The following is a 144179-nucleotide window of genomic DNA, read 5'->3' on the forward strand; positions in this document are numbered from 1 at the left end:
TTTCAGTGAACATTTCAAATCTGTCTTCACATGTAATAACTCATGCACACCTAATTTTGCTGGATTTGATAGCCTGCCTGCCATTGATGACTTGGAAATAACTGAACTGGGCGTGTTTAACCTTTTATTGAATTTAGACGAGAGAAATCCCCTGGGCCAGATGAAATACCAAATTCATTTTCGAAGAGGTACGCTGAACGGTCGTCGAAATTTCTTACAGTTATCTTCAACGCATCACTCTCGTCAAGTATTTTGCCGGAAGACTGGAAACTGCCAAAAATAAAACCGTTACATAAAAGCAGAAACAAGCAACTCCTCTCAAATTATTGACCAATAGCCCTAACCTGTACCTGCTGTAAATTAGTGGAGCATATCATTCATAAACATAGTAGCATATTTTTTGATACTCATTCTATTCTTTCAACAGCTCAGCACGGTTTTAGGAGGGACCCAACTTTTTAAAGCAATTCATGATTTTGCATCTGCATAAACCATAAACGACTGAAGTCAAATAGACGCATTGTTTTTAGACTTAGCTAAAGCATTCGATCAGATCTCTCACTCGAAACTACTGATTAAACTTCGTAGCATATTAAAAAATTCTATACTCTGTAACTGGTTTCAAATGTACCTGACATCTAGACGCCAATATGTTGTTTATATAGAACTTCCTTCTAAATTTTTGCCAGTTGAATCCGGGGTTCCCAAGGATCAATATTGGGACCTTTACTTTTTCTGATTTTTATTAAGGACATTGTTGATGGTTGCGGCACAAAGCTTGTTATATGCTGACGACTTTGTGTTTTATTCTGTTATTAATCCACATGAAGATTATGTTAAGTTGAACACTGACCTCAGTCGGCTTCTGAAGTGTTGTGATACCTGGCAGATGGGTGTAAATTATGCCAAAAGTGTTGTTTTAACTGACAAATAAGGGGCGTCTACTGACTGACTATTCAGCTCACGGTAACCAACTTGTCCGATCTTCTGAATACAAGTACCTAGGTCTTCACTTAACTCACGATTTGCGTTGGGACCATCATATTGTCGCGTAAACAGCGACCCTTACAGTTGCATCCGAGGTCCAAGGCGTGGCAAAGGTTCTACGAACAGCGTCAGAGTTCAGGCTTGAGGTTAGCACACTTCTTCTTCCTCTCACGCTTCTGCGCTTCTTTGTCGTCAACGCATGCTACATTAGCCCCCCCGTGCGAAAAGCATCGTCCCGATGCTAGATTGAAAGAGGGACAGAGTAAAAGGGGCTGCTATCTGGCATGAAAAGGCTTCAAGCGGACCACGTGGACCACTTCAGAACGCTTGGGACGCCGGGGCTCTGGTTCCTCGTGCGGAACGACTTCATAGTCCAGTTCACTAACGCGTCGAAGAACGCGGTAGGGGCCGAAATAACGGCGCAAGAGTTTTTCGCTGAGTCCGCGTCGTCGAATGGGGTACCAAACCCAGACAAGGTCACCTGGCAGATAGTCTGCAGTCCGCCGCCGCAGGTTGTAGCGTTGTGCATCTCGGCCTTGCTGCTGCTGTATTCGCACCCGTGCAAGTTGACGGGCCTCTTCGGCACGCTGTAGAAAAGAGGCGACATCATCATTTGGACTCGTCTATGTGGGGCAGCTAGGCGTCGAGTGTGGTCGTCACTTGTCGGCCGTAAACTAGGCTGAATGGAGTCATGTTGGTAGTTTCCTGAACGGCGGTATTGTATGCAAATGTTACATACGGCAATACTTCGTCCCATGTCTTTTGATGGACGTCCACATACATTGACAACATATCGGCAATGGTCTTGTTCAAACGTTCTGTCAGGCCGTTTGTTTGCGGGTGGTATGCAGTCGTGCGACGATGATTGGTGCGACTAAGAACAAGGATATGCTGGATGAGCTCTGCAGAAAATGCAGCTCCTCTGTCAGTAATGAGTACTCCTGGAGCGCCATGTCTCAGGACAATTTGAAGAACGAAAAATTTCGCAACTTCAAAAGCAGTAGCACAAGGAAGAGCAGCGGTTTCTGCGTAGCGGGTCAGGTAGTCAGTAGCTACTATAATACACCTGTTCCCACAGGTGGAAGTAGGGAATGGTCCGAGCAAGTCCATCCCTATTAGCTGGAATGGTCTGGACGGTGGCGTAATGGGCTTTAAAAGACCGGCTGGCCTCAGAGGCGGAACCTTTCGATGTTGGCAGTCACGGCAAGTTCGAACATAATGCGTTACATCGCTTGACAAACGAGGCCAGTAATACTGTTAATTCTGGATATCGTCCGAGTGACTCCCAGGTGGCCGGATGTGGGTTCGTCGTGGCAGGCTTGAAAAATCTCATCCCTTAAGCTTGCTGGTACAACGAGGAGGTATTGGCGACTGTCGGCTGTAAAATTCTTGAAGAAAACGCCATCACGGAGACACAGAGAAGACAAAGTACGACGGAAAGGGCTAGGGACCATGCTGCCGGCACCTTAAAGAAAGTCGATTACCTGGCGAAGTTCGGGATCATTCCGTTGGTCATCGGCAAAATTGTTTGAACTAATTGCACTCAGAAATGCGTCGTCACCTGAGGTGTCCGAAGCTCGTTGTACAGGAGCACGAGACAGGCAGTCAGCGTCTAAATGCTTACGACCTGACTTGTAGGTTACAGTGATGTCGTATTCTTGAAGTCGTAGGCTCCGCCTGGCGAGACGCGCAGAAGGGTCTTTAAGGCTTGTCAGCCAACAAAGCGCGTGATAGTCGGTCACCACTTTGAAGGGTCTGCCGTACAGGTATGGTCGAAACTTCGAAATAGACCACACGATGGCCAGGCATTCCTTTTCAGTGGCAGAGTAGTCTGTCTCAGCCCTAGACAAAGCCCGACTAGCGTAGGCGATCACACGTTGTTCACTATTCCGTATCTGTACTAGGACAGCGCCCAAACCAACATTGCTTGCATCCGTGTGGTGTTCGGTGTCTGCGGTTTCATCGAAATGTGCTAGAACTGGAGGTGACTGCAGGCGACGTTGAAGCTCGTGAAATGCGTCCATTTGCTGGTCGCCCCATGTGAACGGCATATCAGCCTTAGTAAGAAGTGTAAGGGGGGCGGCTATTTTAGAACAGTTTTTCACGAAACGTCGATAATATGCACATAGCCCAAGAAAGCGTCGCACCTCTTTCTGGTCCCGCGGCGTCGAAAAATTGGCGATGGCAACTGTTTTTTCAGGATCCGGCAGAACTCCCGCTTGGTTCACGACATGGCCCAAAAACTTCAGCTCCTCATAAGCAAAATGGCATTTTTCGGCTTTCAGAGTGAGGCCCGACGTTTGGATGGCGTCTAGTACTGTGCCTAGGCGACGGAGGTGCTCCTCGAAATTCGGAGCAAATACAATTACGTCGTCCAAGTATACAAGACATGTCGTCCACTTCAGATCTCCAAGAACGCTGTCCATGAGTCTCTGAAAGGTTGCGGGCGCAGAGCAAAGGCCGAAGGGCATGACCTGGAATTCGTATAGCCCGTCAGGTGTAATGAAAGCAGTCTTTTCGCGGTCCCTCTCATCGACCTCTATCTGCCAGTATCCAAACTTGAGATCCATGGAGGAGAAGTATCTTGTGTTGCACAGACGATCTAAGGCATCATCTATTCTGGGCAAAGGGTAAACATCTGTTTTCGTAACGTTGTTCAGTCGGCGATAGTCTACGCAGAAATGAAGTGTGCCATCTTTTTTCTTCACAAGTACCACAGGTGCAGCCCAGGGGCTGCAGGAAGGGCGAATGACATCGTTATCGAGCATTTCCTTCACTTGGTCCCCAATGGCAGTACGTTCTTTAGGGGAAACTCGATAAGGCGACTGGCGAAGTGGTCGAACAGCTTCGTCTGTAATGACTCGGTGCTTTGCAAGGTGGGTTCGACCGACGCGTGATGATCTGGCAAATGCATTAGAGTAGCGACGGAGCAGGTGCCGTAGTTTCTCTTGATATTTTCGAGGTAAGGCCGGGTTTATATCGTACAGAGGTTCAGTGTTGTCGGAGGGCTCTGTTGCTGAAGCACTGGTGAAATTGCATTCATAACTAGTGTCAGTTATGGCGTCGAGATATGCGACAGTTGTCCCTCTGTTCAGATGTTGATGTTCATTGCTGAAGTTTGTGAGAAGAACATCAACTTTGCCATTTTCAACAAAAACAACTGCCCTGGCAACGGCGATGCCTCTTTCAATAAGCAGTTTCTGTTTTGTCTCGACGACACCTTCTGTATCTTGCATTGGGAGGGAACCCACGGAGACCATGATGCTTGAACGTGGGGGCACACTAACATGGTCATCAATAATGTGGAGCATGCTGTTGGATTCGATAGCATTCTCAACTGAAAATCTTACGGACTTATTCTGCAGATCGATAATGGCGCCATTTTCGGTTAAAAAGTCCATACCGAGGATGACGTCACGGGAACACTGAGCCAATACGATGAACGTCGCCAGAAAGGTTCGCCCTTGTACAGTGATCCTCGACGTGCACACTCCCGTGGGCATAATTAAATGTCCGCCAGCTGTGCGTATTTGCGGGCCACCCCATGATGTTGTGACCTTTCTGAGAGCTTTGGCGAAGTGTGCACTTAGAATTGAATAATCAGCGCCAGTGTCGACTAGAGCAGTGACGTCTACGCCATCAATGGAGATCTGCAGGTCGGCAGTTTGTTGTGTCGGGCGGCGACAGCTTCGTGGGGTTCGGTCTCGACTTCGATGCTCTGAAGGAGTGGTGGGGCGAATGTCGGCGTCGTGGTTACGTTGAGGATCAGCGGAATTTCGTAGCGGCGTCGATTCTGCTGGTGGCCGTATGTAACGAACTGTAGTTTGCAGTGAAGAACTGTGGTGGGTCTGTGGAGGATCTTGAAATTTTCGCACTGTAGCAGCCACACCTCCAGAGGCTGCTGCGTCTAGTTTCCCCTATGGGGACTTTGGAGTTGCTCCTGGCGTCCAGGAGAGCTGTAACGGCGAGGCGACGGCGATCGGAGGCGGCTTGGGCCTGTGTTGGAACGCGAGATGTATTCTGCGATTTCGCGTGGCTGCTGGCCAGGCAACGGACGACGGGCATCAAAAGAAAACCCATGGAGGCCGAGTTCCCTGTAGGGGCAGCGGCGACACAGGTGTCCAGCTTCGCCGCAATGGTAGCACAACGGTTGGTGATCGGGTGTTCGCCAGATATCGGTCCTTCGGCGGCGTACGCTCGGCCGTGAAGACACATGGGCGACCGGTGCGCGAGGCTCGTAGGATGCTGTCGAAGGCGGCAGGTAGCGGCTGGTGACCGCGGCGTAGCTCAGGGTCTGGGGCAGCGGTGTAGCTACGACGGGTTCAGGCGCGGCGACGGGTGCGGGCCCGGTGACGGGTGCGGGCACGGTGGCGGGTGCGGGAACACCCAGCGCCTGTTGTACTTCCTCGCGGATGATATCGGAAACTGTGGCAACCTGTGGCTATGGAGGAATCCGCAGGTATTTGGCCACCTCTTCCCGGACTATCGCCCGGATCGTATCACGCAACGATTCTGACGAAAACTGTATGGCTTCACCTGCACTCGCGGCGTTCATAGACACTGTAGTGCGCTGATATTGCCGGGCGCGCATGTCAAGTGCCTTCTTGATGGTAGACGCCTCATTTATGAATTCGGCGACAGTTGTTGGTGGACTTCGCACCAGGCCTGCAAATAACTGCTCTTTAACACCTTGCATCAAAAGGCGCACTTTTTTCTCTTCCGACATGGTTGGGTCCGCGCGTCGAAAGAGTCGCTTCATCTCTTCGGCGTAGGCCGTAACAGTTTCATTCGGATGTTGTATATGGCTATTTAAAAGCAGTTGCGCTTTTGCCTTGCGAAGCGTGTTGGTAAACATACGCAAGAATTCTGCCTTGAATGTGTCCCACGTTCGGAGTCCGGCTTCTTGATTTTCGAACCATGTCCTCGCAGAATCCTCCAGTGCGAAGTAGACATGGCGAAGTTTCGAGTCAGCGTTCCAGGCGTTGAAGGCAGCCACCCGGTCGAACTGCTCCAGCCAGTCTTCAGCGTCCTCATGGGGCAGGCCGTGGAAATGCGGTGGATCCCGCTGGTGGTGGAGCAGGACAGGAGTTGTCGATACCGGGGGATTCATCGCGCTGACAGAAACGCTCCTTGTTGGTCTGTGGTCAGGGAGAGGACCACACTTGGGAGGCAGACCTTGCAGTCGGCGGCTGCTCTGGTGTACTGGGGTCTCCACCTTAGGGGTGCGTCCTGGGCTTGTAGGGGGCGTCCGGCTCATGAAAATTGTACCCAGCACCTCCACCAGATGTCGCGTATACAGCGACCCTTACAGTTGCGTCCGAGGTCCAAGGCGTGGCAAAGGTTCTACGAACAGCGTCAGAGTTCAGGCTCGAGGTTAGCACACTTCTTCCTCTCACGCTTCTGCGCTTCTTTGTCGTCAACGCATGCTACAATATTACACACATCGTTAATAAATCCGTGACAAAATTACATTACTTGAAGCGATGTCTCCGTAACTCGTCAAAGGATGTTAAGCTGCTAGGGTCTAAATCTTGTGTTACCTCTTCTTGAATACAGCAATATAATTTGGGATCCGTTTACTTATGTAATATTAATAAAGTGGAAAGAGTACAAAAGAAAGTAGTCAGATTTATCTTCAATCAATATGGCAAAACGTCTGTTATGGAACTCTGGGATAGAGCAGGTTTGGTAGCATTATCAAACAGAAATAAGATAGCATGCTTGCATTTCCTGTTTAAAGTTGTAAAAGGCAAATTAAATAGCAACACATGAATTTGTCACACTTCTGGTTACGCCAGGCCGCGGAAAGTCAGGGGCACTTCCGTCCCGTCTAATCCGCCTTTTGCGCGAGGATGTGGCGCCATCATGCGGGAGCGGGCGGGAAACACATTGAGCGGCAGTGTAGCAGACGACGCGAAAGCGCACCATACGAAATGGCCACGCCAACGCTGGTAGAAAGTGAAAGCTTCCCCCCTTTTTTTGGCCTCGGAGCGGAAAGTAGTGACAGTGATTGCAGCATATCACGTTCACGCAGTATGGGGGAAGGTAGAGCGTTTTCACAATCCACTCATAACGCACGTACGCATATACTATCTTCGTATTGAAAGAGCGTGTAGCGCGGGCCGTGTTCGACGTGAGAGACGCTCTCAGCGTGCAGGTTTTCGGCAGACAGGAGAGCGTGGGGGCAGAGAGAGAGAGAGGGATCTCAAAGGGCAAAGCAGCCAGGGGTTTGCTGATGCTGCAGAGCTAGGTGGAATCGTCTCCTGTGACTTTGAGCGGCGCATATGCGCGGGGTGTCTTGAGTTACCGAGCACAATGCGGTCACCGCGGCGCCGGCATGGTGCAATGGGCGTCGCTTCCTCCTCGCGTCATCTACAACCGTGCTGCTATAGGATTTCATCCACGAAGGTCGGCAGAGAGTCACATATACACACCCCGTGAAAAGGGCATTGTCCTGGCCGGAATGCACACCTGCAGGGAACGCGCTGCATTTTTCTGGCAATGGATGATTCAGAGCTGTAGCCGGTTTCTGGCCTCAGGAGTCAGAACGGATGTGGTCGCAGTGGTGAAAAGGTTCTCGGTGCGCAGAGAATGGTCATTCTGTTGTGAAAGGATCTCCAACATTCATTTCTGCCTCCGCCGCGATTTCTGCGGAATCAACAACTTGGTGACACGTGAATCTCCTACATATCGGATGGGCATCTCGGTCAGGAACCAACCCTGTTCTACGTCCAGAGCGATCCACTCTGCAAGTGAACGAGCATGAACCCTCCAGGAGACTCATTTATTGTGCCGGGCGGTTTCCTTGCCGTTGCAAACGGTTGGACGAAGACGAAATATATTATCAAGCTCCCTAACGAAGTGCATCTGATTGCGTACATTAAAGGAACAAAGTCCGGATGCTTTGGCGTGCACGAAGGCGAGCCTTTAATTAAAAAAATACTGTGCGTCGTGCAAGTGTCAAGTGCGTCATATGGTCCGAGCGGCAAAAACACAGATACTACAGGTATGTATGCATCTAAGCGAAGTAGGCATGATGAAAAGTAGCTACTGGAGTTTTCACCCAGGCTGTAGCGCACCAGTGATAGCTGCAATGAGGATTTCTTCAGTGTGTGATTGCTTCAGTTGCACCGGGGCCTGAAGGCGATGTATTTTGTCCCTTATCTTTATGTGCGAAAGGGCTAGGTAGCTTAGATATCACAGGCGGCTGTGTGCGCTAGGCCGTAATATTTAGCATGTTTTATCGTGACTGCCACCTCACTAACAAGAAAAAAAAATACGGCGTTTTAATGCACTGCCGTTCGCGAGCCTCATAGCTCAACCACTCGGCTCGCTAACGGCGGTGCATCACAACACCCTTTTTTTCTTCTTTTTAGTCAGGCGGCAGTCGCGATAAAACATGCTAAATATTACTGTCTAGCGCACACAGCCACCTGTGATATCTGCGCTACCCGGCCCCTTCGCACATAAATAAAACAAACGACAAAATACATCGCCATCAGACGCCCCGAACAAATGCTCATTGCGGCTATCACTGGTGGGTTACAGGCTTGGTGCAAACTCCGGTAGATACTTTTCATCATGCACATTTCCTTTATATGCATACATACCTGTAACGAAGTGTTTTTCGCACAGTCGAGAGCACGCAGTCGGCTGCCAAGGTCGCCCATTCACGTCTTGACGCTTGGTTGCCCTAATCCAAGCTTCACGCCGTTGCAGGTCGCGGCTCTCCGAAGGAAACCTAACAAAACGCGTCTTGCATCCCGGCACGCCTCGAGAGTGGCAGCCGTAAGCGGCACAGGTGGTTGGCATCGTTTTACCGAGGCTGTGAACGTGACCGCGCCTCCAGCCCCCGTGCGTTGGCTATGAGTTGCGGCGACGAGAAGCGCCGTCGACGCCTCTCAATGTGTTTTCATCAGTCGCCGCTGGGGCTTCGCGCATGCGCAGAAAACTCGCGCAAAAGGCGGATTCTCCCAAGCGGGGGCGAAAGGAGGAAAGAAAAAGCTGAAAGGGGGACTTCTCCCTCGCGCCTAAATTTTCCCCTCGCACTGACGGCGCCGCCGACTGCGCTGCGTGGCTTGCTCCGTCGCGTGAACCGCTGCAACCGTTACGACTCCGCTCGTTTTGAATTAGAACCGTCGTCTGCGTAGCTTAGCACTGTGAATTCTCTGCGTGTTGGCTTATCGGCCAAAGTCGCGATTTTTCGTCGCGGTTCTTTTACTCTGTGCATCTCATTCCTGCTGGCTCTTCGCCCCTTCGTGAGACGAGAGACTTGTCTGCGTGCACCTCCAGTTCCGTGGACTCATCTCGTCTGCTGATTGTGCTGGCCATTACAGTCGGCGATATCCGCTGTGTTTCGTGTTGTTGAACTTGTTACCTTCATGTACTGTGGAGAGACGTGCGTTTCGAAGAAAACTGTTCTTCCAAGAAGGGTAGTGTAAATTTTTAATCATGCATTTTGGTTATGTATAGCACAGTGACATGTGATTACTTGCATCAAATACCAACCGCTAGGTAACTAGAACGCAGGTATTTGCTCATGTTTCTACATTGCTTTGATGGTATGGAATGCGTAGAATGAATATGTGCATCATTTATTTAATTTCATATCAACTGTACATATCTGTACATCAACTGTACAACTGTACATCAACTGGCAAACTGGGTTCTTTTGTAGTGATAAAGCAAGCATGCAAGATTACAATGTTAGCGCAGAACACATAACACTACTGTAAACTGTTAGCTATGTAAAGTGCGTGTGTGTGAGGGATACCTTGTCGCACCTTTTCATTTTCTGTTTCACGTGCAGTTAATAAAAAAGTGAAAGGATATCTGCTGTTCTCTGTGCTATTTCTTGCTGCGGTTGGGTACGCTTGCTCGCGAGCGCCTGTGCCCTCGAGAGCGCTATGCTTGTGGTTTTCCTTTCCATCACACTGTTCCTGCCGCGAGCCGGTCGCGCCGCAGCAGAACGATGATGCGGTACAAAATCCACGGGCAGAGCGTTTTTCCGGGCGCGGGCGCACGCGAGCGTGCGACCCGCGCTGCTTGAAGCAACCTACCGACACGCCCTTCAGCGCACCGTTTTTTTGGACCAGTCCGCTATACGGCCTCCCCCGTCAAGTCCATTTTTTACGCGCTCCCTCCCGCTATAATCCTATAATGGGGAGTTTGGTGCTAGCGTCTGTAATTCGTGGCCGCTGGGAGGTATAGGGAGTTTCACACCCCTGGTTACGCTACGAGATGCAGAAATCCTTTTACTTTGCTTCCTTTTCAAACAAAAAATAGTCTTCAAGTATTCATTCTTCCCTCGTACACTGGAGTGGAACGGCCTCGATGGTGTGTGGTTTGAGGTTGAAGACATCCAGCAATTTCAGGCGTTCATTGAACATCGTGTGTGGAATTTAGTCATCATTTGCAGTCACTTTTCTGTTTTGTAATTCCATTCATGTATCTACGGTTTCATGTATTTTATCCTTTTGGACATTATTTTATTATTGTTTGTGCTATTTTGATGTTCACTGTTGTTATTCCCACCCTGCCACGGTTCCTACCTTTGGGCTATCAGTATTGCAAATAAATAAATAAAATAAATAACATTACTTACTTGGCTTCATATTTGTTCTCATTTGCTGAATTTATTTCACTTTTACTGTCTTTGAGTAGTACTTTCCTCACAAGCTTTCACTAAAGCTCAAGGCAAGCATGGGAAGGAAACGTGACCTGGACTGGAGTTTGAGAGGCATTCAGAGCACTGGAAGAAGTCAACCTAGCCACCATCATATCAGCGGCAATAGTCACAATCATCTATGAAGAACAGTACTGTGGGCTAATGGCAACAGTAAAGGTCAGGATCTTTGTTGTCTTCAATTCTTCTGCACCTTTCCAATGTGCTCGTCGATTTGGCTGGCGACGTGTAGTTCACACACAAAATGAGACGAAGGACGACGCACTTGAAGTAACGAGATGAAACTTAACTTTATATAACAAAAACAAAGTACAGAAAACTTATTTGCAAAAGAGAGGCGACTGAATGAAAACTACGTGCTGCTCCATGAGCTGACTCGCTGACAGCAACATGAGCTCATTGCTCTTTTTACAACTTGCCTGTTACCGCCACCTTCGTTGACAACCAGAACCAGAACCATCGATGGCTGCGTGGTGCAGTCCTAAATAACCAGCACTGAAACTTCCAGGTGCGGAGGAGGAGTGAAAACAGCTTAGTGCTGCCAAAGTTATGCTTCCCTCCTCCGGCTGGCTAAAAAGACCTGGAATCTACGAGAAGCCATCGTCAGCACGCGTGGCCTTCCCAATGACGCGAAGCGAGAAGGAGGGCTAGGTTCGTTTGGAGGGATGCACGGGTGAGTCAGCGTGCCTTGTCGCCCATGTCGACGAGGGCGAAGAGGCGCTGCGCGGGGGCTGTGACTGCGCAATCGGCCACGCTTTGGTCGAGAAGCCGCTAGATTTTTTTCTATCTGTGTTGCTTCCCCCGGCGTGCGCACCGAAACAGGGACCACCACGGCCTTACACGCCCCACCGAGGATTGCTGGGCTTTTTTGCCCAGCCAAGCCGAATACATATCAAAGGCTGCAACTTTCCGTCCGCTTGAACACAATTCTACATGCACAATTTCTGCTCGCAGTAGCTTCGTGGCATACACGACATTCAAAACAGGTTACAGTTCTTGTTACGCAAAGTTCACAAACAACTTTGTCATGCCAGTCGCAGCACTGCATGCAAAACGTTCGCAACCAGTCTCAGTTCCCGATGATCCGCACGCAGGGCCCTTCACGATGGCCTTGTCCGGAAAGTGTCCTGGATGCACTTTGCTCATCAACACTCACTTCCATGTGCAGGTGAGCGAGGCCACTCACGCCCGCCGGCGCATCATGGCTCAGGCTTAGGTAGCGAAATTATTGTGTCACTGTAATTGCTAGCGCTAGGCTAGTGCGTTGTATAGGGCGGCTCGTGTAGGTTTGAGAGGATGCAGTATGCTAAAAACTCGTCCTTAGAATGAGGCGCTCATTGCCTCGCAGAGACACTCTGGTCCCTGTTCGCATATGGTACTTTACTGAGCACCACTCGCTGTTCTGTCCTCACTGTTGATCGCGACTGAACGATCTGTCTTGCGAATAGAATTTTTTGCAGTCAAAATTTTGTGTTTTGTCCGGGCGGTCTCAGCTTGCGCAGTTGCGGTCAATAAACCGCCAGTGATGGCACCTTGCTCGTCATTCGGGATTGCGCCAAGTGTCACTGTTCTGGCTGCGTTGGCTGCATTTGAAGCATCAGAACCAATTTTTCCACACGCCGCAGCTTTAGGCTCACGATCGCCTCGTCTACATTGAGTTCCAGTTTGGTCTCCTGCTGCCGCGTGCCTTCTGGTGCACCTGAGGGAACTCTAACGCACTCTGAAATTTGAGCGCATGCAGGCACTTCTATTGCTGATTCTTCTACAGTTATTCTGGCATTGTTTTCTTCGTTGGCCGGCAACGCGCCGCGTACGCCGACAGCATTGCTTGTTTTGGTGAAGGTCATCTCCGCTGGCTCAGTGCTCTGGTGCCGAGGCTGCTGTGTTACTTATTACATAGCTTGAAAGCACTGGTCGGTGCCGCTTTTTCGCGTTCTTAATTCTGGTTTAGCATCTGTTTCAGTTTGCCGTCCACAAGGCTTTTGTTGCATTTCTAATAATTTAATTTCTGCCTCAGGTAACGCTTTTTAAGTATTCAGTTCGTGCTTTCTTACTTCTACCTCGATCTTTTTAATTTCTATATCAGCTGTTATCTCCATCTTCATAATTTCTACTTTGATTTTTTTCCTTCGTTTCTGCATTTCTCGTCTCAGAGCCTCTCTTTTAGCCTCTCTCTCGAAACTTTACTATGTCCTTATTTTTCGTCTGCTACGTAATCCTTGCGTCTCAGTGCAACTATGGGAACCCTTACGGACACAAAGCCCATCCAGAAAACACTGATTTTCTGCTGGTCATGTTTACTAATCTAACTACACGTCGACACCACACACTTCCCGCTTTAAATGCTTGTCGGGTGCGCCAGTAAAATCTGTGGTTCTTTGTTGTCTTCAGTTCTTCTGCACCTCTTCAAGGTGCTCATTGATTTGGCAGGTGACATGTAGTTCACACACACTGAAAGGGGGTGTTTACTGTCTTTTAACAGGGATAATAGCCCTCTCCAAGTTGCACAGAGAACCACACAAGAGCGCAGCCAGTCTAGGCCTCCACAAGCGAGCTCGAGCAGCGCAGCGGCACTTCGTTGTTCTTCTCCTCGTCTTCATAATATCTTCGCAGAGTTCACTACAATTTCCCCCGGAGCGAAGAGGAGCCATCCTGGCGACTTATGGTGAGGGCAAGAGGAGTGGATCGTAGTAAGTTTTGAGGCGGCTCACGTGTACAGTTTCGCGGCCGCGATGACGCATGTCCGAAGAGGGAGTGAGTGGCTCCACGATGTAATTCACAGGGGAGGTTTGGCGGACAATGCGGTAGGGGCCGTGGTACTCTGTTCGAAATTTTGATGACAATCCCGGTGGGGTGCCAGGAACCCAGAGCCAAACAAAGGATCCTGTAGGGAAAATGTGTGGCGTCTGATTTTTATCGTGACGATACTTTTGGCGGCCTTGCGATTCCGATGTTAAACTGCGGGCTAACTGGCGGCATTCTTCCGCATGTTTGGCGACGTCTGAAAGGAGAGTCCACTCAGAGGAGTCAGGACGATATGGTAAAATAGTGTCCATCGTGGACGATGCCTCATGCCGATAAAGCAGGAAGGGCTAAATCCAGTGGTTGACTGCGTGGTGGTATTGTATGCGTACGTCACGAAAGGAAGAACAGCGTCCCAGTTGGTCTGATCAGCGGCAACATACATTGTGAGCATATCTCCAAGAGTACGATTGAAGCGCTCAGTCAGCCCGTTAGTTTGAGGGTGGTAGGCTGTTGTGGTCCGATGTATGATGCGACATTCGGCCAGTAGAGCTTCAACGACGTTGGAAAGGAAGACGCGTCCTCGGTCACTCAGCAGCTCTCGCGGCGCGCCGTGGCGAAGAACAAAATGATGTAGCAAGAACAGGGCAACTTCACGGGCAGTAGCGGCGGGTAAAGCGGCGATCTCGGCATACCAGGTGAGGTGGTCGATGCCGACGATAATCCACCGGTTCCCAGAGACCGTGCAGGGAAGTGGGCCGTAAAGGTCAACGCCAACGCGGTCAAAAGGGCGGGCTGGACATGGAAGTGGTTGTAAGCGGCCAGAAGCACTAGGTGTGGGTGACTTGCGGCGCTGACAGGCGATGCAGGAGCGGACGTATTTGCGAATATAGCCATACATGCCGCGCCAATAGTAGCGTTGAGAAATTCTCTGAAACGTCTTGACTACACCAGGATGGGTACACTGAGGGTCGGCATGGAAAGAGGCGCAAATTTCTTGTCGTAAATGGCGGGGAATGATGAGAAGCCACCGTCGACCATCAGGCATATAATTGCGGTGGTAGAGAAGACTGTCTTGTATCGTAGGGCAAAGTGGTGCTTGACGGCGTAAAGTCCGAGAAGGCACAGCGTTTGGAGAAGTGGACACGATGTCGATAAGAGATGCGAGCCACGGGTCTTTTCGCTGCTCCGCAGGCATATCAGCGATTGTTAGAGACGAGAGGACGGGATCAGCCGCCGAGAAGCAAACAGGTTCGATGGATAGGGGAGAATGAGACAGAGCGTCGATAGAGATCACTATAACGTTCGTGGGCAAACTTTGAGGCCTTGAGCTTTTCGCAGAGCACGCAGTTCTTGCCTCAGGAACCGCGGAGCTTAGTTTCCCTCGTCAGCAGGTGGTGGTCGCCGGCGCATTGGTGACAGTGACTGGCGCCGTGGAGAAGGAGAACGACGGGTTGTATACGAACGCTGTTCTGTGGCGTACGCAGGCGGAGAGTGGGCAGAATGAAGCAGCGGCGCTTCGTCGTTCTTCTCCTCGTCTTTGTGATATCCTCGCCTAGTTCATCCTCGTCTTCATAATATCTTCGCAGAGTTCACTACAATTCCAAAAACCACACAAGAGCACAGCCAGTCTAGGCCTCCACAAGCGAGCTCGAGCAGCGCAGCGGCACTTCGTCGTTCTTCTCCTCGTCTTTGTGATATCCTCGCCTAGTTCATCCTCGTCTTCATAATATCTTCGCAGAGTTCACTACAACACAAACACAATGAGATGTAGGACGACGAACTTGCAGTAACACGACGAAAAAATTTAATATGATACAAATACAAGATACAGAAAACTTATTTACAAAAGAGAGGTGATCAGTGCAGAGGGATTGCACGCATTAGTCAGCGTGCCTTGTTGCCCATGTCGACGAGGGCGAAGAAGCGCAGTGTGGTGGTCGGGATTGTGCAATCGGCCGCGCCTCAGTCGAGAAGCCGCTAGATCTTTCCATCTGTGTTGCTTCCTCCGGTGTGCGTGTCGAAACATTAAAAAAAACGGATCACCGCGGCCTTACAGCAACATTTATAGAGCACTGACCTTTGTCCTGCACTTGCAGAACACCAGGCACGTACAGGTGCCACTTCATCATGTGCATAACCCGATTTTCATTCCCGATGCCCATTTCCTGCTTCACAGGTGGGGTCTGCAATGGCAATACACACTAAGGAAGGGGACTGTGATGGGAAGAAGGCATTGCACTTGGCAATGATTGAAAATTCAACCTCTGTCTTTTGAACACTGGTGTTTGTGGAAGAAGAGGCCCTTGCTATCATCCTTGGTTCTCATGTGGTATGGTATTCTTTGAGGCACGTGGAAAAATGAATTGCCTGGGACATCCTTATTGCCCCAGGCCCAGATCCAGTGTGTGGTTCGGTTGGGATCTAGGTTTCGGAGGCCTTATTCAATAGCAGCAGAAAAACAGTATGCCACTGATCTGAGGTAGCTCTAATATCCATCAGGCCCTGCTGCTGTTTGGTCATTTTGTGATTCGCAATTTTCTGTTCTGAAAAGAGATGAAATGTTAGTGGCATCCCTTCAGTGTTGAGCTTCTCTGCACTCTTCTGCACGGCCGCCAGTGATGTAGGATCAGTGATGTCAGGTTCTTACTTAAGGGTGGGGCTTGTGTTGTGCGCGCATTTTGCTCATGAGTTTGAAAATGGGGCCACATATTGCCAATATAGGCTGGGGATGCCCACGGTCCCATTTCAGGCTTATGTGTTTGTCAGTAGTTGGCACTAAACTTTCGATCGGGCTCCACAATCAAAATATTCATATTTGTTTGTATTACATATTAATACAGTTGAATCCCGCCACAACGAATACCGCCACAACGAAATTTCCGCGACAACGAATAATTTTTTATTCCCCGCGAGTATCCTATAAGAATTAATGGCCTAAATTTCTCTGCACAACGAACCATTTTTGCAGAGCGTTTCCGCTTCAACGAAATTTTCGCGTTCAAAATCGAAACCGAAACTAGTTTTATTGGCGAGAAGTCCAAGTCAAATCCAAAGCCACATTAAGCATGAAATCACGTGATTGCAGTTCCGCCATTTTGGCTTTGTGTCGTGGTCGCGTTGTTCACTCGCTGCCTTTCTCTTCGACAACGACGAGTTTTCATCCGCAGGACACGATGGCAACGCAAGTGAAAAAACGCAAAACTCTTTCCCTTGAGCAAAAAGCTCAAATAATCGCCCAAGCAGAAAGCGGAAGGAAGAAAGCGGCAATTGCTGAAGACTTCGGAATTCCTGCAAGTTCGCTGTCAACGATTCTAGGCAATAAGGACAGCGCGAGAATGGCACTTGCTTCAGGCACATCCTCGAAGCACAAAAAGGTGACGCGGCCCCTCCATGAAGAGTTGGACAAAGCAGTGCATGCGTGGTTTGTGGAAGCACGAGCCAGCAACGTCCCCCTGTCCGGAAGCATCGTCCAGCAGAAAGCCTTGAACTATGCATGCCTACTTGGCATTGATGATTTTAAAGCCAGCATTGGCTGGCTAAACCGTTTCAAGGCCCGCCATAACATCGTTGGAAAAGTGTTGTGCGGCGAGTCAATGTCAGCAGACGTGGACGGAGCAGCTGCTTGGAAGGCGAGTAACATGGCCGGAATTTTAAGCAACTTCGCGCCTGCAGACATTTACAACGCCGACGAGACCGGGCTATTCTACGAGATGTTGCCGGCTAGGACGCTCGACTTCAAGGGGCAGCGCTGTCACGGCGGCAAACACAGCAAAAAACGCATCACAGTGCTGCTTTGCACAAACATGGATGGCTCGGACAAGCGTCCGCCGTTAGTCATAGGCAAAAGTGCCAAGCCGCGCTGTTTTAAGGGAACTCGTAGCCTACCTGTGCAGTACAAGGCGAACAACAAGTCATGGATGACCCGCGCTATTTTCACCGAGTGGATGATGGCATTCGACCGCGACATGAAGCGGCAGGGCCGTAAAGTTTGCTTGCTTTTGGACAATTGTTCAGCGCATCACTCCGACGAAGTCAAGCTCACTAACACGGAGCTGAGGTTTTTCCCTCCCAATTGCACGTCTGTCTTACAGCCTCTCGATCAGGGCGTGATTCTTAGCCTGAAGCGCGCTTACCGCGGGAGGTTAATTCAGCGGCTGCTTTTTAACACTGAAACCGGCCGAGACACGAAGGTGGACTTGTACGTGGCACTGCAGATTATGTCTGCTGCCTGGAGCACACTGGGGCGCTCAGTAATTGTGAACTGTTTCAGGCACGCCGGATTTGCCGAAGGTCGACCCGTACACTCTGCTGGCCTAACACCAGGCGTTACAGACGACGACGAAGAGGTGTCACCGGCTCCGGGGATCGCGGCCGCCTGGAAAACGCTGGGAGAAATAGGAACCGTGCCGCCTAATCTCGAGCTCGACGAATACATCGGCGCTGACGCTTGTGTTGTTGTTCACGAAGATGTGAGTGATGAGCAGATCATAAAAGCTGCCCGGAATGATAAGGACTCTTCCGATGAAGAAGACGACGACGTACAGGAAGCGCCGGCTGTGGCAACCGCCGTACAGGTGATGGACGCTTTTGATGTCATCAGGAATTTCGTTGCTATCCGAGACGACGATGTTGCAATGGGTTTGCTGACCGAGTGCGAAAATCCCGTGACGGCGTTGCTCGCCGTGAAGCGTAAGCAAACCAAGCTTACAGATTTTTGGCATTAAACGCCTTTGCTGCTGCTTGGGCAATTCTTTCTGCGTTTCACGTCAAATTTTTGCGATAACGAAGTTCCGCGAGAACGAATTTTTTTTCGTGCACCGTGAATTTCGTTATAGCGGGATTCAACTGTATTAATAAATAAGCTGCACTGCTATGGAAAGATGGAATGGAGGAACTTTGTTTGAATTAAACAGCCTCACTTTGGGATGTGGTTTTATGGCTCCTAATACCCCAGTCACACGGCACTTCTCCAAGATCTTTACTGCAAAGGAGGTTTATTGCATTAAAGGAGTAAAACTAAAAAGGAGAAGCGCCGTAGCTACATCACAAATGCAAAGGAGATAGATGACGATGATAATTCATTTTTTGTGAGCGCCATCTGTCGAGCGGCAATCACAACAGCTGTCAACCGCTGCGCTTGAAATGGCGCTAGTAACAGCTATTGAAATTGAAGTAGAAGATATATTTCAGCTTAAGTGATTAATGCACAAGACTACCCTTGTTTATGTTAGGAAAAGCAACCCACTCATTAATAAAGAAATATTCTAAGGGTTTGAAGTGGACGTTTAGTTGCTGCTGAGCAAATAACGTGGAATTTTGTCACAGTTACTCTGTTAGTCTGCACTTGTGCTTTTGTCATTCGTGTAGCCATGAGGCAGCGTTTGAGTGCAAGTATTGCCTGTGAATGCTTCCGCATGTATTAAATTTTGACGTCCTTTTCTCTGCCGACCACAGCTCAAGACAAGCCTGCTCACGTTGTATTAGATGTAACAATAAGGATTAACAAGTTTTTAGAATAAGTGTAAAGTGTCCTATTTATAACCTCATGGCTACTTACACTGTTGCAGTATTCTTTCGATGTTTCTGTTTTTTCAATAAATAAAGAAATATTGCAATGTAAACTCTAGCAAAATAGCCAGTATAAACACAGCAAGACGCTGTCACTACTCGCATGTGACTAGCACATCCACAGTAATGGGAAAAACATCTCCACTGTCCTGAAGCAAGGTGACCCTTTACAGCGTTGGGCTCCCTCTAAGCTGCTGCTGTTAAATTCAAACTAAATCTATCAACCTAGTAACTTGTGCATGCAGGTACAGCATCATCCTTCTGGTCCTTGTAGACCATAAATACCCGTTTTGGTATGTGTCAGCGGGCAGCCTAGGGCGATGTCACGACGCTCACGTCTACGCTTAATCCGAGCTGGCTAAAACTGTCAAGGGAGCACTGTTTAAGTCTTCAAAGATAGTCATAAATGGCACTGCCATGCCCCCAGTAATCCTTTGTGGCCAGGATTTTCCCCTGACGGGGAATCTCGTCAAGCCCTTCCCGCATAATGGACCTTTGCGGGAAGAAAGTAAACTCTTGAACTATGACCTGTCGAAGACTAGAAGGATTGTAGAAAATGCTTTCGGGAGGTTGAAAGCTCGATTTCGCCACACTATGAAAAGAATGGAGTGCAACATAAGGCATGTTCCCATGATCATCAGAGCCTGCTGCACACTAAACATCTGTGAGCATTTCGGTGCCCTACTACAACAACAATGGTTGGATGAAGGTACTTGACATGACACAGCTTTTGAGTAGCCTAATCACACAACAGAAATGGAAGTTGACAGTGGGGTTAAGGTTCGGGCAGCACTCGTGCATTATTTTCATCACCAGCAGTTGTAAGGAGACTAGACCTGACGAGTGTTGTCTGCTATATACCTTGCCGAGTGGCCAGCATTGCAGCAAAAAAAAACTGCCTTGAGTCCTTCATGCAGCATGTGGATCAACGGTAGCATGTACATAACAGTAACACAAACTGACTTTTCCACATTTTACTTCTTCAAATATTCCTTCATCACATTAACAAGCTTTTCTTCAGTCTTCACTTGGCACTCCCGAAGCACAAGCTCTTGCCTCCTGTACTCCTCCAAGCCTTGTAGCTGGAGACTCTGTTCTGCTATCATTGACAGCTGATTCTCTTCTCCTGTAGTCAGCGGCCGCTTTCGCTTCCGCTTTGGCTGTTGTTGTGTAGTGGCAACAACAGCAGGTGGCAATTGTTGGCTAATGCCAAGCACAGCTTGCGGAGTGCTGGTCTAAATATCTGCTGCATGCACTTCAGCAGCAGATGCACTACCTTCTTCATCGTCAAGATGAAAGGAACAGTCCTCTCCGCTGCCTGTCTTCATGGCAGTGATGATCTGCATGAAAACAGTTTGAAGCAAGATGAAATGTGAACAGCATTCAAAACTGTCGATGTAGTAGGGTAGCACTTTAAGTAATTAAAACATCCAGATAGAGATGGCTGGCAAAGAAATTGAACAGTTCAACCAACAAGCAGTCCTCTTTTTATTTTCAGTGACCTCAGTGTTCAACATGAAAACCATGCTTTCTTGTATAATAGCAAGACATCTTCATAGCCACCACAACAGTTTACATAATCATCTGTCTGCCTTACATTTCAGTATATAACAGCTGTGATCACCTGCTAATGTTTTAACTTGGCCGTAGCATGACTTTTAAACCTTGTGTCCTTACGTTTAATAAATGTTTGTCATATTACATCTGCAGAGTTGTCATCTGAAATAGGTATTCAAAACCTTTGCTGAGCCAGAAATGAAGTTATTTGTTGAGCAGCCTGGCTTCATATTTGAAGCATGGCCATTTCATCCCAACCATGTGATCTGAAACCTAGCTGTATTTCTGCCTTGAATGAAGGACTGAATTTTCCTATTAGCACTTTTCTACTTTGTGCATTTAGCCTGTCATTTATGTTTGTTGTGGCAAGGTTGAAATGCCGTCCATGCAGATGGAGATGCATATTATTCCATGGAAGTTACCTTTTCGACTGTGCTGAGAGGGTTGCAGTTGCTCTCCTTCACCAGGGAACGGTCGTTCACAGGCAAGCTGCCCAGGAACCTGTTTATTTTCCAATAAAAAATCCAAGGTATTGCACCTTGGCCGGTGTGCTTCCGTGACCACCTCCTGCAAGTAATCAAAGTTCAATGAGCACTAGGCTCCTAGCAACTGGACAAATCAAAATTTTCTTCATCCGTTGCCCATTTTAGCTACTGCGATTGAGTTACCAAGACTACCAAGCTGTTTTTTTCATGTGGGATGAAATGAAATCTAGTGTAGGGCGAAATGTCGAGAAACCTAATGCGTTAGCGTGATTGGTATATAAGAAAATGAGACTGCATATGCACGACACAGCCTGCAAGAACAACAAAAACACGTCACTGCGCAACTCGATGAAAAAAAAATTTGGATCTATTCGACTCCAGATCGTAGCTTGTGATCAATGGACGCGGCACTACGTAAGCACTGGCTTGTTTTAGCTAAATATTATCCACGCTTCAATACAGGCGCCAAGTAATATTTGGCAGCATGCCCATCTGTAAAAGATAGTGCTTGCATAAGTAGTTAAAATTTGCGAACTGAAATTTAACATGAGACTTCGTCATACCAGCCGATTCACATTCACTGCTACATGCCATAGCTTGTTTTGATATGAAAAAAATTCCGAGAGCGTGCAAAGTTCCCAAAATGCAGCCTTACAAAACACGTCACTGCACAATTCAGGCCTGTTGCTTCTGAGGTCGAAGAAGCGCGCGAAGTGGTGCTCGTCGAGCGCCTAGCCTCAGTTTGGTGTTATCGACGTCGTACGTATACAATCACTCATCCAAGAGAATAGCACTAGCTGCTAACCGATATTCCGTCGTGAGGTTCTCAATCTTTGAATGAACCTGCTCTTTTGTTTTGACAATGCCTTGTTCGGCCAGTGCGAGAGCTGAAGGGTGGTCCTCCCACAAGCAGATAAGGGCCCAGATTTTGCACTCTGGCCAATGCGCACATGACCCTCCGGCCGCATTTCTCAACGCGCACTTTTGCGTGCCCGCCTGACAGGCCTCACCAACCAGCTCCATCGACATTTGGCCGAAAATTAAAATACAGTACGTTTAAAAAATAAATATATAAAACAGCTGATTAAAGCGCAGCAATAAGAAATAAATAGTAAAAAGCAAACAAACAACAAAACGACAAATGCTGGCGCAAGCAAAAAACAATGAAGACCGCACTAAACGCACATCGCAACAAAGCGACATGTATGTCGATGCGGCCGCTGAAAATGTTCGAAGTCTTCTATCAATACTCGAGATTTTTAAAGTTCATAGAAATGCAAAGTTAACGCTAAATAGAATCATGCAGGCTTAAATATTAAAATTACATTTGTGTGAACGTTTTTGTTTCTCTGTTGTTGTTTTAAGCCCGCTCGGTGTTGCTCAGGTTTGAGCTGCTCCTTTACGCAGCTAAGGGCCGCTGACGGCTGCCTTTCCTGCTACGGCCCTTTATTGCAACGGGCGCACGACTTTGCCGTGTAGCTGCGCATCAACGCCTTTGCAGCAAAGAACCTTAATTTTCAAGGCCTTACAAGTGCCCGTGTGACGGTTATAAGCCTGCCAGGTTTATGGTGCATTTTGTTAGGCTTCTCATGTCGAGAGGTACAGGTGTTGGGGCTGGAAAATAAAAAGAATAAACAAAATGCTCCTAGTCCATACTGCCTAGTGGCGCAGTTGTGTTAATCGTACAAAAAAGCCTCGTTAATTCGGATCTCACGGCAGTGAAAATGATTACTGAATGATCCGAATGTTGAATTTTGAATGAGCAACAAAAGTGGCATGTGAACATTTCTTTTATTCTATACCTTTACTTCGTGAAGAAATCAGTGATGCTTGTTTGCTTTTTTGCAAAAAATTGGGAAGTACAGACCAGTTTTCAGACACTGGACAACCTTTACAAGACTGGAGCATCGTAACAGAAGTCCTCTAAAACTGAGAAATCTGCGTCTAGCGGTACGACGCACTGGGGGTTCATAACACGGGCCATGTTCATAGAGCGAGCCCTCTTCATCAGATGCTTCATCCTCCACACTAAGGAGGCATCACTGAATATTTCATCATCGCTTAACTGGCCAGCAGCGATTACACTGTCATCAGTGGATGTGTAGTCGGCAAGATTCACTTCGGTGGGGAGCAGGTCGAAGAATTACCCTCGGTAATCACGGGTTGCAACAGAGCACCACCAGAAGTAGATGTGCAGTATAGCAGGCTTCCAGGACCGAAGCAGGACACTGATAAGTTAGTTGGTATATTTGAAATGAAAGAGTAAAACTGCACAAAGACTGGACAAAAGACACACACAAGTACAGAAAATGTGCCTTGTCTGTGCTTGTTTGTGTCCTTCGTCCCACTTTTGTGAGCTCTACTCTTTCACTCATCCAGGACTGAAGTACTCTGGCCTGGCTTGCACCCCGGGCTTATGCTGCGCGACTTCTAATGCGTAAGCGTCAAGTGGGTATGGTTTCAAGCTTGTGTCACCAGAAATATTTTGGCAGGATTACGTTCCAACGAATTGAGTGATAAGAAAGCAAATGGTTGCACTAGATAGAGGATGAAGAAATCTCAGTTGGGAAAAAGTTTGGTGCATGCAGAACAATTAATTAGAGCCAATTTAGTCGATCAGACCTCGGGTATATTGTGTCACCAGTGGCAGTTTTATGTCTTAATGAAAGGAGCGATAAAAAAACGAGTGGTTGCACTTGATAGGGAATGAAAAAAAATCTCTGGGGAAAAGTTTGATGCATGCCGATGAAGTCTATCACACTATGGGTATGTCGTGTCAGCAGAAGTTTGTTGGCAGGATTTCCTTCGAACAAAACTGTTTATAAGGAAATGAATGGTTACCTGGATAGAGGATGAAAAGCTGAGGAGAACATTTGGTGACTGCAGAGTAATTATTTAAAGGGACACTAATGACACCCAAACATGCTATCAAAATCTAATAAATGGCATTTCGTGACATTGTCGCTATATATCCGAAAGCAAAAAATCGAATTATTGCTAAGGTATTGCGATAAGAAGTTGAGTTTTTTTCTTTGTTCCCGCTGGTAGAATTCAGTTTTCTCCTACTACTTAGTAGGGTAGAATGACGCACACTATGACGCAAGAGGAGGCTCCGTGATTGCTGGCGCGCGGGTGCGGAGAATACTTTGCAGTTGCGTGGTGAGTCATGATCTTCATTCGATACGCATTTAGGCGCTTCTGCTGCTCCGAGCTCATTTCAGGTGCCGCAGGTCCAAAACGAAACTGTCTGAGCACGCACGAAGTTCCTGAGCCGGAACATAACCAAAACAAGTGGGCGCCTGTGGTGCTGCCAAGTAAATTTTTATATTTGCCTTGCAACATTTACGTTGTCTTTTTGCCTGCGTTTATGTGTGATAAAAGCATGTTATGTTTGAGACAAAACCTACTACCGCATTCAAATGGGCAACGTAATTCGCATCTGTCAGCCTCCGGACTGCTCCAGCGCATCTGAGACTTAGGACAGCGGGGATCAAGGTATCACTGACATCTACAATGGCCGTCCAATGACGAGTCTGTGACTACAAGACTTAGGACAGCGGGCAGCTGTCGCTGGCTTTTGCAGCGGCAACTCCGACGACGAGACTTAGGACAGCAGGGAGGTGTAGCTGGCATATTCGCAGACGGCTCATTCAGGTGCTTCAGGGGGAGGTCAGGGTGAACCCAAGACTCTCGAACGCTCGCGGACGAGGTTGCCCTGGCCTCATTTTCTTGTTCTATTTATACCCCCTTCAAAGCCAAGGGCGTGGGGAGGGGTACTCCCTGCGAAGCGAGGTATGCTGCTTGCTTGCATAATCTATCGTCCTTTAGTTTGAGTGCCATCATCAACTGCGAACTATGCCTTTTGGCATAGGGATGATGTCTGTACAATGCCCAATCCCTGACATCACACTGGGTGTCTATATTGAATTCTTTGTCAAGTACTACTGCATCATCCTGTGAGCTCTTTTTTTAGTACTTTAGACTTCTCTACATAAGCTTTGTAAAAATAAAAAAACCCAAGGTAAGCGTGCGAACGTACCAGAGCAAACCCAAAATGTGTGTGTTTCGAAGTTTTTCATTCCGCAACTGACAGAAGGCCTTAGAGACAATTGATAAATGCAAATATTTCATTTAAACGCTGTACAGACATCACACATACTTTTGACTGCAGCGGTTTGTCTGCACAGAAGAAGGAATGAGGCAGGATTCAACGCTGACATTGTAGCTCTGCTCGAATCAGCGCTCCTATCCTGATCGGCCAGTCTAGAACTCATGCATATTCTGCTGCGTGAGATGCAGAAGCACTGAAAGGTTGTTCTCCCAACCTGTTATGGGGACCACCAACGGAGGTGCAGAGCTGCTCGTCATATCATGTACGAATAACACCAAGACAACTGAAAACTTCAAAGCACATAGACACACACAAACGCCAGCGGTCACACACAAACCCTTCACAATGCTGGAGATGTCGGGTTGCCAGGCTGGACAGCAACATTTGCAAGGTTTTGCAAAGGGTCCATATGTAATTTAGGTATGGCTATTAGCAAGCTACAAATGAATTATGTTAGCAAGCAGGTTGAGAGATGCTACCGATGGCATAAATAGTGGTGCAAACATTACCAATGATTTGTTTTTACAAACAAGGATCATACCTCAGCTTATTCTGAAAATTCCAGCATCGGGGATAACCAAATTTTCCACTGAATTGCATGTGGTTAACAATCGTAGCACAGGCTGACGCATCAACACAGCAACAGATGGTGTGGACTACAGATACAGTTGTTCTCCCACACAGTCTTTTCAAATTTCTCTATTTCTTCAACAAATCTATCCATGAAGACATTTTATATTTGGATGGTGTATTTGGGGATGGGATGGGAAGCTAACCAAAGTCCTCCGAGCAAGACATTTTGGAGGAGCTCATTGATGATGAACTGAACGGGCCACACTGACAATTTAGGGGATTTAAAAAGGAGGTTCCCATCTGTTTTAAAATTATAGTTACATCTTGCTATGATATCTTTCCATTTTTCAATTTTCTATATATTGCTGCACTTGTTAAATCATGCACTGAATCTTCTTGCAGCACACTTTCAATCTACTGTTTGAGATACAAGGCTTTTTTACAGCAGCTAGTAGTTTGATGAAGCTACTAGTTTATATTCAATATGCTAAAGAAGAAGCTACTGCTTCATACATATTTAGTATGCTAAAGAAACACCCCTTTTCTTTCAGCTGTGGGACGGGAACATTTCTGTCTCATGTCTCGTAGTGCATGGCATTTGGTGCACTGAGTTCTTGCAGTGAACTTTCAGTCTCCTTCTTTTGGAGATACAAGGCTTCTTTACAGCGGCTAACAATTTGAAGAAGCTGCTGCTTCATATTCAGTAGGCTAAAGAAACCCCTTTTTTTCAGCTTTGAGACGTGAAGATTTTTGTTGCATGGTTCGCAGTGCACGCCGTTTTGGCGCACTTTGAGCACAGCAGTTGCCTCAGTAATCAGCAGTAGTGATGCCTGACAGAGCTTATCCATTTGCAGACTCCACAGTTTCCAGTGCGAATACTTGATGCACGGAAACAATTTGCAAGGATGCCAAAACAATGCATCTATGAGCTGCAACAGGCCATCTACAGTGTCCCACGGAAGGCCAAGCACGACAACGAAAGCAAAGTTCATCACGAGCACAGTGACTTTCGACGTAGTGGAGCCAAGGGAGGTGGCAATGTCGTACTCGTCGCATGCCGCTTTCAGCGCTTGGCTGACATCGGATGATTAGAGTTGGTCTGCTCCGCTACTTGCCATTGCCGTGCACAAGCTAACTGCCGTCTTTGCCTCCATGGTCGGGATTTTCATTACATGTGCTCATCGGGCACTTAGTATCACTTAAGCTTGCCAGGGGCTCTGTATCGATATGCTGTGTACGAATGGCAGCTGGGGGATCACTATTTTCTACAGCTGCAACCCTGTCGTTCATCTGTAGGCATCGATAGCTGCGTGTTGACCATGGAACAACAACCGGTTCAATTTCGAGGAAGTAGGATTTACGTTTATTCTTAGACGAAGCGTCTTCTATTTCCTGCTCACAAAGCTGAACAAACTATAGGGTCTGTTGCCATTTAAAGCAACGAAGCCCAAAAGTAACGGGCCGAAGGAGTGCGAGACGAACTAGGAAAACAAAAAATAAGCTTTTGGAACTTTCTTAACGGTTAGTGTCCAGTAAGCAGCTATAACTTTTATATAAGCCAGCCAAAATTTACTAGTTTACAGACTGTTCCACCATCTAGTGAAGAAAGATATGCCTTAAAATTTCAAGCTAGTGCCCCCCCTCTCACACGCCAAAATTACCTGAAAAGTGGGCGAGGGAGGGAGGGTGCTTTCTCAGAATGGGACAGAAATTCAAGATGGTGGCAGCATTTTTCTACCAGAAAAGAAAGCACCCAAGGAAAAAGATAAGTATAAATGTACACTTGGCACCATTTTATTCATTATTATTATTATTATTATTAGTTATTGAGAGCCGATATATGTGGACATTTTTTTTGCCTGGGAACAAAATAGGGTTGAGATTATTGTCAGCCTGCAACAGTTACAGGGATAAGAGTACCAGTGAAATTGAGAAATAATCTGTTTTCTGGCTCCTGATGTGCTCCAAAACTTCGTGTATTATACAGAGGCCCTGTCCAATGTCCACCTCCCGGCCTAGGCACCCGTGTGCTGTGTGATGTCAGTGCACGTAAAAGAACCCCTAGTGGTCGAAATTTCTGGAGTCCTCCTTTACGGCGTCTCTCATAGCCTGAGTTTCTTTGGGACGTTAAATCCCACAAACCAACCAACCAATGTCCACCTGCCAAAAAGTCCCTTAAGCAACATTTATATAGGGAACATTTCACTAGCATTTCCTGAGCGACCATGTACTACTTACTATATGATCATCTCTGCCCGTGTTTGCAAGTCCTCCAGAAGCTCCTTTGCACGGTTCAAATTGTTCTGCCAAATGTGCATCATTGGCAGCTGCCTGTATTAGAGTTGCTCTGGTATAGTGGCAGGTGAGATGAGCTGGCTGCCTGTATTCCGATATCGTAAGCAAAAGCAGAAATTAAGCAAACATTAATCCACAAGTGTCAAAATGGGTACAGAATAAAAAGCTGAGCATCTTTTTCCTAGACACAGCCAAATGCCTCACATGGCAAAATGCAGAAGGGCTGAGCCTACACACTCATGATGCAGCAACTCACCCACACTCACATGTTAGATATTCTAGCTTCTGACAGCAGCCAATATATGACATATGCTATGTCATTAATTGCAAGTAAATATTTACAGACTCCATTTGACCTTGTCTCAATATCTGTGATTCACACTGCCTAATTCCACATTAAAGAAAGACTGAAGTGTATTAGAGCATGCTTATTTTACTATGATGTATAAGGCATTTTACACATGTATTACCAACCATATGGTATTCACTTACGAACTCTAAATTCAATCTGTCATCCCAAGCGCCTTGTTTCCATAGACTGATTGATTTCTGTGACAGACAGCAGAGTTGAGTGTAGGTCACATAAGATGGAAAAGCTGTGAAATAATTGCTGCTTCATTGACTTCACATCAATAATCAACCTGCCTCAAGAAAAGGAATGTGAAACTGGCTCTGCAGTTCTGCTCAGCAATAGAATGCGAACATAATGAGGGGAAATATTTTATGCATTAAATACTTGTAGGTTAAACACTGTGTGGTGGCCCTTATATGTCACTTAAAAGTTGACAACATGCAGTTAATGTTTGGTGTCTACATATTTCACAACAATGAGAAAAATGATAGGAATCATTATTTCTGACCAAATCAGGCAAGTACCTCACCCTATTGTAGCGTAAAATAAAAATTACCACTAAATCAAACTGCTCTGCAATGTTTGAGACCTAACAGTGAAGGATTAGACCAAGAGAATTTATTTTGCCGTGTTCTGCGAGATGCAACTACAAGAGTTCCACTAGTGCACGACTTGTCCAGAACGGAGCTGCATGATCTCACTGTCCTATTTTTTTCAGATGGATGATCATTTCTTCTTTTCACTTCAGCTCTTCTTATCCTCACAATCGACTCGTGACCACTGAGCATGCCCACTGTATCGTGGAAAGTGGTAGCCGTGCACCACTAGGATGAGACAAGCCACTCATCTTACTAGGGCAATCATAGCGAATTAAGCCACCCACTTACACTCGTTCAAAGACCTCCAATGGATGGCCTCGGAGTGCCCTGTAGGCTAGCTATTTGTTAGTGGGCTTCAGCATTGATGTCAATCCACCTCTTTTTTGGGTTGGGGCTTTGTTGAGGGCCGAGCATTCTTTTTTTCTTGTCTAGAATGTTAAGCAAATCTTCTCTAGGTCCTTTCTTTTTTGAAAAGCAGCAAAATATTTCAGCAATAGTTTAACTCATCCAGAAAATATCACAGGCACCTTTACAGAGCCTATGAAAATGATTGACTCAGCTCTGGTGAATCATCACTGTCACTGGTGTCCACTATTCTATTTACACACACTCTTCTGAAGCCCACCTTCCCTAGCACGTCTGCCTCAGGCAGAAAAATATTCCAGCCAAGCACGAAAATTGTGACATGGAGAAAATAACTGTCAATGTTATCACTGAGCACTTTGCACTTCGGCCGGGAAAGCTACTCAAGCAAACACAGAAACCAGCTCTTCGACCATCTCCACTGAGCTTACTTGCTTTAGAGGGATAGCTTCTGGGAATTTAGTGGCCGGACATACCATAATGAAAATATATTTTTAACCTGACATACTCACGGGCAACAGTCCCACTATGTCCACAACACGTAAAAAGGGCTCTGTGATAACGGGAACTAATTTAATGGGTGCCTTCCTGGTTTCGTGTGGCTTTCCAATTCACTCGCAAATGTCGAATGTCGGCATAGCTGCATGATCTCCAAAACTTAGGCCCTTTTTTCGTGAGCAACATGACCAAGCGATTGGGAAATATGTAGGGATACTGCTTTGGCAGGTTTTGCGAGACGGCTGCCTCGGTGTGAAGCACCCCGAATGGCCCCTCGATCACGACCTGGGCAATGGGCAAACGTACTGTTCTCCTCAACTGCATGCCATATCCAGGCACATTCACCCACGAATTCTTCGGCCCTAACGTATTCAGGATGTATGACGTCTTGTGGCACTGGAGTCACGGAGAATTTTGCATAGTTGCCATTTACATTCAGGTCCTTAAGGTACGGTTGCAACAACCGCAAGTTGTCTTCATTATCCAGGAACGAGCAGACCACTTTTGGATTACGGCAGATGGCCGCTACGTACCCAGGCTGCTGGCAGTGGAAGCAGACGACTGGCTTTTTAGATTCAAAACCCTTTTCTTTCCTCTCATCTTCGAGCTGCTTACTGCAGCCTTTTGCTGTGCAATTGGGATATTGGACAAATTTTTCGTTTTTCCATTTGCGTGAGAGTGTGTTCAATTATCCCGACCAAGCAGTGAATTGTTTATGTACCAACATACTAGTGCAATGAAAAAGCTGCTCTAGAACAATAAATCATTCGCTCTTATAAGTGCCTTAAATTTAAGTGGTACCAAAAGCATGCTGCATTCCGTTCCATGAATATGCATGGTATGACACTGAAGGATATATTCACTTTGTGCCAGTTCAGCTGTTTGTGCAGTTTTCTATGCCGGAGTGGTAAATAACTAACATGCGGTCACAAATGTTGTTTTGTCCAGCCACATCACTGAAGCAAATTATATGCCTGATTTTTATACAGGCTCCAGACTTGTCAAGCATTGCAACTGCAGAGTCAGTCATGTATGGTCTCGCGCTGTTCGCTGTGGGACATATACTGAGACACTGCGACCAGTATTTTCACACTGAGTGAACGCTGCAGCCAGTGAAAACACAGGAAGTTTCAAGCCACAAAGCTTCTTGTTCAGAAGATTAATGCATGCACGATCACCAATGTAGTATTCTCTTGGATTTGATAGCTAAAGCTCTGCAAACTGACATGCCACACCTAACGGAACACAGTGCATGTAATCAGGTGTAAACTTCCCAGATTACATCAAGGTGTGGCAAGTTTAGCAGAGTTGTTGATCCCTTTACACCTTTCACAATTGTTTTTTCTCTGCAGTCCTGTCATCAAGATTGGTCATCAAGAGTGTACTTGACTGCCCCTGTTTCCAAAAGCAAAAAAAGAAACGAGAAGATGAGGCAGAATTATTGAACTCTCTTCCAAAGTGCTAGAAATTTCAACACTTATGCAGGAAAAAAGAATTGATATTTCTATGCATGGAGGTCGACAAGTTAAATATTACTGGCTAATCTAATTAAGCTCTAAGAGTGAAATGCAAAACTATTGGGACAAGAACATGCTGAGTGAATGGTAGCTTTATGAAAATGGGTGTAATTATTTTAAACCGCACCTCTTTGGCACCCATTCCTGCATTTCGCATTGTCGCTGTTACCATTGTCCCTCGTAACCAGTGCTCCCGCTGCCACCGTCCGTCGCTGCATCTACCTTCCCTCCTTTTCCTTAGCTGTGGTGACCATGCGTGTTCTCAGATTGCTGCACACGCTCTTGCTGCCACTGTTCGCCGCTGCATCGACTGACTAGCGGCGTCAGCGGCATCAGTCAGTCGCTGCTATCTCTGCCGCATAGCTTCCTGTGGGCCCACACGCTGCCTCCCGCAACATCCCGACAACTTAATCACTCTCTTCGCTCCTCCAATGCCACCCCTTTGTGGAGGAAATCAGCGCCAGATCAGAGGTGGCGGATCTCGATATGTGCACTGCCCGAGCTGAAACGCATACTTCAATCTACCGAAAAGTTGAAACAGCTGATGAGCTGCATTCTAATTTCGCATTAGGAAGTAACATAATCATGGCATTTTTTTTCAAGTGTTCAAGTTCAGATCACCAAGGTAAAAAATATTACCTAGCAAACTTTTATTCATATGCAATACTGCTGCTCCTACACCAAGAGCGCGGCATATAGTCAAAGCTTTATCATGCACAAGAGTGAAAAGAAACACTTATGGGAGAGTTGTTTTGCCATTGTCAGTTTACCTAGCAAAAATATCATTTTCACAATGGGAGCAAAGGGAAAAATAGCATCCGCATTTTTCTTGGAATGGTAAGCACACATATCTAGTACAGATTTCACTGATGCTATAGATACTCAGACCCTGTGAGAGCCCTCGGGCTCTTTAAACACCTGGCACGGCACAGTGTTGCATCGTAAAAGTTGCTAACATCGGCATAGTGCTGTCCACAAATATGGATCTCACCCTCAGAAGCTAGAAAATTTCTAATTAGGACAACATTGCCATCTTTCATCCTCACAGCTGTCTTTTGGCTTTGTAGAAAGCACTTTTTTCCCAATCATAGCCTTGCTGAACTGTTGCCCATAAGAAGTTTTCAGGAACTTGTCCATTTGTGTGCATCTTAGCTTAATGCCACCCCTTCGAGGATTCACTGGGCTTGTACTGTTGCTTTGGTTCAGCTACTCGCATAAAAAGTTATTCTGTTGGAAGGGCTTGGCCTCTGACTAGTCTCAACCTTCCTAGAAAAGCCTCAAAAGGAAAGGCTGAAAATAGGTCAAGGTGGTCACTGTCTTACACCTGTCAGATGTGAGAGGCTGTGTATGCTTACAGTGTAGACGCCACTGCCATACAGCTTACCTGCCTTTGTCACAAAGCTAAGTAGCAGCTGCTAAGCATAGTCGTGCAAAGATCATGTGAGGCCAATATTGTGATGGCCCAACTTAGCTTCAAAAAGTGCATGTAAAACGGACGAGCAAGATGTTTCTGTACTCAGATGCCTACCAAAATTTCAAAATGCAGTGTCCTCAGACTACGCTGAAGTTTATGTGGAGTGTTAACAGCCGGACACACTAAGTTCTCGGAAATTGCTCTACGTGCACTCTAAGGCAGCTTTGATGCTGATGGGACAGTTATGTCCAACACTGCATTAAAGCCTATTCATAACTCCTAAGCAAACCAAATGCATATAGTCAAGTGGAAACCTACTATCCAGTCCAGTTCCCAGCTCGAGCAATGCTGATGTGCAATTATGATGCTCAGGCTGTGAGATGTTGGCAAAGTTTTCTTCTGTACGCAGAGGGGCGAATACATCAGGATATATGACTTTCCTATGCTGTGCAGAGTACAAACCCTTTCGCATTGAGACCCATGCATAACCTCAGAAATAAGACTTCTATGCCCCTTGTACTGTCATTAAAGGGGCGTTTCTTCGCCTACTCGAATTTATCACAATAATTTTCACGATAAAGTAACAGACTTGATCTTACCGAGATATTAGCTTGATTATCCTCTCTCCTGGGCATATAATTGAGGTAACGTGCAAGTTTATCCCGCCTTTGATTGCACAATCAGAACACAGCTGCACTCACGAGTTCTCACTGCATGCTCCACCATACCCAAATGGAAGTTATATTATTAGTGATGGAAGTGCTGCGCCAATTGCAGCAAACCGCGCAAAAAAATGCTACATGTGCCAAACGGGCATTTTTGTTAGTAGCTGCGTTGAAACGGCACTGCAGAAGCGAAGGCAGAAAATGGCAAGCTTGTGAAGAACCAGTTGGTCCCAGAGAAACCGAAAACATGTAATATCGTCATTATTGAAAGTCCAGTGAAGCTTTTGTAGCGTTGTAGCCTTGACCGCAGCCGAGATGTTTACAAGGCGAACATGAAGAAACGTCTTGTCACATTCTTTGTGGCCTGCCCTCCCATGCCTCCGGTTCACTACCCATGGCACTTTCAAAAATAGCAGGTAAGGTTCAACAATCTTTCAGGATGATTTATGTACTGTTTTGTAAGAGCGACACCGCGTTTCTTGAGTTCTTGACACAAATGAGGTGGCAATATGAATGAAATGTTTGCAAACTGGTGTCACCTTTTCCCGGATGCGTCTCGCCAACTTGACTTATTCACGGCATCGGTGTTTATAATCATTCGTCTGTAGTCGGCACTGTGCGTGTCAGTGTCCACTGCCACAACGTCGAAGCCTCGGTACTTTGTGCTGGTTGTCAGTCACGTACGGCGGCAACGCAGTGTAGGCAGCAGGGATATTCCAATGAGCATCCTTTCTGACCCAACCCTTTTTCGATTTCTAACTGAAATAACGTGTCGAAAACCTTTTTTCACCAGCAGGCACGGCGAACCGCATGACGATGTTATGGTTAGCCTAAGTGAAAAGCACAAGAGAAGGGTGGCAAGTGCATGCCTTTATTTAAAGCCGATCGAAAACAACCGCTTTAGAGTCCGTAACTGGATTGTTCGGCAGCACTTTTCATCCTCATATCTGAATAGAATCACACGTTGCATGTAATTTCTCATTTTTTTCATGTTGCTCGCGGTTGGGTAAAAGAAAGCAAAACAATAAAAGAAATAAGCACGTGCTTTCAAACGAGGCCAAATTGGCAAGGGCAGACGTCAGCTGTGCAGAGGAGGCATGGGCAGCCGTCGGATGCACATTGGTAGCGACAGGCGCCGGAACGGTAATCAGAGCAGGCGGATGTGACTGCACCATGGTGGTTGATGTGCTGCCAAGAACACGACCAGAACAGAGCTCCAGCGGGTGCCGCGTTGAGGACGCTGGGATGAGGACACCTCCACCACTTAAGGACACCAGCAAATTCACCTTTCTATTTCAGATAGGCCGAAGCAGCAGCTACAGACTGACCACTGCTCATCAACACTTCGTCTTCTTCCCACAACATGATGACCGATGATGATTATGCTGAGATGAAGTTTACTCATAGTGCTTACAATATCTATTTGTATTTCACAATTCGGGCTAGCAGTTGTGTTAATTTCTTTTTTCGAAATTTATTTCAGGGTGAAAAAGCAAGTTCAGTGCTCAGGTGTTAAATGAAGAGAATGTCAACGGCAACTATCACTGTGTGGTGCAGATCAGGACTGAAAGAGGAGGAGCCACTCCCGGTGCAGGGGCCACAGAAACTGATTTCCATCCTTATTGGGGCTGCTGTTTGCTTGTTTATCATAGACGCTCACAAGGTATTCCTGCTCTCCTTGTGGTTTCCCGAGGTTCCTGAGTTTGCAGTGTGGAGCAACGTTGACTGCAAAATACAGTTCCTAATATTTTTCTACAACTTTTCCTTGACTTCGTATTGAACTTTCAACATCTGCAATTAGTTTGACGATGTGGGAGTTTTTCCAAAAACTTCGACCCCCATAGGGTTAAGGAACCTAAGAACAGTGCGGAGCGAAGGTGAGTTGCAACTACAATAGCATTGTGTGGAACATTGATGCCATATTGACCACTGTAGTATTTCACTTTTTTTTTATCTACAGGCTCATCCACTTCTGGCTATAACACGGTCACTGCTTTCATTGGGTCAAACGCCATTAAATCCGACCCAGCCACGTAATAAATCCAAGTGATAGGCTATGTAAAACATCACCTCTGGGTCTCTGTCAATACATAGCTTTGCTTCTATACCCGTCTGCATGCGGCGCAATATTGCTTTGAAAACAGTCAACATGTTATAGCTAGAAGTGGATGACCCTGTACAACACATCGTCGAAAAGGATCCGAAACAATGTAGAGAGGGTGTTCGGCATTTGGAAAATGCACTTTTCATGCCTTCATATGAAATTGGAGATAAAGACATCCACTTCTTTGCGGTTAATAACAGCATGTGCTGCTCTCCACAACCTGAGCAGGATCCAATCCCTCCCAGTATCCAGCCTTCCACCATCACATTGCCCTCTCCTCCTGTTGTGGATCCTGCCGGACCAACTGTGGGGACAGCTGCACAACCACAGGACACCCAAAATGGATTCAGAGTCCGTAACTGGATTGTTTGGTAGCACTTTTCACCCCATAATGGTCATCTGAAGTTTGTCCCACTAATACATGTATTTCAAGGAGGATTGCTGGCTACGTACCGTCTATATTCACTTATTTGTCAAACACTTTCTGGGAAGGCATCCTCACAAAAAACTGAATATATATTGTAACCCTTCCGATACAAGATGCTGTAAAGGATGGTAATTTGGTTTTTAACATCGATCGAGGAGGAGACAAGCTTGCAGTAGAGTTTCGTTTAGTGATTCTTTGGATATGGTTTATCATCGATTGATAGAAAATTACCATCCCAACCTCTTGAATCATCAGGTTTCATTGTATAAAGTATGTTATTGGAAGTTTGTCATGACGAATGCTTCCTACAAGGACGAGGCTGGATTAATACAGACAGTTTGCTGTCAGCATCATTGCTTGCTGCTGCACAATCAGGATGTACTCAGATCAAACAGCCCAAGCTTGACTTTCTGCTGCACAAGCCATTTATTTAATTTACTTTTTGCTGCAACTGCAAATGGAGCTGCAAAATGACAGCTTTTGTTTGGTGTATTAAGCAACGTTTGTGTGTTGATTGCTTTTTTCCTTTCTTTCAGCACGCATCATCTGCATGCGGAGAAGGTGCTCCTTTCGCCTTTGCTGTTTATCGGAAACAGCTTGCAGCCGTGCTTCAAGCTCTTCGAGAGCTGTCCGGCATCTGTTAACTTTGCAGGGTGGGGCTGTGCTTGCGCTCTGGATGTTGGAGCTGCATTGTGCCGTAACCCTGTGGTCGGAGCAGTATGTTACGGAGAGGAATGCCATGGTGGTTGTAGTCCCGGTCCATCTTTTGGGTCCTCGCTGCTAGGGCAGATCTCTGTATCCCCCTCATAGAGGAAGCCTACTTCATCAGCATCTGGAAAAGAATATCTCGCTATGAGGACTTTGTGTGTTCTTGCTCCTTGCTGTGGATGGTGCATAATAAAGCGGGGTGCCATGAGCAGTCTTTCCGTTCGGGATAATTATACATGATATACAACACAAAAACACCACAGTGTCTATGCTGTTTAGCAACTTGCACTGGCAGCATTCGTCATTTCCATCTTTTTCAATACTGGAGCTGCATATGTGTTTCAAAGGCCACATCAGTCCATGCTTATCTTTCATGCAGATAACAGCATTATCAATATATTTTAATACAAATGCACTGTTTACTTGAGCCTAATACAGTTTCATTTGGCACCTTTTGGCTAACAAACGCGAGGCCATGCCTGTGAAATTCCAAAAACATGAATTACATTTTCTTAGCAACTATGTGTTAGCAGCTACATGCACCAGCATCCCATTAAAAGTCGTTTTATGTTGATATGCAGAATGACAGACAAAGAACAAGCTGTGGTGTCTCGTAGTCTTTTTGGGTCTTGTGGTTTTAACACTGATTAGAGAAACTGCAGAGAAATCTGCTATGGTGTGTAGCCGTGTATAGAGGAAAAGTGGCTTATGCGTAGAGGGACTACAGGCTGCTACTTCGCACTGTATGGCTCTTCGCTATTGTGTGTGCTGTGATGGACGCAGTGGCATCTTGAATAGCGCATGCCACACACTCGCATGTTCAACCTGAGAGTTGAGGACTGTGTACATGCTTATAGCGCCATTATTCATAACAAGTTATTCATCTCATGTGGCCAGCAAAGAAAAGCCACTCCAAAAAATCAGATGCATTCAATGTCAGAATTCTTATTATTATAATACATGCTACTCACAAGTCAGATTCTTCACCCTTGGAAATAGACAAACACAACCAAGGGTGCGTCTGTAATAGTCTAGCTTGCTCTTTCTCTGCAGACTTGAGTCAAGATGTGTGTTCCATCGCTGTCGGCATGATAGGCGTGAACATTGGGATTTTAAGCTTGCAACAAATATGGTACTCTAGTTTAAAGGCAAAATGGTACTAATAACCTTAGCCTTATCCCTTTATAATACACTGAATTATTAGTTTACTGTGCATTGTTTCTGTTCAGTTGATGTGCACATACGGAGTGGCAGACTGCACTTAGGAACATGGTAGTGTTATCTGATGTGTTGTTTTCATTCCTTTAATGATTTCCATTTTTATACAACTATTTGTTATGTGCCTTTCTAAAGATGGCGAGCTTTTTTGTCCAATCCTGCAAAAAAGCAGCAAAGGGCTCCCAAATTTCCCACAAAACTGCGTGATATCTTTAATGCTGAGGCTTGATATTACAAAAACGTATTACCTGTTGAGGTAGCATTTGCACTGCATTAGGCCCTGCTCTAAGGCAGTACTTCAATGCCAATATCATTTTTATAGCTATGGCTGTTGCACAGCACTCATGTCTTTCATGCACTTCATATTACTAATCTCTTACCCAAGTGGTGGCTTATACTATGGGGCAAAAATCTCTGGACTGCGTCTGGAAATTTTGGACTAGAATTGCGATGTAAACGAATTGTCACCTTATTTCTCTAGCACACATGGAAGAACTAATGTTCAACTTTCACATCGACAAGTATCTTCCGAGACTCCTGGCCAATGTGAAAGTTATACGCTTTGATTGCAGTTTATGTGGTCCACACACTTTTGTCCCTTATATTACGTAAGGGCAAATTATGGACCGTCCTTGGACACAGGCAGTTCATTCGGCCCTCTTAAATCAGTTAGTGCTTCTTGTGGACAGCTGGCAGCGTCCATACTGACCATAACTTTTTTTGTCGTGTGCGTAGATGAGGTATCCATGGCCAGCTTGCACAGCTGGTTGCCAAAATTATGCAACCATATTTCAATAACTAACATTTGCTGTACACTGTCGGTAATACATCAGGAGCTTATGGTTGTCAGCTTTCTTTTTGTGTCTTGTGTAAATGTAAGCCTTGCTATTTATTGTATTCACATAGCACTGTGGGTAAACACATAACTTTGCTTTTAACTCTTGTACTTGTAGAAGCATGAAAACTGTACAATCACTGGCAGGCCATGCTTCCACATTGGGCTTTAGCCACATGCTAAATATCTATCTTTATTCTGGTGCTGCAGCTTGCGTATTATCAGTTACACTAACATAAGTTACTTCCTCACAGCTGTACTAAGGAGACGCTTTCACTAGCCTACATGTTGACGTCGATATATCCCTGATACGCCTCGAAGGAGTGTCTTCAGGAAGGGTACATGGAAACCAGCAAAACTTGCTGTTTACAGGATAAAAAGGTGACAATTCTAAATGACGCTATTATTGATTATTTCTGGTTTGGTTTGGTTCATGGGGTTTAACGTCCTCTCAGGCTATGAGAGATGCCGTAGTGGAGGACTCCAGAAATTTCGACCACCTGGGGTTCTTTAACGTGCACTGACACCTTGCATTTTGCCTCCATCGAAAAGCGGCCACCGAGGCCGGTTTTAGCTGGAACAGTGAGCTCAGAAATTTGCCTGTTAAGCCACTCAAAATGCAGGTTTCTGCCATTAATGCGTTTCTGTGTAATACAGTCGAGCCAGCTTATAACGAACCTGAGCGTCACGTGGAATTCGTTGTATCCAGAAGTTCGTGATATGTGAGCCGCCCACAAAAAAATCATAAATGAAAAAAAATTTATTCAGAACAAAGTCTGTGATCATTGTCTACCTCTTAAGCACGCATCCAATGACTGCTGTTTCAAGCTTGTTCAAGGTTGAGATGTGTTCGTCCCCCAAGGCCTTAATATATACAAAATTTTTAAGTTCCTCAATATGGTTCACTGCTGTGCTCTTGCTTACGGGCGCTGGCTCCGATGGCTCGCTGTCGTCGTTGCCCGATGCTTCGGCGTCGCTTGATGCCTGCATTTCCCTGATGGCCGTCTCATTGCAAAAAGACTGCAACTTCAGCAGCGTCTTCCGTATCAACAAAATCTTGCCAATCGATATTGTGACTGGCCAGGTCAGCATCAATGCGTCGCCACAAGTCGTCATCAGGCTGACTTAGTTCAACGTCTTCAATGCTTGCTTCAGTTGTGTCGGCGAAGCCGGCCTTGCGAAAACAATTCCGGTTGGAATCGGGTGTCATTTCCATCCACGCTGCTTTGAACATTTCCACCGCCGAGTACAGCAAGATCTGGAGAGGCCATTGGCAGCAGGACGATCAACTGCAATCAGCATCTGCTGTACAACACGACGCCAGTAGGCCGCTTTAAACGACCGTATTATGCCCATGTCCAGCGGTTGCGCTTTTGATGCCGCGTTCGGGGGCAGAAAAAGCAGCTCAACTGCCGTTAATGGAGCCTGCATATGGTGAGCAGTACAGTTGTCAAACGAGAACTTTGAGCCCTTTCCTTACCATGCTGCTGTCAAAATCGATGAGCCATTCCGTGAACAACTCGTGTGTCATCCACGATTTTGAGTTTTCTGTACTGCAGAGGTACGTAAGTGTGAAAACAATGTGACCTCTTTGACTTGCCAATGCCAAATGGCAAACACCGATCGCTTCTGTCCATGTTCGTGCACAGCAGTACAGTTATCCGCACATTGCTGGGCTTACCGCAAGCACATTTGTCACCCTTCATAGCATGCGTTTTGCCAGGCAGCATTTGGTAGAAAAGGGCCGTTTCATCGGCGCTATATACGCCCTTTCAGCATACCTGGATACATCGGCCAAGTTTGTTGACAGCCACATACTGACGCCTTCGTCATTTATTGCTGCGGATTCGCCATTGACGCACTTGAAAATTATCCCCTGCCAGACCTTGAAACGATGGAGCCAGCCATTTCCAGGGGAAAAGTCCGGGAAGTTCAGGAGGAATGCAAAGTCCTTTGCCTTGGACAATATCAGCGGTCCGCTGATATTGTCCAAGGCAAAGGACTTTGCATTCCTCCTGAACTTCCGCTGATAGGCACATTGCGTGCTCGAGCGTCAAGAAACCACTTGAGGAGTGCATCTTCAATGTCTGCATATGTGGCCTTCCATAGGCATAACCTGAATTTCATTTTCCCTTTTGCAGGAAGAGCCCAACCTGCTTTGTCCACCTTAGACCTACAACACCAGCAACAGCTGATCGAGCGAGCGTGCAGAATAGTAGCGGCTCCTGGCATCCCGGACAGAGGAGGCCGCCCGCAATGGACTCGACCATCTCCTCACCCGCTCCCAAATATTAGGTTTCAATAAATATTGTTACATGGCAGGAGGCATTCACACCACGTAAACACTGGTACACTCACGCAGAAAAGGACACAAGCACAAGACGCATCGAATGTCAAAACACAGATCACTGCCAGGGATTCGGGCCCCGAGCACATGCCAAGCACTCACCCACTTCGTCAGTCTCATCTTCGATGAGTCAACCCGCAGCATGGCCCCCGGGTGCAGAAGCACTGTCGCAGTGCTGCTGAGTGAGTGTCGGGACAAGGTAGGTTGTAGGGCTTAAGGCGCGAGACATGAATTTATGGGAGTGTACGGTATGGGAAATGCTCTCGGAGAAGGCAGGTGCAATCTCAGATGATGGCTGTTACTTGGCGCAGTACACAATACGGGTCCACATAGTGGGAAAGAAGCTTTTCCAAGAGCCCAATATGGCAAGAAGGCACCCATAGCAAAACAAGGGACCCAGCTGAGAGGGAGCTGTCAAGGTGGTGGCTGTTGTGCTCTTGTTGGGAAGCTGGCAAGCGGGAACAGGCGACTTGGAGAGCATGGTCTGCACAGGCAATGGCTTCACAGGCGTATTCACTGAGGGCCCAGATTTTTTGCAATAAAGTGTCAAGCAGCAGTTGAGGCTCACGGCCGTACGAGAGGTAAAACGGAGAGTAGCCGGCAGTGTCGTGGCGGGATGAGATGTGCTAATATAACATATGGGAGGGCGACGTCCCGGTCACGGTGATCAGAGATGTACATAGCGAGCATGTCAGTAAGAGTGCGATTGAGCTGCTCAGTGAGGCCAGGCCAGAACAGACGACAGATGCAGTCGTACGTGCGAGTAACGCCTAGATAGCCAGCAATTTGGAGATGTGGAGTTCGTGGAAAATGACTGTTCGTAATTGCTTGAGGACAACTACGACATCTGGACAGGTGGGCTGAAGATTCCGGTGGTATATAATGTCGAGAGCAAAGCGGTTCAGTGAAGAGTCGGTTTGGGCGGACATTAGGCGATTAATGACAGAAAGAAGCTCCGCATCCCGACGCTGTTCTTCGCCAATAGTTCTAAACTCTGATAGAACAGGTCAGTGGCGCATGCACTCGGAGTATGTCTGGGCAACACGGTAATGAGAAAGGCAGTTGGCTTCTTTGTACAACTGACCAGACTTGTAGGTCACAGTGTAGTCGTACTCTGAGTCATAGCGCCCAACGCCCGAGGCAGCTAATAGGATCCTTCAGAGAAAGCCAGCACAGTGCGTGACAATCTGGGACTACTCTGAATGGCTTGCCATATACGTAGAGTTGAAATTTTCCAACAGCCGAGACAAGGGCCAAGCACTCTCGTTCGGTAATGGAGAGTAGTTATCTGGAGGGGATAGCAGCTGACTGGCATAGGCACACGAGTGCCGGATTGGTGTTGGGAAAGGATGGCCCTAATGCCATGGCCACTGGCATCAGTAAGGACTTCTGTAGTAGCTGACACATCAGTGTGCCAGGACTGATGCGGTGGTAAGCTTTCTAACAAGTTGGGCAAAGGCTTGGTTTTAGGACGACCCCCAGAAAAAATTTACATCCCTTTTAAGATCTGTGAGTGGCTGAGCACTGTCTGCAAAATTTCGAATAAATCTTTTAAAGTAGAAACAGAGACCCAAAAAAACCTTGCTCGAACAGGGCACCGGGAAGTCCTTTACTGCTTGGATCTTGTCTGGATTGGAACAAACCCCCATAGCATCGACGACATGACCTACTATATTGAGCTGAAGACGGGCGAAACTGCATTTCGAAGAGAGCTGTAGTCCGGCATGGCGGAAGAGAGGTGTCATGTGAGAAAAAAACGTGAGTGAAAACACAATTATGTAGTTTAACAAGCACAGGCAACTGGCCCATTTGAATCTGCAGCAAGGAGTCCATGCGCTCTAAAGTGGCTGGCGCGTTACATAATTCGAAAGGTATAACCTTAAACTGATACAGACCATCTGGAGTGACAAACTCAGTCTATTTTCAATCCTGGCCATCCACAGCAATTTTCCAATATCATAGGACAATGGACATGAATTTGGTTCCGTGGAGGCAATCCAAGGCATTGTCGATTCTAGCAAATGAACAGACACCTTAGTGATCCTATTCAGGTGTCTGTAATCCACACAGAAGTGCCATGAGCCATCTTTCTTCTTGACCAGGACGACGGGCCAAGCCCAGGTATGAGAGGGCTCAATAATGTTCTCCAGAATTTTTGCCACTTCCATTTCGATTACCTGTTCTGCATGGGAGACCAGGTATGGTCGGCAACGGATAGGAGTTTCGCCGGTGTCAATGCGTGACAGTTACAGCTTGTGTCAGGGCACTGTTTTGGAGGTCGAATATGTCAGAATAGGACAAGAAGCGCCCGTAGCTGACGAGATTGGGCAGGGAGCAAATCGGAGGGCATCATTGCCATGATCGCGTCAGTCTGACCAAGATCGTGGGCAGGGTCTGCAGAAGCTGGAGCATGGTCAGTGTCCAATGAGGCAACTTGACAGAAGCCAAGAGGTGAAAACGTGGCCACGCGTATGAAAGGTGGAGGAACTTGGCCCGAATAGCTGAAATGATCAACGGAAGTCGCAGTGACGGTGTATGGGGCAGTGCAACGTCGCAGCTCAGCAAGAGATCAGATTTAGGCGCAACTAAGTACTCACCATCTGGAATAGATGTAGGACGCAAGGTCACTCAGGCGGCTAGTGAGGGCAGAGAAACTTGGTCGGGCGAATACAGTTTGGGAGAAGGATGCAAAGGTTCAGGATCGATGATTGGGAGATCTGGGTGCAGGACGCCTTCCGAGGAGTCTATCAGAGCAGTGTTCTGTTAGGAAGTGGAGGCAGAGGATAAGGTCATGGGCACAAGGGTTCAAAACGCAACTGCACCAGAAGGTCATGGCCAGCAACACTAACACGAGCATTTCAGTGTCCGTCAACAACCGTTCCGCCGTCCGCGACGCGCAGCCGAGATCGGGCCAGTGAGAACTTTATTTAAACGGCGACAAAGGTTTGCACTCATGACGAAGATATGCGCTCCAGTGCCTAGCGCATGCACGGGGACACCATCAACGCAAATGTCTAGATGGTTCAAGCAGAAGGTCTGTGAGGATTCGTGAGCCTGTCGTGGATGCAGCATCACCTCCGGGAGCTGCATCAGCTAGTTTTCCAAATCAGATAGACCGTATGAGGTTGCCGCCGAGGTCCAAAGGAGCTGCGGGAACCTAAAACGACGGGCTCGTGGAGATGGAGAGCAAGAATGACGGGATCCAGAGCTTGCGAAATTGTGGGACGAATCTGATTGGTCAGGCTGTGGTCGGGGCAAAAAACGACGGGGCACATCTGGACGATACTCATAGGAAAACTACGAGAAGTCTGAGACCACCTATTGCGGCAATGCCGGGAAATGTGGCCAACACACGATCACTTGAAACGTAAGGGGCGATCATCGGGCGTTCGCCACTCTTGGATTTCGATAAAGCCGTTGGACGTCCGTAGTTGTCCGTTGTAAGAATGGCCGTGTTGGTAAGGTCAGGTTTTCGCCACGTACGCCACGCGTCATGCTAACATAGGCGATGTGGGTGACAGCGACCCCATTTCCGCGAAACGAGCAGTGTACGCTTTGGAAAAAAGGCGATGAGATGCGAGAGCGTTAAGCCCAGTTCTGTGTTAAGTCGAATGTCGGTAATATCGCCTGCGGTATTGTGAGCGAAGAATCAGGACATGCCTCTGGCAGCTGATAGTTTCACAGGCGATATGGCAGGCCACCGATTGATTAGAGGGCTTATTTATCTTTATCCTTACCCTTAGGGATTACAAAGGCATTCTAGAGCGGAGGGGCAGATATACAAGTCATATAGACAGCACTGCAAGACCACATGGCATGATACAGTTCAGAGCAGCTGCCAACTTGCGCAGCTGCTTTGAGGTGGTTCGGTGAGATGGGACCCCAACCAACCGATACCTTTGACCCTTGGACCTCGAATAAGGTCCGCTACTCCTATACCACGCAGGCACGTCATATGACACTGATAGAGCGGTGCTTAATTTTATTTCGGATGGCCAGTCACAATATCGCAAGCAACCACGAATATCCTTTGGACAGCTGACGGAGATTCATTTCGGATGTTTCGGACGTCCCTGAACCTCCGCGAAAAGCCGGCGGATGTCGGATGTCATCAGACAAGAGTCCAAAGGTATACGTTTATCCCGACGACAGACATCCATTGCGGACGTATCTTTCTCGGATATTTGCATTTGTGGCGCATGAATGCTTTTTCTGCGCGTTTGTTAGAGCATAGAGTAAAACAATTGAATACACAGCAAGCATATTTTATATTAGCGCTGCACTGTTATATAAAATTCTTGATATCTGTTTAAATATGTTAAAAAGCTTGAGTGCACATCCACCTTCCTATTTCCATACTGGAGTGGCAGAAAACGGTCCTCTGGAAAAATTACAAAAAAGATTACTCGTAAACCAGAAATCAGTAGACACAAATATTCACGAATGACCAACTTCTTTCATGTACTTACGGCTTTGGTACCTACATGCACCACTGCTAACGCATGTAAAGTGTTTGTACAGAATACTCATATATGCAGGTATGTACTGAAGACTCAAATGAGTGAACTTTTCTCATTTCACCACACTAGTACAAAAACAAGTTATTTTTGAGCAATCCTCCCACTTAACTTACACAGCACAACTGTGGCAGTCTTTCCAAAGTATTTTGTTTCTCCACCTACAAAGCAGAATGTATACATAAGGGGTGAAAAGGGGCTGCGGCGCTTTATGCTTTATCATTTAACCCTCACTTCAAAAAAAAAAAAAAAGAACAGCAATCTGCCTCACTGCCCTGCGTCGTTACTCTGGAGTGTAGAAATTTAACCGCGGTGTTGGCCACACAGAATGAAAAGTGGCATTCATGATGAAGCAGAATGCGCCTTGCTGCCAAGCAGCGCTCCCAAATCGCCGTAGCTGCGTAGCTTCACACGGCCGCCGATAAGTCGAGGTTCACTAATTACAACATAAAGGTGCGTCCGCCAGGCGCGCTGAACCATCCTCGTTCTCTTTTACACATAAGCACTGACTTCGAGTTTTAACTAGGATTCCTCGATTAACCATGCGGACACCACTCGCTTGCTCAATTATACTATTGGTGTACCTCTAAGCCTATTTCTTGAACAGACACGGTGACCTACGACTTAGGAGCACGCATGAGGTGATGCAAAACATGTCAGATTCGGTACACAAATAAAAAAAAAGAATGCAACATGGTCACGAAAACACGAAAGCAGATTCCAGCATGTCTAGTCGGTCCTGCTTTATATCACTTCATTTTCATTGACCATGCAAAAGGCCTCTGAAAATGAAATTCGAGATATTGTTAGCTTACCTACGAAACGCAGACGAGTGGGATAAGAACCCAGTCCTAAATTCGCTCTTTTACAACCTTATGTCTGCCCATAAATTAGAACTTAAAATCGCTATGTTGGGCACCAGGCCACCGTTTCATACAAGGCAACAAGGTTGCTGATAGGCTTGCTGTGTCAGCTGCCCTTCGAAATGACACAGCCATTTATAAGATAAGTTATCATGACCTCAAGCCACAGATAAAAACATGATTCGGCACCAATGGCAAAAGGAATGGGACGCAGCAACAGAAAATAAACTACATGCAATAAAGCCAAGGATAGGCAGGTACACCACAGAAAAACGAGACAGATTTGAAGTCTCTGACAGAAACGTAGCTCTGAGCAGGCTGAGAATTGGTCACACATAAAGATCTTTTAACAAACTCTCCTGCACCACACCGTTTGAGATGTGGTGATAGGCTTACTTTAATTCATGTTTTAATTATATGTGCACAACTCGAACCGGAAAGGAGACATCATTTTCCCTTCTTGTACACTTAAATACCTGCCCACCCATCCATTTTTATTGGTGACAACCCAATGTTTCTTTTAAAGGGCAACTCCGGGGGTTTTTTGACATTCGGATATTGTAATAAAAATTTTACTGTAGATTCTCCTCTCCGTCCAGGCACATTCAACAAAATTTGAATGCCGTACGATAATCCGTTCGCGCGCAACACGACTTTAAAATATGCGGCTTTCATGGCTTAAGTTGAGACTATTTCTGCCGGCAACACTGAGTTTCTGACGTCACAAACAGTATACCGGCGTTGCCGATGGAATGAAAAGTTGTACAACCAACCAACCGGCGTTGCTGTCCACGTCCCGCATGATTATGAAATTGTGAGGCTTATATTGAACTACCTCAGACATTTTATGCAATGCTTCATGATTTCCATACTTTATTTTCACCATCCAACGCACGTACGAGTGTTTCTCTAATACTGAGTGTGACGTCACCATTTCGTCACCTGGGACGTCGTTTCTGGCCGTGAAAGCAGTTTCGATTTCGATTTGCTGTTTTTTCTTTTTAAAAATACTTCTAATTGGAATGTCGAAAAACGGTTTTTTGTGTTCGAGTCAGGACATGCCTAGGAATCTAATTCAACCAAAAACACAAAATGATGGAAAAACCACCGGAGTTGACCTTTAAAACATGTGCTCAAATTTTTATCGACAGTACGCTTTTTACATGAAATTTTCTATCGACCCGTTCCTCCTTGAGAGGACGGGGGAGATCTTTTAAAGCATCTACATATCCTTTTTTTTCCAACTCATCATACGTCGCGAATGAATTTTAGGCCCTATACACCACCGTTTTTAGTGATTTTACAGAGCGAATGAATTCTTTAGGCCCTATACACCACTGTTTTTTACCTTCATGAAACATCACAACTTAGCACATTACGTCAACTTGAGTAGACTGTTTCACCTTGTGTTTGGCGCTCTATGGCCTGAGACGCCCGGGCATCATCATCATCATGAGGTTTCGAACAGGTGTGAAGCGATGACATTCCAACACAAGATGCCGCAAAGGCAGTTTTTGCGCACTCAAACACTACATCGACCACGCACCATGACGCGCTAAGCCTTTGTTTTGGCCAGTGCCTCCTGGAGATCAGTGCCTGCAGCATTGCGCCGTTCCCACAGTATTGAGTTTGGCTGTCTGTCTTACTGAGGCACTGTGTGGTGGCACTAGCGTTACACCCTATACCAGTACATATGTCACGCGCGTGCAGAATATTTGCCGGCGTACTTCTGCATGCGTAGACCTTTTTATTTTCTGTTTGTTTGAAACATCTTCAAGATCATTAAAATTATGCTTCGTAGCTCATCGACCGATCGCATCGGCATGAATTCTGATAAACCCACCTACTGCTCTGCATCATCTGGGAAAATGAGCGTTTTATACCTGTCATTCAGTTCACCATCTGTTTTTACCGAGTTTACATGGAATGTTTTAGATAACCCATACGGGAGTGATCACTTGCCAGTTTTTATAAATCTATCATCATCACCTGCTGTCATACCAACGAAACCGCAATGTTAGAAACTGCATTTGGCAGATTGAGAAACTTTTAAAGAAAAAGCTAATTTGCATGAAATATATTCAGAGGCTCTTGGTGCTAATGAATTGAACGAGAAATTCACAAATTGTATTCCCGCTGCAGCACAAATTGCCATCCCACAGTCTTCCGGTATAGTACGGTGCAACCATAAAGTTTGGTATAAAAGAATGCAGGGAAAGATGCAAAATAAAGCTTGGGGAACATTCAGGAGGTACTCAACCTATAATGGCCTAATAAACTTTAAAAAAGCAAAGGCAAAAGCACCGTATATCCGGCGCGCGCACGCACGCACGCACGCACGCACGCACGCACGCACGCACACACACACACACACACACACACACACACACACACACACACACACACACACACACACACACACACACACACACACACACACACACACACACACACACACACACACACACACACACACACACACACACACACACACACACACACACACACACACACATGGTGTCCTATGTCCATGCCCCGTGTTTGTTACCGACGTACAAGGCACGCATGTCTGGTAGCCTTCCTCTAGCGCTCCGCGAGGCCAATGGTCGCTTGTCCTCCAGTGGCCTCTGTACTGTAATGAATTCGTCAGCTGAGCAGTAAATGTCATTGGCTTGTATGTGGTGAGAGCTTCATGGATGCTATGTACAAGTCCAGTACATTTCAGCAGATGTTTTGCATCTGTTTAATGATCGCCGTCAAGGAACATTACATTCAAATGACACATCTATCGTGCAATTAGTTTAAAATTCAGCTTCGTTATCTCTACCTGTATGACTATAATAAGCACTTATTGTTTTCTTGAAATGCTGACTCTGTTGGATATCATCTTCTGTTCATCGGTGAGCGACTCGGTGACTAAGTCGGTGGCGCTCTGCCATGCATAGTACCACATTCTACACCTCCATCGGAAAACAGGTAAAAAGCATCGAAAATGTTCTGGATGAAGATATGCTCGTGGACAAATTATTATGGCCTGCATGCTGTGTGATATCACATGAAAACTATGTCCTTGTTCGGATTTGACCCCACGCAAACACTATATGCGCGCATAGCAGAAACGCACATAGCCAATCATGCTGACTGGTAGCTTAAAAAGCTGAGGACTCGGTATCCGAACCTCTGAACAGTGGACCTCAAAATCGTAAAAAAGCTTGCGCACCAGATTCAGCCGTTACATTGCGCCGCCGTTTGTCAGGACTTGATTGCATGGAGAAATAGGAATGCAGCAGCAGTCGGGCCTGACAAAGTATATTTTAGAAACATATTGAACCGCAGAGAGCAAGGACCTTGGTAAAAGTTGCCGACTTTCTCAATCGATCCAGTGACAAGAACAACTTTATTCTCAGTTTAAGGTAGGTCTACAGGGCGCGAATGACAACCGCAAATCACGCTTCTGAAGGTGATGCGCAGCACGACTTGATGCGAGTCAAGTGCCTGAACGCAGAGCATGTGATATTTTCCGCTCTAGTTACTCTGCTACGCTCGCTGCACTGCTGTATTTTTATTTCTTAGCTACTCGTCCGTCACAATACGAGTGACGGACGAGCAGCAGTGCGAGAAGCCGATTTTATTGTTTGGAGTTGCTGTTTAATCTTTCTTATATATATATATATATATATATATATATATATATATATATATATATGTATATATATATATATATATATATATATATATATATGGTGGTGCTACAGACGTTAAAGTTGTGAGTCTGCCCACTTCAAGGCACAAACCCGTTCTTCAAGCAAGTAACTGGGTTTTTGAGGGCGTAGTTGTAAGCAGTGCGTTTGACTAAAATTTTGCGCAATAGATGCGAAATTCACAAGAAAATGAAATGCAGTGGTATGTAAAAATCATTGCGTGGTGTGGACCCATGAAAGACGTTTGGATTCCCGTCTCCCCTTCAGCGGCTATTATTCTAAGCTGAGGCTACGAAATAAAGAAAGGGATAAAAAATATTGCTTGCCAAAACGAACCATTTTAATAGACAGGTGCTTCACTAATGCAGCTGTCGGCACTTTTTGCGTGCAACGCTTCTTAAAGTTCATGCTCATTATTTCCTTCATGGCTAAAAATATAAGCATTTCCGAGCCTCATCTTGCTCTCGCAACCACTTAAGTGAGCTGAAAAATGTCAGCTGCGATTGTTATTTAGCAAGTTAAAATGTTAGCCTGCATTTACATTCGGGCTGTAGTCCTTGCAACAAGTTCAACCGAAAGCTTGTTGTTGTAAACATTCTGATACACTAAAGCCAAGATAATAAAATAATACATATACAGCTTTGGCCTCGCCGTGGTGGTGCTGTGGTTAGGGCGCTCGACTACTGTGCCCGAGGACGTGGGATCGAATCCCGCCCTCGACGGCCGCTTTTCAATGGAGGCGAAAAGCCAGGCGTCCGTGGGCTGTGCGATTTCAGTGCACGTTAAAGAACCCCAGGTGGCCGAAATTTCCGGAGTCCTCCAACTGCGTCTCTCATAGTCTATAGTCGCTTTGGGACATTAAAATTCAGTACCAAAGCAAAGCATACAGCTTTGGAATTATGTGTCAATAAAAAAGGACGGATGTGTCAGCAACCAATGTGCCATCCTGTGTCGCATGGAGAGAGTGCTGTTAGAGTGCCATATTTCTCTAAAAACATGTTATGCCATTGTGCGAAAAGAAGAGATTTTTGAATTATTAGAAATTTTTACGAAATCGACGCCACACTGCGGCAGCGCAGCCAACTGGTCAAAAGGATCGTCGGTTTCTGGAAATGCGCGGTGGCTCCTTTGCGAGTGCTTAGGGCCACATTCAGCCGTTGTTGTCGTTTTCCAAGAAAACTTATAGCGATTTATACGCCGTACACTCTCCACTACAGCCGCTCCACGTTTCCACTGGTCGAAAATTAGCTCGGTGGAATCATGCTGCGTCTCTCGGGTGCTCCGTAGCAAACACAATCTGTTGTTCTCTCGAAAGCTGCACAACACCGCTGCCCGCCTTTTATTTGTTATTACGCGATATGGAAAAACTGATGCATATTTATTTGCTTTCCCACTGCTAGGAGTTCAAATAAAAGGCTGCTTTTAGCCTAGAAACTGCAGATTGGAAATGCACTCACGATGTTGACGGTTGTGTGTTCGCGTAATTTCTAAGAATATTTTGATGATGATGATGATCGTGAGTGAGAGTGCGCGGGTGGTTCGTGAAAAAGAAGTGAAGTGCGGCGGTCAGGCGCGATGGTGCAGTCGAGCTGCCTCCGGAAGTTGCCCACAAGACGGCGAAGCGCTGTGTGGCCCCTTTAACCCCTTTATTTTCGGGTATAAACAGACTATTATTATAGCTTGAATTTCTGGAAATTATATACAGCTGGTCGATTTATATCTAGCCTCGACGCTACGGAAACGCGCGCGAAATATACTTCAGCGTATCAGGAGTTGCACATATCTGCGTTTTATTTCTTTCCTAATATTTTATTCTTTCGCATTGGTGCTTGTTTATCACGTATTCGCGTTTCACTCTTAACAAAATAAAACAAAATGAACTCTTTGCGGTGATAGAAGAGCGCATTTGAGAAAGTACGAGCCACCAGGCGAGAAAAATAGTTTTCCGAGATAACTGCAGAATCTGCACTGGAGAAAAGCATAAGCCTCAGCGTTGCTGTATTGCCCGCGAGATATACCAGCGCGATTCCGCGAGTGACAGATACTGCGCCTTTCCTTTCCTGTAAACCAAATATAGAACACCGATCAACTTTGATGCGGTCAACGGAACGTTGGTTGTGTTCGACAAGGGGCGCCGGATGTATCGTGTGCAGCAAAGCTCAGGCGTTCGCATTTCTGCACTGCAGATATTGCAGTGCTCTCGGAATTTTTCAGACTGTAGTTGGTTGATTACCTCTCTTTACACACTTTCCAGCCATTCCCGCCCATTTGCGCAGGCAAATCACACCATTTCTCGCTCGTTCACGTTAAAACATTTCGAATTTCCCGCCATGGGAAGTTAGGCCTAGATCACCGGGAGTCGAGCACAACGTGACTCGCCCTTCGGACATCTAAATTACCCCTTCCAGTTATTTCGACGTATGATTGACTTTATTGGCTCTAATTAACTAATGAACCCACATGCACCTCCCGATTTACCATTCTTGTGGAACCGTTCTTTGTGTTATAAACTCATTCGTTCGGACGTAATCGTGCGAACAAGCTCTTGATGGCACGAAAATGCAACCACAGTCATACAATGCTTACGCCTTAATAAAGCGGTGACCTTGGTCGATGTAACTCACGCTGAAGAGTGAGTTTACCCATTGGCTAATTCCGCTTCATTCCATCTACGCGTACAATTTTAACGCGTGTATGCGAAAGCAGGAACAGACGCATACATCTACTACATCCTTCGTGGAGCCTACGAGTACACCTTGCGAGTTCAGCGCACAATGTACAGACGCGAGTAAGGTTGTTCCGAAGCATTCGAGTGGGTCACTGCACAGGAAATGAAGTGAAAGCTTGCAGCATGCACTAAGTGTCACTACCCGTGCTCGCGCTGAAGCGATGATGCTTATCGAAAGAAGCAAGGCTCAAGCATGTTGCCCTAATGACAACGGTTGGGTGCCTGGATGTATTCTTCCGCACTCCGATACAACGTCTCAAAATCGTCTGCTCAGGAGCGTAAGGACAAACAAGGATGTTGCTTGATCGACTGGTTAGGCGGCCATATTTAAATTGTATTGTGAAGAGAGTCGAAGGGGCAAAATCATCGCGCCAAATTTTAGCTCGCAGTTGATTCGCGGACGTGGTCAGACGGATGTCACTTCGGCTGCGCAGATTCATGTGGCAATTCGAAAAAATATCTGCAATCAATAAGAAATCTTCCGATATTATTGCGGCGGAAGGTACCAGGACCACGTGGACATAAACTTTTTAAGGGGTGAGCCGAATTTGTCGAATTACCATCCTTTTTTCTAAAAAGTTGCCGGTTGAGTTAGGCCTAACCGAGACGCCGGAAAAAGCACGAGGCGAGGAGCCCGCCATGTGCTCCGACTAAAGTCATTGCGCCGACTAGTGTTTTTGTATATGCTCCTGCAAGGAGCTATAGCTGATGATGATAGTGTTAGCTAGTCCCTTTGTACCGACGAAGCAACAGCGCTGCCTCTTGGGAAGCGGCGCGGAAGGCGCCCTAGCTAGAAAAGCGACAACCTCGGCGTGGAAGTTTCAAATTTTGGCGAAAATCATGCAAGTGGTCGAAGGCGTGGAGGTGGATCCGGAAGAATTCACCCTCCCTGGCTAGTGGTTCAAGAGCGTGGGGAAGAAGAAGAATGCTGCGATGGAGAAGACTCAAAGAGACCTCGAGAACGAGCAGTGCAAGCTCAAAAAGGCGGGTAAGGTGATGACGGCCATGTCGGTCGAGAAACAATATATAAAGTTGTCGGAAGGAGCGGAGAAGATCGTCATCAGACCACGTGGCGTACTTGACAAGCTTCTGAATAAAAGTGGGGCCTATTTATTTGATGTGGACTTGACTTCGGTGGGAGTCGAGGCAAAGGAAGGAAGAGAGGACATGGTGGTCCCTAATAGTAAGCAACATACCATTATGGTCGCTATTACTAGCTTCGAGAGAAAAATGAAGTATGCTAGTCTCCAGGCTTTGAAGTGCGAAGGGGAGGACGTCCCGGTTTTTGCATACATGGCCACACCGGAGGATTGCGAAAAAACCGTCATTCATGACACTGACGGATTCTTTTCGGATGCGGATTTTATGCATATGCCGAACCATAAGATGAATCCTGAGGTTATTGGAGTTAGAAGAAAAGCAGTCGAGGACAGTCTTGGTCCTTTTAAAGGAAAATAAGGTGCCGTGGACGATTATGGTGGAAGGTTAGCCAAGCAAGTGCTTTCTTTACAAGAAGAAGTATGAGGTTTGCGATGCCTGGTGTAGAGTTGGTCACAGAGCGGACGTTTGCCCGGATCCGGCCAGGGTCAAAGTAGGGGATGCGGCATGAAAACCCCATCTGACGGCCACACTTGTACACTGAGATGCCAACTTTGTGAAAAGAAGCATATTCTTGGAGACAAGAAATGCAAGCGAGCTCAAGAAGCGGCAATGGGAGAAGAAACAGAGAAGAGGATGAGGCTGCAGCGATAGCTAGAAATCTGCTACAACAAAGGGACCAACACCAGAGTCGCTCCAAAGTCAAACTTGGTGGCCCCGCCAAGGCCAAGGAGGAGCTGTTCACGAGACTTGAGGAGGTGCGCCAACAACGGAACCAGTCCAGACGAAGAAGCGCCTCGAGGGGAGGTGCGCCTGGAGCCAAAGCGGATACGGGAGGACCTGCTGCCTGGAGTGAGGTCGTTAGAGGAAAAGACCAGGTGGGTAATCCAATGGCAATGCTTCCCAGGCAGTGGTTAAAGATTGAAAAATTAGAGAAAGGGAATAGGGAACTTCGAGACCAAGTGGCAATGCTAAAGAATAAAATGGATGAAATGATCATGATGATAAAACAGGGAGGATAGAGCAGGAACAGTAGCTTGCCCAAAAGCACTGCAATCCCTATGCCGTTAGTCAAGGATGGGATGGGAGATATTAAAGTGATTACACGGAATAACCCTCCCCCTCAAAAGAGGAGAATTAGAGAGAAGGAAGATGAAGAGAAGTCTCTTGAGGACAAAATAACTACAATAGCTGAGGCCATGGGGTCGTTGGAAGCAAGGCTTGAAGGAGCCTTCGCTAAGATAGATTATAGACTTAATTAATAGACGAGAAGAATAGAAGGAGAGATGAAGGGATGGCTACTATGAAGAGCAGGATAGATGAAATCACCATTCACATTCAAAATGTACAGAAGGCCCAAAAGAAGTGCGTGGCTGAAATCTGGCACTGGAACTGTCATGGCTTCTGGTGCAAGAGGGGGGCAATGCAACAGATTTTATCCATACTAGAGGAGAGGCCTCTCGTTATAGCCTTGCAGGAGGCAGGGGGGGGGGAGGTGAAATTAAAGGGGTGCAATGGCTACCATAGTGATAAAAAAGAGAACTCGAGAGTTATTACTTTTGTAATACGTAATGTAGCCACAGTTGTGCATGACATAAGAGATAAACATGTGAAAATATGTTTGTAGAAGTACTTACCGGCAAGAAGGGCGACTCTAACACTTTCATTCTAAACATATATAGCCCGCCTAGGCAACAAAAGACTAGGTTTAGGGCCATTATTGGAAAAGCCTTGAAGGTAGCGGGAAAACAGCCCCTGATACTTATGGGGGACTTTAATGCATGCCACCCTGATTGGGGGTATGATAGAGAACAAATTAAGGGAAGAATGTTATGGGAGGATTATCACAATTTGGGATTAACTAGCTTGACAAATCCCGAGTTCCCAACGAGGCAGGCTAATAGTGTTTCCAAAGGCTCGTCTCCAGATCTTACGTTCAGCAAGAACGTCGGTGAATGGGAGTGGCGCAATACAGCGTAAAACTTCGGAAGTGATCACTGTGTGCTGATAGTCAGGGCGGATTTAAAGGCTAATCTTAAGCCCAGTAAGGAGGGCCCTTTGTATGTGACAGAATGGGATAGCTTCAGGGAGATTAGAAGCAATAGAGATGAGTCCAAAGTTATAGACTATGAGCTGTGGTGTGACGACCTCAAGAAGGATGTCAAGGGTGCCACCAAGAAAATTAAGGGGGATAGCGCCCCGGATGTTGCAGACAGTCGGCTGCTGTATATGTGGGAGGCCAAGGCGAGCATGGAGCGCCGTCTGAAGAGGCAAGGCAGGCGGAATCGCAGCCTGAAAAGGCGCTTGGCCAGACTCAACAAAAAGATCGAATACTATGCCTTCAAGCTATGCGAACAGCAATGGTACAGTAAATACGGAGAAATAGAAACGGCATGAATCTCTCTAAAACTTGGAACTTGTTAAGGCACTTGCTTGACCTGGAAAAATCCAAAGGGCAGATAAGGGTAAGCATAGCCAAAGTTAGACATGCGTGTGGGTCAGGAATTCATGGAAAAATTGGTGGATACATATATAGGGGACACCAGCTCGATACAGCTTCAAGACCACGAGGAAAAAGAAAACTTGGAATTAGGTTCGGGTTTCACAGAGACGGAGGTAAGGGTCGAAATAGTTATACTTAAAATTAGGTCGGCACCGGTTCCGGATGGCATTGCTAACAAAATTATGAGAAATCTAGAGGATAGCTCTATTAGGGATATCACTAGATTTATGAACTTATGCTGGATGGAGGAAAAAAAATCCCTGATCAGTGGAAAATGGCGAAGGTGATACTAATTCCTAAGCCAGTAAAGAAGCCTGGAATAATCTTCGGCCAATCTCATTGACCTGTTGCATCGGGAAATTGATGGAATGCGTAATGCAGACTAAGGTATCTAGGTGGTTTATGGAGAGGAATGAGCTATGGCCGGATGAAATGTTCCGTTTTAGGCCGCACCTTAGCACGCAGGATGTTATGCTGCTCCTGAAGCATGAAATTGTGGAATCTAAGACAAATGATGCGAAGGTGATATTAGGGCGGGATCTAAAGAAGGCCTTCGATAATGTAAAACACTCAGCGGTCCTATAGGGACTTAGTGAGGTAGGAGCAGGGGTAAGAACCTATAACTACATCAGGAATTTCTTCAGAGAAAAGAGAGGTGAGATAGTGTTTCAGTATACTTCGAAAGTGATTCAGCTAGGAAGTAGGGGGAAACCGTAGTTTGTGGCCCTGTCACCCCTACTGTTTAATATGGCCATGAGGAAGTTGCCAGGGCAGCTAAAGGCGCTTGGTAACACGAATCTTAAGTTCAGCATGTATGCAGATGACAATAATTTGTGGATAAATAAGGGCAGTAGTGGAGAGATTGAGTAAATTCTCCAGGCGGCAGCCGACTGTATTTTAGCATTAGCGGCGGAGAGGGGCCTGGAGTGCTCTCCGGAAAAGTCGAAATTATTCCTATACAAGGACAGGGCGCTTAAAAATAAACCGCCTTCAAAAATTCAAATTCTGGTAGGTGGAGTGCAGGTTCAGGAGGTAAAAACTATTATGACCCTGGGCTTACACCTGCAGGCGAATTGCCATAACGCTGTCACCATCAAAAAGCTGGAAGGCTATGTTATGCCGACTTTGGGTCTCTTTAGAAGAGTATCAAGTAAGAAAGGGGGTCTTAGAGAGAAAAATGTGATTAAATTGGTTCAGGCCCTTATTACGAGTAGAGCGACACCTTACTTGAACTGAACTGACGACCGCAACCGCGAATCGCGAGTGTTCTACGTATTCCGCGGCGTCAACAAACCTTGTCCCCATGTCTTATCCGTGGCTGTGTAGGAGAGATCTGGCCCTGGCCACTCTTCTCCGGTTATGTTCCGGGTGGACGTCCCGTGGGATCGGGTCGATTCTTATCTTTGTCGGATCCCACCCGGAACGATGACTCTCTGGCGTTGTTGGGCGTGGTAACGGATGCCGAGACTTTCCACGATCTGGCAGCCTGCTGTAGTGCCCCTTAATCTGTATAGTTGTGAAGTGCGCTGCGCCTCGGCGATTTTACTAAGCGTGCTGTGAAGCCCTAGCTGGAGCAAGTGGTGCGTGCTGGTGGACTCAGGTGGACCCAGTGCTATATTGTACACTTTGCAGATGAGGACATTGATCTTGGCTTCTTTTCCCTTGTACCAATTGTTTAATGCCGCAATGTACGCAATATGGCTAATGACGAAAGAGTGTATGAGTCGTATGAGAATCTCCTCCTTCATTGCGTTTCTTCTGCTAGTGACCCTCTTGAGGATCCGCATGGCGTTAGCCGTCTTGCGCTTTAATTTAGTGATCATTTCGCCGTTGACGCCGTTATCATGCCAATGACCTTAATTATGTGCACTATCGGGATGGTTGCTCAGTTTCTCGTGCGTAGTATGATCTCTTCGTATTCACGCTTGGTCGTTACCGCATTCCGACCACTCGAGGGTGGTCTGCCTCTTTGTGTGAGGCGGTGTAGTAGGAGTTCCGACTTCTTTGGCGAATATCGTAATTCCGTACCCACAAGGTATTCCTCTATTGTCTCGATTGCTAGTTGCAGTGTCGTTTCGAGGTGACCATCGCTGCCTTTGCGCACCCAAAGGGTTATATTGTCGGCGTATATGGTGTGTCGGCGTTTTTCAGTTCTTGTAGCTTTCCTGCTAGCTCTATCACGAACAGTTTGAAGAGCGTGGGCGAGATGACGGAGCCCTGCGGGGTGCCGGTGCTTCCTAGCGTTTGCTCTTCTAGCTGGAGGTCTCCTACCATCAAAACAGCTCGCCTGTCTGTCAATAAATCTTTAACGTAGTTGTACGTGCGTACACCTTGGTTTTGCTGCGATATGTGGTGTAAGATCGCCCAGTGCGCGATTCTATCGAACGCGCTTTCAAGGTCGAGGCCGGGAATTTCTCTGGTGCCTCTCGCCTTGCCGTCAAGCACGTGGTACTTCAGTTGTATCATTGCCTCCTGCGTGGACAATAGTGGGCGGAATCCTATGATGGATTGTGGATATGCCACTTTGTGCTAAGTTGGCTTGCCAGCGATTAAGCAGTGCGTGCTCCATGGTCTTGCCGCGACGCACGACGTTAGCGATATGGGGCGAACGTTGTCGAGGCTCGGCGCTTTTCCGGATTTCGGGATTGGTATCATTCTCGCAGTTTTCCATCGTTGCGGGAGGGGGACGCGCTGCCAGCAGTCATTGATGAATGCAGTTAACTGTTCCACAGACTTGTCGTCGAGATTTTTAGGGCGCGATTCGACACCCCGTCGGGGCCTGGCGCCGATCTGCTGTGGAGGTTGTGCAGCGCCATCCTGATCTCTTCTGCACTAAAGTCCTTATCCAAATCTACATTAGGACCCCCTTATATGGGCCCTGTTGTGCAGTCGAAGTGTGCGGTAAGTACTTCGCTCGTAAACGGATGGTCACTGCATCTCCACCGTACTTCTCGAGCTTCCTGTGTAATAGACGTACGAGGCAGTTCCTCTGGTTGGACGTGATCTTCGTTTCGTCCAACCGATACCTGAGCAGGTTTCACGATTTCCCGTTGTGTTATTGGCCATCGACTGCATTGCATAACTCGTCTCATTGCTGGCGGTTGAGCGTTCGGCAGTGCTGCTCGATGATGCGGTTGATCTCCGCTATTTTATTTCTGAGTCTTCGACTGAGTCTCTGTCTTTTCCACCTGGCCAGGACCGAATTCTTCGCCTCAATGAGATGCGCCAGGCGGCTATTCATCTTGTGAGTTTCAACCTCGGTTTCGACGGTCTCGGTTGACGCTTTGGCGTCTGCAACCAGCAGGCGGGTCCAGTCTTCGATGTCCTTGATCGTATCTCTTGAAGACTGCTCTTCTTATCGTGTCTTCCTGAAATCTTTCCAGTCAGTCCATTGGAATTTTCGCTTACTGCCCTGCGTCTTGTCCGGCGTCTGGACATGTATTTCGACTATCATGTGGTCGCTCCCTAGGTTGGTCGACGTGTTTTTCCACGTACTGGCCGGAACCCCGGTATTTCGGACGAACGTCAAGTCCGGGGTTGTTTCCCTGTTAGTGGAGTTGGGTGCGCCGCGTCTGTAACCAACTGACACAGCAAGACTTCCCACCCATCCAGCCGCCCAGACTCAGATCCATGTCGAGTTCGCGTGACGCATCCCGCTCCCGTAGCCGGCGAAGGTACAGCCGCGATCAGAAAACATCGAGATCCAGGACAGTAACACCCGGAGACAAGGTGAGCTTGGCGGATACTGTCCGGGACATCGCGCGGGAGGGGCTCGTAACAGCGCCTGCAATCCCAGGGCAAAATCACAAAGCGGCCAGGAAAGAAAACGCAAAAATGCGAAAAAAGAGAACGCGGTAATGCGCGAACTAGTCCAAAAGCTCATGCGGGAGATGCAAGAACTCAGACGTAAGAGCGCCGTGGTGAAGCAAAACAAACAGATCGCACAACAGCAGGTGCCAACGAGCGCTCCTGACGCGGACTCGTCCGCCCCTAAGAAACGGGAGATACAACAACACCACGAGGGCGGTTTCGAGAGCCAGGTTAGATCGGATATTACGGACATCAAGACAATGCTGTGCACCATGCAAAGTACCATTGAGACTCTGAAGACCTCTGGCGCTGCATAGTTACACACACTTACACACACACACACACACACACACACACACACACACACACACACACACACACACACACACACACACACACACACACACACACACACACACACACACACACACACACACACACACACACACACACACACACACACACACACACACACACACACACACACACACACACACACACACACACACACACACACACACACACACACACACACACACACACACACACACACACACACACACACACACACACACACACACACACACACACACACACACACACACACACACACACACACACACACACACACAAACACACACACACACACACACACACACACACACACACACACGCACGCACACACGCACGCACGCACGCACGCACGCACGCACGCACGCACGCACGCACGCACGCACGCACGCACGCACGCACACACACACACACACACACACACACACACACACACACACACACACACACACACACACACACACACACACACACACACACACACACACACACACACACACACACACACACACACACACACACACACACACACACACACACACACACACACACACACACACACACACACACACACACACGATTAAAGCAAGACATTCACATCGGTGTTGCGCTCTCTACCAACTGGCTGTTATTTTTGACACGGAGAATAAGAAAGCATCACAAAAAACGTAAGTGTGCAATAAGAAGAAGGAAACGGAAGATTCAGAAAAAATGCGAAGAAAAAAATTCTGAAGGAAAAATGAAACCAAAATAAAAAGAAAATAATGACAAACAGCGTCTATCTTCTTGTCATATTGTCCGAACGAAGCGGTATCACTTCCTTCCTGTTGAGCGCCACAGAACACTCATTCACTCTCCTTCTTCAATCAAAATCATCTTAAATGCTTCGATAACAAGTCATTTCAAAAGTTTTGCCAGCCAGCACCTTAGGTTCGGTGAACCTTGGTACACAATGGTTACCCCTCGAGTCCTGTTGAGCGTCTTCCGTTCTACAACGAGAGCAATGGGTCGCCAGGTTTTCAGGAGCTGACAATGCTGCACACCAATTTCTGTGTTCACTTAGCCTCTCATTGAGGCATCGGCCTGTCTGCCCCACATAGGCCTTCCCACATGTCAGGGGAATCCTGTACACGATTCGTGTAAAGGATTCGGAAGACGCTCAACAGGACTCGAGGGGTAACCATTGTGTACCAAAGTTCACCGAAACGTGCTGGCTGGCGCAAAAGACAGTTTGAAAAGACAGATCATCGAAGCGCTTAAGATGATTTCGGGTGAAGAAGGAGAATGCGTGAGTGTTCCGTCTGTAGCGCCCAACAGTAAGGAAGTGATGCTGCTTCTTCCGGACATTATGACAAGAAGGTAGACGCAATTTGCCACTATTTTCGTTTTATTTTTCCTTCAGAAGTTTTTCTTAATCTTCTGTTTTATTCTTCTTATTGTACCCTTACCTTTTTTGTGATGCTTTCTTCTTCGTGTCACAAATAACAGCTAGTTGGTAGTGAGCGCATCATCGGTGTGAACGTCTTGCTTCAATCTCTTGTGTGCGTGTTGGGTTTGTGTGTAACTATACAGCGCCAGAGGTCTTCAGAGTCGTCTAACCAACTAGCCCGCACGCGAGTACCACCATTGAGACTCTACACGCAACAGTCCTCGGGCTAGCAAACAGGACCACTAATCTCGAAGGAAACAGGCAAAAATTATTGAATCACTCCGTATTCACGCAACACGGACACGTACAGGCGAACAGTGATGCCGGACCGAGCCACCATCAAGGGCAGCCGGGCAACTCGCTTCAGCATCAACATGACCAATGATAATCAAGAGATAGTAATATGGCAGTGGAACTGCCGTGGCTTCGCCGGCAAAAAGGCAGTTTTACAGCAACACATCAGGCACGCAACACGTAAACGGGACTTAATATTATTCCAAGAAACGCTCACCAACGCGGCTACCTTAACTGGCTGCAAAACGCACGACAAAACAAAACAAAAAACAAAATCAAGGGGAGGGGTGTATGCGCGCTCGTTAGAAGCGTCTCATATTCGTTGACCACGAACTAAGCGGCGTCTAGATGGAACACTCTGTAATCGAACCCACCAAACAGAGGAAACAAAGTATATTCACACTGAACGTATACAGCAGCCCGTCGAAGCCAGCGCTTCCATTCGCTGTTTCAAAAGACGCTCAAGATTGCCGGGTCCTGGGCGCTGATTGGGTTGTGGGGTTTAACATCCTAAATCGACTCAGGCTATGAGAGACACCGTAGTGGAGGGCTCCGGAAATTTCGACCACCTGGGGTTATTTAACGTGCACTGACATCGCACAGCACACGGGCGCCTTGCTTTTCGCCTCCACCGAAAAGCGGCCGCCGAGGCCGGGATTCGATACTGCGTCCTTGGGAACAGTAGTCGAGCGCCATAACCACTTCGCCACCCCGGCGGTGCCCCGGGCGCTGATTGCAGGGGGTGATTTCAACGCGGCTTACACGGCATGGGGTTACGGATAGAGCGCGACCAAGAGGAGACAACTCGGGCAAGATGCGCAGAAACTCGACCTCTTTCCTGCAAAGCACTTAAATTAAAAATATAAGTTCCAGTCACTGGTAATAGCACTTGGCGACTTGGTTAAGGTAACGCAGCAATTAATGTTTTTCTTTGAACTCGCATGGCCGAAGGCTGTTGCTGCCGAGACCACTTGTACGTCGCGAGACGCGCACCGCCTTGCGATACTGCTTTATATTAAGTGTCTGCCATTATATTAATTGTCATCCTGCCATTATTACACCGAGTAAATTGAGGCATATGGGTCAAGTCTTTACCGTGCAGTGAGTATAGCCCAGCTGATGATGATGCTATTTATTAGAGTGTTATGTTTAGAGGTAATCCTAAGGTAACGGCAAACGTTGAAATGAATCGTCACAACTGAAACGCATGTGTTGTCAAGATGCCTTCAATGATATTTGATACGTTTTATACTATATGTTAAACATGACTTAAACACCTTGCTGTTAAACACGCATTAAAATACTGTCTGGCTTTTTTATGTGTTTATGCCCGGCCTTTAAAAATCCCGCCTGGGATTGAGAGTATTTCTAAACAACTATTGAATAAAAAAAAAAATGGTATGCTCTACATATACGAGGTCAACGTTCCAATCATTACAATGCTCGAATTTAAGCAAAAAAATAATAATAAAGAAAGCGCCAGCTCAATGAATTGCATTATTTAGGTGCTATATGGCCTCAGACCGCTTGCCACATCGCAAAACAAAGCTCTTGAATCAGCCATTGAACGTGGCTACTATTCGCTAAACGCGGAGAGGACTTGAGGGCAGGCAGTCGGCCAGCGCCTTCGCCTTCCTAATGCAGGCGTAAATGCCACGGCGCCGGCTAAGGATAGCTTTAGAGTAACGTAACTGTAAACAGCACTACACGGCAGCGCTCTCTGACCACTGCACGGAGCAAACAATTTCCATGCATATCGAGCATATCAAAGTACATTTAGGGTCTGTTCTTTCAGCAACTACAATTGCGTCATTTTTGTTTTTTATTTTATCCATCCCTCAGTCTTTTAGCTAAACTTGAAATTGAGTTTGTAGTGAGTGCAACAAGATATGTAGTGTGTGCAACAAGGTCTCAGCTTGAAGGAAGCACATTATCTTTATTCTCAAGAAAGAGGACCTCATAGGCTTGAAAAATTACTGAAAAGTGGCTTATTGTCCGGTACCTGTAAGCCATTTACTAATGTAATCGCTTACTAAGTCAAGCGAAAGGGTCAGACAGGATTTTGTAAAGGCGACTCTGTGATAGATCGACACTATCAACGAGGTGACAGAAAAAAAACATGGTTCACACTAAAGCTTCGCCTTTATAGCGCGATAGCGTAGGCTACTAGCCCACATGCATTCTTTTAACAAGCAGTACGGACGTTCCTGCTTGGCCAAGGGATAACGTGAATGCAAGGGTCCTGGCAGGCTGATTATGATATCACCCTCTCATATGAAAGCAGAGGCTCGAGTTGGCAGCTCTTGCCAAACGTAATGTGAAGCAACCCTGCGTCCAGTTTGTGCTGGATCATGTCAGGTACAAGCTACAGCCTGCCAGTGCCATGCGTGTGATGTTTCTCTCGCAAAGCCAACCCGGCACCGATGTCGGATTTTCGGTAAACAAGGCCTTCAACGCTACCGCGTCCAAATATCGCGGAATACGACCAACTGCTATATAACATTTAATAACGTTAAAACTGTGCGGGACATTTCCGCTCCGCTTTTAAGTGGTATGTTGGAATAGTGTGGGCGCCAGTACTCGACAAGGCAAAGCTCCGCCTTAACGAGGCCGTATGGAACGGGCCAGCGTAGCCTCTAGGTGTAGGGTGCCTGGCTCTGCATCCAAGAAACACTGCAAGGGCGACTCTTAATCCATCTTCCCACCTCAAATGAGCAATCCCATTATGAAGCTGCTCTCAACATAACAAATGCATATACATGCCTGAAACTTGTCAGCCCCCCACTGCCTGTTCCCGTTTTGTTTGGCACAGCTAGTGGACGAGATCTCAGCGTGCAGTAAAACAAGAAGCCGTAGTTGGAACTACAGAAATATTAAAAAACTTCAATGAAAAATTGCATCATCAAATGCCGAAGTTTAGACTGTGAGAAAATAAAAATAAAGAATGGAAATAGTAAAATTGTACAGCGGATTGCCAACTGCGTTCCTTGGAGCGACGATAAATGCACAAAAATGTTCTGCCTAAAAGTTGGCAGCTAAAAATTGGTCTTAAGCAAAGAGAATATACCAGGGTTACTGTTCAAGAAATAAGGAATCTGATATGCCAGTCTCTATGTGTCATAGTTTTGTGCTTGTCGTTTCTTTTCATCGGAGATTGCGTGCCTTGGGGGGGGGGGGGGGGGGGGGGGGGGTATTGTACTGATGTTGCTCGTAAATGTATTTCTAGAGAAAGGAAGCCGAGTCAGACTGAATTTGTTTAAGAATGTGGGATACTAAGTGGTGTTTTATAATATTAGAAATAGATAGTACTCGATGTTTATCATAAAGTGGAGCAGATTGGCATAGCTTGCTTTTGTAAGATGTGTATGCTTTAGGCTTTATTTGTTTTCGTAGTTGTGCGTAAAAGCAGGGAATAATGAATTCGAGAGTAGACACGTGTATAATTAAGCTGTTTTTTTACCATAGAAGCAAAAGTTTACGTAGTTCGGATATACGTCCGCAAGACCTGTGTGGGAAGGTTGTCCTCCTGAAAAGTCCAAGTTAGGTCTTCTTGGAAAAAACCTCCAAGGAATTTATGAGAAGCTGCTTGCTCAAGTGTGTCACAATAGAATCGTATTACATTTTCTCTTTCAAAAGGCTTCTTTTAGGAGGAGTACTACATTCTTACATTTGTATGTATTTAGTAAGGTGATACCATGAGCCATTGGGAAAGATGTGTGAGCCATCTATTTGCTTTTAGTTCTAAATTATCACAGTCTTTTCCATAGAAACAAAAATACGCTAATGGCATCTGAGTATAAAGTTACATCAGGTGCATAGGCAAATTGATGATAGTAGATAGGAGCGGTCCAATTATGGATCCCTGGAAACGCCGTATCTTATATGGCCAATATTTGATTTACCCTGGTTGACATGTATACCGAATTCCATTTATGAAATAACTTAAATAATTACCAGTAGTACATTTTCCTCTATTTCCATAGTGAGAAAGCTTGTGCAACAAGATATTGTACTTAACAGAAACTAAATTCTCCGTGAAATTGAGAAATACCATCAGTGTACAAGGGGGCTCTTCGAAGTTCTAGATTATTTAATCCTTTGATTTAACGAAGCTGTCTGAGCAAGGCATACTGCCTGCCCTTGATAATGTAGTTTTCTTGCAGATTTAAAAGTCACACATTGATAACTTGCTCTGCGACCTTTGAGAAAATTGGCAGTATAGGTCTGTAATTTAATTGACGAAATCATGTCGATCGCCCCCTTTGCTAATATACATTTGCTATTTTAGTTTGTTGGGTGCTTAGAATTAGGTTGTATATATTGTCACGGACAACAGGGCTAGACGAGACTAAAACACAACATGTGAGCCTTCTGTGGACCTTTTTTCATTTGTGCATGCCATGATCTTCTTCTTTCATTTGTACATACCATCATCATCGTCCCGCGGCGCCGGCTCCGGCGCGCGCGTGGTTTCGTGATCGGATTAAAACGCTAGACAAGGCTTCGCTGTCCTTGCCGTCACGACCTCGCCGTCTCGACCTAGCCTTCTTTTACGAGTGGTGGAGGTGAAATTTGATCCCCTTGCTGCCTTCGGCCCTCCCTCTCGCTGGAGCTACGTTCCGGTCGCCGTTTGGCAACTGCCACCATCGCTATGTCTACCGACAGTACCCACGAACAGGCCGGACCAGGCAGTGCCTACAACCGGAGGGACGATGCTCTGAAATTTCTCAACACATCCTTCTACCTTATTGAGGTCGCCAGGACTTGGTTCATCAACCACGAGCCCCACACAACTAACTGGACCACCTTCAAACAGCAGTTCCGACAGTACTTCGCCGACCCGGCAGTTCGGACTGAGATCGCGAAGACCAAGCTCGCTTCACGCCTTAAAGGTCCTGATGAGTCATATGCGTCTTACAGAGAGGCCATACTTGCACTCTGCCGGCGTATTAGTCCCACCATGGCGGAACCTGAACGAGTACACCACGTCTTGAAAGGAATCAATTATACGGCGTATAATATCCTAGTTGCTCAGAACCCTTCAACTATTGATTCCATTATTACGACCTGCCAACGCATCGACCAGCCGCAGTCCTCCCGATTGCAGCCCGCCGATGCTACTGGCCCGACCTATGCTGATCTCGACCTGCGGGCACTTATTCGAGCCATCATCCGCGAGGAGCTCCAGGCCCTCAAGCCTGTCTGTCGACACGGGTGTGATCACTCTTCCGCAACATCTAATGACGCCGGTTTCCGCAGCATCATCAAAGAAGAGCTGGCAACAATCACCGAACCTATGACATCTGGCCCTCCGGCACCCCGCTCAGTACCGACTTACGCGCACGTCGCAGCATCCCCCCCTCCTTTAGTTCCCCCGCCTCGACCGGCACCAACATACAATCACGTCAATGCAATAGCGACGGCTCAACCTGCACCACCCTATTACGCACCTTGGCGACCCTCCCGACCAATTTGCTATTACTGTGGCATTAGAGGACATATATCCCGCGTCTGTCGTCGCCGCCTCCAGAACGAGCGCCGTGGTTACGATACCCTTGAAAGTGACATCCCTTCAACGTCATATTATCAACGCCGGTTTATTCCAAGCCCACCTCGAAGATCATCCCCACCTCCAGAATCCTCGTCTGAGCCACGTGGAACCCACTCATCCCGACGTCGGTCCCTATCCCCATACCGCCGCTCAGTTTCCCCTCTCCGACCCGCAACAACTATCCCTGTCCGCCATCCGGAAAACTAAGCGTTGCAGTTTCCGGAGGTCAAACTGCACTCTGCGAACTTACCAAAAGTCCTCCAGATCGCCCGTATAATGTGATTTCTGTTTTCGCTGAATGATTACCGGTCGAAGCATTGATTGATACAGGAGCTGCAATTTCTGTCATTCACGCTGATTTGTGCTACCGTTTGCGAAAAGTGACGACACCATATGATGGGCCTGAACTCCGTGGAGCCAATGACGTCCCTTTGCGCCCTTTAGCAAAGTGCACCGTACGAATTGTTATTGACGGCGTCCGCCATCATGTGCAGTTTGCTGTGCTCTCACCATGTGTGCATCTGATGATTTTAGGATGGGATGTTTTGTCAACCGCTCCGGCGTTAATTTCTTGTGGCGACCGTGTTATCCATATTACAGACAGCGATTTTTCATCTGAAGTTTCTGAACATCATCCCCTCGTTGCCGCCGCTGATACTGTTTTGCCTCCTCAGTGCGAAAAACTGCTTACCATTTTTTCTGACCACATCACTGACGGGGACGTACTCATCGCACCATCTTATCGTCATCTTGCACGCGGTATCGCCTTCCCGTCTATTCTTGTGAGGTTCTGCAACGGCTCAGCGACAGTAGCGGCCACTAACACTTCACGTGAATCCCTCGTGCTCCCAAAAGGAACTTCTCTCCCCTGCATGGTGGATGTTCAACGTTTGTCCTTGATGGTGCTCACCGCCCCTCTGCCTCAGCGCCGTGTTTCGCCAGACGTCTCTCTTTCTGTTCTCACAAAGACTATTAATCCTAACCTCACGCCGAACCAACGCCAAGAACTGCTGACATTGCTTCGACACCACCAAGCCATTTTTGATGCCACTTCCCCACCACTGGGACGGACTAGTGTTGCGCACCATCGCATCATTACTGAAGGTAACTCTATCGTTAGCCGACGGCCTTATCGGGTTTCTCTCTCTGAACGAAAAGTAATTGAAGAAAATGTAAATGATATGCTCCATCGCAATATTATTCGTCCCTCGACAAGCCCATGGTCCTCCCCAGTAGTGTTAGTTAAAAAAAAGGACGGCTCGGTACGCTTTTGTGTTGATTACCGGGCACTCAACAAAATTACCCGCAAAGATGTATACCCAATTCCAAGAATTGATGACGCCCTTGACTCTCTCCAAGGCGCCGAATATTTCTCGACTTTGGATCTCCGCTCAGGTTATTGGCAAATACTTATGCACGAGGACGATAAAGAAAAAACCGCTTTCTCAACTCCCGATGGCCTTTACGAATTTAATGTTATGCCTTTCGGACTTTGTAACGCACCAGCGACATTTGAAAGAATGATCGATACTGTGCTTCGTGGCCTAACCTATTTATGTTACTTGGATGACATTGTCATCTTTTCGTCATCTTTTAACGACCATCTCACGCGCCTGAATGAGGTCCTCACGTGTCTCGCTTCAGCGGGCCTTCAGCTGCACACCAAGAAGTGCCACTTTGCACAGAAGGAAATTAAAATATTGGGACATCTAGTCAGCCATGACGGCATTCGTCCAGACCCTGAAAAAATCATCGCGGTCTTGAACTTTGCTCGTCCACAACGGATTACAGAATTGCGCAGTTTTCTCGGCCTGGCGTCTTATTTCCGGCGTTTTATAAGGCATTTTGCAAGTATTGCTTCTCCACTTCATGAACTACTTAAAACACGCAGCCCTTTCGTGTGGACTGAACAGTGCGAAGCCGCTTTTAATAATCTGAAGCACGCCCTCACATCACACCCTGTTCTTGGCCACTTCAGTGACAGCGCTCCAACCATCCTGCAGACTGATGCCAGTGGTCTCGGTCTTGGAGCTGTACTCCTGCAGCACGATGCAACTTCGCGTGAGAAAGTGATTGCATTTGCCAGTCGGACTATGACTCCAGCTGAGAAAAACTACACCATTACCGAGCAGGAGTGCCTTGCCGTCGTTTGGGCTGTCCAAAAATTTCGCCCTTACCTATATGGTCGGCATTTCACAGTTGTGACCGATCACCATGCTCTTTGCTGGTTGTCGGCAAGGTCGAGACGGCGAGGTCGTGACGGCAAGGACAGCGAAGCCTTGTCTAGTGTTTTAATCCGATCACGAACCCAGGCGCGCGCCGGAGCCGGCGCCGCGGGACGATGATGATGGTATGTACAAATGAAAGAAGAAGATCATGGCATGTACAAATGAAAGAAGGTCCACAGAAGGCTCACAATATATATATATATATATATATATATATATATATATATATATATATATATATATATATATATATATATATATATATATATATATATGTGTGTGTGTGTGTGTGTGTATTGTGCCATGATTGTATGGGATACTAAATTGAAGAGCTCTGTTCTGATTCCGTCTTCTCCACACGCACCCGTACAGGTGCTCCTCAGATTGTCAGCAGGCTTTTGTTTTCCGATTCCATGGTGGGGACGAAAAACGAATTTGTGATTCTCGACTCTATATACGCACTATAGCTGCAAACGGTTAGCGAAAAGCCGTCTGAAGCTCCTGATTCTATAAAGCGTCCAATAAGTGTATTTTCAAGCATCCCTCCCGAGCATGGACTGTTTTGAATTAAGAGCTCAGAAAAGCTTAACGACCGGCGTTTTGACATTAGCGCATATGCATTTTGTCAAACGTGTTTGCGAGTGTTACAATCATCCGAAAACCTCTTTTCATAATATGCGTCTTGTGCTTTTGTAGCATCAAAACCTAATTTACATCGAATTTTTTGAATTCCATAAGATATTCCAGCTGTCTGTAATAAAGCTTTAATAAATGCTGCGAAAATATAATCGCCGATGTTTATTCTTTTAAAAAGCATGATATCAATCCGTGGTAATTGTCTACATTTGTTATTTGTTTCCCTTGCTGCAAGTGGAAACGCCTTACAACAAGACCTGATATTTTCGAATATATCTTATTCTGTGATAGGATGGGCAACTGTAAGAATAGGCGTCCAGTCAGCATTAACTACTTTTTCATTTATTGAAGGCTGACATCCTCTCATCATTACGTCTGTACATAATGACCTAGGAAGAAGGATGGTACCGCTGTAAAAGCTGGAAATCAGAAAGATAAAAATGGCCAAGTGGACCCTAATGAATGACATCAGCACATCAGCTTTCACATCATTTGTATGGTAGTGGGTCAGACATCGGTCGAGCAATGTTTAAAACGTGCTTGTCACTCTGGTCGCTATGTTGTTGGCATTTTCGTATACAGACCATAGAAATAAGTCGAGAATTTATCGAACGGTAAAAGAGAATTCAACGATATTGCGCAAAAATGAACAATACTGCTTGGAAGTTTCAGTTAAGAAGCAGTGAAAATTGTGCAGAAATAACAAAATTTCATACAGCACCTAGAAATACCAATCAATCGGCTTCTAAATTACTGCAATAAAAGATTCAGGGAAGAAAATGCTTTGTAGTATTTGGCAAGCGTGAAAAATAGAAAACATTCAACATGCTACAGCGAAGATTTAAAATTGTTAAGTTTTCGGACCATTGAAAAAGGAGTGTTTACGTCACCTGGCATTAGGGTAGCTTTTTGAGCACTTGTTCTGTTCACTAACCGTGTAGTAATAAGGTCGTCGTGGCATGCAGCGTTGTTTTTTACATAAAGGCTAGACGAAGCGCTTAGGGCAATTTCGTGATAGATGGTCTCACCAGGCAGGCCTCTAGAAAAAATAAAACCAAATGAACGCGACATTTCGACAACAATGCTAATGACCTTATGTCGCTGGTTATTAAACTCACGTTTCGATTTACCCCGCAAATGTGTGCGTCGCTCCCCTACCTCTCCCTACCCAGAAGAAAGAAGAAAGAGAGCTTTCGCGAAAAGCAGTCCACTCACTTGTCGCTCCACAGGGAAAGGGCAACTTAAGCCTGTCGTGATCCTTCACCTGCGCACGGCCACTGCAACGCTGGAACCTTTTCAAACGTTGTCATCTTCGAGTGCACGAAGCAGGCGGATACAATGTGTAGGAAAACTAATTCTTGCGCTTCAATATCAAGCGGTGATCGCCATGTTCTCCAAATTTGCGGCTGTTCTGGTAGAGCTTAGGAAGAACACGCAAAATTGCCTGGGACGATAGTTAGGTGCGATATGTCGAACATGTGGCCTTAATCCTTATCTTCGTCAACAATATAGAAAGTTAAACAGTAAAAACCAAATTGTGCGCACTGATGCGCCGAAGTGACATATGAAATGTCCCTAGAGACGTTGTATTCCAAGAATTCCGTTGGCTTTATACCATCGTTAATCTGTGCCGACATCCCGTAGCAAAGCACACTTTTATTATTTGGGCTCACTAAAGATATAGCCGCCAAAGCCCTTTTATTATTGCTGCCTCACTTTGCGTCTGATGTTATATTTACTCTGTGTTGGCTTGCTTTTCCTTCTGTTGTTAACTGAAGGTCTCATCGTCTTTCTTCTCCAGCCTCATGTAGTTGTCAAAAGGCTTCATTTGCACCAAAATGTAATGATATAGCATCCTTGTGGCTGGAATCTACCAGACCTACCTCACATGAAATGCCTCACAATTATAAACAGCAAAGGAAGAAATTCCGGGCGGGCACCTAATTCTGCTTGGGTGTATTAATGCAAAGACATTTCTCTTACTGCGGCCAATTATGCTGCTGCATGTTCGGTTCTTCATGCCTTTGGCCGTTCTGACACACGTTTTTAGCTATAAATGAAGTGCAGATTATTGATGCTCGAGGCTAGAGAGCAGCACGAGACTGTTACACTGCGGCATTTTGTGTCAGGAGAACGGACTCGCGACTCCTTCGGCACCGCCAGTAGATAGAAGTTTGTATGTATGTGCTGGGATACCTGCGAAATTATAACTAGGAGCTGAAGGCTGCAAAAATCGTACTTTGGGAAAAATTTTTTTCTTGCCGCTTTCGCAAAACCATCTGGCAACAACTCATATGCAAAGCATTCGCTTGCTGCTGCGTCGGCAAAATGGTGACCAAGTTCCAGTGCCCGGAAAATGGTGACCAAGTTCCATTTCCAGTGCCCGGAACGTTTTCAACAGTGAAGTATTCGAGGATTTAGCCGAAAATACTTCACACCACGCGTGTCACTGGCGTTGTGAGACGTCACGTTCATGTCTGCGCGAGTCTTATCAATAAGATAATTCAGTCGTGTACATGTATGCACCGAAGTAAGGTCTCGGGTAGCAGCCAGCTCAGCTTAACGGCTGACAGCCCACAAATTAAGCAGCAGGCTGAGATCATACACTTGGCAAACTTTGTTTGTACCGGTACCGATCTCAACAAATATACAACCTTGCCTGACACTATGCCGAAAGCTTTCCAGTCCCCTGCCTATAGTTTCCACGATGTAGCCGTGCGCCACGTTCATCCAGGAGCGTCTTGGACGTTTTCTGTGCTTCATCGTTGGCGTGACAATCTTTTGCAGGTATTTAACAGCTGAGCTCATTATTAAAATTTGCAGGAAACAAGGAAATAGCTGCTCTAGCGATACAAGTGCGAAAAATAGGCAAGGCACACAAAAAACCAGACTAACAATATTACATCGCGAAGAAATACAATGGTAGATATTCACCGCTTGTGGGTTTGCTCGGCACTAAAGCCAACGGGAATTCGGCACCTGACAGCAGTCGGTCTCTCGCGAAGCAACCCATTATCTTATATTGCTTGGACGCAGGGCCTCATCATCGTTCCCCCTTGGAATTTCTTCGAATGTTTAATCTTTTTCCCTTTTTTTTAATACCATTTGATTTTTTTTTACATATTCCTTGATGTCCTGAGGTAATAAGCAACGTTATAAAAATACAAGGCAGGCATAAACGATCTGTTACTATGTAATTACCAAAAATACCGGCACTTGAAGAAGTGCTGCAAAAGATATCAGACCATGAAAAAAAAATTACGAGCAAAGAAGATGGGGGCTTAGTGAGCAAAGAAGGGCGCTAATTGAAGGCAGAAACCAATGCCATAAACTTATCAAATCACGCGAAAATACAGGGAGAACCATATATAGAGGGGGAATGCAATTACAGGCCACTAAGCCCGTCAAGGACCTCAGAAACAAACAAATAAGACAAAACGAAACATCACCCTCTGATTGCGGCAATGAAAAACTAAATGAAAAGCCGTGAAAGCGGGCACAGCGTTACACCACCAAAATACAGTGAAAAGGAACAGGAAAACTTCGTCTGAAACAATAAATACAATAAAAAGGCACGTCGTCACACCAACTAAAAACCGTGTGCACTGAGATCAGAAAAAGCCTCTGAAACAAGACTAAGGAAAAGGCACCGAGTTAGATAAAGCCAAAAGACCACCGTAAGCAACACCACTACCACTACCACCAACAACAAACAAACAAAAACAAGAACGCGAAGCTATGAAATTGCAAAACTTGGTAACCGAAAAAAAGAAAACCGGAACTTACGCCGACGGCGACACTAAAGTAAAAAAAAAAAAAAAAACCTTTGTCAGGACACGGACGAGGCTCCATAGAAATACTCAACCAAACGGAACAGCCATTCCCAAAGAAGGGCAACCAAACGCCACGAACTTCACACCTCCCAAAGACGAAAATTCTTTATCTGAGAAGGTAAAAAGAAGGCACGGTGATGCAATAGCTCGTGGTGCCGATGCATTAGGGTTCAATGTCGGAAGGCTTCCATTTGCCTTGCGACCGCGCCAGAAACTGCGTCTCTTGAAAAAGTTCGATTCCGTTTGTGGGGCTGAACGTCCCAAAGCGACTCAGGCTATGAAGACGTCGTAGTCGAGGGTTCTGGAAATTCACAACATCTGCATGGGGTTCTGCATTGACATCGCACACCGGAAAGCAGCCACCGCGGTTGGGATTCGATACCACGTCCCTTTGGGCACAGCCGTTGAACGCCCTAACCAGTGTACCATCACCGTGGGGCGCTGAAAAAGTCGATACACAGTCCGGCTTGTTCTCTTTCTTGCAGTTAGCGCAATGCTTGTCGAAAATCCTCTTGCATTGTTGTCTACATTCAGCCCATGCTTTCTCGAACTTTCGTTAAAGCATCTGTCCGTTTGGCATACGTAAAATTTACCGCAAGTAAGAGGCATAGAGCACACCACTGCAGAAACAGATTCCTTGAACTTCCTTATATATCTGACGCACTATGGAGCGTCGTTCGGGTTTTAACAAATGCTGTTTGAATTTAGGGTTAGCTTAGGCGTAGGTTCCGTTCAGGCTTTTCTTCGGTTAAAACACGTTTGATGATTTGATGATTTTACGAGTTTGGTTACTGCAATCATTTAAGGGGCCGACCCAGGTTAGGATTATCCTTTTTGCCTATGCCTTTTATCCATGGCTTCATATTTTATCATGGCACTTGTTCACGGGCCAACCTTCGCCGATTTTCGCCGATTGTAAGTATTCCTTGTATTTCTTCACGAAGCAAAGTTGCTAATCTGCGTTCTTGTGCGTCTTGCCTCATCATGCTTGTCGTCAGAGCGCAGCTATTTCTTTATTCGAATTATGAAGTGTCTCGCCCGACAAGTTACATTGAAACATTTGCTGGAGCTGTGTGATGTGTGAACTCTGTTGTAAACTTGCTGAGTTATATGGCTCCTTTCTTTGCGACAACGCTTGTGCAGGAAGGTGAGCCTGCTGTGGGACTGCGAATGCGGCTATCGCAAGTGGGTAGAACAATATCGCTTTATAAGCTACTTTTGCAAATATGTAATGTAGACTGGGCTGTAATTCCTCTTCTTTCTGTGATATTCCCCACCCCCTTTTCTCATTTTGGAACATGACAAACATATTTAATTAAAAACACATATTTGTAGAAGAATGAAAAAATTGTATGTTTGAAAGTATATATGCTTAAAACCAAATCAAAAATTATTGTTTTAGTTCAGTTGTCATAAACGCTCTGCACTCTTGAGCAAAAATGTTACTGAGTGTCTTAAGCCGTACCACATTTTCAATGGCTAATGAAACATATCTTCACGGGCCGTTTCAAGCAGAAGAAACCAAATGCGATGAAAAGCGAGCCGGCTTCAGTGCGTGTATTGTTACTGAGGCGAACTCGTCTCCAGGAAGAAAGCGATCATGCCATCCGTGATAGCAGCAATCCTACTGAACGGTGTTCGGAATCATCGTCGCGGACGTCGGCTTCATGCTTTTGAAACATTACACACCCCCGATATTGGGGCGGTTTCGGCGGGTAGTCCCGATCATCGTATACTAAAGATCCCATGATCGCTAATATACTCAAAATATCAAGGTTCAAGTGAGCCAAAAATGCTTGTTAATCAAGTGCCGGCGTATGTTAAAGGAGCAAGCATTACAAACACCATGATTGTAGCCATTTTTAAAATAGCGCTGTGCTGATTGCTGGGACTAAACTGAAGGTTAATATGCTCAGAGAAAGACCATTAGAAAACAAAACTGCGCCCTACCACGTTGCTAAATGTGTAACATGGAGCTTCATGCCGGAAATATATGTAGTAACCTGTATGGAATGTACTCCGCAGCAGAGTACTCATGTACCAAAGTACATTCAGTAAATTGTGCTGCGAATGGTACCTGACGCACTCTTCGGATATGAAGGCGGCAATCTAGAAGAATGTTTATCTTGCTCTATAACATACCACTAGTGGTACAGGTCTACTGGAGCTTAATGGAACGAAAATCTACTGCAATATAACTAAGGATCTAAACCTAAATTGAAGGTATAGCAAAGGGCGGTAATCTTAACCAACATTGTTGACATACCATAGACAAGAGCCGACGCAGCAACGCACCTTCGACTGCTCACCCAAAACGTGACTAGCCAGTCTGGTGGCGGGACATCCCACTCGCACCACTTTGACCAATTACCTCAACAGCAGATACCACTCGGCCTTTTCCGCTGTGATGCTACAACGTTGGGTTGCCTGCGGTTAGGAGTGGCGTTTACAAATGCCTATTCCCATTTCATCGGAATGGCAGACTCTCCAACGTGTGAGCAGTAGGGTGTGTTTTAAAACGATTGCGCACATAATTTCTGACTGCCTTCAGCTTGATCATTAGCGTGCCTTCCTGGCTGCTGCATTCCGTCACTTGGACTCACCCTCTCACACAAGCTAAGGTTCTGGGCCATTGGACGACATCTACATGAGAAAGGAAAGCAGTGAAGGCACTCCTTATTTTTTTAAAGGACTCGGGGTTGATTTCTAGACTTTAAGTGTACGTTCTCTACCCCCTTTTACTGTATATCTCTGGACATGTAACAGGCTCCTTTCTTTGGCGCTTTTTCTTTCCTTTTTCTCCCTTTTCTCCTCCCCACATGTAGGGTAGCTTACTGGACATCATTTAGTTACCCTCATTGCCTTTCTATTTTATTGCTCTCTCCCTCTATCTGGAAACGCTAAACTTTGCATGGCTAGAAACAAGCTCCTCGTGAAGTTGAAAATTCAATATTACGTTGGGAAATCCGAAGTTCCGGCTTGTCAGTTTGCTTTAGTGCAGCCGGAAGTATCTGGTGTCAGTTGAGGAAACATTTTATTAGCAGCGGAAAGCATCGGACCTTGTAGTTATCACGTTCACGCAGGAGCTCTATAGACGGGCCAGGTTTCTCAAAAGTATAAGTGTAAAATATTTGCATTGAGTTAGATTTCGTTCGCTAATTGGGGCAAACAGATGACGGTAATTGCATATTGTGCACGTAAGCTGAGTATGATTGCCGATAATTAGTGCGAAAGCAATGATTTGCTAGGTAAATCGCAAAAAGACAAGGTATATGTGTGAAGCCTCAGCCTTTGACTTTTGCGGCTGTGAACTGATAAATAGCAAGTGACGTGGCCAGATGCTGATCCTGTGACGACATCACATATGACGGTTGAATTAAAAAGCGCTGCCAACTTGGGCTTCGAATTTGAAATTAGGATGTTAAATCAGAATCCAGCCTTCTAGACCATTGGACTCGTATTTAGACTCACTGATTGTCCTGAACTGGTTGATCGGCCTGTTTCTCTGACATCAACGGTCTGAAAATTACTTGCCTCTGGGTTCCCTTACACTGGACGAATGTCTTATGTTACAACTTAGGTATGTGTCGTATGGTTTAATGCAGTATCGGCCAGCCTTGTGAGACGGATGAATTTTGTCCACGTCGAAATGGCTAGCGAGCCTGATCTTTCGTAGCAATTGTCGGAAGTTGAGGTATGCCACGCCAAGCTCCGTGAGCGACAGCGGGCGAGAAGCCAGCAACAGCGTCACTTAAATATAATATCGACCAAGATAAACTACCCGAATATAGTGCTTTTGCACGCTATGATTAACTGTAGCCGCGTTAAAGTTTTACATTAGAGTTATTATTGCTTTCAAGAGCAAAGTGTCAATGCAAAAGTTGTAGATCATTTCAAAGGCGAGCGTACTTATATGCATGAATCAAACTACAGCTTACGTTAAGTAGATTTTTTATAGGATTAAAAATAACACCCAAAGGAGAAAGTTTCCACGTGACAGCTGTCTTGTCTCAGCGTTTCAAGATGTGGCTCAGAACGAAAGGCGCTTTTTCCTGGAGCGCTTTCTGTGATTGATTTTTATATGTGCCCCAGCAGCTGGTTACGCGGTAGTTTTCGTTCAAAGCCATTCTGTATAGCTGCATAAATTTAAGTTGGATGTATACATTGCATTCAGTGGTTGTTCAAGACAAACTAGCAGCTCTGAATGACGCTTTCTTCCTGGAGCTAATATTTTAAAGGATATGTAACTTGTCTTTACACATTATGAGCTTTAGGGATGAAAGATAGTAGTGCAGGGTAGATTTCACAACTCTCAGCAGCACTAAGTTTATTTTACTGGGGCTAGCACACCGTTCGTTTTAAAGTGCCGTCATATGTACAGCTCACATATATATGTAACTCCTGTTATACGCATATCGACAACCCGATCATTCGCAAATATAGTGGCAATGCAGTTTCCAGCTTATTCGTTCTTAGGCATTACTGGTGAAAACTGACTGAAAGATGTTTAAGCACCGTGAGGTTTCTTTGGTAATTTGTCGTGACGACGCTGCCTTTGAATACCTCATTGTTATATTCGATTGCTGGTGATATGCTCGAATGTCACGGGACCAACCAACCAACCAACCAACCAACCAACCAACCAACCAACCAACCAACCGACCGACCAACCAACCAACCAACCAACCAACCAACCAACCAACCAACCAACCAACCAACCAACCAACCAACCAACCAACCAACCAACCGACCGACCGACCGACCGACCGACCGACCGACCGACCGACCGACCGACCGACCGACCGACCGACCGACCGACCGACCGACCGACCGACCGACCGACCGACCGACCGACCGACCGACCGACCGACCGACCGACCGACCGACCGACCGACCGACCGACCGACCGACCGACCGACCGACCGACCGACCGACCGACCGGCCGACCGACCGACCGACCGACCGACCGACCGACCGACCGACCGACCGACCGACCGACCGACCGACCGACCGACCGACCGACCGACCGACCGACCAACCAACCAACCAACCACCAAACCAACCTCCAAACCAAACCAAACCAAACCAAACCGACAGACCGACCGACCGACCGACCGACCGACCGACCGACCGACCGACCGACCGACCGACCGACCGACCGACCGACTGACCGACCAACCGACAGACCGACAGACAGACAGACAGACAGACAGACAGACAGACAGACAGACAGACAGACAGACAGACAGACAGACAGACAGACAGACAGACAGACAGACACAGACAGACAGACAGACAGACAGACAGACAGACAGACAGACAGACAGACAGACCGACCGACCGACCGACCGACCGACCGACCAACCAACCACAAACCACAAACCACAAACCAGACCAGACCAGTCCAGACCAACCGGCCGACCGACCGACCGACCGACCAACCAGCTAGAACTAACTAACTAACTAACTAACTAACTAACTAACTAACTAACTAACTAACTAACTAACTAACTAACTAACTAACTAACTAACTAACTAACTAACTAACTAACTAACTAACTAACTAACTAACTAACTAACTAACTAACTAACTAACTAACTAACTAACTAACTAACTAACTAACTAACTAACTAACTAACTAACTAACTAACTAACTAACTAACTAACTAACTAACTAACTAACTAACTAACTAACTAACTAACTAACTAACTAACTAACTAACTAACTAACTAACTAACTAACTAACTAACTAACACCTTCACGAGAAAACCATGTTTTGAATTGTGTTTTCATACAGGAGCCTCGTTGGTTTCATTTCTCGCTTAATTTACATCCCCAAACAAGAAAGAACTATGTAACTATGTAAAATATTTTCTTGTGAATAGAGTAACTGTTATTTCCGACGAGGCAGAACGTGTGCAAAATCAAGAGGCCATATATGAACAACTTCGATGATTGCTTGTTCGGACTCGGTGAGCCAAACGTCGCGCAGTGCGCTCCAGACCTGGATGCGTCCATACTCAGCTGAGCAGTACATGCCTGATTTTCTAATTAATGATGCCACCGCAGTGCTTACGCGCTGGGTCAGACACTTGTTGTGAGAGAAGAAAATCTGGCAACGCCGTCACAACTTGCAGCACAACAGTAGGCCTTTCTAAGTCATCTGCTCTTGCGCAAAAAATCATCAGCGTGTGCGGTTGATGAGTTGCCCGATGTTTAGCAAAGAAGCGGTAGCGTGCACCCTTGCATAAGAAAACGAGACACACAAGTATAACCACGCGCCGATGCTTTCTGCTCGTCCCATCTGGAGGTTGCATTCTGGGAACTGGTCGCAATGAAGGCTGAACGCAACGGTTCACATACTAATGAGACTTGAACTGTCAGTAAGTAATTGACTGCAATCAGAAGTACAGGCTCTTGCCTCCCTTTTCCTTCTAGTAAACGCGGTTCTTGGGAACGGTGACTAGTACGACATCTGTGCTTTATCGAAATAATCAGGTTATGGTTCAGATATGCTTTTTTGCCAAAGTCCTGCAGATATCGCAAAAGGAACAAACTCTGCAAGTATTCACAGCCACTAAAAGCTTCGAGCAGAATACATTTGCTTTGGTCTACTTGAATTTATCTCTCTTCTCCGTATCGTTCCATTGCGTTTCGAGGTTTTCGCTTTGTGAAAAAACGATAGAAGATGACATTGTCGCGGCCACAACTCTTCGTTCAATCAAAAGCGTACACAGCAGTGTTGGATCGGGTCCCCTAGACTAAGTTGACATGTTTTGTACGTCTACAATGTACGCAAGACGAGGAACAGCTCTCATGAACGTTCTATCGGGCGGCTCAGGATGCCCTCGGTTCCTCGGAGTGACGCCACTTCGCACGGCAATAGCATGGCTTCTCTCACAGCTATCCTTCTCTGTAGCGGTCGTGCAGGACGCGGGGAATATGAATGGCTCCTTTTAGTCGGCGACTGCGTCTGTGTTTCATGCATAATCGAAACAATAGCTTCAGAGAAGTGGTCGGCAAATATTGTACTTAAACAAATTTAGAGAATTAGCACATTTGAAAAATCCCTCAGTTAGTGTCCATTTATATAATGTGGAATAAGGTGCTGTTTTCGGAGTTGAGAGACGATTCACCCCCTAGGCCTGATCGGGCGAGCGCTCAAGCTAGCCTCATCCGGCTTGCGTGAGTCTTAGAGGCCTACTAGACTCGGTCGATTTCATTGAAGCTATCAGTGCGGAAACAAAAACTGCAATATAAGGGGCCTACTTTTTGAAGAAACACAAATTTATGCCATGCCGGTTTGCGATCTCGGCGTAGCTGCAATTGGCGTACAGTCGTTTTAAATAAACACACCACATGGAAATTAAGATTGTCTGAGAAGGTAAAGTACAAAACAAATACACGAATGTTACTGATTATTTTTGTCTCCATTTCATAAATGCATTCGCCATAACGCTCACGCGTTCCTATTTTCCAAAAAAAAAAAAACATCAGACCTGCGAAAAAAAGTTTTATATATTGAGTAAATATATATTGAACAAAAGAAGCACCGGAAAAAACAGTGATGCAGGCAGATCTGAGATGTGAAAACGTTTTGCTCTGGAAGCACTATCGTATCTTCTTGGCACTGGCGAGGCCAATTTCTGCCGCACTTAACGTATCGGGTAGAACACAGCGCGAAGGGATGACAGACAGAGGACCAAGAGGCACACAATCCTGTGTGCGTTGTCCCTCTGCACTCTCTTCTACCCTATATGAATCACCAACGACTATCCAAAATGATTATTCTACTCCAGTTAACAGTTTGCTGCTCGCGAAATAGCTATTGCAGAAAAGGGAGCTAATTTTTCACTTTTGTGATCATTGTGACTTACAGGTTTTGAGGTTAGAGTACTGGGCCTAAGTTCGCGGGATGAAACCCAACGTGCCGGATAATGTTTTTGAAGGCGGAATGCGAAAACTCTTGTGCCGTGGAGTTTTAGTGTACGTAATGCATACCATGTGATTGAAATTTATGTGGATACTTCTGTACAGAGTAGCAGGCCAGATGCTCAACTTTCCAGCCGGCTTCTCTGCCTTTCCATCCAATCTATCCATGTGGATTCTTCCACTGCTGCGTCCCTTGCAGCGCACATATAGCTTCGGGAATCTATATGCCGAAGATGTCCCCCCTGTCAAACCAGAATCTGCCGCAACATTGGCTATCTGCTCCGTGAGTGATCAACAGGATCAAACAGGGCGAGTAAGCGGTTTGGACGAATTTTATTTTCAAGCCATCATATTCACGGTTAACTTGCCAGACAGAAGACACCGGGGATACATGATGTGGGACATGATAGAAAAAACAGCGCAACAGACGTGGACGGAGGTGAAGAACAAACAGGACGGGCGCTGAACTCACAACTGAAGTTTATTGAAAAAACACAGATATATAACCCAGCCAAGCAGCATCAAACCGCACATTAAACAAGAAAATCATGATGACCCCGCACACGCACACCACGTTCAAGAAACTAAACCTCATTATCTGTTAAAGCGATTGACGGTTCACTAACACATTTTTCACCCAATCAAATGATATGCCTGGCCTCTATGATTTCCCGGTTAATCTGTGCCGGATGGGCATCCAAAATAACTGTCTGTGTTAGAGAAGGATGGCAGCCGTCACATCCCTTACAGTGTACAACCAGATTAGATCCTCTACCAATCTCTATTGATCTCTCGTGCTCTCGTAACCGGACATTGATACACCTGCCTGTTTGACCCACATACACTTTATCACAAGATAACGGAATCTTATATATCACTCCTACTTTACATGGAACATGGAAAAGTCATGCTTCACCCGACACATGTTTCTTTCCCGGACTTTTTCCGCTGCTTTGCTCTTAACTATGCTACATATTTTTGACAGTTTATTTGGTGCCGAGAAAACAACACTAACATTAAACCTTCTGGCTACATTTTCCAAATTGTGTGATAGTCCATGCACATATGGCAGGGCCACAAATCTTTTTGTATCCCTCTGTGCAGCCCCCTCCTACTCCCGTGAACCTGTGCACGACTGTTTTACTTTTGTGATTAGTTTATCACAAACTCTTAATATGACGTGAACAGGAAATCTTGCATTCGCTAGCCTAGAGAGTTGTTCATTAAAGCTAATTCGCATATTATGAAAGCATGACTTTGAAAAGACTGCCCCTAGGCTGGACATTGTTACCCATTGTTAGTCTTGGTGGTGTGCTTGGTTCGACCTTGAGCTAATTTCAAAGTCTTTTAGTGGGAGCTGGCCGAATCATTGTTGTACAAGCTGCAGCGGATGTTTTAGTCCTGAAATAAAATTCATGTGAAATTCTGCATACTGCTAAAGGCTATACAGGAAGCATTAATTTCGTTTCATTTTCTTTCAACGCGTGACCGCTTTAGTTTGTTATGCGCCCCTGAAAATAATCATTATTTTTATCCCATTCTGCTCTAATTGTCGGCCACTCATTATAAATATTTTGCTGAGGTCTGTACATCCAGTGAAGCCCGTCATATCTCATATCTATCGACAAAAACGACAGACGCAGTACTGTGTGAATTTTCAGCATTTATTATGGACAGGAACAGGAAAGAAAACTCATTATAAAAAAGTGGAGTAAAAAAGCACACCCGAAGTTTTATTTCTTTCTGCACGCGTTTGAACCCGTTTGAAACGGTTCGGGTCGGGTCGAACCGGTTCGAACCGGAACGGAATGGTTTTCCGGAGCCGAACCCGAACCGAACCTCAAATATTCCGGTTCGACACCCTATAAGGAAGCGTGCTCTAACAAGAATTTTTCCACCTGACAATGATAAACATGAAGATTTAGTCTGCTGCGATGTTTTGTGTTGACGCCGACATTTACGAAATATCACTGTTTGCCTAAAAGACTGCGGATGTAGCTTTTAATTACTGAATTAATCATAGAAGTATTGTTATTTTAAGAAAAAAAAATCATAATTTTTTGAGCACAAAGAGAGAAAGAAAGAAAAGCAGTTTTTTATTTCCACTTTTCAAAATTGTCACAAATTTTACTACTCTATTCACCCTCCGAGGACCCGAACTGAACGATGGGCTGAAAGTGGAGTATATGAAGTAAAAAAGGTGTGTCATAGGGATCTATGCTGAAAAGGCCTCCATTAAGTGGACGCGGGCTGCTAGGTCATTGATAATTTTTGGCTCACTAGATGCCAAGCAGACGACTACGTGGCGATAGGTGTGCCTTTTATACTCTTCCTATACTTTCGATGACACTTCAGGTGGGCTCCCGCTACGTATTGCCATTCCCCGAAAACTGCAGCAACGGAATTGCCGGGTACGTCACAAAAAATAAAGCACAATAAAAAGCAAGTCAATAAAGCCATAAATTTTGTTGAGTATACAATGTAGCACAAACTAAAATGCATACGCTATAAACAGTTTGCTGAATTGAAAATTGCTAGCAGTAATTCGCTGATCATGCAAGTTGCGTCTGTCGCGCCATCTATTTTAAGTTGGATGTGCAATAACATGTGCGGTAAAAGTCCGCAATTCAGGTCGCTTGCGCGGCGCAGTGCATATGGCATACTTTCTTGCCGGTAGATTCATCGGATCATATCCCGTACGATATATATATATATATATATATATATATATATATATATATATATATTGTGTGTGTAAGTGTGTGCGCCCAAGGTGAACAGGCTCGACGTGTTCAAAAGCACCCTCATTTCCCCTTGATTAATCTGCTTGTAGCTTACGGGGGTCTCGGTTCTGGCAGTCTTGAAGCCATAGGTAGCGTAAGATGGTTCTAGCACAGCTTTCGCCCTCGCTCTTGATCACGTTCTACGTGACGCAGGCGGTAACAAAGGACGTCCCACGGCTGCCGCTATGGCTGAGGGTGGCGCTGGTGAACACTCTCAAGGTTCGTATGCAGACAACGTAAATACCCAAGAAAGTAGCAAGGGGGACAGCGGCCGATGTAGCTCAGTTGGAAGAGCACCGGACGCGTTATTCGGAGGTCGTGGGTTCGGATCCCACCATCGGCACGTTGTTTTTTCTTCTACTTTGTGTCTAATTATCTTTCCCCTTAACAGATTACATTACTAATTTCTGTGATTATCCAAGTAAACATAAAAAAAACGACATGAATTACCATCCCCAACGCTTTCCTTGGCCTCGCCGACTGTTGGCTTCTTTCCTTCATGTATTATAACGAGCACCCTCATTTCCCCTTGATTGATCTGCTTGTAGCTTACGGGGGTCTCGGTTCTGGCAGTCTTGAAGCCATAGGTAGCGTAAGAGGGATCTAGCACAACTTTCGCCCTCGCTCTTGATCACGTTCTACGTGACGCAGGCGGTAACAAAGGACGTCCCACGTCCGCCGCTCTGGCTGAGAGTGGCGCTGGTGAACACTCTCAAGGTTCGTATACAGACAACATAAATACCCAAGAGAGTAGCAAGGGGGACAGCGGCCGATGTAGCTCAGTTGGAAGAGCACCGGACGCGTTATTCGGAGGTCGTGGGTTCGGATCCCACCATCGGCACGTTGTTTTTTCTTCTACTTTGTGTCTAATTATCTTTCCCCTTAACAGATTACAGAACCAAATTTACATCGAATTTTTTGAATTCCATAAGACATTCCAGCTGTCTGTAATAAAGCTTTAATAAATGCTGCGAAAATGTAATCGCCGATATTTATTCTTTTAAAAAGCATGATGTCAATCCGTGCTAATTGTCTACATTTGTTATTTGTTCCCCATGCTGCAAGTGGAAACGCCTTACAACAAGACCTGATATTTTCGAATATATCTTACTCTGTGATAGGATGGGCAACTGTAAGAATAGGCGCCCAGTCAGCATTAACTACTTTTTCATTTATTGAAGGCTGACATCCTCTCATCATTACGCCTGTACATAATGACCTAGGAAGAAGGATGGTACCGCTGTAAAAGCTGGAAATCAGAAAGATAAAAAGGGCCAAGTGGACCCTAATGAATGATATCAGCACATCAGCTTTCACATCATTTGTATGGTAGTGGGTCAGACATTGGTCGAGCAATGTTTAAAACGTGCTTGTCACTCTGGTCGCTATGTTGATAGCATTTTCTTATACAGACCATAGAAATATGTCGAGAATTTATGGAACGGTAAAAGAGAATTCAACGATATTGCGCAAAAATGAACAATACTGCTTGGAAGTTTCAGTTAAGAAGAAGTGAAAATTGTGCAGAAATAACAAAATTTCATACAGCACCTAGAAATACCAATCAATCGGCTTCTAAATTACTGCAATAAAAGATTCAGGGAAGAAAATGCTTTGTAGTATTTGGCAAGCGTGAAAAATAGAAAACATTCAACATGCTACAGCGAAGATTTAAAATTGTTAAGTTTTCTGACCATTGAAAAAGGAGTGTTTACGTCACTTGGCATTAGGGTAGCTTTTTGAGCACTTGTTCTGTTCACTAACCGTGTAGTAATAAGGTCGTCGTGGCATGCAGCGTTGTTTTTTACATAAAGGCTAGACGAAGCGCTTAGGGCAATTTCGTGATAAATGGTCTCACCAGGCAGGCCTCTAGAAAAAATAAAACAAAATGAACGCGACATTTCGACAACAATGCTAATGACCTTATGTCGCTGGTTATTAAAATCACGTTTCGATTTACCCCGCAAATGTGTGCGTCGCTCCCCTACCTCTCTCTACTCAGAAGAAAGAACAAAAAGAGCTTTCGCGAAAAGCAGTCCACTCACTTGTCGCTCCACAGAGAAAGGGCAACTTAAGCCTGTCGTGATCCCTCACCTGCGCACGGCCACTGCAACGCTGGAACCTTTTCAAACGTTGTCATCTCCGAGTGCACGAAGCAGGCGGATACAATGTGTAGGAAAACTAATTCTTGCGCTTCGATCAATCTCAAGCGGTGATCGCCATGTTCGCCAAATTTGCGGCTGTTCTGGTAGAGCTTAGGAAGAACACGCAAAATTGCCTGGGACGATAGTTAGGTGCGATATGTCGAACATGTGGCCTTAATCCTTACCTTCGTCAACAATATAGAAAGTTAAACAGTAAAAACCAAATTGTGCGCACTGATGCGCCGAAGTGACATATGAAATGTCCCTAGAGACGTTGTATTCCGATAATTCCGTTGGCTTTATACCACCGTTAATCTGCGCCGACATCCCGTAGCAAAGCACAATTTTATTATTTAGGCTCACTAAAGATATAGCCGCCAAAGACCTTTTATTATTGCTGTCTCACTTTGCGTCTGATGTTATATTAACTCTGTGTTGCCTTGCTTTTCCTCCTGTTGTTAACTGAGTCTCATCGTCTTTCTTCTCCAGCCTCTTGTAGTTGTCAAAAGGCTTCATTTGCACCAAAATGTAATGATATATCATCCTTGTGGCTGGAATCTACCCGACCTACCTCACATGAAATGCCTCACAGTTATAAACAGCAAAAGAAGAAATTTCAGGCGGGCACCTAATTCTGCTTGGGTGTATTGATGCAAAGACATTTCTCTTACTGCGGCCAATTATGCTGCTGCATGTTCGGTTCTTCATGCCTTTGGCCGTTCTGACACACGTTTTTAGCTATAAATGAAGTGCAGATTATTGATGCTCGAGGCTAGAGAGCAGCACGAGACTGTTACACTGCGGCATTTTGTGTCAGGAGAACGGACTCGCGACTCCTTCGGCACCGCCAGTTGATAGAAGTTTGTATGTATGTGCTGGGATACCTGCGAAATTATAACTAGGAGCTGAAGGCTGCAAAAATCCTACTTTGGGAAAAAATTTTTTTGTTGCCGCTTTCGCAAAACCATCTGGCAACAACTCATACGCAAAGCATTCGCTTGCTGCTGCGTCGGCAAAATGGTGACCAAGTTCCAGTGCCCGGAAAATGGTGACCAAGTTCCATTTCCAGTGCCCGGAACGTTTTCAACAGTGAAGTATTCGAGGATTTAGCCGAAAATACTTCACACCACGCGTGTCACTGGCGTTGTGAGACGTCACGTTCATGTCTGCACGAGTCTTATCAATAAGATAATTCAGTCGTGTACATGTATGCACCGAAGTAAGGTCTCGGGTAGCAGCCAGCTCAGCTTAACGGCTGACAGCCCACAAATTAAGCAGCAGGCTGAGATCATACACTTGGCAAACTTTGTTTGTACCGGTACCGATCTCAACAAATATACAACCTTGCCTGACACTATGCCGAAAGCTTTCCAGTCCCCTGCCTATAGTTTCCACGATGTAGCCGTGCGCCACGTTCATCCAGGAGCGTCTTGGACGTTTTCTGTGCTTCATCGTTGGCGTGACAATCTTTTGCAGGTATTTAACAGCTGAGCTCATTATTAAAATTTGCAGGAAACAAGGAAATAGCTGCTCTAGCGATACAAGTGCGAAAAATAGGCAAGGCACACAAAAAACCAGACTAACAATATTACATCGCGAAGAAATACAATGGTAGATATTCACCGCTTGTGGGTTTGCTCGGCACTAAAGCCAACGGGAATTAGCACCTGACAGCAGTCGGTCTCTCGCGAAGTAACCCATTATCTTATATTGCTTGGACGCAGGGCCTCATCATCATTCCCCCTTGGAATTTCTTCGAATGTTTAATCTTTTTCCCCTTTTTTTTAATACCATTTGATTTTTTTTTTACATATTCCTTGATGTCCTGAGGTAATAAGCAACGTTATAAAAATACAAGGCAGACATAAACGATCTGTTACTATGTAATTACCAAAAATACCGGCACTTGAAGAAGTGCTGCAAAAGATATCAGACTATGAAAAAAAATTATGAGCAAAGAAGATGGGGGCTTAGTGAGCAAAGAAGGGCGCTAATTGAAGGCAGAAACCAATGCCATAAACTTATCAAATCACGCGAAAATACAGGGAGAACCATATATAGAGGGGGAATGCAATTACAGGCCACTAAGCCCGTCAAGGACCTCATAAACAAACAAATAAGACAAAACGAAACATCACCTCCTGATTGCGGCAATGAAAAACTAAATGAAAAGCAGTGAAAGCGGGCACAGCGTTACACCACCAAAATACAGTGAAAAGGAACAGGAAAACTTCGTCTGAAACAATAAATACAATAAAAAGGCACGTCGTCACACCAACTAAAAACCGTGTGCACTGAGATCAGAAAAAGCCTCTGAAACAAGACTAAGGAAAAGGCACCGAGTTAGATAAAGCCAAAAGACCACCGTAAGCAACACCACTACCACCAACAACAAACAAACAAAAACAAGAACGCGAAGCTATGAAATTGCAAAACTTGGTAACCGAAAAAAAGAAAACCGGAACTTACGCCGACGGCGACACTAAAGTAAAAAAAAAAAAAAAAACCTTTGTTAGGACACGGACGAGGCTCCATAGAAATACTCAACCAAACGGAACAGCCATTCCCAAAGAAGGGCAACCAAACACCACGAACTTCACACCTCCCAAAGACGAAAATTCTTTATCTGAGAAGGTAAAAAGAAGGCACGGTGATGCAATAGCTTGCGGTGCCGATGCATTAGGGTTCAATGTCGGAAAGCTTCCATTTGCCTTGCGACCTCACCAGAAACTGCGTCTCTTGAAAAAGTTCGATTCCGTTTGTGGGGCTGAACGTCCCAAAGCGACTCAGGCTATGAAGACGTCGTAGTCGAGGCTTCTGGAAATTCACAACACCTTGGGTTCTGCATTGACATCGCACACCGGAAAGCAGCCACCGCGGTTGGGATTCGATACCACGTCCCTTTGGGCACAGCCGTTGAACGCCCTAACCAGTGCACCGTCACCGTGGGGCGCTGAAAAAGTCGACACACAGTCCCGCTTGTTCTCTTTCTTGCAGTTAGCGCAATGCTTGGCGAAAATCCTCTTGCATTGTTGTCTACATTCAGCCCGTGCTTTCTTGGACTTTCGTTAAAGTATCTGCCCGTTTGGCATACATAAAATTTACCGCAAGTGAGTTGCATGGGACACACCACTCCAGAAACAGATTCCTTGAACTTTCTTTCATATCTGACGCACTATGGAGCGTCCTTCGGGTTTTAACAAATACTGTTTGAATTTAGTGTTAGCTCAGGCGTAGGCTCCGGCTTTTCTTTGGTTAAAACGTTTTTGATGATTTCATGATTTTACGAGTTTGGTTACTGTAATCATTTAAGGGGCCGACCCAGGTTAGGATTATCCTTTTTGCCTATGACTTGTATCCATGGCTTCATATTTTATCACGGCACTTGTTCACGGGCCAGCCTTCGCAGATTTTCGCCGATTGTAGGTATTCCTTGTATTTCTTCACGAAGTAAAGTTGTTAATCTGCGTTCTTGTGCGTCTTGCCTCATCATCCTTGTCGTCAGAGCGCAGCTATTTCTTTATTCGAATTATGAAGTATCTAGCCCGACAAGTTACACTGAAACATCTGCTGGAGCTGTGTGATGTGTGAACTCTGTTGTAAACTTGCTGAGCTATGGCTCCTTTCTTTGCGACAACGCTTTTGCAGGAAGGTGAGCCTGCTGTGGGACTGCGAATGCGGCTATCGCAAGTGGATAGAACAATATCGCTTTATAAGCTACTTTTGCAAATATCTAATGTAGACTGGGCTGTAATTCCTCTTCTTTCTCTGATATTCTCCACCCCCTTTTCTCATTTTGGAACAAGACAACATTTAATTAAAAACGCATATTTGTAGAAGAATGAAAAAATTGTATGTTTGAAAGCAGATATGCTTTAAAACCAAATCAAAAATTATTGTTATAGTTCAGTTGTCATAAACGCTCTGCACTCTGGAGCAAAAATGTTACTGAGTGTCTTAAGCCGTACCACATTTTTAATGGCTAAATGAAACGTATCTTCACGGTCCATTTCAAGCAGAAGAAACCAATTGCGATGAAAAGCGAGCCGGCTTCAGTGCGTGTATTGTTACTGAGGCGAACTTGTCTCCAGGAAGAAAGCGATCATGGCATCCGTGATAGCAGCAACCCTACTGAACGGTGTTCGGAATCATCGTCGCGGACGTCGGCTTCATGCTGTTTAAACATTACACGCCCCCGATATTAGGGCGGTTTCGGCGGGTAGTCCCGATCATCGTATACTAAAGATCCCATGATTGCTAATATACTCAAAATATCAAGGTTCAAGGGAGCCAAAAATGCTTGTTAATCAAGTGCCGGCGTATGTTAAAGGAGCAAGCATTACAAACACCATGATTGTAGCCATTTTTAAAATAGCGCTGTGCTGATTGCTGGGACTAAACTGAAGGTTAATATGCTCAGAGAAAGACCATTAGAAAGCAAAACTGCGCCCTATCATGTTGCTAAATGTGTAAAATGGAGCTTCATGTCGGAAATATATGTAGTAACCTGTATGGAATGCACTCCGCAGCAGAGTACTCATGTAGCGAAGTACATTCAGTATAATGTGCTGCGAATGGTACCTGACGCACTCTTCGGATATGAAGGCGGCAATCTAGAAGAATGTTTATCTTGCGTTATGACATACCACTAATGGTACAGGTCGGTTGGAACTTAATGGAACGAAAATCTACTGCAATATAACTAAGGATCTAAGCCTAAATTGAAGGTATTGCAATGGGCGGTAATCTTAACCAACATTGTTGACATACCATTGACAAGAGCCGACGCAGCAACGCACCTTCGACTGCTCACCCAAAATGTAACTAGCCAGTCTGGGGGCGGGACATCCCACTCGAACCACTTTGACCAATTACTTCAACATCAGATACCACTCGGCCTTTTCCGCTGTGATGCTACAACGTTGGGCTGCCTGCGGCTAGGAGTGGCGTTTACAAATGCCTATTCTCATTTCATCGGAATGGCAGACTCTCCAACGTGTGAGCATATCCCGTGACATTCGAGCATGTCACGGGATATGTCGCGATTTTTGAAGAAATTCAGAGGCGTCAATATAGCGATAGGGACCGCACCTGACAAAATGCAGTGAAAGGGGGAGGACTACGTGCTGGGGACATAGGAGATGGTGCATAAGAACGGGGATTAGATCCACATTTATCGTCATGTTTTATGCTCACATTAGTACACAAGCACCGTATTGCGCATATAGTCGTGTCTGCCTTCGTCCATAGTGAAAAACAGCGCAGGAAAAGGGGAATCACCAAGAAAGACACACCACAAGCGCTTTCACTATGACTCAGTACCAGCTCGCACAAATAACAGCCTTTATTAACTGTATTTGTGCAGCTCGTTTTGTGCGACCATTCTATCTGAAATTCTTCATACCTCCGAAAAATGCCTTGATAGCATTCTTACAGCGCTTCGCTATTACTAGCACTCTTATGTGCTTTAAACATAGCGGAGAACTAACTTGTGGTACTCTTCAGATCTGCCTTGATGTCTTTGTGCGAGATTAGCTGCTGAAACTTGAGCCGCGGAATTAAAACCCCATATGATGGCAGCCGCACTGACATATACTATATACAAGTCTTTATGCTCAGCAATGTGGGTACATGTTGATATACCGCAGGTCGTCAACATTAACCTCGGACCCTACAACAAAATATTTTAATATAACGTTCCTTTTACATAGCGTATAGAAAGTTTGGAAGTGAAAGCAGAACGTATAAGAACTAATGCCCATTGCTCAAATGTATTCTCTGCACTAACTATAAAATGTGAAGATGAAGTAGAGGTCGAGCAGCATGCCTGTGACAGGCTCGCACTGAAAAAAGCTCTGTTTTCCGTTAAGTGTCGAGGGGTACCAGTAGGCAAATATCCTTCGAGCCTCAGAGGGCAACTAATGTTCCACAGGCGCAGGCGAGATGAGATGTCAATTAGTATGACGTAGGACAGTTGCAAATGTTCACGATATTTAGCTTGTAGGTTTCCACCGAGAATATAATTCGTGGCTGCTTTCTTTTTTCTTTTTTGAGCAGAAATGCATGACCTGCAGTGTGAATGAAGGCGCGAGGGAATGTATTAAACGTCTCGAGATCAACAGCGGCGCGCATCTGTTGACGTACCATGGCTGTTGATAGTGTGAGGAAAAGCTTGTAGAGGTTAGCACTAAACAGCCTAGGTTAATATTTGGTAGACTTTCTGTGTTTTGTCTGTGTAGGTGTCTGTGTTTTGAATGTGCTATTTTGCTTTCCAAGATGATTTACCAACTAGCCCGTCCCTCCACCCTTAAAGGCGCTTCCTGCGTCAATGCTGAATTTCCTTCTGTAGTTCGTAGAAAATTCATAGGTATTTTAATGTATGAAACGCATTTGCGCTGTGACATTCTGCATTTCCCGCTTTAAGTCCGTCTGGTGGCTTCCCGGTATAGTCCACTGACCCATCTCGTAGCAGACAAACAAGGCTAATTATGAAAGCGAGGTCGCGCAACGGCATAATATTTCAATATTCTGTAGATATATGTTTAAAATGTATTGTTGGCCATATCAGCCGGAGGGGAGGCAAGTTATATAATCTATCTGTGCTTATGGGAAGATAAAATAATAAAACGAAGAAGGATGCCCATTAAATATATGTCAGACTCTGTGGGAGTCTACACCAAGAGTATACGAACGTATAGGTTCAACCTTCTCTAGATAACACATGAGCATCTACCTACTAAGCCATGCACTGTATTAGTGCCCTCTCGAATCGCCAGCCCAGACTTAAAGAAGGGTTTTCCTGTTGCATCCTCACTGAATTTGAATATGTTGCATAGGCGTTACCCGTCAGGGAAAAACTTCTAGAACAGAAGTGAAAATGTGTTTTTCATTCATGTTTATGGAGCAGTCATTAATTAAGATTTATTGATTTGTGAAGTTTACGTCCCAAAATAACTCAGGTTGCAAGAGACGCCGTAGTGGAGGACTCCGGAAATTTTGACCACCTGGGGCACTGACATCGTACAGCCCACAGGCGCGTGGATTTTCACCTCCAATGAAAATCGGACGCCGAAGCTCGGATTCAATCCCGCATCCTTGGGAACAGTAGTCGAGTGCCGTAACCACTGCTCCACCCCGGCGGGGCTAAGATTGTTGAAGGAAGAATCGGTTTATGTCTGGAGACTGACTTCAGAAAAAGAACTACAATGATATAAAATTACTTAAACTGGCCACTACTTGAGAATAGGAGAAAATATATAAGATTGTATCTGTTTTGTAACGTTTTTCGGAACAGAACAGGAATTGACAAGAACATGCACATTAAGCCACGAACAAATGTCTCCTAGAAATGACCATTCGATGAAAGTACGAGAATACAGGTTTATTGTTAGTTTATTTAAATGCACATTTTTCGACCAAACATTCAACGAGTGAAATAATTTACAGAAGGTGTAGTCACCGCACTCCCATTATCTTTCTATGCATACCTGCAACGTTGCACGTTGGAGGTATGCATAGCCACTGATGCTCTGTCTCTGTTTCTGCTTCGAGGGTGTTTGTTGCAGTTTGATGTTTTGTATCACTTCGTTCGTTATGAGCTTTTATGACGTGCTGAGCATGCTTCTTAAATGGGTCATGCCACATTCATTCAATATATTGTCACCCTACTGACGACGATGAAGGATTGTGCTGGCGTGGCAGAAGAAGAGGAAGAAGCGTTGGCGTCTGGGGCTAGTAGGCTTGTGCCGCTGCCACAGCACTGTAAATAAACACCCCTTTCTTATTTCACAGTAACAACTTGGTGGAAGGTGCTCCGTTCGATCTCTACTTACGACGCAGCAAAACCAACTGGAGGTTCGACGTAGTCGTCGCCTTGCTGGACTGCCACCGCTCCCAACCATCATACACAACACCGACTCTACCCGTGCAAGCCGCGACGCTGCAAGTAACAGGCCGGTTCCTTCCAGCCCTATTCCCTCCCAGCCTTACCGGGAACCATAACCGTTTGCAGGAGAACAAGGTGAGGGCGTTGAGCAGTGGCGACTTCATTATCGACGAGTTCGTCGGTACAACTGGTGGGACCCTGTCACCATGCTAACAAATGACGTCTTCTTTCTAACTTACACGGCGATGACCTGGTTTGAGAATAACGAGGACAACTTGACAACTTGGGAACGGTTCGCCACCTAGAAAAAGCAGCATTTTGGTGACTCTGTTCCGAGCAAAAAGCGGGCTGAGCAGACCCTGGCTCAAAGAGCTCAATTGCCGGATGAAACTTGTACGACGTACACAGAAGAGATCTTCAGATTGTGCAAACGTGTCAATTCCAAAATGCCCGAGGAAGACAGAGTCGGCCACATTTTGAAGGGAATCGCGGCTGACGTGTACAGCTTCTTAATCGCCAAAGACACCCTTGACACCATATCCGATGTTATTAAACACATCCGCGCTTTTCAAGCTCTCAAAACGCGTCGTATTGCGCCGAAATTTGGACGGCTGGCTAACGTGTCTACCGTGGCCAGCTTTGAGGACCATGCCCAACTAGATCTTCCGTCTGCTATCCAGCAAATCGTGCGAGAAGAACTTCTGCGGCTCAACTCACTTCACCTGCACGAATCTGCTGAGGTATCTATCCAGAGGGTATCTAGATGGCCGGCTTTACCACCACAAACGATTGCAGTGCAGCCTTTCGCCCAAGCTCCTGAAGTTGCAGCTCCTATTGAATACCCGCCTATGCATTTCGCCAACCGGAATGCGCCGATGCTTGACGCCCCAAGGTATGACGTTGCCTCAAGTGCCTCAAGTGCCTCTAGATCTTCAATTAGATCTACCAGGATTCCTGAGCAGTATGAGCATTCAGCCAGACCTACGACGCGCCCTGCTGTTTCTGGCTCTTATCCACAACAGCATTTTCTACCTTCCACACCGATATGCTACCGCTGCGGCGTAGAAGGTCACATCGCCAGGTACTGCCGCAGTAGGTTCCCGCCTCGCTATAACCGCCCGGCGCCTCCAACAGTACGCAACAATCGGCAATACAGCCCCTTTTTTCAGCAATCAAGTACTCCGCGTGGGTATTACCGTAACATCCATAACGAGAATCTCCTCGACCATTCCCCTGCATTTGATAGAATTGTTACTTCTCCACGCGCCTTCCGTGCGCATCGTTCTCTATCACCGCGGTGGCGCTCCATGTCGCCTCGGCAGGAAAACTAACCAGCGCGACCAATGGGGGTGAGGCCGCTGGAAATGTGCTGTGTGCCAACATCCCTCCAACTATAATACTTAAAAACAAAATTCGCGTGTTCATTGACGGTGTGTATACAATAGCTTTGGTGGATACAGGTGCGACTGTGTTTGTGATGAGTAATCAGTTTAGGCGCTTGTTGGGACCCAAAGTGATGTTTGAATATGACCGTGCTTCAACGTTTTGTGGTGCGAGTGGAGAGGCGTTGCGGCTACTGGGTGTGTGTAGTGCGCAAGTGTCTGTGGGTGGTGCAATTGTTCAAGCCGAATTCGTCGACTTGCCCCACTCTACGCATGGCATCATTTCAGGAATGGACGTTTTGAAGTTTTGTGGTGGTATCGTGGACTGCCGAAGTGAAGAGGTTCATTTTGACGGCTCGCATCTGCCGACTCTTTTTGAAAGCGGTCGTAATGAAGAAGCAGTTTTTAGTATTACCGAAGACACAATAGTTCCACCTTTGTCTGCCGTGTTCGTCCCCTTGTCCGCTCCACTTCTTGACCAGGTTTCATTTCAGGCCGCGGTGCACCCAGTTCACCCAGAATGCCTGAATAAAAATATTATTATTCCTTACTGTATGATCTCCGTGCATCAGGGTAGTGCCTCGTTATGGACAATGAATCCATTGTATACGAGCCCGCATTTTTCCAACGGGATTTAAGCTTGCTTCCTGTGGACCTGATGGGCTCCGCGTCGTTGCTTTGGTCACAGATGCTACGAGTGCCACCGTACCTCTGGCTGCTGATGAAACTTCGATCTTCCGCATGATCAGTGCCGATCTCAGCCCACCTTAACACCGTAGTCTTTTGGATATTATTCTACCCTTTTCGGCTCCGTTCAACTTTTCTCAAACAGATGGACCAACCTCTCGGACCAACCTATCGGACCCATCATACCATCGACACTGGCTCGGCTCGTCCCGTCCGTCAAAAGCCATATCGCCTGTCCCCATCTGAGCGCAGAGTCATTCATGAGCAAGTGGAGGACATGCTACGGAAGAAGGTGATACAGGAGTCACCTAGCCCTTGGGCTGCCCCTGTTATTCTCGGACACAAGAAAGACGGTTTACCGGCGTCTAAATTCTGTTACGAAAAAGGACGTCTATCCTCCTCCTCGAATAGACGATGCCTCGACTGCCTCTCTGGTGCGTCCTATTTTGCTTGTCTTGATCTCAGATCTGGCTACTGGTAAATTCCAATGAACCCTGCGGATAAGAAAAAAACAGGCTTTGTAACGCCAGATGGCCTTTATGAATTTAATGTTATGCCATTCGAACTGTGCAATGCGCCTGTCACATTTGAACGCTTCATGGACAGTTTTGCGCGGCTTAAAATGGGACTTTGCTATCTGGATGATGTCGTCATGTTTGGGAAGTCCTGTCAAGAACACAATGACCATATAGCACGCGTCTTGAATTGTCTGCACGACTCCGCCCTAATTTTAAACTCGAAAAAGGGCCGATTTGGAGAGCGCCAAGCGCTGGTCCTAGGACACCTTGTCAATGGTGATGATGTAATGCCGGATTCCCAGAAAACTGCCGCTGTTGAGTCTCAAACCCTCGCAGACAGTGAAGGAGTTGCGCAGTTTTGTAGGGTTGTGTTAGTATTTTAGACGCTGTATACATCGTTTTGCTGACGTTGCTTACCCATTGACGTGCCTTCTCAACAAAAGCTCCACTTCTAACTGGACACCAGACTGCGGCGCGTCATTCCGTCAACTGAAGTTTCTTTTAATATCGAAACCCATCCTACGTCACTTCGATCCTGCTGCTGTGACAGAAGTTCACACGGACGCTAGTGGAATCGGTCTCGGGGCAGTCCTTGTTCAATGGCACGATGAACAAGAGCATGTTATCGCGTACGCAATTCGTACCCTGAGCAAGCCGGAGCGAAACTACACAGTCACCGAAAAGGAATGCCTGGTTGTAGTTTTCGCTGTGCAGCCTATCCGTTCATATTTGTACGGACGGTCATTTACTTTCGTAACTGATCATCATTCACTCTGTTGGCTGCGCAACCCTCAAAACCCATGTGGTCGCCTCGCACGCTGGACCCTCCGGTTACAGGAATATGACTTTGCCGTGGTGTACAATAGCGGGAAGCGTCATGCAGACGCAGACTGTCTTTCTAGGATGCCAATGGCCACGACCGGACCTGACAGTGACGATCTCGACAATTATATATTGTCGTGACGCTGGGGCTAAGTCGGCCCGGCCTTCACTTGGTAGCGTGCAGAGACTCCGGGTTCATGAAGGATTGAATCTTCGAAGTTGGTAAAATATATACAAGCAGGTTTAATGGCACTTTGAGAAAACTTATTTACATGATTATTTACATGAAAAAGAAGGGTACATCAGCAAAATGGCAAGCGTTAAGAGTTCATAGCGAGAAGCGACTGCATGAGCCGTTTACCCAGGGCTCAGAGCGTCTTTTCGTGCTCTGCAATGTCCTTAAAACCCCCTATGTCCAGTCCCTCTCTGAAGATGCTGACCAACCAGTTCCACGGCACGCCCCTCAGATATCGGCATCCAATCGAACACATCACTGCACTGATGGTCTGATGCACTGACTAGTCCGGCATTGTTTCGTTGGGCGTGGTCACTTGTTGGCGGGAAGAGCTTGGGAACGGCGAGGAGGTACATTTCTATTCTTCAGCAAAAATTCGATATGCTGGTTCCGGTAAGTGGATTTCCTTCTCAGAAACCCAAGTGCACGTGCGCGCCGCATACTGCTCCCAGCATTGTCCCTTTCCAGCAATTGCAAATCTTTCCTGCATTCCCGGGAAATCCTCTAATGGCCGTAATCACCTTGCTCATTTCTTGTCCTGTACGTCAGCGGACGTGTCATTCTGTCGTCTCCTTTGGACAGTAGGCATTCCTCACTGGACGATAGCGCTTCTCGACTGGAAGGGTGAACAATTGAACGAAAGCACTTCCGGCTATTTCCCGCAGGGGGACATTTCTTTGTATTTTTCTAGACGTTCCCTTGACAGGGCCAATTTGGCATTTGCCGGGTTTCCACAAAGCAAAACAGGCTTACACAAAAGGATTCATGGAAACAGGCTCACTTAGCGCCCTTGCACCAGCAGCACATATCCATGCCCACAGGCGAACAATAGAGCGCGCCAGTGCGAACGAGGCAAGGTCATAACAGCCTCCTCCCCCACCAGAAGAGTCACGGAGGGCAGCAGTCGCAGCTGCTGCATGAAGAGACGACTTAATGGCCTGCACATGAATGCTTGAAGCTCGATGTTGCTTGTCGCGTTGTCTTGATTGTCGTAGGCCAAATTGCTTGAGCTGTCTCTGAAACTCAACCACATGTCTAAGCAAGCACTCGGCTCCCGTCTGAAGAGACCAGGTGAAAAGAAAACTGCCATCGTTTTCCGAGAAAAGCCCACACTCAAGACGTTCAGAACCCACGTATGCCTAGAAAACCAAACGTGCTGCTTTACATAGTCACACATGTACAAGCGCACAAAAAAAAAAGAACCTGAGTATCAATTTGGATACATGGTGAGGAACACCTCGGACCGCTTAGAAACAGCGGCTAAGCGCGTCCGCATTCCCATTTAACTTCCCCCTTTTGTATTTTATTTCAAAATTGTACTGCTGTAAAATCAAGCTCCACCTCAGAAGGCGACTGTTCTTCGATGTCGCAGTTTGCAGCCAAGCCAGGGGACAATGGTCCGTCTCTACGGTGAATTTGGCCCCTCCAAGATAGCACTGCAATATTTGAATGGCCCATACAATGCAAGCGCACTCTTTCTCTGACGCGCAATAAGCCCTCTCTCTAGAACTCAGTTTTCTGCTCAGGTAGAGCACGGGGTGCTCATTACCGTCGTCATCTCTCTGGCAGAGAACAGCACCTAGCCCTCGATCACTGGCATCACACTGGACCGTGAATTCTCGGTCATAGTCTGGAGCTCGCAATACCGGACGGCTAATCAGCACAGCCTTCAGGTTTACGAAGGAGGCTTCCTTTTGTTCGTCCCAGACTACATTTGTCGGTTCTGGCTTGCGGGGAGCGTTGGTCAGAGGGCTGGCCAAAGCTGAATAGTTAGGGATGTAGTGACTGCAGTATCCAGTCAGACCCAGGAGTGCTCGAATTTCCGTCTTCGTGCTCGGCCGCGGGTAGTCTGCTACCACAGAAATCTTAATCTCGCTGGGTTTCCTGAAACCTTGACCTACATTGTGACCCAAGTAGTCCACGGTCGCCCTTGCCAGGCAACATTTCTCGGCCTTTACGGTTAGTCCAGCTTGACGCAAAAGGCTCAGTACAGCTCTTAGATGTACCATATGGTCCGCCCATGAGTCGGAAAAAACCGCAATGTCATCTAAATAAGGCACCGCGAATGTTTCACACCCCTTTAAAACCCTATCCATGAGTCGGGAAAAACAAAATGGAGCATTTTTGAGCCCGAAACTCATCATTGTTGGCTGGTAGCTGCCCGTCGGAGTGACGAAAGCCGCGTATCTGCTGGCGCGTTCAGTGAGCGGTACTTGCCAGTATCCTCGAGTAAGGTCCAGCGTAGTCACATATGCCGCTCTACTGACCTGTTTTACTCTCTCCTCAATATTCGGAATAGGATACACTTGATCCCTGGTGAGAGAATTTAGCTTTCAGTAGTCTACCACAGGCCTAGGGTCTTTACCTGGAGCTTCTACTAAGATCATAGGCGAAGCATAATCGCTTTCCGAGGGTTTTATTACTCCCAATTCCAGCATGCGAGTTACTTCCCTATCCAGAATTTCTCTTTGCCTTGGAGAGAATCGGTAGCACCTTGATCGCACTGGCACGTCTGAAGTCAGCTCAATATCGTGCTCAGTCAAATCAATTCTGCCTGGCCTGTCCACGAAGCAGGCCTCAAACTCTGTTATTATCTCGCCCAGATCGGACAGCTGGGATTTCTTTAGTTCTCCTCTCTGCTCCGTCTTTTTGAGAAGCTCCTGAGCGTTGCTTCCTTTTCCGCTGAGGCAAATCAAGTTGTCCCTCATCTCCTCGGGAAGGTTTAACGTTAGATTTACCACGGCTTCCCTCTGCACATAAGGCTTCATAAGATTGCAATGATAAATGCGCACTTCTTTACGCCTACCGGAGATTTTCACTGCGTAGTTAGTGTTAGAAAGCTTTGCAACGACTTCAGCAGGTCCTTCCCACTGTACTTCGAGCTTATTTTGCCTTGAACCTCCCAGCAACATCACCTTGTCCCCGATACAAAACGTCCTTTGACGGGCTGACTTATCATAGTACGCTTTGGAACGAGACTGGGCTGACTTCATGCTGGCCTCAACGAGTTCCTTAGTGTTATGTAAGCAATTCAAGAGGTTCAGAATGAATTCTACTACTGTTGGGTCTTCTCCGCGCCCCTCCCAGGCTTCGCGCACCATTCGCAAAGGTGAGCGCAGTGACCTTCCGTACACCAACTCGGCTGGGCTAAATCCAGTGGATTCGTGCGGCACTGACCGCAAAGCGAAAAGTGCTGCAGGCAGGCAGGTACCCCATTCGCGCTTGTTTTCATAGCGCAGTCCCCTCAGGACTCGTTTGAGAACAGAATGCCATCTTTCTAAGCTGTTGCTCTGCGGATGGTGGATCGAGCTATGCACTACCTTAATGCCGCATCGCTCGAGAAATGAGGTGGTGAGGACACTTGTGAAAACGCTACCCTGATCACTTTGGACCTCGGAAGGGAATCCCACTCGTGCAAACACTGACAGTAGCGAATCCACTATACTCTCGGACGTCACCTCGCGCAGCGGAACAGCTTCTGGAAACTTTGTGGCTGGGCATAACATAGTGAGGATATAACGGTACCCTGACTCTGTTACAGGAAGTGGCCCAACTACATCTATTACTAACCTGTGAAACGGCTCGGTAATGATTGGTACTAACACCATCGGAGCTTTCCACTTATCTTGCGCCTTTCCAACCCGCTGGCACGTGTCGCATAACCGTACAAAATTTTCCGTGTCCTTAAAACATCCAGGCCAATAGTATTCTTGCAACAGTCTCTGCTTTGTTTTCCTTATTCCAAGGTGACATGACCACGAGCTGCCATGGGAAAGTCACAGTAAGTCTTCGCGGTACTTTTGGGGAACGACTAATTGGTCCCGCTCTACTCCGCGCTTATCCTGGAATAAGCGATACAGCACTCCCTTTTTCATCTCGAAAGAAATATTCTTTGCTGTCTTAGTGGCGCGGTGGCGCTCCCTTATCTCCTGTATCTTGGGATCATTGGCTTGCTCCATAGCTAAGTCCTCTCGGGTTCCACTTAAAAGTATCGTGAGATTACTAGACACTGGCGGCAAGAGATTACTCTCAAGAACGTCCTCATTCCGCGTCTCATCAAGCTCACTTTCAAGTTGACTTATCTGAGATGCCTCGCTCTCAAAGTTTTCTGACCCGCTATCTTCCGCATCGACCACTGTTTTAACTGCCGTTTCCTCCGCTGTGGATTTTTCTGGAATGAGCAGTGTAGCTAGTTCTCGCGCCTTTGAACGTGTTAAGGCTTGCACAACTCTGTCTCCGAAAAGGATGCCCCTCTCTCGCAGTAGCATGTCCGATTTGTTGGAAAACAAATACGGATAGCACTTAGGAAGCTTTCCTGAAACGGCAGCCTCGGTTGTTAACTCGCCGAAAGGGCCCTCGATGACCACGTTCGCGATTGGCAAGCACACACTCTGTTCCTCCACTACCTGGCGGATCCATGCACACTGTCCTGTATAGTCGGAAGGCGACACATACGCCGGGTGGACGACATCCATCGTTGCGGCCGAATCGCGCAGTACCTTGCAAGGCTTCCCGTTGACTACTAGGTCATGCAGGTAGGGTTCCAAAAGCTGCATATTTTCATCGCAGTCACTGACATACTAGAAAGCAATCTTTTCTTTCCGGCAGTTGACGGCAATGTGACCCTGCTCATTACACCTAAAGCATGTGAGCGGCTTCCTAGCCCCAAGCTTGTTCTTTGTGTTCTGCGCGTTGGTCACTTCCCCACTTTTCTCACTGCCGTCCTTTCTAGGGCGTTTGCCTGAAGAAGCCTTCCTTTCTTCGTTTGCAAATCTAGCAAAGTGCCTTTTCTGACGGTTATTCACACTCAACTTGGGATTGCGGGGCCTATCCACTGCTGGGTTGCTGAATTGTCGGCGCGAAGCATACTCCTCAATGAGAAGGCAGCTTCAGTTGCCGACTTAATGTCGCCTCGGTCCTGTAACCAATTTCTTTTTCTGGGAGGCAGTTATAAAACTGCTCCAAAAGAATTCGCTCGACTACAGCGTCCCTATCACTGAAGGAATCTGTGCTCTTTAGCCACTCGCCCAAATTGACTCTTAAATTGTACAGGAATTCAGGGTAACTCTCGTCCCTGGACTTAGCAGCGTTCAGAAAACGTTGTCTGAACGCCTCGGCGCTAAGCCTATACTTTCTCAGAAGGCAAGCTTTGACCTTCTCGTAGTTGTCCGCGTCCTCCTTGCTTAGCCGCGCGACAACCTCCGCTGCCTCGCAGGGCAGAACCGTCAATAATCTCTGAGACCAAGTGTCTCGCTGGAAGGACAGTTTTTCGTAGGTTCGCTCAAAGTTAGCCAGATACAGACCGATATCCCCTGATATCACATATGACTGCATGTACTTTGACATCTTGAAATCTGCCTCCTTGTTGAGAAGAGGTACCGCTAGCTGGGGACAATTGCCCGACCTCTTGCTCAACTCTAGTTCTAATTTCCGGAGCTTAATTTCTAGCTCCAGCCTTTTTGCTTCTCTTTCAATTTCACGCTTCTTTTCCTCTTTTTCCCTCTCAAGTTCACGCTCCTTTTCCTCTTTTTCCCTCTCAAGTTCACGCTCACGCCTATTTTCCTCTTTTTCCCGCTCTTTCTGCTGTCTGAGCTGCTCCTCCTTTTTTGTCCGATGAGGTTCCATGCTTCACTGAGCTCCTCATCATCGGTTCCCAAATCAGTGATTGCCTTTATAATCAAGGGTTTTCGTGCCAAACCACTTGTATCAATTCCCAATTCCTCACACAATTGCAACAGTTCCGGTTTCTGCAGCTTTTGTAGTTCCATGATCGCTCCGAGTGTCGGCTACTTCCAAAACAACTGTGCAAACTACCAAACCTAAAGGCGTTTCCACACTCTTTTTACCAGTTCTAAAATCTAACCCTGTTCTAGAACCTGGTCCACATCAGAAGAAAAGCCAAGCACTCACCCACACATGCGATCGATGTTCCGAGCTGCTCTCTTGTTGGCCGATTGCTGCTCCTGCTTGTTGCTTGGGATGCCACCTCCGATCACAAGATGTTGTGGCTTGTAGCTTCAGATCCACCTCCAATCACCAGATGTTGTGGCTTGTAGATTCAGATCCCAACGCTGGTCACCAGTTGTTGTGGCTTGTGACGCTGGGGCTAAGTCGACCCGGCCTTCACTTGGTAGCGTGCAGAGACTCCGGGTTCATGAAGGATTGAATCTTCGAAATTGGTAAAATATATACAAGCAGGTTTTATGGCACTTTGAGTAAACTTATTTACATGATTATTTACATGAAAAAGAAGGGTACATCAGCAAAATGGCAAGCGTTAAGAGTTCATAGCGAGAAGCGACTGGATGAGCCGTTTACCCAGGGCTCAGAGCGTCTTTTCGTGCTCTGCAATGTCCTTAAAACCCCCTATGTCCAGCCCCTCTCTGAAGATGCTGACCAACCAGTTCCAGGGCACGCCCCTCAGATATCGGCATCCAATCGAACACATCACTGCACTGATGGTCTGATGCACTGACTGGTCCGGCATTGTTTCGTTGGGCGTGGTCACTTGTTGGCGGGAAGAGCTTGGGAACGGCGAGGAGGTACATTTCTATTCTTCAGCAAAGATTCGATATGCTGGTTCCGGTAATTGGATTTCCTTCTCAGAAACCCAAGTGCACGTGCTCGCCGCATACTGCTCCCAGCATTGTCCCTTTCCAGCAATTGCAAATCTTTCCTGCATTCCCGGGAAATCCTCTAATGGCCGTAATCACCTTGCTCCTTTCTTGTCCTGTACGTCAGCGGACGTGTCACTCTGTCGTCTCCTTTGGACAGTAGGCATTCCTCACAGGACGATAGCGCTTCTCGACGGGAAGGGTGAACAATTGAACGAAAGCACTTCCGGGTATTTCCCGCAGGGGGACATTTCTTTGTATTTTTCTAGACGTTCCCTTGACAGGGCCAATTTGGCATTTGCAGGGTTTCCACAAAGCAAAACAGGCTTACACAAAAGGATTCATGGAAACAGGCTCACTTAGCGCCCTTGCACCAGCAGCACATATCCATGCCCACAGGCGAACAATAGAGCGCGCCAGTGCGAACGAGGCAAGGTCATAACAATATCGACCCTCGAGCTAGCGTTCCACGACACGAATGTTTTCAAAACGGAACAGCAAAGTGATAACACTCTGAAGCCTCTCTTTGCCAGCGCAGCTACAAGCCGTTTTTGTGTGCGTGATGGCCTCCTATAAAAAAAGAGTTATTCGCCTGTCAGCCAGCGATACCTACTTGTAGTTCTCAAGACGCTTTTGACGGACGTATTGCGTGTCATGCATGATGATCCAACTTCCGGGCATTTGCGATCGGTTCGAACACTCCACCGTGCTCAAGAAAGATTTTACTGGCCCAGAATACGCTCGACGATTGAACAATACGTTGCCAGTTGCAAGCAATCTCAACGCCACGAACGTCCAACTGCAACTCCATCTGGCGTGCTGCACCCTGTGAAGACCCCGACAGCTCCGTTTGATCAAGTAGGCATTGACCTCGTAGGTCCGTTTCCGAAGTCTGTGGAGGGAAACCGTAGATTGTAATCTGCGTGGACTATCTCACGTGTTACTGTGAAACCGCTGCTCTTACATCTGCAGCGGCGCATCAGGTGTCATTTTCTTGCTGCGCTCGGTCATCTTACGACACGGGCCGCCACGAATTGTCATCACTGATCGGGACCGACAATTCACTGCTGATGTTGTTGAAGAGCTCATGCGTTTATGCACTGTAACTTCTCGACACTCAACGCCATACCATCCCCAGACAAATGGCTCGACTGAGCGCGTCAACATAACGCTTATCAACATGCTAGCCATGTATGTGGATGCAGGGCATAAGAGCGTGGACAGCATGCTACCCTTCATCACGTATGCTTTTAATACCGCCACGCATGAGATGACTGGGTACAGTCCATTCTTCCTGCTGTATGCCAGACCGCCACGCTACTCCCTGGATACTATCCTGCCCTTCTCAAGCCGTGAATATCCCTGCTTGGCTGACACCTTCTGTCTCGCCGAAGAATTAAGCTCGGAGAATCGCCCGATTACGGTCTGGTGCTTCACAAGAAGGTTCTAAAGTACGATACGATGCCAGTCACCGGCGGGTCACGTACTCTATAGGCAATTTAGTCTGGCTGTGGCGTCCAATTCGGCGCCGTGGCCTACATCAAAAACTCTTGGTCTACTATGACGGCCCATATGTGGCCCATAGCCCGCCTGACAGCATCGGGTCGTCGGTTTGCCAAAACCGAACTATGTCATGTTGCCCGTTTGAAGCCGTGTCAGCCTCGCACGACTCACGAACACGCCCAGAGGGCTTAGGCTGAGTAGGGGGGAAATATCACGCTGCTGACGACGCTGAAGGATTGTGCTGGTGTGGCAGAAGAAGAGGAAGAAGCCTTGGTGTCTGGGGCTAGTAGGCTTCACCTTGTCCCGCTGCCACAGGACTGTAAAAAACACCCTTTCTTATTTCACCGTAACAATATTATATATTATATTTTATAGCATCCTCGATCACCCGCACCAGTGCGCACAGGGGTACCCTGGTGCCCACCTTCTATCCGCGATCAACTGCACCGGTGCGCACCCGCTGTCAGCGATTACCGGAAGTGCACATTGCCGGGACCGTTTTTCGCTGCCCCCGTCACGCACCCAGAAAATTGGTAGTTCACAAGGGTGCAATCCCGACAAGCACTGTGCGACGCAAGCCGCGGAGAAGCCGATTTGCACTGTCCGATGTGCTCGAGTGTGCGCGCATACTGATGCGATGAAGCCGAATAGTACGGATGGTTCCCGCAATCGATAAACGGCTGTCAAGTCCGTCTGGTAACGAAGAAGGTATGACAGTCGACGTCACACAGCGTAAATACGGTGAACGCCTGAAAGTCTAGCAGTTTTTTTATGGCACCGATTATCTGGCGCCTCAACAATAACGAGCGTCCGTTTACGATTCGCTGCTTGGCTTAGCAGTGTGTAGAGATTTTGACACGTGAAGCTTTTAATGTACGTCACGTGCCTTTGAGACGTGAAATGTGTGATTCATTTGGAGTTCCGAAAGCATTTCTGGGTGACCACGAACGTCTGATGTAATGTGATTGGCACGGTTATGGAAAGTCGTGCAAGCTCCGCGGGGCCCTTAATCACGGAAGACGGCTAAAAACAGATCTTTTCATTTTTATTTTTGAGTAATCACGATTGTCTGTTTAATAGCTGCATTTAATTTACGTATGGTATGCTGAGAACAAAAGTCCCGAACAAGCCGTCGCCGTCATATTTGCCATAGCGGAAACCCCACTCCATGTCCTAATCGACCGTGTAGCAGCTTACTTAGACCCCATGACTTCAGTTCTTCCACTGACGTTGCCGATTGATGCCTCGTTCCGTTGATGTTGATGCTTTGAGATTGCAGGAGGCAATAAAATTCGCGCTCCAGAAGAAAGCTGTCGCTGCATGCATGCACCCGCGAGGTGCGTCTTGTCGATGTTGACCCTTCTCAGGGTGCCACCGTCACGGTGCACAGTGCAGCGCGCCGGTTTTGGGGCGAACCCAGTGCGCGGTGATAAAGGATACTATTAGTTTTGCAGAGAGTACTGCACCTTATTCTTGTGTTTCCGAATGTACTCCAAATAAATAAATAAATAAAAATGCGTCTCTTTTGAATTGGGTTACCTGCACATTCTATCATGACCGGACACATAGGAGACTCGACGATCCAAATCACCCTGCTGAAGACTGACAAAAAGTAACGGATCGACAAAATAGCATCGTAAAATACCTAAGCCTGTATTGGGTGTGGCTTCTATATATAGTCTTTCGTCAGGACAGCTCAGTGATATCCAGGGTTGAGGAATGTCACCATAGTCCGAATACCGTATGTGTACACGATCTTGGTACTGCCTAGTCATCTCAGTGGCAATACGGGAAAAGTATAAAGGGGCGATTAGTACACCGATATTTGGTCCTCCTGTGACCTGCTGACAAACGTTTCTTAAAAGTACACTGTAACACTTTTGGCAGACATTGGGCTTTCTGCAGAAGTCTACAGATTTTTATGCTTTGAAGTGAAATACATATTGTATTTAGATATAAAAATCATAAATAGCCTTTTTATCAGAAATACGCAGGTGGTGTCACAGGGCGCACCGCGGGTGACGCCGCAGCCTGTGATTGGCCGACATTCTGAGGACCGGGGAAGCTGCTGATGTGGCTCCGGCGTTGCGGTGCATGCTCATGACAGCTATCCGCGGTGTTGTGGAAGAGATCATGGCACGCTCTTTTCAACCCGGTGACTATCAGGCGTTTTGCCACATGTATCTGCACCGGATGCTCCCACAAACGACGCAGCAGCTGCGTAGTGGAAAACTAAGGGCAGCCGTTAGCGTGTACCAGCTTTGCATTAAAACTCGCTGTAGTACAGAGCAAGGCATTTTGAAAAGTAGTGCATGTCATTAATAGAAGAAAATGCATGATTTCAGCGAAACCTTAGCACACATATTAGAGGGAAGGAAAGGCTGCGAAGAATGCACAAGCCGATTACCGTCATCACATACCTAGCTCCCGCCCCGCCCGAAAGAACATTGCTCTGCAAAATGGGCCCAAAGTGTGGTGTACGAGATTTCATGCTTGAGTGCCCGGTGTCGTGCACTGGGGAAAGGAATAATTTTGTGGAAATGATGAAACAGTACACAGCTGTATCAGATAAATTAACAGTGATCGAAGCGCGGTTGCCGAACTCTGCGATGCATGTTCGGCGATAAGGGAGCTGCTGTGCAGGAGACCAAGTCTAACTCATTTAGAATGCTGCTTGACTCGTGGCAAATTCAGCAGACGTAGGAAACCCTTTCCTCTTCGTACTCTCACTGTATAAGTTTAGGGAATCGACAGATAACGTATTTTAAAAATTAAGACTTCATACCGTTCTCTAGTACGCTCTAAGTTAGACTATGGCTCAATAGTATACGGCTCGGCCAGGCCATCCTACTTAAAACGGCTACATCCAGTTAATAATCTTGGTTTGCGTTTATCATCCGGTGCTTATAGAACGTCTCCAATAGCTAGCTTCTATTTGAAAAATAATGAACCTGCTTTAAAAGATCGAAGTACCACTAACTTGTAGATACGTCCTCAAAATCTGTTCTATGCCTAAACATCTCTGTTACTTTATTGTCACGAAATGCCCTTCCCGAATACTCTTCAACGACAAGCCTCAAGCAATTAAGCCTTTACCCTTGCGCTTCGAAGAAAAATGCCGAGACCTGGACGTATTGAATGGAACTGAATGTGTTGCACCAAGACACGAACCACTCCCTCCGTGATACACCCTCCCCGCAGTTGTTGACCTCACACTACCACAGTTTAAAAAAAAAAAAATTCACACTCCAGATGAACATATATTGAAGCAATTCCTGGGACTAAAACAAAAAAATATACGAATTACATTGCATTTTTCATAGATGGTTCAAAAACAAGTAACTGGGTTGGCAGTGCAGTAGTACAAGATGAAATAGAAGCAATAACAAGGCCACCTCCTTATACACCAGTTTTAACTGCAGAGGGCTAGGCTGTTTCTACTGCTGTTAAAAAAGTAAGAAATGAAAACGTTAAAAATAGCTTCATTTACACTAACTCTTTAGGTGTCCTCACTGCATTAAACTCTAAAAATGCAGTTGAACCACTTATTGGCAACATAATACACACGATAGCACAGATAGCGTCCCAAAAACATAATATAACATTCTGCTGGGTCCCCAGTCATGTTTGGGATTAAGGGTAATACATTTGGCTTTCTTACGAAATGTACACATACAGTGTGTACATTTCGTAAGAAAGCCAATGTTTTAAATCGAATATAGAACCATAACTCTTAAGCACATTACAAAAACAAACCATCTAACCTTGTGTTTGGCGCAATATAGCCATAGTTGCTCTTTCACCATAAAACCTCATATAACTAACTAACTAATACCTTCATGAGAAAACCATGTTTTGAATTGTGTTTTCATACAGGAGCCTCGTTGGTTTCATTTCTCGCTTAATTTACATCCCCAAACAAGAACGAACTATGTAAAATAATTTCTTGTGAATAGGGTAACTGTTATTTCCGACGAGGCAGAACGGGTGCAAAATCAAGAGGCCACATATGAACAACTTCGATGATTGCTTGTTCGGACTCGGCGAGCCAAACGTCGCGCAGTGCGCTCCAGACCTGGATGCGTCCATACTGAGCTGAGCAGTATATGCCTGATCTTCTAACTAATGATGCCCCCGCAATGCGTACACGACACTTGTTGTGCGAGAAAAAAATCTGGCGAAGCCGTCACAACGTTCAACACAACAGTAGGCCTTTCTTAGTCATCTGCTCTTTCGTAAACAATCATCAGCGTGTGCGGTTGATGAGTTGACCGATGCTTAGCATAGAAGCCGTTGCGTGTACCCTTGCATAAGAAAACGAGACACACAAGTGTAACCACGCGCCGATGCTTTCTGCTCGTCCCATCGGGAGGTTCCATTCCGTGAACTGGTCGCAATGAAGGCTGAACGCAACGGTTCACATACAAATGAGACTTGAACTGTCAGGAAGTAATGGACTGACAATCAGAAGTACAAGCTCTTGCCTCCATTTTCCTTCTAGTAAACGCGATTCTTGGGAACGGTGACTGGTATGACATCTGTGCTTTATCGAAGGAATTAGGGTATGGTTCAGATATGCTTTTTTGCCAAAGTCCTGCAGATATCGCAAAAGGAACAAAGTCTGCACGTATTCACAGCCACTAAAAGCTTCGAGCAGAATACATTTGCTTTGGTCTACTTGAATTTATCTCACTTCTCAGCATCGTTCCATTGTGTTGCGAGGTTTTCCCTTTGTGAAAAAAAACGATAGAAGATGACATTGTCGTGGCCACAGTTCTTCGTTCAATCGAACGCGTATACAGCAGTGTTGGATCGGGTCCCCTAGACTAAGTTGACATGTTTTGTACGTCTACAATGTACGCAAGACGAGGAACAGCGCTCGCGAACGTTCTATCGGGCGGCTCAGGATGCCCTCGGACGCCACTTCTTACGGCAATAGCAAGGCTTCTCTCACAGCTATCCTTCTCTGTAGCGGTCGTGCAAGACGCGGGGAATATGAATGGTTCCTTTTAGTCGGCGACTGCGCCTGTGTTTTATGCATAATCGAAACAATAGTTTCACAGGAGTGGTCAGCAAATATTGTACTCAAACAAATTTAGAGAATGAGCACATTTGAAAAATGCCTCAGTTAGTGTCCCTTTATATAATGTGGAATAAGGTGCCGTTTTCGGAGTTGAGAGGCGATTCACCCCCTATCGGGCGAGCGCTCAAGCTAGCCTCATCCGGTTGGAGTGAGTCTTAGAGGCCTACTAGACTCGGTCGATTTCATTGAAGCTATCAGGGCGGAAACAAAAACTGCAATATAAGGTGCGTACTTTTTGTAGAAACCCAAATTTATGCCATGCCGGTTTGCGATCTCGGCGTAGCTCCAATTGGCGAACAGTCGTTTTAAAGAAACACACCACATGAAAATTAAGATTGTCTGAGAAGGTAAAGTACAAAACAAATACACGAATGTTACCGATTAGTTTTTTCTCCATTTCATAAATGCATTCGCCATAGCGCTCACGCGTTTTTATTTTCGAAAATATATTGGACCTGCGAGTAAAAGTATTTATTATATATTGAGTAAATATATGATGAAAAAAAGAAGCACCGGAAAAAAACCGTGACGCAGGCAGATCTAAGATGTGAAAACGTTTTGCTCTGGGGGCCCTATCGTAGCTTCTTGGCACTGGCGAGGCCAATTTCTGCCGCACTTAACGTATCGGGTAGAACACAGCGCGAAGGGATGACGGACAGATGACCAAGAGGCACATAATCCTGTGTGCGTTCTCCCTCTGCGCTCTCTTCTACCCGATATGAATCACCAACGACTATCCAAAATGATTATTCTACTCTAGTTAGCAGTTTGCTGCTCGCGAAATAGCTATTTCAGAAAAGGGAGCTAATTTTTCGCTTTTGTGATTATTGTGACTTACTGGTATTGAGGTTAGAGTACTGGGCCTAAGTTCGCGGGATGAAACCCGACGTGCCGGATAATGTTTTTGAAGGCGGAATGCGAAAACTCTTGTGCTGTGGAGTTTTAGTATACGTAATGCATACCATGTGATTGAAATTTATGTGGATACTTCTGTGCAGAGTAGCAGGCCAGATGCTCAACTTTCCAGCCGGCCTCTCTGCCTCTCCATCCAATCTATCCATGTGGATTCTTCCACTGCCGCGTCCCTTGCAGCGCACACATAGCTTCGGGAATCTATATCCCGAAGATGTCCACCCTGTCAAACCAGAATCTGCCCCAACATTGGCTATCTGCTCCGTGAGTGATCAACAGGATCAAACACGGCGAGTAAGCGGTTTGGACGAATTTTGTTTCCAACCCATCATAATCACGGTTAACTTGCCAGACAGAAGACACCGGGGATACATGATGTGGGAATTTCATACATATTTGACGACATCTCCGAGCAGCCAGAAATACTTTTTTTTTAAATAAAAGGGAGCTTTGGCTCCCTTTTATTTATCTTATTTGGTTTTAAGTCTCGTAAAGCTTTTGCTGACCTGGGCTCCATCTAATTTTTTTTTCTCAGTTCGAGAGGACGAATAAAATGGTAAAATGGTAAATGGTGTCATGAGACTGCTTTATATATTGTGGAAGAAGGCCAAGTCGTGATGGCAAGGTCGAGATGGCCCCCGCAGGGGGCACCTGTTAAAGCAGGTGTTTGTGTGTTTTGTGCGACACCACGGACCCCAAGCACCCACGCTTAGCCGTGCGTGGCATTGTCGTGCCTGGGAAAAAGGGGATCCTGGTGGTTGAACCGATGCCGAGTGTTTGGACCTTTAAGGCCCCTCGGCGGAGGCAACACACCACTTTGGCCCACGCTTCCCATAGACGGCACCTCCGGGCTGACCCACCCGGGGGAAATCGGCAGCCGCCTTTTCCTGTTCTCCCCTCCATCTTTCACTTTCCTATTTTCTTTCTTAGAACTGTCCTGTCCTCTCTTACCTTCTTCATTTCTTCCTACTTCCAGGCGGCGAGGGTTAACCTTGTGTGGCTAGCTGCCCTGAGGTACGCCATATTGGGTTATAGTTACGGTGTACAGCTGGCGTGGGCAGGAATTGACAATTTCTGTCCCGTCCCCTCGTTGGACTCCATGGTGGGTGGCTGGCACTGCAGCCGAACAATACAATTTTTTATGGCATCTAAACTCCTTAACCCCGATCGTCCTCCTTCTAAAAGGGGGCGCACCGAGACCACCACGTTCTTCTCAAAGAACATAAACAACTTTCCTCGTTTCCACGTGGTCCGCAGTGACCACGAGGAAATCACTGCACGACTTGTGTCCCCATTTGTTGTTTCCCGAACGTTGACTGAGGCCATTGGCCAGGGCTATAAGATAAAGAAACTTGGGAACGGTGACCTGTTACTAGAATTCATGTACAATCATCAGTATCAGAAGCTAAGTGCAGTCGAATCATTTGGAGAAATACCGGTACAGATTAGCCCGCACCGATCACTAAACACTGCCCGAGGAGTCATCTCTGATGATGACCTTAGGTACGTGAGTGAACAAGAACTTCTTGAAGGCCTGAAGGAACAAAATGTTACAGATGTTTACCGGATAAAGATCAGACGAGATAACAAAGAGATAGAAACAAAGCACATTGTACTCGCCTTTGCTGCAAGCACTGTCCCAGAATCTGTCGAAGTAGGCTACACAAAGATAAAACTAAGGCCCTACATCCCTAACCCACGCCGTTGCTTCAAATGTCAGAAATATGGCCATGGCTCTCAGAGTTGCCGTGGCCAACTCACATGTGGAAAGTGTGCCTCGCACGAACACCCTACAGACAACTGCGAAGAACAGCTGCTTCTCTGCTCAAACTGTGAAGGTAACCACCCAGCTTATTCACGCTCATGCCCATACTGGAAAAAAGAAAAAGAAATAATTACACTGAAAGTCACCGAAAACATATCTTACGGAGAGGCACGAAAGCGGCTTTCTCTTCCTCAAAAGCCACACTACTCCGCTGTGACGCAGCAGGGCGCGGCATCACAGCGGTCGTCGGCACCTGCCCAGGAAGCACACAGTTCTTCCAGGGCAGCGCCACCTGCGCCCTCGGTGGAGTCAGCTAGCGCTACTCCACCACCACCCGCAAAGCTGGCTGCGCGGACCCCCAGGTCAGCCGGCCCAAAGGCCTCGACCCATGAGTCGAGGCCTAAAACTGACAATCCTGTGCTTTCTGCACAGTCGTCCACCGCATCTGAAGATGCGATGGACACAACTTCTTCACCCCAGCTGCCTAGGCGGCAAAGCTCACTGGAGCGAAAAAGAAAGGGAAAAGTCCCAATAACAGGTCCCAAGGACCTACAAACCTAAATTTAAACTTGTCCCTTAAATAACTTTTAATTATGGCGCTCCTCATTTATTGGAACTGCCGAGGACTCTTTAAAAATTTAGATGATATATATGAAATTCTTGCGGACTATCAACCAAACATACTTTGTCTGCAAGAAACCCATTTAAAACCAGCAGACTCAAATTTCCTTAAGCAATATAATGTATTCAGGAACGACAGGCAAGGCAGCTCTCACTCCTCTGGTGGCGTTGCCATTGTAACACAAAAATCAATCCCCTCTCGAAACATCTCACTCAACACAGACTTAGAGGCAGTGGCAATCAGAAGCTTAGTTTATGGCAAAATAACAACCGTATGTTCCCTGTATATTGCTCCAACTTATAAGCTAAGTAGCAAAAGTTTTCAAAAATAGATTGATCAACTTCCGGAACCTTGGTTGCTGGTCGGAGACTTTAATGCTCACCACCCATTATGGGGATGTACAAGAACGGACTCCCGAGGCGTTCTAATCGAAAAATTCTTATTGTCCTCGGGATCATGCTTACTAAACACGAAACAGCCAACTTACTACAATATAGCTTATAACTCTTACACATCCATAGATCTAGCCATTGGCTCCTCGATGTTCCTGGCAGCTACAGAGTGGACTGTCATTAACAATCTATACGGAAGTGACCATTTTCCGATCTTAATAAAATATACTGGGAACGGAAATGAAAATGTGTCGAATCCCAGAAAATTCAAAGAAAATGCAGCCAACTGGAAGATGTTCAGGGAACACTCATCATTGGCCAGTTCATCAGTTACTGACTTAGGCGTTGATGAAACTCAACGCTTAATCACGCTGCACATCATAGAGGCAGCAGAAAAATACATTCCACAGACGTCAAGTAAGCCACGAAATAAACGAAGACCCTGGTGGAATGCAGAATGTAAGACTGCTCGTGAAACTCAAAACAGGGCAGGGTCGAAACTACGCCAATACCCCACAGCCGAAAACCTAATAGCCTTTAAGCGTGCAAAGGCAAATGGCAGGCGTATTCGACGCATCTCCAAGCGAGAAAGCTGGTCATCATTCCTTTCTTCAGTGAACTCCTATTCTGACGCACACAAAGTTCACAACAGGATAAGAGCACTTAAAGGATATAGCACAGTCCCAACGCCCCTTGTCAGCACCAGTGGTGACTCTCTTGAACATCAAGCAGACACACTAGGGCAACACTTTGAATACATATTCAGCTCAGCACACTACACAGATTCCTTTTTGCGGCACAAGGCGAGAGAGGAGAGGAAGCACATACATGATAAAAGGCCATCCTCAGGAGGATACAATAGCCCATTCACCATGCAGGAGCTGAAGATTGCACTAGACACATGTGGTAACACAGCACCAGGTCCTGACAGGATCACATATGGAATGCTCAGGCATCTGCATGTGAACACTCTTGAAACCCTACTCTACCTGTATAATAAAGTATGGGCCACAGGACGCTTTCCTAAAGCATGGAAGGAAGCGATCATCACCCAATATTAAAACCCGGAAAAGAACCCACACTTTGCTGCTAGTTGTCGGCCTATCGCACTAACCAGCTGTCTATGCAAGCTTTTTGAGAAAATGGTAAATCGTCGCCTTCTTCATTTCCTTGAATACAATAGTCTTCTTTATCAAAACCAAGCTGGTTTTAGAGCTGGGCGATCAACAGCTGATCAGCTCATTGCCTTTGAGTCTTATGCAAGGGATGCTTTAGTACATAAACAACATTGTTTATCTGTCTTTTTCGATCTTGAAAAAGCATATGATACCACTTAGCGCTATGGTATCATCCGCGACCTCTTCTCTCTTGGCATCACAGGAAACATGTTGAGCACAATTCAAAGTTACTTGTCTGAACGGACCTTCAAAGTTCGTGTTGGCAATGCATATTCAAAGCAGTACATTCAAGAAAATGGTGTCCCTCAAGGTGGTGTTCTCAGTTGCACACTTTTGTGTAGTCAAAATGAACTCTTTAAAAAGCGTGCTGCCAAAAACTATTTCTTGTTCTGTATATGTTGATGACGTCCAGATAAGCTTCAAATCTTGCAACTTGGCCATCTGTGAACGACAAATTCAGCTAGGTGTAAACAAATTGTCCAGGTGGGTTGATGACAATGGGTTTAAATTTAACTCTGGAAAGAGTGTTTGTGTACTTTTCTCTAAGCAGCGTGGCATCAGGCCTGACCCCAACATTACACTGAATGGCCAGAGCCTTGCCTTTAAAAAAGAACATAAATTTCTTGGCGTAGTTGTTGACGAAAAACTTTCCTTCATTCCCCACATAAAACAGTTGCGACTGAAGTGTCTCAAAGCGATGAACTTGCTAAAAATTCTCTCTCACCGGTCATGGGGCACAGACCGCGACTGCCTTCTGAACCTTCTGAATAGTGTAGTTCTATCACGCATTGACTATTGCTCGATGGTTTATGGGTCAGCATCATCCTCTGCGCTAAAATTGCTCGATCCCGTGCACCACCTCGGCCTTCGCCTCGCTACGGGCGCTTTCCGAACTAGCCCAATTGCTAGCCTCTATGTCGAGGCGAACCGATGGTCACTGCAACGAAGAAGACAATTTACTTCTCTAACTTATGCTATGAAGGTACTATGCCAACTGGACCATCCATGTCGTCGGCTCCTGCTTGACAAAACTGGCACAGCACTTTTCTAAAAAAAAAAACCATCTCTAACACCACCATATCCAATCAGAGTTACCACGCACATTGAATATCTGAATGTTTCGGTTACCAGTCTTCATACAACTTCCATAAAAGACCTAATTGCTCCTTGGGAAATGCACGGTGTTAATTGCGACCTGTCGTTTCTTGCAGTGGGCAAACATGCATCCCCTACTGCCATACAGCAGCACTTCATGTCACTTCAGGAGAAGTACACTTGTGATGAATATTACACTGATGCTTCGAAGTCTGCTCAAGTCTCCTGTGCAGCACATGGACCACAGTTTTCACAGTCAAAAATCCTGAACAGACATACTAGTATATTTACCGCTGAATGCCATGGTATCCTTTTAGCTGTGAGACACATTATAGAAAATAAAATACAGACGTCGATCATCTACACAGACTCCCTCAGTGTTTTAAAGTCCCTATCCTTTTGGAAATGGCAAAATAAGAACCCAGTACTGAACTCTCTTTATAACACCCTTATGTTTGCCCATGAAGAAGAAATTAAAATTACACTGTGTTTGGTGCCAGGCCACCGCTGTATACCTGATAATGAGGCAGCTGATAGGCTAGCTGCTTCAGCTGCCCTTCGAAATGACACAGACATTGATAAGATAACTTATCATGACCTCGAACCACACATAAAAAACATGATTCGACAACAATGGCAAGAGGAATGGGACGCAGCATGAGAAAATAAACTACACACAATAAAGGCAAAAATAGGCAGGTACACCACAGAAAAACAAGACAGATTTAAAGAAGTAGCCCTGTGCAGGCGGAGAATTGGCCATACATACATAACCCATACATATCTTTTAACCAACTCTCCTGCACCACACTGCTCGAGATGTGGTGATCGACTCACTGTCATACATGTTTTAATCATATGTGCACAACTGGAACCAGAAAGAAGACGTCATTTTCCCTCCTTGTTCACTCATCAAATACCTGCACACCCATCCATTTTTATTGGCGACAACCCAATGTTTCCTTTAAAACAGGTGCTGAAATTTTTATCACAAGTAGGCTTTTTACATGAAATTTCTTATCGACGTGGGTCTCAGCCCGCTCCTCCTTGAGAGGACGGATGAGATCTTTTAATACATCTACTTATACATTGCGCATCCATTATATATCACAAATGAATTTTAGGCCCTATACACCATTGTTTTTAGAGATATTACAGAGCGAATACATTTTTAGGCCCTATACACCAGTTTTTTATCCCTTCATGAAAAATCACAACTATTCCATCATATAAACTTGAGTGCACCATTAACCTTGAGTTTGGCGCTCTTTGGCCTGAGTCGCCCTTGCGCCATTAAAATCCATCATCATCATCAAGGTCGAGATGGCAAGGAGACAAGGCAAGGATGCCGTGTCTTGAGTTTATTCTGATGGCGGCTCATGGGTACTCGGTTGACATGACGATGGTGGAACGAAAAATGGTACGGGTAATGTTAAGAGATAGGAAGAATGCAGAATGGGTCAAAGAAATAGCTCGAGTTAATGACATTCTAGTAGAAATCAAGAAGAAGAATTGGGCATGGGTCGGGCATGTAGTGCGTAGAGAGGACAACCGATGATCGTTTGAGGTAACAAAGGGGATTTTAAGGGAAAGAAAGCACAGCAGAGGGCGGCAGAAAGTTAGGTGGATGGATGAGGTTAAGAAGTTCGCAGAGGTCAAGTGGCTTTACCTAGTATAGGACCGGGTTAATTGAAGGAAGGTGGGAGGGGCCTTCACCCTGCATGGGTTTATAGTCCGGCTGAAGATGATGATGTTGTTGTTTCAGTCCATGCAACTACGGTGTCGAAAAAAGATTGCGCTTTATCGCATTATCCACCATCATTCATGCTAATTCCTAAGACGGGATGATACTTGTGCTGTTCCTCGGCGCGCAATCACGTGACACAAAAGTGACGTAGGGTCTACGTCACTCCTGCGTGTCCTGTCGTTTGTGTTTTTGTTTTTATACTACTGGAGGGAGTGAGAGGGTGAGGGCAATATGTCTTTGAAGTCCAATGCGCGGGAAGGATGAACGGAGGCGCTAGGCCGCCGGGGTACGCCTTCGTCTAACCGTCCTTCGAGCGAAGCACACAGCAGCATGCAGACGTCCTGTTTTTCACCTAGCATTGTGGAAAGGATGGAAGGAGGGCGGGCAGGCAGACAATGTAGAAAGTGCGGTTTTAAACCAGTTGCGGCTTGGAGCTGCCCTCGGCAAAGCACACAGCAGTATGCCCGCTTGCTTCCTCTCTTTTTTTTTTACCTAACAGTGAAGTATGGGCTGCTTTGGACTGGGTTGCAGCGGAGCGAGCTCTAAAGATCCTACTTCTATGCTAGTTAATAAAAAGTTGGCATTCTTTACTGAAACCTTAATGAAATATATGCGAGCACCCATAATGTCATGTCATGCTAGCTGTAAATAATGCGACTAAACTTACCAGTTTAGCCTCAAGCCTTTTCTAGAAGAAGGTATAGAGTGAGTCTGTGCAAGAAACCATGACGCCCAACAAGACGGCGGTCGCATCGTATCGCGGCCACAGGAGCGAGACAATTAACCGATTCTCCGGGAAATACGTTGATAACACGAAACGCAATACGTGGCGGAAGGGGACTTTTATCCGCGTCTTGCGGGCCACAACACGCGGGTACCTTCGCGTTTCACCTTCATAGAATCGCAAAATCCAAATGCATCCGCGTGCTGTGTGATATATAGACACACCTATGGTATATACATTGTTAGTCTTGGGGGGTGTGCTTGGTTCGACCTTGAGCTGATTTCAAAGTCTTTTAGTGGGAGCTGGCCGAATCATTGTTGTACATGCTGCAGCGGAGGATTTAGTCCTGAAATAAAATTCATGTGAAATTCTGCATACCGCTAAAGGCTATACAGAAAGTATTAATTTCGTTTCATTTTCTTTCAACGCGTGACCGCTTTAGTTTCTTATGCGCAGCTGAAAATAATCATTATTTCTTTTCCCATCCTGCTCTAATTGTCTGCCACTCATCATAAATATTTTGCTGATATCTATCGACAAAAACGACAGACGCAGTACTGTGCGAATTTTCAGCTTTTATTATGGACTGGAACAGGAAAGAAAACTCTATAAAAAATGGAGTAAAAAAACACACTCGAAGTTTTGTTTCTTTCTGCACCCGTTTGAACCCGTTTGAAACGGTTTGGGTCGGGTCGAACCGGTTCGAACTGGAACGGAATGGTTCTCCGGAGCCGAACCCGAACCGAACCCAAAATATTCCGGTTCGACACCTTATGAGAAAGCGTGCTCTAGCAAGAATGTTTCCACCTGGCAATGATATATAAACATGAAGATTTAGTCTGCTGCGATGCTTTATGTTGACGCCGACATTTACGAAATATCACTATTTTCCTAAAAGACTGCGGATGTAGTTTTTAATTAATTTGCTGAATTAATCATTGAAGTATTGTTATTTTAAGAAAAAAAATCATAATTTTTTTTAGCACGAAAAGAGAAAGAAAGAAAAGCAGGTTTTTATTTTCACTTTTCAAAATTGTCACAAATTTACTACTGTATTCACACTCCGAGGACCCGAGCTAAACGATGGGCTGAAAGTGGAGTATATGAAGTAAAAAAGGTGAGTCATAGGGATCTGTACTGAAAAAGCCTCCATTAAGTGGACGCAGGCTGCTAGGTCATTGATAATGTTTGGCTCACTAGCTGCCAAGGAGACGACTACGTGGCGATGGGTGTGCCTTTTATACTGTTCCTTTACTTTCGATGAAACTTCAGGTGGGCTCCCGCTACGTATTGCCATTCCCCGAAAACTGAAGCAGCGGAATTGCCGGGTACATCACAAAAAATAAAGCACAATAAAAAGCAAGTCAATAAAGCTATAAATTTTGTGGAGTATACAATGTAGCATAAACTGAAATGCATACGCTATAAACAGTTTGCTGAATTGAAAATGCTAGCAGTAATTCGCTGATCATGCAAGTTGCGTCCTTCGCACCATCTATTTTAAGTTGGATGTGCAGTAACATGTGCGGTAAAAGCCCGCAATTCAGGTCGCTTGTGCGGCGCAGTGCATATGGCATACTTTCTTGCCGGTAGATTCATCGGATCATATCCCATACGATTTAAGTACGGTCCTGGACCTCAATGCTTTGTGGAAAACGAAAATGAAATTTGAACATGCCGAGCCTGTTCACCTTGGCGCACACACTATATTGAAAGTGTTGTCTGTCATCGAGAGGTGTATCGAGCATTGCCAGATCCGCTCCAATGTACGGCTGTACTTGATTATTTGGCATCACTGAAAATGTTTTAATTTTGTGCTAGTCGCAGATCGGCCATTACGTTTTATGAACTGTATTGAGAGCCAGCAATAAAGAAAAAAAAAACTTTTGTAGCGTAATGGACAAACACTACTTATCTCAGCACTGTGACATGTGTTCCAATCCTGTGAGTGCAAGTTTTTAAATTTTTATTGAAAACAGTCAAATAAATTGCTAGCATTTTTCCTGGGTTGTGTTCTTCTCTAGGTTGCATAAAGTGATGTTTTTCATTCCTAATAGTCGCAAAACAAGTTGTGAACATAGTCAGGAAGTGACGGTATGACAACGGTTACACTACGCCGTAATCACCTTCACTATAACCAATTCCTGTCTTCAGTGAGTGAACGTTACCTTTAGGTTATGGTCAGAGGCACCTGTCAGCAACAATCGATGTTTAACTCGCTGAGAGACATCCTGTGAGGCGAAAGAAGTTGTGTAACTGTACTGTTGAGAAAACGGAATTGCGCCGCGCCGATATCCAAGTTAACTTATTGAATGTAACAAAATGGCGCAATGGACGGAACTAATGTATTAAGCTCTGTATTATACTTATATGGGGTTTTATGGAGCATAAGCAACTACGGCTGTCATGCGCCAAACTCAGGGTTAGATATCTGGATTACTATAATTGTCATAAAAAAAAAGATTTCTTGAGAATTGTTAAAATCTGTGAAAAATGAATAAGAGAATGTTTTCCTAAAATCAGAGTGATGAAATTGAATGTAATGACTGTAAAACGCAGAGATAGATGTATAGTTTGCTATAGTTAGTATAAAAAGTTTGGATTTCTTGAGAAACGTTACAACTTGAGAAAAATGAACCTAAAAGCATATTCTCCTAAAAGAAGTGCTGGATGAAATGAGATGCCTTGCGTATAAATTAAGGTAAAATACTTTTTTATCAGATCTCCGAGTTGTGTACATGCAATTAAGATGTGATTTACAGTGAGCTCCTCACCACAAAATTTCCACAATTATTTATCTTTGTTTGGTAGTAAAAACTTGTGTGTTAGATGCGTGTACCCTATTCGTAGACGACATACGACTACTTTGATCAAGCGTTCTTGATGCTGACACGATTTTCGTTCTCGTAATATTGGTTTAATAGAGTGCGGCCTATTGTTCGTTTCATTTCTCCAAGCATCCTGCCACTTGGCTCTTATTTTGGTGCGCACTAATTTCATGTAATATTTTGCTGAAATGTTTTTGTGTCGTGACCTTCACTGTGTGGTGTATGATGCTTCCTGTCAGTGGCTCAACGGCACTTTTGGAGTTTAATGCACTAAACACACTCAGTGAATCTATATAAATTATGCTGTTTTCGATGTTTTCGTTAAATATTTCCTGTACGGCAACAGAAATAGCATTAGACTTGGCGGTGAAAACTGTTGCAAATGGAGGCAGCCGTATTGTATTTTCATTTTTCCTTGTATTATGGCACTTCCAACATGAGCGTCAGTTCTTAACCCGTCAGTGTAAAACGGACTACAATTTCTGTACTTTTCTTGTAGCGTGAGATATTCTTGTATTATATGCTCATGTGGTGAACAGGTTTTATGAAAGCGTGTTAATGTCAGGTCACAACCGTAGGGCGAGTGTAAAACGGTGGTAGTGGTTCGTGTCTTGGGGCAATATTTTTGATTTCATTGAGAATATCCAGATCTTGGCATTTTTGTTCAAAGCGCAGGAGCAATGGCTTCATCGCCTGAGGCTTGTTTTTAAATATTGTTCGTGATGGGCATTTTGTGACTGCAGAGTTACAGAGGTGTTTAAAATGATAGTGGATTTTAAGAACGTATGTACAAGTTATTACCGTTCTTCGATCTTCTAGGGAAGGTTCACTTATCTCTACATAAATGCTTGCTTTTGAGGATGTTCTACAAGCACCTGATGATAACCGTAAACGAAGGTTGGAAATCGAATCTAATCGCTTTAAGTAGGATTGTCAAATATCAGCTGCAAGTGTAATATTGTCCTGTGGCGCATTGCACGTGTCGAATATATGTACTCACGTGCGATGGGTCATTATTGAGCAGGAAATGTATACGAATCTAAATTTTGTCTCATTTCAGCGACTGATTAGCTCTGATGTAGTGGTCCCATTTCAATAGAGGCGAAATGAAAAAGGCTTCCGTATGCGATGTCAATCACAATGCCAGCCTGATTGGTATGAGGGCTGAAATTCTACATACTGTGTCACATATACTATTAACTCTTAGCTTCAGCTGTAGCAGTATGTGTCTCAGAATAAATAATAATTATATTTCACATCCTTTTTGCTGCACGCACATCCTGCATCCTGCATTGCTGACCAGTCTGTATTCTAGCGTTCATGAATCATGGTGTAAAGTTCACGAAATTTGCCTAGTCACATAAGCTCCGCTCCAGCTGCACTATCTCTCGCCACCTTTAAAATCAGTGACGAGACTCTTGGTTGCTGCCGCTGCTGGATTCTGCTTGCTCTCCTTGGAGTTTTTGCTTGGCCGTCTCCCGCAAAACAAATCTTGACATAACATCGCCTATTGCTCTTAACAAGAATTACAGAATTGAGTGAGAGTCGATTGAGCATGCTATTTTCTGGAAGCTGGTTTGGCCCTGGAAAACACGATTTCCCTTCCAGCAGAAATTAGGCTTGCTAGCTACCATGGGACAAGAATTGCAAGAAATATCTGGGTAAATATTGTTATAGACGAGGAAGGAGAAGCAGACAGCGATACGGGTAGGAGTGCTCGCGCTAGGCCCATCAACGTTCATTAAAAGTCACCTACCATCGCCATTGGTCATGTTGGTTTCCGGTTTTCACTGACTTGCCACCCTGAAACAAAATTATGAAAGAAAAAACTGGCGTGGAGACTGAATATGTTTCTGTCCGACCATGCCTATAAGTTTCTTTTTTTGCATGAACAGCGCTATGGTGTTAAACATTAAAAAACTATAGCACAACGCAGTGAAAATGCGATGCTGTTATTCACTGCCTAGCGAGGCAGCGTGCACTAAATGGCCCCTACTCGATTGGCATGTGCACCGTTCTCCCGCATGTGGCACCACCTTGTACCCACAAGGCGATCTGCGCATGCGCAGTGGAGCCCGTGGTAGCAAAACATTATAGCGGATCGCAGATAACACTATGCTATAAGTTTTGCAAATTTTGCGATATTCCTTACCATGGAATACATCGTATAGTGAGGTTCATTTTCGAGTTCGGTAAGATGTGACAAGTTCGCACTTCACGCCTGCGGTACTTGAGTAGCTACTTAGCTATCGTTGCTTGAAACTCCCTGGTTAATACACGTCGTGTTCTGTGACGTGGGAGTTAGTGCTGTTCGTTCATTCGTTGCCCTACACAGACTGCTACAACACCTGGACGCGGTCTTGCCGCTAAAGCCATTGGTGTTCCACTTCTGAAATATAATTTTCTTTGTCTTTGTTATTGTATAAAAGTCTTTGTCAAATGTTTATATCACTGGGAGTATGTTTCTAAGCCGTATAACGGCTATGCTTTAGCATTCATGGAAGTCCTTCGTCTGGGATATGGTAGAACTAAACATCTTGCCCTGTGGAGAACTGAAACTCTGGGAATGCACAACGCGTGGCCCAGAAGCAAACCCCTTTTGCTTTTGATATTTGACAAAGACTTGCCTGCGCAAAAATTAATATATACTTCACATTGTATATTACTAATAAACTGTGTTGCCGGCGTTATAAATAAAATAACTATATACGTTATTCGAATGCGTTACGGCCATATGTTACTTACAAAAAGGTACCACACTACCGTCACCAAAATAAGTACCGTGCGTTATTGTGTCCTGACTACATGGCCATCAATTTTATTCAGTGCATCTTCGCTGCGAGAACTTAGGATAACAGTTTCATAAAGCTCATATTTCACGTAAAAGTTCTAGCCCGAATACCAAATTTTACCTGAAATCCTTACCTAACGAGAACACGTTACACAAGTGTGCGGAAGCCTAGCAAAGTTATAGGGACATAAAGTTGCCTGTAAAACTACATGTGATGTCTCATCATCATCATCACCAGCCTGATTATATACACTGCAGGGCGAAGGCCTCTCCCATATTTCTCCACTTAACCCGGTTCTGTGCTAGCTGCATCCACTTGACACCTGCGAACTTCTTAATCTCATCCGCCCACCTAACTCTCTGCCGCCCCCTGCTATGCTTTCCTTCCCTTGGAATCCAGTTTGTTACCCCCAGCGACCATCGGTTATCCTCTATGTGATGTCTGCTAACTCAGTAACACATGGTTAATCCCTTTTCTGAATATGATCATAAACATTAAATTACGCCTCAGCAATGCTATATTTAGAAAAAAATATCACTGGACTCTCAACAAATTTTCAGTACTTCTGAAAAAAAAATAGACGTGCGGATCGTGCAGCAACAAAGAAATGCTTAGATGACATAATTACGAAAAAATGTGTTTGCACACACACACACACACACACACACACACACACACACACACACACACACACACACACACACACACACACACACACACACACACACACACACACACACACACACACACACACACACACACACACACACACACACACACACACACACACACACACACACACACACACACACACACACACACACACACACACACACACACACACACACACACACACACACACACACACACACACACACACACACACACACACACACACACACACACACACACACACACACACACGCACGCACGCACGCACGCACGCACACACAAACACACACACACACACACACACACACACACACACACACACACACACACACACACACACACACACACACACACACACACACACACACACACACACACACACACACACACACACACACATTGTAGTGTGGTAATCTTTGTCATCACAGACACTGGCATGAATCGCGTGCTGGCGCGCTCGAGGACGAAGAATAAGTTGGTCGCTGCCTTGGGGATTTTGCTACGCCTGACGCTCCGCTGCGAGTTCATCCTGAGTGGCTGGAACCATCTGGGTTGACTGAATAAACACCTAAACACCCCTACAATTGGTGGAGGTGCTGGGTTCGTTCCCGTCCACCCTGGAATTAAGAAGCCGCACATTGCCCTCTGCTTCCACCTTGCTCCTACATTCGACATTTCAGCTTGAACTTCGCCTCTATCATCGCTCCTCTGACCCAGCTCCTTGCCGGCAGCTCTGAACTTTCCGCCTGGACTCCAGCCTGCGATAAAGCCTTCGAAACTTTACGCCGCTTTTTGGTTTCGCCTCCCATTCTACGCCACTTTAATCCGACTGCGCCTACGGAGGTTTACGCTGATGCCAGCGCTTTTGAGCTTGGTGCCGTCCTTACCTGACGTAAGCCTGGTTTCAGTGAGTATGTTGTATCATACGCCAGCCGAACATTGACGAAATCAGTAACAAACTATTCAGTAACAAACGCGAGCTATTCAGTTCGCGTTTTGCTCTTCCCAGAATTGTAACTATCCATCCTTCATAAGTAACAGTACCACCTCTGGAAAAGCACAGTCCTTGTGCATTCTACGTGAGTGAAATAGAACGTGAATAATAGGGCTTGAGACGGGACACATGGACAATTTCGGAGGGTGGCGCTGTGGATGAGGGCTTCAGATGCAAAGATTCAACTTCGTATGTGACGTCGGTCAAGGGGCGCAAAGCACGGTAAGGGCTGCGTAATGAGGCAGATTTTGCACAACACCACCCGATGGCACGGGAGCCACAGCAAGACTAGAGATACAGGAGGGTAGTACACATCACGGTGGCGACTGTTGTACCGGTATTTATTGGAGTCTTGGAATGCAGAGCCTGGCACGAGCAATCCGGCGGGCATTACGTGCACGGCGACGGCATCACTGGCGTAAGTACTGGTAAAGTCTGCCGGGGGTAGTGAGGTTTCGAAGGGCAGTAACGGGTGTTGGCCAAATATAAGATGAAATGGAGAGTATCCAGTGGTAGAATAGACAGACGAGTTGGAGGCGAATGTCACAAAGGGTAGATGAACGGCCTAATCCCGGTGGTCGTCAGACACATACCTGAACAACATGTCTGTGAGTGTGTGGTTTAGACGTTCCTTGAGGCCGTTGGTCTGTGGGTGATAGGCGGTGGTGAATTTGTGGCGCACGGAGCGCGAACGGAGAGTTTCGTCAACCACTCGCGAAAGGAAGCAGTGGCCATGGTCAGTTAGTAGTTCACTAAGTGCGCCATGATGAAGAAGCACGTCTTCAGAAGGAAGTCAGCGACGTATGTTGTGCAGCTGGTCGGGATGGCTCGGGTAGTAGCTTACCGCGTAGAGTAATCGGTGGCGACGGCGATCCATTAGTTCATCGACGCGGAAACTGGGAAAGGCCAAAGAAGGTCAACGCCAATACGAGAAAACGGGTCAGTCGCTATGGGGATCGGTTGCAAATGATATGAAGGCAAAATTGTGGGCTTCTTCCGAAGATGAGACAGTTCACATGCGGAAATGTACTGCTGGACAGAGTGGTAGAGCCCCAGCCAGTACACACGTCGGCGCAGGCTGTCGTGTGTGTGAAAGACACCCAGGTTGTCAGCCGTGGGAGCATCATGGAACAGTTCAAGGATGGTGGAACGCACCTATTGGGGAACGACAAGCAAAAGATTTGAGCCATCTGATCGCATATTACGTCGCTATAGGATGTTACCTTTGAGTAAAAACAACGCGAGGGATGGATCAGTGTGGTCGGATGTATACGACGGAGGATACGAGAATGTAGCGAAGGATCCAAGCGCTGTTCGCTCGCGATATTAGAAAAGACCAATACAGACAAGACATATGCGTCATCGCCAGAGTCGGTAGGACTAGGCGAGTCAACGGGACGACGGAACGAGCAGTCTGCATCTTGATGATCCTGACCGCACTTGTAGACGACGGAAAAGGGTATATTCTTGCATCGTAGCACCCGGCGTCCCAAACTACCAGTATGATTTTTGAATGAGGAAAGTCAACAGAAGGCATGATGGTCTGTTATAACTGTGAAACGACGACCAAACAAATAAGGGCGTAATTTTGTAATAGCTCAAACAAGCACCAGGCAGTCTCCGTCTGTGATACAATAATTTTGTTCGGGTGTAGATAGGAGGCGGCTGGCATACGCAGTCACCCTTCCGCGGCCGTGTTGTCGCGAAGCGAGTATAGCTTCAATGCCATGGCCACTTGAGTCAGGGCGGGGTTCAGTCGGGGCGGATGGGTTTAAACTTGCTAAGACGGATGTAGTGAGAGCAGCAATAAGCTCTGAGAAAGCTGCAATGAAACACTTTTTTTGATGAGGTGCGTGAGAGGACGAGCAAGGGCTGCGAAGTTCGTGATGAATCGTTGGAAATATGGACATACGCCAATAAAGCTTCGAACATCGCTGGATGAACACGGAGTGGGAAAATCTCTGACGCGCGAATTTTGTCAGGGTCAGGCTGAACGCCGGGAGCATTAACCAAGTGACCAAGAACTTTGATTTCTCGGTGACCGAAGCTGCACTTCTTGAAGTTTAGTTGATAATCCGGCCCGGCGAAAAAGTGCAAGACCTGTAGAAAGGCGAAGGAGATGTCTGTCAAATGTAGAGGAGAAAACAATTACGTCGTCAAGATGACACAAACAAGTTGTCCACTTGAAGCCTCGTAGCAGAGCCCATCATGCGTTCGAAGGTTGCTAGGGCATTGGAAAGGCCAGAAGGCATGCCTTTAAATTGATAGAGGCCGTCAAGGGTGATGAACGCTTATTTTTTGCTGTCTCTTTCGTCGACAGAGATCTGCCAGTAGCCGGAACGAAGGTCGATGGACGAAAATTAGCTGGCTCCGTGAAAACTATCAAGAGCATCGTCGATACTTGGAAGAGCATATATACCTTTTTTGTGGTTTTCTTATCCAAATGGCGATAGTCAACGCGAACTTCCAACTGTTTTTCTTCTCCTTGACCAACATGACAGTGGATGCTTAGGGTCTACTGGACGGCTTGATTATGTCGTTCGCCAACATCTTCTCGATATCCGTTTGAATGACGCGTCACTCGGCAAGCGAAACACGATAGGGCCGCAGCGAATATGACTGGCATCACTGGTGCCAATGCGGTAGGCGACAACTATAGCTTGACCAAGTGAGCGGGTATCGAAGTAAAAAAAAAAAAACACAGTTGTTGAGCAAAAGCTTGTGTAACTCCGCGGCGAATTCAGGTTCGAGATCAGCTGCAATCATGCTGTTAACAGGATCAAGGCGCAATGTGGAGGATGTGGGAGGGGCGTGTAGGGACGGCAGTTCGAAAAATTGTAGTCAGAGCTGAAATGGCAGAATCGGTCAGCGGGAACAGCGCAGCTAGTGAAATCCCCTCGGGCAGAACTTGAGTTGACAAGTTGAAGTTAAGGATCGGAAGAGCGGTGCGGTTCAGGGAGATATGCGCAATTAGATGAGGAAGGGTGACATAAAGATGGGCAAAGCGGCTCGCTTTATTGAGCGGCTCAGAACGGTTCCGTTCACTGCCGGCTCATGTGAACGGCTCAGCGCCTCACTTAAATCTGGGCCGCTCATGAGCGAGCATTGCTTCTATTGGAGGTATAGAAAGCCGGCTCTCTCTCTCGCTCTCGTTCACTGATCAGCGCCCGTTCAACCTCCTGAATCACCGGCTGGGTGCGACTTCCGCGCTTTTGTTAGAGGTGCGACAAAGCAGCTGCTCTCCCGTGCTTCCTCGTAAGAGTCGCAACCACTCTCTCGCTAGAGCGAGAAATGAAAATTTCCCGGAAATTTTGAAGGTTCGATAAAAACAAGGAAAAAGACCACTCTTTTTCTTGTTTTTATCAGTCTTTTTCTTTATATATTGCAAATATTTGAAAAGTATCAATTATTCGTATTAATCAAGATTTCTAGCTGGATTAAAACAACAAACAGCCCTTTTTCGAGCAAAGGGCTGCTCGTGCAAATGTCGCGCCGCTTTTAGAGGTTATAAAAAGACAAATGACAGCTTAGATGGTGCTAGAAGATTGCTGCCATGTGTGTTGCAGCCTCCACTATTGCGTGTCAGAAGTAATGGTCAAATTTAGTCTGTCTGCACGCCTAGTGCAGGCATAGGCCCACGGGACGTAGATTACAGAATCAGTGTTTATTTGTTCTAACGTACAGCTTAAAGTGTTCTAACGTACAGCTTAAGTTCGATGAGCGGCGCCGGAAAAGGGGGGAGCAGCGATTCGTAGTAATGCGGGTAGGCAAAGTTCTGTGTTTATTACCGTGCATCCTTTTCCTTAGCGCGTTCTTTCTTTTTTATTCGTCTCTAGTTCCTTTTGTAACCTTGAAGTCTCATTCTATTCAGCCATTACTCTCAAACCTATATTATACGCCCCCCCCCCCCCCCGCCTTATGTAATGCCTCCGGGCCTTTCAGGGACAATTAAATGAAATAAATGAAATGAAATGAATATATATTTGTGATATGTTTTTTTTTTCGGGCATAATCTTATGCGCTGTTCAATCTATATTATATAAATATATCTTAATTTTCTCTGCAATCAATCATACATGTGGCGGTAAGGTCTGACCACGTTGCCGTGTTTTCTCCTTCCTGGTACTAACTATACTAGTCTTTCTACATTTACATTCCAATGTGATTTTTATATTCCTGGAAGTTATCCTGTACTGTTTCAGGTATATCTCATTTTTTCTTCCATCAAACACGGAACTATATCTACATGCAACATTTCTGTATGTTTATCGTGTTTTTTTTTTGTACGCTTACTCTTACTCGTGCTTTTATTTTTCTCGTGCAAATGCTAACACGCAGTTCAAAGTGTGCCACATTTATCTCCAAACAAGCCATGCGTAAGAAGTAAAGAAGATTTCTGCATTTTAAGCTATACTCTAGTTGTTTAATATCATCGGCTTCATTTTTTCGTTTATCAAAAATTTGGTAATTTACCGCATTTCTTTACCGCATTTCTCGTTAGTACAGTAAGTAATCTGAGAAAAAAAATGGTGTTTTGCGTGTGTTCTCAGTTTGTTCTAGTGAATAGAATACACGCACATGAACCGCCAGTTCTGTCGTTCATCCCATTTTTAATTCGAACATTGAGATACCAAGGCGCTCTAGTACTGGCGATGTGGTTGTACTCCTTCTTTGATTGTTCTAATCTGTTTGTTTAGTTTCAGACTTTTTTTCTTCTAGTTCAATTTTTATGCATTCAAATTTTATTGTGTTGTTATTAAAGCGGTTGGGATACCAAGGTTCGAGGATTTATAAGCGTGGTATGGGGTTTTTCTGTATGTGAGGTCACCCACAGCCAAAATCTGGACACAACAAACCTTTTATAGATATCTTAATTCAGCTCCATAAAGATGTTATATGCTCTTTCGTCGGATAGAGATGCATCGTTAGCACCACTATATGTAATGACATATGAAGCTAATAAGTATATCAGTGAATACTAGTGACATCCCATCACAGTAACGTGACGTACTATCAATGACGCAAGGACGCGCGACAACTGCCAGCTGCTGCATTGGCAATCAAAGGGCTGATCGGCAGGCACCTTGGGTGGTAGATTGGCATTGGCGCCCGAGTGAAACCTTCTCGCCAATAAGACTACAACCTGAATAGATTGTCTTTGTACTTTATTGGAAATACAAATAAATAAATCAAGACTGCATTTTATATGCTCGAATTTCGACACTCAGAGAAAGAGAATAATAAAAAAATGCTGCATTAAGGCATTATACATTGTTTTAATAGACTAAGCATTTATCATGAACTTTCTGAAGTAAGCTCAAATTGTGAAACCAAAAATAAATATCAGCGAATAAATTATATCCTTTCTGCAGTCTTTTCAGTGCTATTTCCTACTTAGAAGCAGCCATCCATCAATTTGCACAAATTTTCATGTTTCTTGAATGGAATCATATTTTATTGTTTTTTCCGGTTTTCCATGCCTCGGGAAGAAAAAAACAAAAAAAAACACGTTTTTTTTTTCAAAAATTTCCAGTTTTTTTTTTCGGAGCCCTCCAATCTCTATCTAGAGCACTATACCCTCCTCGCCTTCGACTCTCTTTTCAACCGCTCTTATTAAAGGACGAGTGAGTCATAGTTTAGTAAAAAAATGAGCAGTGGTTGGCCGCCTCTTTTCGAACAATGCATCACGACTCACTGATCGTGCATCGTGTGCTGGTGCAACCGTTCAGAGGTATCAGTGAAAATACATGTAAAACGGTTATTCAGTGATGAATGTATGTTTCTTCAAACTGGATTATGCATGAGTAAAATAGCCGTGTTATAGGTACTTTCAATATATGTGGAGAATAATTATCAATTGTTATTTTGAAACTGCCAGTTTTGTATTGTAATGAACCTTTATTTAGAGCGCTTATGATACAATAACAGAAGCATGCGTTGCATTTTTCCAGTAAAAAAAAAAAAAAAAACTTATTCAATACTACAGCAGCTTTTCTGTTTTTGTGATTCTTGAAAATCCACATTAGCAATAATAGAAACAAAACTGCAAATCTTCTTTCAATATTTTATCCTTATTCACATGCGCACAATAACTATGAGTGACCTGTGTAGACATACAACATTAATGTCAAAATAGAGGTCCATTAAAAACACACTTCAAAAGACTACTTATCTGCAGCCAAAAAGTTCTGCATCAAATGTACATTACGGTTAATAATAAAATATGTTTTGCTAACTTTACCGGAAGTGAGATGACTCCTCTTTTTGGTACAAGTTTTGCCAGTCTTAGAAATAATTCTTTCACAGGCACAGGTTACACTTGTCGCGGAAATACACAGCCTTTTTAAAATCAATGCATACAAGTTCAGGCATGTGATTGTTCTACTTTATCACCTTTTCAGTGTGTCATTGAGGTGGTTCAAATACGGCTAGTTTAGGTATTTATCGACCTCAATGACAGCCCGAGCTGTAAGGTCTTGATGTCCTTTCAAGGAACTCAAACTCGCGTCAAACTAATTTCATACTGAGGAGGTCTGAACAGGCGTCTCGGGCTCCTTGCGTGGCACGGGCTCCATACTTTGAATAATCACTTTTACCTTCAAAACAAGCGCTTGCTTAGTCGCCTTAAACTTTGCATCATCCCCAAAGCTTTGTGACTTAAACCGCGGGTCCAAAAATATTGAGAAATTAACTCGTTTGATTATCTGCGAGCACACTGCCGTGTAAAACCGTTAATGAGTTCGTTTGCAAGCTCTAAAATAGCCTCCGGAGCGTCTCTATAAGTGTCTAAAGATTGCCTTACTTTTCTTGTCATTATCCTTGCTAAAACGGTCGTTTTAGACAATGACACATTTGCTTCAGCACAAATTTCTCTCGTTACATCATTAAATGCTGACAAGAATTGAACAGCATGAACCCCTTCTGTCCATTCTAGTTCATCTAATTGATCTTTGTATCCACGTAACGCCAGAATTGAAACAAGTGACTTTTTGTTCTTCAGTAATCTCTTTAATATATCAAAGGTGGAATCCCAACGGATGGGATCATCTTGCTTTAATTTAAGTTTATCTTTAATAAATGAAGTTTCCATCTCGCAAAGTTTTGCGAGTGCCGAGCTGCTTTGCTTGAAGTACCGGACAATGGACTTAGCCTTACTACGTTTTGCTCCGATGGATGCCGAAATGGCATTTATGACGTCTAAATTCAAAGTATGTGCAAAACAACCCAAGTGTGAAAGATTTAATTCCGTCACAGTTGCTGTCATAGTAGCAGCACTGCCAGTGAAAACTGCACAAATTTTATTTCGGATAGCAAACCTTTCTGAAACATCATTTACCCAGGATGCTATATTGCGACTCGTGTGTCTATCGAGAAATTCCGAACATTCATCAGACACGATGGTAAGCAAGTAGCCTTATCAAGTTATTGAGCAGTAATGGCATAAAAGCTAACATTGTTAGTATTAGTCAACCCATCACTCGTCAAGCAAACAGCTGGGGCATCATGCAGAGTTGATTTAATTTTATCTAGTAGTTCACTATGGACAGCTGGCAACAAACTATCTGTGAGTGTCTTACGGCTAGGTAGACTATAATTTGGATTCAAAATATTAAAAAAATTCGAAATTCTTTATCCTCAACAAGTGAAAACGGATAATATTCTGTAGATCATCTTGAGTAATTGAACACCAATCATCCCTTTTTTCTGCACTAGCACTGTATTAACTGCTGCAACATATCGAGTCAATGATGAGTGCGTTAAATGACTTGATCTAGACCCAGGTGTGGAGTACGATGTGAGGAAGCCACCGACGTTGAAGCAGGTGAGAGTGAACCCCTTTTTGATACACCCGAAAAGTCCGATAATTGGCTCAGCCTCATTTGTATTTGAAGCGCTTGGCAACGGCGCCGAGGCAGGATAAGCAATGTCGTCGACGCTCTCGCCGCTCGCGGCAGGTGATCGGGGGCGGCTGGGTCCAACTCGGCCGAAGGGCACTGTGGGTTGTTTCTTCGTCAAATGAAGTTTAAGGTTTCCATTTGAGCCAGATGACATGGACAGTTCAGCTGGACAGTATCTGAATTTTGCCTTGCCGTCCTCCAATTTGGTGAAATGGTACCAAATTTCGCTGGCGAGCGATTTGCTGACATCATTCACCTAATAAGATAGAAAGGGAGAATCCGGCATATATATTATGCATGAGTTGAACAGGCTTATTAAAAAAAAAAGTCGCAGTTTTGCCCCAAAAGTCAATGCATCGAGTGTGATAGCAAATTAGTGGACAGCTAGAGTAAGTAAGGATAACAGTTTTATAGGCCATATAAACCTGTAAACATAGGTGGACTAACTAAATTACCAAGCATTATGTCATGCACGCACAAACAAACATGCATGAATGCATCTCATACGAGAACCTCTTGCGGGCATATTCCCTGGGAAAGTATATTTATTAGTTTATTTTATCCTCAGGATACCGAGTGCATTACACAGTACATTAGAGAAGGAGCACGAGAGTTCACAACATTTAGATGATTAAAAAAATAAGGGGGCCAATTACTGATCCTTGAGGAACCCCAGAACCAAGTTGCAGAGTAGATGAATCAGCGTCAATAATGCTGACGAATTCTACACGAAAAGAAGGAAATTTACGGATCCAGTCAAGAACTGCACTGAGATGACAAAGCGGGACCCAATTAAATGTACAAGTTTTAAGTGAAGGAAAGTATTTGAACGCCACAAGAGAAAAACTTCCGGAAGCCATGGTCTCAGTCAGCGGAATAAACTGCCGAAGTTTCAGTTCTGTGCTACTATTACACGATGTCGCCTGTTAAAAATTATATTTATTAGCAATGCGCTACTTGTTCGTACGCATACACCCGGACACCTTTACAGTGAGTGGCGGAAGCTGCTACGGTCTCAAAGGAGACGTCCTCGACTTGCGCGCGGGACAATCTTAACCGGAACCCAGCTACCTGTAGTGACAAAGGGGGTGGCCGTTTAGAGCCCAGTTTTTGCCGGTTCAGTCTAGAGAAAGGCTCTGAGTCAGAGGTAAAAAGTAAAACAAACTTTATACAGCAAGAGACGATATAGAGTAAATTACACTAATACATAATGTTCTCAAAAACAATGCAAAGCATGCTGCTAAAGAGGCTCTATTGCGAATGACTTTAATAACAGTTACCAATGCACGAGAGACTCAAAATAAATAAACGCCAAATTATTCACCGGGAGCGTCGCAGAACGGAGTTTCGTTGTGACCGTCTTGTATACGTGCGCCCCTCCCTCGCACATCTGTGGGCTTGCCGAAGATGGGGTTGGCACAGGAACCTAAGCAGTAACACTTTACTTCTCACTGCAACAGTCGCTAGTTTCCCGAAGCGACCTCGATAAATTAGAAATGCCGCGTTTTTCCGTTACAACGCGCCAAAGCAAGCACGCGCATACACGTAACTTTTGTGACACGACTCTGTCCTCTCTCCCTCCAGTCAAGACGCGCGTCGTCGTTAAGTGTCGCAGAACCTTCCTGAACGTAGGAGCGTCTTCTTAGCCGGCTGAGTCACAGCCGACACCAATTGCTGAGGACAGGGTGACACCGATGAACGCATGCTACGGTCTTTCCTCGCGCGGAGGAGACGTTTCTACAATCTTCTGGAACGGTCTACGCAGACGCAGCCACGCGCTTCGCTCGCGCCGCTCTTACCTAACAGAAATGTGGGCCGATTTTTGTGACACGAGCCACTCAGAGCATTTGAATAGTATGCAATGCTGCCTACGGGAGGGCATCATTCGCCTCTTTTGAAACTCTATCGCATCGCAAAGACGGATTGACATAAAACATTATTCCCGGTTATAGGTACCCTGAATATGGTCCTTAATAGTGTGTGGCGATCTAAAGCTGATATTGATTAACATATGAAAGATGGCGTTTGGTAGCTATTTACAATGGAGAAACGGATAGGGTGATTTCACGTAACAAAGCGTGGCTACTCGATCACTTCAAGGTATTTCAATTGTTAAATATTTTTGCCTCAGTACTGAAAAGAAGAGATCTACGACTGGCTTTACCCCAATTTTTTTCTAAGCACCTGAAATTATTAATTGCGAATTAGTGTAGTGCCACGATCACGTGCTCTGCTGTTCTGGCCAACTTTGAATATAATTTTTTTTTCTAAAACCACAGTCGCTGAACCATTATAGTGTGGAATGGGTTTACGTAAACCAAAAAATAAACAACGGGAATGTCGGAGAACACACGCAACGATAATAAATTTACGTGCAGTGAACTAGCACGAAATATAAACATTAGCAAAGCTGCTTATAGCGTTATCGAAGTAGTACAAAATTTCAAACAATAAGCTATAGGCACTATGCAAATACGAGCAAACCGTATCACGGCAAAAAAGAATCAATCGGGCTGTTTGTGAACAATCTTAATCAAATCACTAAAAAAGTGCAGACACTGACTGCCGAAAAAAATCGCTTATTTACATAGTGTCCACGGGAAATTGGTTCTAGCCATTTATCGTACCTGGCAGGATAAAATAAAATAAAAAAAGATTTGTGTGTGGCTTATATGCACTTTATATGAAGTTATATGAACTTTCAACACAATTTACTCTTAAAGTGGCTGACAGGTCGAGTTTGTTTAATTTACATTTCTGCGCACTTTTTTTCAGTCCAGGAGTTCAGTATACTTCGCCGTTCCTGTCGTGAGGCGGGCGGCTGGAAACATTGATATCTCTCTCGGCCACTCCCCGTCGCCCGTGTGAATGTGGCGTTCCGTAGCAGAAGATGTTCTGCCCCTTAATTGAACTCATCACCCAATCTCCCGAAGGAGGGGGGGGGGGGCCTAGAGCCTTCTAGCCTCCCCGAGGTCTGTGCCCATGTTTACGGGAGCATATGATTACGCGTGTTCGGGTATGCCCCGTGTATGTCACGCCTGAAGCACTGTCCTCAACGAAAGGGTGTAAATAATTATGCCTCTATTCCTAGGATTTTAAGAAAGGATTTCATTCGTTTGTTATCCTATCATTTGAAAATTATCTGAATAACATTGGCCATCGTACAACACACTGAGAATTATCTTCAATAAATACTTCGGGACACAAATCTCTAATATTATCCCAAAATCTCTTGTGGACTGACTATTAATAAATATAGCTATAGTGATGCTATCGACAGATATAGATAGTGAATTATATCTATAGAGAAAACACAATAACTGATTAGAGGTCCCTCTTATATTGCTGGAGACAATCAATTTAGGAAGAGACTGAAAAATAATGCAAATGCATAGCTTTTTGTTTGATGAAGTGAGCGCTTTGTAGCTCGGGTCTGCGCTAGTTCTTTGTCTGTTTTCTAAATTGCGCTTTTTGGCAACCCCCCCCCCCCCCCCCTCGCCCTTTTTTTGCTTTCACTGATTCGGTTTTCGTATATTCTTATAACACTGTTATTCAGTAAGCTTGTGGCAGGTTTGCTCAAAGCCCACGGCTCTCACCCCCCCCCCCCCCCCTCTCCCTGGCTTCTCCTGTTTGCTTTCAAGCTGGCGACAGGTTTCTTCCCCAGTCCCCCAACTCGAACTAGTTCAACCTTGCTGTTTTTGCCACATACACACGCCATCATTCATTCATTCATTCATTCATTCATTCATTCATTCATTCATTCATTCATTCATTCATTCATTCATTCATTCATTCATTCATTTTGTGTCTACTTTAAGCCTCATTGCACGCGATTTATGCTGTGAGGCGTGGGTTTAATTTTTAAAGGTTTAATTTCCCGTTTAGAGCACACGACGCGCTGCAATCGGTGCTTTTTGTTCGTGAACAAACCGGATTTTTTTTCTGCAGGGCTGGCTGCGGAAGGGGCTATGCATTCTACATTCGCCTAGTTGTTATGCAGCTTGAGAAAACTACGCATAGCAAGCATGGAAAGCAAAACCAAAGACGCACAAAACCAGCAGCGACCACCCGAAGCTTACACACTTTGCGGCTGGCAGATCGACGGCGCCGAGCCTTGACACGGCGGCGAAGCAACCGACCGCGCTCCGACTGACGGCAGCCGACAGCGCGCGGAGGATCGCGTAAGCGGCAGGCTTTTTTTTTCTATTCATTATATGCCGGTTCGGTCCACTCATACCTGTCCACTGGAGTTGCTTTCTCGTTATGCTAATGGATGGCGCTGAAGTAGCAGTAAGCAGAAGACCCGACTCTGCAGAACGGTTCCTGACGGCTCATTGAACGATGACTCTCCGAAAGAACTGCCGCTCACGTTTGCTGGCGGCTCACTGAGCGACTGCTCTCCAAAAGTGAGTCACTCATTGAGTGAGCTCCGCTATTCACTGAGTTAGCTCAGTGCGTCGCCGCTCATTCTCGCTTTTTTGAAAGAGCGGCTCAAGACAGCGGAAGGCGAGGGTATGCGAAGGATTGTTTTCAGCTCTTGCGCGGAAGGGCAGGAGAAAGAACTGCGGCTTACGGTTCCTGGCGGCTCACTAAACGAGCGGCTCTACAAAAGAACCGCCGCTCATGGTTCGTGACCGCTCAGTGAGCAACTGCTTTCCAAAAGAGCGGCTGCTCCTTCTCGCTCTTTTGAAAGAGCGGTTCAAAAGCCAACCGAACGCGACGGGATGCAAGGGAGATGTTTGCGTCTCTTGCGAGGAAGGGCGGCAGGCATAGCCGCTGAAATCACCCCCTCCCGTGCGTACGGGTGATCTTGGAGGCCATACAGGAGGGTAGTTGCTTTCTTGCATTGCTCAATAGATGGCGCCGAAGCCGCACTGAGGACACGGTCCGGCCACGGTGCAAGATATATAGGTGGGGACACAGCGTACTGCACCGGTTCCAGATAAAGTCCCATAGTTAATCTAAGCCGTACGAGATGGCAGTTCGCTCAGCGCCCTGTGACGTAGTGGGAGGCAATGCTTTTCTATGGTGAACACACGCTTTTTGAGAGCCATTTTCTCCTAAACTGTGGCCGATGATGAAAGAAAAATATTTTTGCCGCGTTGTTTTTGTCTAGGTTCATTAGTCAGCGCAGTTTTATCAATCTGTGGCTTCGTGAATGCTTAAACAAAAGCGCAGAAGGCGAATAATGTTTCGCGTGGAATTTGAACCTGCTGCGCGCATAAGCGGTGGCACTTTGACAACAAAGCATTAACCTTCGGTCGTTTCATTCGTTCTTTGACTTTGCATCTTTTGTTCGCCCATCAGTGTGCCCACTCATCCTTAGTTTGCTCCTTACTTTATTCCTTCCCTAAATTAGAGGTCCCTTAACTGGATTCTGCCAGCTCCCACTGAATCCTCCCCCCCCCCTCACTTCCTCTATACCCTTACTTCTCGTAGCTTCTTTTTTTTTTCTTTCGCTCATTCTTTTATTCTCAGGGTATTGGGTACAGTACAGAGGGGAAGAGATGTTCACAACAATAGAAAAAGAACACCGAGTATAATTTATTCCATACAAAACAATAGAGGTAAAATTACGGTTAACAGCTTTCTTGAATCTACGTTAGAGATCGGCGAACAGTAATGTGATGTGGTGCGCCAAAGCCGCATACAAATCAGTTGACGGACAGATAGATCGTGCAGCCGTTCGTGCAGCCGGGTTTCGTGCAAATATTGAAGACAGTTGAGCTTGCTTGAGGCAAAAGAGCCTTAAATTACGGCAGCATTTGTCCCGGTTTTCGTACACTTAACTCGTCCGTACTTTTCTTCTCTTGCTTATTCCATTCTTCCGCTCAGTTTGCACGAAGCGGCACGGGGCGCTGTTGAATTTCCTTCATTAAGTGGCTACCTATACCCTATGAATTTTTATATTTTTCTCCCATTCCCCCAACCGAACGCAGGATTCGCTTTCCCTGCTCTATTTACGCTATCCAAAGTGATAAAACGGCTTCCCCGGTGCCTTCAATTGAATAACGATGACTTAATGGCTGAGTAATGTAGTACTCACTCCCCCATATTTAAACGTAAAGTGCAACTTTAACCTTTTATTCACTTCGTTGTTAGGAATAAATTACTTCAATAGTATTGACAAGCCAATAAATAATTCTGGACTTCACTTCTGCAGTGACACAGTGGGTACGGCTTAAGAGTAAAGTGCTACGGTGATGCTTCTGGCGACGACGGGAAAACAGTTCGGGCCACGCAAACGGCTCACGCAGGAGAAACGCGCCGCGCGATATCAGCAGGTTGCTATCGCAACGGCGTCGTCGATGTATGTGTTTTTTTCTTCCAGCGAAGATTCACCGCTACATGACGCTGACGCTGCGATCAGCGGCCCGGTTCGGAGGAGCGTGGCTGGTACTTTATCTGGAAACTTGCGTCCAGTCTCTCGCCCGTGCGGTGTCCCCACCTAAATATTCTTACACCGCGGGTCCGGCTCACAAGGAACCATTCGGAACGAATCGGATCACTGAACAAGAGCTGGATCGCCAAGAGCCGCTGCTCACATTTAGTGAACCACTGCTCCCTCGCTTTTCTTGCAAGAGCCGCTTAAAACATCCGGTTCGCTCCTGAGCGACTCATCTCTAGGGTGACACTGCCGCTGCAGGATGACACCAGTAATGGGCCACTTGAGATAGTCACCGCCTGGGACGGGTGGAAATGGCGACGTAGAGATGTAATGACAGCTTCAGGAGGAAGGCAGCATAACTGAGCTGATCGAAGGCGGGGTGAACAGGAGGGGTCTTCACAGCAGGGTGGGAGGTCCAAGCGAAGGAGGCCGGTAGAGCAGTCAACGAGGGCAGAGTGGACTGTTAAAAAGAAATGCCAAGGATAATGTCATGGGAGCATTCGTGTACGATGGTGAACACCACTGGAGAATGACGGGCCGCAATGGTAACACGCGCCGTACACACGCCAAACACGGCAGCAGAGCTGCCAATGGCGACGCGAACTGTGGACGAGACGGCTGGCGTAAGAACTTTTTCGAGGCGACGGCGAAATGATGAGCTGAGAACGGCCAGGTAGGCGCCAGTATCGATTAAAGCAGAAACGGGAAATCCATCCGCAAGGTCGTCGATGCGGTTATTTTGTAGGGCAGTGTTCAGCAGAGATTTTTCGGTCCGGTTCACAAATGCAGTGTCACCTCCGGGAGCTGCATTGGCTTGTTTCCCGGTAAGTGGGCGGAAGAGGAGGATGAAGAACTACGGTGAGGAAGAGTAGAAATCTAGCGTAAGGCTTGCGGTGATGGAACAACGGTTGGCAACACGAACAGTGGCACCGGGGTGAACACGAGTTTGGTCGAGGCGAGTCTCCGGGGCATAGTCTCCGTGGCGGTCTAAGTATGTGAAATGACGAGATGGCGTACCAAAGGTTACCGAAGTGATGCAAAATGGGGTCAGCGGGTGAAAAAATAGAGCAGATGGGGCAATTGTCCAGGATACGCCATTGATTCGGATTGTGGTACTAATATCGGGGCGAGAAACTGGCCTTGGACGGGGTAGCAGCCATCACTGGAGGGCACCTCCGGAATCCATGGTGTTGGCGACGCTGGCAGAAGGGAGGCCAATATTCGGAATCTTTTGGCGAACAGCCTGAATGAGTGGTTTGGTAGCCAGGGTATTGTTGGGCGTATGCGATAGTGAGGCTGCGAGAGTTGGGCACTCAAACTCTTGGCGGACGATGCGGGTCAAAGTAGTTTCGCTAGCAGGCGGTCGAGGAGTCGGAAGAGCGACACAGGAGGTGCTTGTAGCCGTGTTGGGCAGCCAGTGGAAACGGTGAGATAGGCCTCTCTGTTTCTCTTGCTCGAAACGCAGGCACCCCTGCACCACAGAGCCCACGGTGAAACAATCCCCGCACAACAAAAGGTTGATGGCATCCGCGGCAATACCGTTTACTATGTGCCGACTTTATCCGCCTCAGGCATGGCTTGGCCGACTTTGCGGCACGGACAGAATGTCCTGAATGTAAGTGGCATACGACTCTAGAAGTTTGGGTGCGAGAGGGGAGCGCTTTCTTGGAGGCGAGGTGGCGGTCAAAAGGCCTTCCTAAAAGGTCGTGGAGCTTCTGCTTGCGGATATCCCAATATTTCAGGCCATCTTCACGAATTTGAAACCACACTCGCGCGGTCCCAGTAGTCAAGTAAAATATTACAATCGCGAGCATAAGTGTGGGATCCTACCTGTTGTGCTTGCTGACACGTTTGTATAAGGCCGCCAGTTTTCTATATCAACGTTGTCGCTCTCGCAGAAGGTTCCTGGATCACGGGGGTGGGCCATGACGACAGTAGAAGCGGCGGCCATAGAAGTAGCTGTGTCTGTAGACATTGTGATGGTACT

The 144179-nt window shown here is 46.0% G+C and overlaps 1 long non-coding RNA gene across 1 annotated transcript; it reads right to left on the reverse strand.

The window, feature by feature from the left end:
• Window positions 1-20190: 20190 nt before the first annotated feature.
• LOC146196196 (uncharacterized) lies at window positions 20191-71802 on the reverse strand. Its single transcript, XR_014706094.1, has 4 exons — window positions 71653-71802; window positions 27950-28091; window positions 20965-21109; window positions 20191-20325 (listed from the first exon to the last, which is right to left on the reverse strand). It is a non-coding gene; the product is annotated as an uncharacterized LOC146196196 (long non-coding RNA).
• Window positions 71803-144179: the final 72377 nt, after the last annotated feature.

Source organism: Amblyomma maculatum, chromosome 3 (genome assembly GCF_055883805.1).
Source record: "Amblyomma maculatum isolate TAMU_Amacu chromosome 3, ASM5588380v1, whole genome shotgun sequence".
In the NCBI taxonomy this organism is placed as follows: Eukaryota; Metazoa; Arthropoda; class Arachnida; order Ixodida; family Ixodidae; genus Amblyomma; species Amblyomma maculatum.